This window comes from Apus apus, chromosome 21, assembly GCF_020740795.1.
Source record: "Apus apus isolate bApuApu2 chromosome 21, bApuApu2.pri.cur, whole genome shotgun sequence".
Classification (NCBI taxonomy): Eukaryota; Metazoa; Chordata; class Aves; order Apodiformes; family Apodidae; genus Apus; species Apus apus.
In genome coordinates, this window is record NC_067302.1 from 605,875 (window position 1) to 748,548 (window position 142,674).

Below are 142,674 nucleotides of genomic sequence, written 5' to 3' on the forward strand. Positions count from 1 at the left end.
GCTGTGCAGTTGACCTGTGAAGCGCTGGGAAAGAGAGGAGCTGTGGCTGGGTGCTAAGGGCTGCATGATACACACAGTCACCTGGAAACCAACATTAACCTCGGCTGGAAAACTGTATTTATGAAAGTAGGTAAATAGGGCTGGTGCAGCCTCACCTTGAGGGGTGCAGTTTTGGGCACTGCAATATAAGGAACACATCAAGCTATTGGAGAGTGTCCAAATCTATCTCCAGCTGGGAAAACGAGGTCTGCAAGACAAAGGTAACTGGCTCATTCACACCCAGCAGGTCGAGGACAGCACCATGTCCACCCTCCACAGGATCCAGGCATCCTAGTTTCTGCAATCACTGGGTGCATTTACCTCTCATGAAGTGCAGGGGGCTGGAACAGAGGAACACACATAAACTAAGGCAGAAGCCTGACCTTAAAGAGTGAAAAAAACCTCTGAGTTTTTCTAGGAGAACCTGAAGTTAGACTGAGTCCAACAGAGGTACCTGACACAATGTATGTGTGTTGATTTTTGGAGGCATGTCAACCTCTGCTTGAAACCATGTTCCTTGTCCTCCTTGTTAGTGCCCACCAGCAGTGTTCTCTGCACCAGCCCAGCATGCCAGGACCTTTTTCCTCTCCTGTGAAGGTGGAAAGGGATCCTGGAGTGCAGATTTCAATCTCAAGGTAGTGAATGGGACTTTTTTGACATGGAGGCTCTTTGCACACAGGACTGTGACTCCTGGAGCAAGATATGATCTGCCTCCAGCAACACATGGATTGCACTCTGCTACATGGTTCATGCTGGCTATGATCCCTCCCTGAGCACTCTCCCAGCTAAAGCTGTGCAGGTGCCCTTCAGAGGGTTTTCATTTGAACTCACAGATCTCCTTCGACCCATTTTCAAAATGACAGCACCAACTTGCTTCTTCAGCAGTAACCACAACCTCCTCACCACGCTGCCAAGAACTTCCTCAGCATCCAGCCTTGCAAAGGGATCTTTTCCTCTCCTCTTATCTGTGTTCTTGGCCATGTGTTGCAGAAGCTGTTGTTTCAGGGCTGCTGTCTGAATGGCATCACCGGCTGGTCAAGGGAGGTGATTGTCCCACTTTACTCTGCACTGGTGCAGCCCCATCTTGAGTCCTGGGGGCAGGTTTGGACACCACAGCACAAAAAGGATATAAACGTACTGGAGAGTGTCCAGAGGAGGCCACGAGGTTGGTGAAGGGTTTAGAGGGGAAGCCATATGAGGAGCAGCTGAAGGCACTTGGTCTGTTCAGCCTGGAGAAGAAGAGACTGAGGGGAGCCACCATCCCTGGAGACACCTAAACAGACAGATGTGGTGCCAGGGGACAGGGTTTAGTGGTGCATGTGGCAGAGTTAGGGTAGTGGTTGGACTTGATGATCTTGAAGGTCTTTTCCAACCAGAGTGATCCTGTGACACTGTCTGTACAAAATTAGCTCTTAAGAGGCTGTATTCAGATGCACTTTTAGTCAGTTCAGCTGCTCCTGAGCTGCAAAGTTCTGCTTATATGCAAGTGTGCTACAGCAGGATTGTGGTTAATGTGTCCCCTGGTGCACAACTGGGATTTCTGTCAAGTTCCTGCTGTTCTGATTAAGTGAAGTTTCTCCTGGGATACTTACCTGTTTGCTGGCAGCAGGGGTTTTAGCTACTCTACTGTAGGAAGGTGTTCTCTGACTTAAGCAAGTGAATGCTTTTCCAGAGATTCACAGGACCCTGGTGTACAAACAATCAGTTTGGGTGCTTCAGCTCCTTGGTTATGAGGAATGGGTCACAAGTGCTCTCCCACCCTTTCCTCCCAGTGCCTTTCTGTTGGGATCACAGAGGTGTCACAAGCTGGGAGGAGAAGTGATGGCTTTTGCATGCACAGGAAGGTGGGTCACTGATAGGACATCCAGAACAACCTGAAAATTACCTGCCATTTCCTTGGTGCCTTGGTCTGCTGAGGTCACTCAGAGTGTGATGACCTTCTCCAAGTGTTCTGTGAGGAGCACTGGCAGAGCCTGGAGTGACTCACAGCAATGCTTTCATAGTCCTGCCAGCTCTGGGGTGACCTTGCTGTGACACAGTGTGCTGGTACCTCTGCAGATTCATCCCCTCTCTCTCGGATGGGTCAGCACACCACTGCCTCGAGCCAAACGTGTGGGACAGAGAAGTCAACAGCCACCCCACATTCCACATCCCACTGGATGCTCTGTGCAAAGTGAACCTTCCCTCCCAGTCCCTTTTGCTTTGTCTGGGGCTGTGGCCACTGGGTCCTTCCTGAACAAGTCCTGGCTGAAAAGTCCAGACCATCACAGGACAGGTGGAGGCTGAGATTGGGATCAAGTCCTCAGCCTGCTGCACACAGCAGCTGCTCCTGAGTGGCACCCTGAGAAGCTGCAGCCACGTGGGTGAATAGAGAGAGAACCAGCCATGCAGACAGCCAGGGAGAAGAAGAAAGGGACATCTTGTCTCAGGACTGCTGGGATACAAAAGACCTTTACAGATTCGTGTTCCTCCTGTGGCTAGTAGGGTTTTTATTATCATGAAAGAGTTAAGAAGGCAAATGAAAACACAGCAACTGGATTCCTTACTAAGGGAACAAAGGGACAAATGAAAGGAGCCATCTGCTCTCCATTTAGTGAGGAGCCCTACATGGCTCGTGGGGCTGATCAGCTTTGTCAGCAGAGATTCAGACACAGCTATGAAGGTGCAGTTGTCCCCTGTGCCAGGTGGCTCTTGTTGAGGCCACAACTGGCCCTGCCAGGGTGTCTCTTCTGGAATGGCAGCACTGAGATGCCCTGGGGCTTGGTGTGCTCCTGCCCTGCCTTTGGTCACTGTGTTGGAGTAGATGAATTCCAATCCCCAGGCTCCCTGTGAACACCACCACAGCAATTAGGGGCTGAGCAGGGAGCTCCTGGACACTGGCTTGGCAGATGTGGGCACTGTCCTGAGCATGAAGTGTCCTCAGACAGGTGGAGATCAGAACTCTTGAGGGACTTGCATCTTAAAGCTTCTCTGCAAAGACTGACACACCTGCAGCTCTGGCCAACTGAAGGAGTGTTGCTAACACCCAACAAGCTTCAGCAATTTGTATTCCCAGAGATCCTGCCTGACATTTATGGACCTGCCTCTGGCCTGGAGGCCCATAGTGTAACTCCAGGAAGGAGCTGTCTGTGCTGGGTTCATACCAAGGACTCCAACTGGGGAGCTTGGAGACACTCTTCATCTCCCCTTCAGAACTCCAACCACCAGCAGATACGATTTGCCAGGGACGGAGCCCCTGGAGGTACCTACAAGATGTGCAAGGAAAATGCACAAGTGTTTCTAAATCCTTCTTTGTTTACACTGAGTTGAAGGTCACTGCTCCAGGGCTCCATTTCTGACATTCCCTGTAATCCCTTTTCATGGGTTTGGGGTTGTCAAAGCTTCCTTCAAAATGCCCTTTTTGAGATTGAGGAGATGTTTGAGGAAGTTTTTGTGAAGCTCTGGCTGTCATCAAGGCCACTGCTTCCCCAGACCTCAGAGCCTGAGATCTGGGCAGGCCTGGAAGGCTGGAGAGCAGTGATAAGAAGGAATGTTTGGGGAGGGAGGAGTGGTGAATGGCAGAAGGTCAAGAGACAATGGATACAAACTGAAAAAAGAGAGTTTCAGAAGAGGTATGAGGAAAAAACTTTCTGTGGTGAGGAGAGTCCTCATGGAATAGGTGGAATTGATTGCTCAGAAATGTTGCAGTCTCCACCCTGGGAAGTTTTCAAGACAAGGCTGGATAAAGCTGTGAGCAACGTGGTGTGATCTCATGGCTGAGCCTGCCTTGAGCAGGATGTTGGACTGGAAACCTCCAGAGGTCCCTTCTGACCTGAATTACTCTGTAATTCTGTGGGCCTAAGATTAGAATGGGACCAGATCCTCAGGGATCTGTGCAAGAAGGATGTAGGGTCTGGAGGTGGATCTCTAAACACAGTTCTGCAGAAGAGCTTCAGAACGAGACAAGGTGCAACAGGCCAGTGCAGGAATCAAGGGGTGTGAATGTGTGGGGACATGTGTGGGTGCTCACTGCCCTGTTTTGCTGAGTGGTGGTGGCTGAGCAGGCCTGAAGGGTGACAGCACAATTGGTGCATCTTCCCTCTTGGACCTCCAAGTGGTTTTCTCTTCAGTGCTTTCTTTGTGGATAAGCCCATATTGGATCCAATGGAGCTGGGGGCTTTGCATGCCAAGATGTCCCTTCATTGCCCAGGGGTCCTCCTCTGTGGCTTGTGCAGGAGCACCTAAAGGCACCCAGAAGTCAGTGTGTAATGAATGATTCATAGAGTCATAGAATCATAGAATATGCTGAGTTGGAAAGGACCCATCAGGATCACAAGTCCCACTCCTGTCCCTGTGTAGGGCACCCCAAAAATCACACCATGTGCCTGAGAGCATCATGCAAAGGCTTCTTGAGCTCAGGCAGGCTTGATGCTGGGACCCCTGCCCTGGGGAGCTGGTTCCAGTGCTCAGCCACCCTCTGGCTGAAAACCCTTTTCCTGATATCCAACCTAAACCTCCCCTGATCCAGCTTCTGCCATTTCCCCCAGTCCTGTCCCTGGTCACAGCAGTGAGGAGATCAGGACCTGCCCCATCTCCTCCCCTGGTGAGGAACCACAGACTGGAATGAGGTCACCCCTCAGCCTCCTCTTCTCCAGGCTGAACAATCCAAGTGACCTTGGCTGCTCCTCATAACTCATCCCATCCAGACCCTTCCCCATCCTGCTGCAATGAGAAGCCATTTGCACCCTGGGAAAGGGCTGCAAGTCCAGATTGTGCAAAAGATTTGGTTGGAAACTCTCCCTTTTTGTTTGCACTCAGGAATTCCGGGTGCATCTGGTGGGTAATGCTTTGGTTTTCCTCCTGTCTGTTCCCAGGAAAACACCATAGGATTTGTTTAATGGGAGTTTGGGTCAAAATGTCCTTAACAGGAATAACCACAGTCTGTTTTTTTCCAGGCTCTGAAAAATCACCTCTGAAGAAGAAATGAATTTGCATGCAGGTTCCCAGCACGTGAATAATTCATGGCTAAGAAAGGTGAAACACTATAGTAGTTTGATTATGCATTTGTTTTAAATAAGTAAAATTAGTTGTTAATGAGACCCTTATGCATATTTAGGAAAGCTGAATAATTTATTAAGAGCCAAGAAGTGATGGCTGGAGAAGGAAGGAGAAAGCCAAGCAGCTCTGGTGAGACTGTGCTGCTGTGCTTGGGGAGAAGAGGGCACAAATTAATCCCATTTTCAAGAAAACACAACCAATACACAGGCTTTCATGAAACAGCAAAGGTGATGTCCTGGCACCGGGTGCAGAGGCAGACACTGTTACAGTGGGGCTGTGAATTTAGGATAATCATGAGGTGACATCCCAAATGTTGGGCAGCTCAGGACCCTGTAGCCCAAGAACAGCCATTTCTTTCATCTGCAACAAATCACCACCAGCCTGACAAAGAACAATAATCTTTCAAAGACCCCAAATTATAAATACTGGACAGGAGAGAGTCTTTTCCAAAGAAAAACAAACCAAAACAAATCAGAAAAACAATTCTACCCACATATACGTAGGATTTTCTCCTAAGAAGACCTCGTTTTGTCCAGGAGGTGCTTCTATGGCAGCAGCACCTGATCCCTGTGCAGACCCTGGTCCCTGCCCTGCCCGGGGCTGCGGGGGCAGATGTGCCCTGTGGGGGCAGCTGCTGCCAAAGGGCTCGGGGTGTGCAGAGCAGGGCTGTGCTGCTGCTCTCCTGGGCAGGTCTGGTAGCTCTGGGCAGCTCCACTGGCCCTTTCTCCTTTCACCACTGAAGCTGTCTGCTCTTCAGAAGCCCTGGCAGGGAACACAGTTAGCTCAGAGACAAGAGGGGTGGCTCCTTGGGGATGGTCACTTGAAGTAAAGGTTTTGCACTTGCAAACTTTGGCAGGTGTCCCTGCTGACACTGTCCCTGACAGTGGTGCTCCAGCTGGTGGCATCTCCAGACGTGCAGCCATGAGATGTGCCTGGGCCTTGAGGGTGCCCCAGCATGGCTGTCACATCTGGGGGAAGGGCAGCAGGGAGTTACCAGCCTTGTGCCCTAGGACAAGCCCTTGGCAAGCAGATGTGAAGCTCTGCATACCTTGTCTCTGGCACTCCAGCACCTCAGTTTTATTTGGTGTTTTACTGTTCTGGGTTTTACTTTTACGTACAGAAGACATGGTAGAGACTGGTACAATTTTATTCCACCTTGGTGGTAATTTCTCCAGCCTTTGTTTTCTTAAGCTTGGCAGTTTGAGCTAAGAATCCTGGCCCCATCATGTCTGAAGGTGCAGGTGAGTCCAGCTTTGCACGGGCTCCCATCTCCTCCCTGTTTACCTGGAGAAGGCCTTGCAGGTGCAAGTGTTCCCAGGGACTAGTCACCCCACCTGGCTCTGTCCTTCAGGATGGTGCTGTTTGGAGTTCCCATTTTGCTGCATGGATCATACTGAACACCTACTGGTTCTGTGGGGTCTCCATCATGGACCATTACTGCAAGGTGAGTTTTGCTGTCCTCTGCCAAGCAGTGACAGGGCTCCCACCTGCCTGAAGAGCCTGTGATTCTTCGGCTAGAGCATCTTCTTGTCCTGTAGCTTCTTGCTCAGCACAAGCCAAGAGCCTCTGCTGCTTCTTGATTTCTGATCTGGGTCAGTGGGTCAGTGCTAAGAGCTGATTTTGTCTGTTCAAATTCTAATGAAGTGGAGAATTGCAGAGACCTCCAAAGGCTGTGAAGAGCAGAGCTGGTGCTGGAGTCTGACATTGCTGGGTGATGATGCATCATGCATGAGTGCTTGGGCCTGATGTCTTCTCCTGTTTCCTCTATGCTGGTTGGTTGCCAGCAGGGTGGGATGGTGATATGTATTACAGTAGAAAGCTTGAATTTCTAGTGCCTGGACTGTTAATGGATTTTACACCTCTCTGGGTCCTCTGCCTTTATGACAGACATGGGGCTTCTGGAGGGATGTGTCCTACCAGAGCCAGCCAGAGCACCCTGTTCAGAACATCCAGCAATGGGATCTCGGGCCTCTTGCTTGTTGTGCAGTTGTACCTTTTCTCTTGCTATAAATGGGAGGCCAGGAGAAAGCAGAGGAGCTTTGGAAGAAGATCTCTTAGGCTAGTTCTGAGGAGTGTGTCTTCACTTCAGTGCTCCCTGGAGAGGCATCCTTGGCCTGAGAAAGATCTGCAAAACATTTCTCTAGGACAGCTCTAGTTGCAGATGAGGTCAGAAATGTGGGTCCCTGTGATGGTACATGGTCTGGATGGGACACACCAGCCCTTCCCTAACTTGGAAACTCAGAGGAAGCTCAAGATGCAGCATGTTTGGTGGAGGCCTGGGTGGGAGAAAAGCTGTGACCTTTCTTGCCCAGTTTTGGAGCTGGAGCAGCTCTCAACCTCCTCACACTCTGGGTTGTATGCCTTTGCTGTTCTTGCAGCTTGGAGGGTGCAGAGCTTGGCCATCAATGATACCAAGTCCTACAGCCCCTCAGGTTCCAGTCACAACTTCTCTCAGCCTCATCCTGCAATGCAGTGAGCTTCTTACCTTGAAGAACCAGGGGAGCTGAAGCACCTTGAATACAGATATGACCTCCAGCTAATATCTATGTTTTACCTCCGTGGCTGTCAATGACCCTGGCCATACACTGGGAAGTGTGCCCTGAGCTCTTCCCACCAGGCTTGGTTCCTGTCCTGGGTGCTCCCAGCCAAAGGATGCTCAAGCCAAAGCTTGTAGGCTGGTGCTTTTGGTGCAGAAATATTCCAGTGGTGGAAGCACAGGAGGATGATCTCTCCCAGACTGCCATAAATGGTTCCTGTTCACTGCAGCATGGCCTTGCCACCTCAGGTCCCCAAGTGGCACACAGTCCAGGGACAGACATGGGACTCTACATGAGGAGATGGATCTGCCATGGTCCATGGTGGCTTGGGAACCCATCTGTGTTGTGGCTCTGCACAGCTCTGCATGTTTTTCCAGGCAAAGTGCACTAGAGGAGAGAAATGGGTCCAGAAATTTGGGGACAGGTCAGGTAAGAGACCTACCAGGAGCTGATGCTCACAGGAGGTGCAGGGAACACTGGGGCTGGAAGAGCTTCTCCATGGCTGGAAATGGCTGCCCCCCAGTATCTGTGCTGGTGGCTGGGCTGGGAGCTGGTTTGATCTTGAGCTGTGTGGTGGTGAAGTCATGGTCTGAACCTATTGCACCTCTGGACAATGTGCAAAAGGGGACAGCTTTTCTACCATGGGGATTTGTCCTGTTCCTTTCTTTGCAGTGAAAGTGCTGGAAGAGATTCACAGCTCCCATGAAGCAGGTTTCTCATCAAGAGGCAGGAGTAGGACATGGAGATGCTGAGATCCCAGAGGGATCAATGAAGTGCTCAGGGCCAGGAGCCTGGAGGATTCACCACGTGGGTGGAAATCCTTGTGGGTGCTGGTCACGGTGAGAAGCTCATGTGGCCAGTCTGCTTTTGGGAAGAGAGGTCTGGGGAATCCTTGCCACGTGTCAGCCAGAGAGGAGCAAGGAAGCAAGTTGCAAGTGCCAGGTCATGGCCCGGGTGACACAGCAGCTGCTCCTCAATGGGCAAGCAGAGCTGTGGACTTCTCCCTGGGAGTGGGTGCTGGGAGCTCCCCAGGGCTGCTCTTCCTGGGGGAGTTTCTTTTCTGACCTTTAATTCATCTGGCAGCCTCTCTCTGCTGTGCAGGGATCATTGCTGCAAGCACTGGTTGTCACCTGGACAGGAGCTGCTCTCTGTGTGCCAAGAGCTTTGCTAAGCACTGTCCCTCAGCTCTGGAGCTGGAACTGCCCTGGGCCAGAGCAGGTGCCCCATCCTGCTACTCAGGGTGGTCACATCAGAAGGGGGACAGCTGCTGGACCTGCTCCTTTACTGAGGAAGCACGTGCAGCTTCATCTGCCTGGTGGTCACTGTGGCCCCAGAGCTGTCTGGGGACTTGCTCAGCTGGGCTGGTGCCTGGGAATGTTCCTGGGAGGCTACAGGTGCCCTCAGTCCCGGGGAGGCTGGTGGGATGGAGGGCAGTTGGTTTGCACTTGAGATAAGGAAGGAAACTGTTTTCTCAGGGAGGTGATGTTGGACTGAGGGCTAAATTGATTTCCATAAATATTTGAGCAAGACTGAATTATTTATGACCCTCTGGTGACACAATAGGATGGAATAGTCTGTGAATTTTCCAGATGATTTACTTTAAAAATGCTGCTCGTTATTATTTATGTGGGTCAGATCCTCCTTTGCTCCTGGCCAGGCCTTGCACACGAGCTACAGAAACAGAGTCAATATACAAATTTCTTATTTATCTGCCTCAATCTGCCAGTCTGTAAGTGAGCAGCAGCCTTGGGGTGTGAGTCCCCGGGAGGATTGTGATCAGACACCTTTTTCATGGAAATGAATGCAGAGGAAAAGGAGGAAAGAAAGAAGGAAAGAAAAAGAAGGCAAGGAGGCAAGAGGAAAAGAGAGGGAGAAAGAGAGGAAGGGAGGGAGAGAGGAAAAGAGGAAGGAAGGGAGGAAGGAAGAGAGGAAAGGGGGAAGGGAAAGAATAAATGAAAGAAGGAGCTTAAGAATTTGTAGAAGGAAGAATTTGTAGGAAGGAAGGAAAGAGAGAACGAGACAGAGGCCCAGGCCCCAGGCAAGCAGTTTGCAGGCAGGCTGAGCATTGCAGAGTGGAAGCAGAAGCCTGTTTGTATCTGAGCTGCAGCCAGACCTGTGTGTATTCACACCCAAAGACAGCTCATCTTTGCTCTGCCAGTGCTACTTGAAAGGATGGTCCTGATGGATGATTTCCTGGAGACACCATCAAGATCTGGCAGGAGAAACAGGGTCAAGAAGCACTTCCCACCTCTGGGAAGAGAGGGATTGCCATGAAACAAGACTCGATGTTCTCCAAATGATGGCCTTTGGAAACTCAGGAACACATGAAAATGTATAAGGTAACTAGAACTGGGATTTGCTGCTGATTCTCAGCCTTTTCAGCAGGTGCTGGCTGCTGGGGGTGGAGCAAAGAGCTAATGAAATCCTGGAAATTATTCTGGGTCTGCTGAATCAGAAGAAGATTTTGGATCTGGGCTTAGGTGAGGTTCACCAAGGTCTTCAAATCTCACGTGGGCTGAGTAAGGTTGTTAAATTCCTGCACAGGGAAAGTGGATGGAAGGTGTCTCTTTGGATCTGTGTACAGGCAGGTAAAGCTGAAGTGCAATAATTAACTGGCTTTGAACCCCCTAATTGACAATTGAAGTGAACTTCATTTAGCTAAGATCGGTTCATATTCTGTTCTCTGCTCCCTCAGGCTGATGAGAAGCTCTTGTGAGAGCCATTTTAAGTGGTTTCCTCTTCACACAAAGAATAATATTAATTTGAGTGGGAGTGATACACGAGAGACACGTGAAGCCTCAGCCTTCCCAGTGACCTGCAAAGCAAAACCCACCTGTACTTTGAACCAGTCAAACCCAGTCCTTGGATTCCCTCACACTTGCCTTAGACCAGCACCCATGGATGGCTCCATTTCTTTTCCCTGGCCAGCAAACAGCAACAGTTCAGGGGCTGAAAGAATCACAGAAAAGATTACTTTGGGATGGACCTCTGCAGGTCTCTGGTCCAGCCTACTGCTCTGTGCAGAGATGGCTTAAAATCTGCAGGAGGTTTCTTAGGGCCAGTCCATTCAAGTTCTGAAATTCTCCAAAGATGGAGATTCCACCCCATGCCTGGGTGCCAGTCCCAGTGTTAAAATCTTCACATTAAGAGAGATGAGTACCTGTCAGAGGATGTGTCCTGTGTTCAGTCTCCAAAACTGGCAACTCCAAACCTCCAACCCTCTTCTTCTCCAGTGCCACAGACAGGACACGCAGAGCTCCAGGCAGGCAATGTGCCAGCACAGCAGGTCCACAGTGCTGGACCCTGTGGGGGGCAGAGCCATGAGCTGGTCCTCAGGAGCAGCTGAGACTGGTGCTGGGGCCCAGGGAGCTGAGCAGGGGGGGCAGGCAGGGTCTCAGGGCTGGTGGTCTCGTGTTTGTGCAGGGCTTGGACAGAGCTTGGACCAGTGTTGTCTGGCCCTTTGATTCCACCTTGTTCAGCACGTGTGCCTTCAGGCCAGGCAGCCTCTCCATCCCTTCAGTGTCTTGGACCTGATGTTTTGCTGACAGGTTTGGAGGAAGCACAGAACCTGATGCCTTCAGCTTTTGGTCAGAGGGTGGCTTGGGATGAGGTTCTAGGAGGGGTGTTTCTCAGGCAGGCAGGGGTTTCTTCAGCCATGGCCACGCTCACTGTTTTCTCAGAGTTTTGAAGCCCTCTCATTGTAGAGATGGGATCATACCCTGATAAAACACCTTCTGTTCTTCATCACAGAAGCCATGTGCAGACTTCAGGCAGGATCCTGGGGATGTGAGAGGCTGAACTGGAGAGTGAGAGGAAGGAGTTTGCTGTAAAACTGCTGCAGCTGGCCCTGGAGCAGAAAGCACCTGCTCTCTGGGCAGGTAAGAGCATGTTGTAGCAAACCTTGTGGGATCTCCAACTGTGAGACACACAAGAAGGCCTTTTTTGTGACCCCAGAGCTTCACATTAACTCCTGACTCCATTTCTGGTGGATGGCACAAGGGCAAAGAGTGAGATCCCAGTTCCTTGGGTTTATCTTTGGATGAGAAAACCTCCCTGCAGAGAGACCCAACTGTGTTCACTGGGGCCAGCTCTTGCCTGGGGAGGTTTCAAGCAGAGCTGTGTTGCTCCCAGCCCAAGCCCTTGGACGCTGCTCCCAAACTGGCATTTCCTCCTTGCTGAGGCTCTCGGGGTGTTGGCTGTGGGACTGGCCCAGCTGTGTGTGCTGTGTAAGCAAAGGCAGGAGGGCTGTGTTCACCCTGTGCCCTTGGTTGGCCACGTCCTCTTCAGCTAATCATTAGCCACATTAAACACAGCAGGGCCAGGTTGTTCCAGAGTGTTTCTCCAGACCCAGGACAGGATGGTGGCTCCTGCAGGGCTGGGGTGGAGGCAGCCCCACACCTCCCAGCCCCACCTGCAGTAATTCCTGTCTCCGTCCCTCCCATGGACAGTGGGCTGAGACCAAGTGTTTTCCTATGATAATAAACACTCCAGGGCCTTTCTAGGGCCTTTTGCACCCTGTGATTGTTTTGTCTCAAAGGCCTCCAGGTACTGGTGCTCTCCCTGCCCACCTGACCCCTGGTTCCCATTGCCTGACTCGTGTCACCCTCCTGCAAAGCACTGGAGACACAGCCAGGGCAGGCACAAAGGGGGGCATGGCATGGCTGGGAGTCACTAAAGGTGTCACCCGAGGTGACTGCAGTGTCAGGGGTAGCTGCAGAGGTCAGAAGGAGCCCCTCTGGGGTACAGGGTGTTGGCACAGGTGGAAAGATGCTGGTGGGCAGCAAACCCGTGAGCAGGAGCTGGGGGGGATGATACAGGGGCTCTGTGTGCAATGCACCAGGGCCCACCAGGCTTCTCAGCCCAAGCTCTTGGGGTGCTCTGGGAGGTCCCTGTGCAGCAGCTCTGCACGGTGTCTTCTCTGGTCAGAAGCACCAACCTGCTGCAGCCAGCAAGGGAGAGCAGTGCTGCCCTGGCACTGTGCCCCGTGCCCTGGCAGTCCTGGCTTGCCCTGCACCATTCTTGCTGTTTATTTTGCCCACCCTTCTGAGACAGATGCATGTCCAGCCCTTCTCTCATCTCTGAGTCAATACCAAGTAGCAGGGCCGTCCCTGAGGGCAGCAGAGAGGATATAGTGTGAAACCTGGTGTCGTTTCTCTGGTGGGTTCATCTAGCAGGACCAGGGTGTCAGCAGCCACTGTCAGGCTGCTTCAGCCTTGCTGGTGGAGGGTGAGGGTGACAGGGGCCAGGCTGGCTGGTGCTGCACTTGTGAGGCATCTACCCATGCTGGGTACCCAGTGACCAGCACTAACTGCTGAACAGGGGGGGATTTTCTGCCTTCCTTTGCCTGAGGGTGCCCTGGGGAAATCACATCTGCAAACATTGTAATTCTGTGTCTCCTAATAGGAAATGAAAAGGGAATGCTTGCAGGCCAAAGCCCTCACCTGCCGCTGGGCTCAGAGGCTTAGAAAGACCCCGTGTGTGGTCAGACCCAAAGATGGAGCAGGGGTTGGTGGTGCTGTGTTGGCAGCCCCATCTCTCCCCCAGGCCGTGCTGAGCCATGAGTGACTCTCAGGCTGCTCAAGAAGGTACCAGCACCAAAAGGGTTTTGCTACTTTGCAGCTGGGCTGGTGGGACCTGCCCACCTCCTGCTGCCTTGGACTTCTGGGTGCCCTGAGGGAAGATGCCCAGAAGATGCAGGGTGCCTCACCATGGCCAGTGCTGGTGGGGTGGGAAGGGCCCAAGCATGTTGTGGAACCTCAGAGGATTGTCCTGCTGGTCCCTTGGCAAGCAGGAGATGCCCGACTCCTTCACCCCCTCATGTCACTGCCACAGCTCTGTGTATGGCTGGTGACTCCTTCTGCAACCCTGTTCCCAGGAGGCAGGTTGAGGAGATGAGCAACTCAGCTCCAGGTTGGCCAGGTTGCTGAGGTCCCATCATGTGTTGGGTGGAGAGCAGTGGCCTGGATGGTGCAGCTGGAAACAGGAAGATGTTCATGGGGAGGTAGGTACGTGCTGACCTGTGCTACTGGCTCCCCATGGTGGGCTTGGGGCTCCAGGAAGGGGGGTGTGGACCCCCCACTGCTGAGCTGGCACTGGGGGGTGATGCCTCCATGCCTGCCAGGGCTGCTCCTTTGCCCTCTCATGGCAGCACCACGAGGTGCTGAGCTCCCCAGGGCCTGCTCTGCTGAGCCACAGGAGCTCAGGGTACAGGGCAAGGTCACACCTTCCAGCACCCAGCTGAGTCTCGCTCTCCTGGAGCCAAAACTGCTGGGAGCCCAGGGAAAACAGGAACCTCAGGGCTTTTCCTCTTGCACCCATTGCATGGGGACTTCCCCACCGTGTCCTCGGGGACCGAAGTGGGACATACCTATTTCTGGGGAGTGGTGGTGTCATCTAGAGACATCTGTGCTCCCAGGAAGGCTGGATTGCAGCCTCCCTCTTTGTGGCAGCCTCTGCAGGGCCGATCACCAGCAGCACGTCTGTCCTGCACATCTCCCTTTTGCTCCCTGCTCTCCCAGCCCGGGAGGCTCCCAGGTGTGCTGGGGGTGCTGGGCTGCCTGCTGCTCACCTCCTTTGTTTTCCAGGAGCTGCTATTGAGAGGGAAACAGGTGGATCCCAGGGGATCCCAGCCTGCTGAGAAGTCACGCAGCACAGTCTCCAGAGTTCAGCACTGCCACGGCCACCACTGCCCTGGGCACAGTTCCTGCCAGAAGGGCAGCAAGGATCTGCCTGATTTATTTTTCTGTCCTGGCTCAAAAACTTGTCGTGGGTGTGGGGAAGAGAGGAGGGTGGACAGGGGATCCCTTGCCTGCTGTGCTGGGGTCACAGGCTGAGCCTGGGGCTTGGTTGCAGTGGGAGTGTCAGTGTCACTTGAGCCACCAGGAGACAGATGGCAGTTACTGCCTGTCTGGAAGTCACCCCTTTCCTTCCCCCACCCTTTTTTTGGTCTTGTTTTTTTTGTTGTTGTTTTTTTTTTTGTGGTTTTGGGTTTTTTTTTGTTTTGTTGGGTTTTTTTTGTGTGTATTTTTTGTTTTTGTTTGTTTTGTTTAGTTTTGTGTTTGTTGTTGGGTTTTTTCTGTTTGCTGTTGTTGTTGTTGTGCTGTTTTTGTGCTTAAAAGTGAGTTTCACAGACTTGAGCAACCAACACCCTGCAAGCAAAGCCAGCCCAGTCCAGCTCTAAGTCCTGCTGCCCATCCATGGGGCAGAGCACAGAGCAGCAACCAACCTGGGGTGGGTGCTGTGGGGGCACCTTGTCAGCCTGTCAGGGAGCACTTGATCTTCAAGACAGAGTCTGCAAGTCTTTCCCTTTCCAAGGGACTGATGACACTAGGACACTTTATCTCTTCTTCAGCTTTCTGCTTTTGGGCCAGAAGAGCTCAGAGATGCCTGATAAGTCTTGGTCCTTACCCAACAGAATGCATGTTGACCAAGCCCATGTGAGGAGGCAACAGTGTGTGGCTGGGAAAACCCACCTCCTGGAGAAGAGGGTGAGACAGAGCTGAGAACCAAGCCCTCCTCTGTGTGCTCCTCTGTGTGCTCCTCCTGGGTCACACTCTTCCTCTGGGCTCTATTTGTTTTACTCTTAACATTTACACACAGTCTGCTAGAAGGTTACCTGCCTTTCAGTCTCCTCTTGGTTGTGCCAGTTGATGTAACAAGGGACATTGACCAAAAGCTGCAGGGTGGGATGAGCTGGGAGAGTGGGGCTGTCTGGGACACCAGATGTGAGGGGGAATCTCTGTTCCTGGAGATTTTCAAGGCTTGACCAGACGAAGCCATGGTGTTGGTGATAGCAGGTTGGACTAAAGACCCCCAGACATCCCTGCTAACAACTCTGGGATTCTCTGAAGTCCTTTCTGTGCCCTGAGTTAAAATCCCTGAGCTGATCAACTGCAAAACCTTCCTGGGCTTTCCAGATCCCAGGTAGCCATCAGTAAAGCTACAGGAAGCCTGTCAGCCATCCTAAAGTATTCCTCACCTCATTTCTGCTCAGGCTGAGGATCTTCCCCACCCTTTGGCTGGCCAGGAAGATGCATGTGAAGATGAGTGAGGTGCAGGTGCCTCCCCAGGCACGTGAATTGCACGTGTGGGTGAGTGGCTGCAGGAGCTGCCAGCTGCAGACAAAAGTGCAGGAGACAAAGACAAAAGCAGTTGGTATGAAATCCTGTTTAATTACAAAAAGTAGTGATACAGGCTCAGTCTGTGTGTATGAAAGCAAATTACTGAGCTAGAGGAACATCGAGAGAAGATCTTAAAAGGAATTGAGGCACTTCTTGGCACTTCTCCCCAAAATGTATCTACTAAGTAATGAAAATTAAATCTCCTATTGAAACAAAGAGTTCAATAAACTATATTTATCATATTGTGCTTTCTTTTGAAATTAATATCTGTTTTATTTCTAAGCTTTTTGGTAGCACTCAAAATAAACCTTTCTTTGCAGTTTGAATTTGGTATTTCCTGGTTCCCCTTAGGACTTAATTTAACAGAGGTTTCTTTAAACATTTTTGCTTCCAGGGTATCTGAAATCACAGGTTTTCTCCTCCAAACTGCAACCAACCTAAGGGAGGAGACTTCAAAACACTGAAGAAAATGTTTCCCTTCAAGTCTTTCCTTTACATCAGTCACTTGTACACAACATTGGTTGCTTCAGTGCCTGAAAGCAGGTCTCCTCTTCCAAGGTGCAAGGGGAGTCCATTAATTAATTCATTTGGAGCTGATGGCAATTACATACAGTTTCCAAAATGCTGATGGGCCTGCCTGCTGCCATGTCTGCACAGCAAGGGCAGCATCTGCTAACCCCTCATCTCCCTGGCTTCACATGTATTATAATTAATATCATTCCAAATACAACCATTATCACTCATTTGGAATTCATGATGTGGAGTAACCTCAATAAATGGGTGATAGGAGTTGGGTGGTACTTTACTGGACACACAGTACATTAACTGCCTTATTAAATATAAATTATATGTCTATTTGCATTTCCAGCTCAAGGCTTTTACTCGTTATGTGGTTGGAGGTACTAAAAGTTACTCTGGGAGAGTCAGTAGAGCCCTGCAGCTCAGAAGCAATTCACTGCTCTGCTTTGCTGGTGTTTCAGCTGGCAGAACCAGCTAAGTCATGGCATGATTTTTGCTGGCTTGGTACAAACAGCTCTGTGTCTGTGTCTGGCTCTGTGTCTGTGTCTGTGTCTGTATGTGTGTGTGACTGTGAGTGTGTAAAACTGTCTGCACAGACACCTGGATTAGGGACCTGTTCACAGAAGTGAACAATCAGCTCATTGCTGAGCAAGATCATGACACTGGAGCTGAATCCTGAGCTGTGCCCCTGAAGCAAAGTTCTTAGGGATGGCCCAGAAAGGAAAGAGACATTTCCAGAAAGTGCTGGAGACACTGAGTTGGGAAAGAGTCTTTTCTTGGTAACCCCCATTTATGTGCCCTGCTGGGCTGCTGTGGGTGGGGGTTGAGCAGTGTTCTGCTGGTGGAGGTCTGTGGAGGGTGAAAGTGACCCATGGGGTGGTGCATGGTCATCTGTCATGGTTAGGCCAAAGGAAAGGCTGAGAGCTCAGCTCCCACAGCTGCTTGCAGCAAGGACTGTGCCTTGCAACCTCCAGTTGTGCTGCTGATGTTGGGCTGCTGGTGGTACCATTGGCTTATGCTCAAGGCAGAAGAACCAAACCTGGACCTTTGTGGCTGTGTTTGCACCTCCACAACACTTCTGGGTACAGCAGGGAGGTGTTATATGCATCTCCCTGAGCCCTGTGAGCTACTGAAGCTCCTCACTGCACACGTGCTTCTGTGCTGTACCAAGGGTGGCTTGGGGTCAGACACTGCCTTGGCTTGTGGGGCACCTGGGTGTCCTTGCTGCAGCAGCTTTGGAGCTCTGTGCACAGTTATGTGCTGAGCATGTAATTATAAGTGCATATAAACATATACTGTAATGAGAAATGACTTACTTGGGCTATAAAAGGAGCCCTGTGTAACACCTCCCAGGAAACACACCTCTAGGGACAAGGGGGTGGGTGAAAGCCACTCCAGGTGCTCCAGAGAGCAGGAGCTGGATGCTGCTTCTCAGGGTTGCTGTGGGATGTGGGGCTGCTCCACAGCCCTGGTCCCAGCAACACGAGGTGAAGGCAGGAACGTGTATCAGAGCCAGGGCCCTAATGCCAGGGGACACAGTCACTTGTGAGAGCAACACGTGGCTGCTGAAACTGCTGAAAATCCCACCGAGAGTAACGTTCCTTTCCCTTTGTCAGTGCAAGGAGAATCTCCGGTTACCACCCACATGGTACAGGGTGTGATAGGGAAGAGTCTGCTTGCCTGTCTGTCCCCTCCTCCCTTTGCCAGCTGGAAATCCCAGGAAGAAGTGCCTGCTGTGCAGGGGCTCCTTGGCTAAAGGATGTGGCACGAAGTGAGAGCTGGAAGTGCAAGCAGCATCCAGCACCTGGGCTGCCAGCCCCTGTGACTCGGTTCCTGCCCTGGGAATCACTGCTAACTCCTGACAAGGGAAAACCCAAAGGTATTTAGGATTGTCTGGGGTTTTAGCAATGTCTTGTGCTCCATTGGTGTTGGGGGGGGGAAAATTTTGGGCTGAAGTAAAAGTTTGTACTCCTGGAGATGTCTTCTCTCTCTTTTTTGGGACAGGAACATGCTGGATCCTGCTGTGAAATCAGCCTGTGTCTCACAGCATCCCTTCTGCCAGTGTCAGAAAGGGAGCAGCACTCTGCAGCTCTACAGGTGCCTGTGCCCAGAGTCCCTCTCCCTGCATGGCCCAAACTTCTGAACCACCTCTGCTACCCCAGCCTGACCCACAGCTGTGCCTGAGAGATGCTGAGTGGCCCAGGGCAGGGGAGGAGGCACCTCCCTGGCCACGAGCAGGGTCCTGCAGCTTGTGGCTTCTGCAGGTGGCTGCACCTGAGCTGAGTCTGGATCAGGAAGCAGGAAAGGTGCTGGGAATACAGGAGGACACAGTCCCTGGTGTGCCCTTGTGTGCCTTGGTGGGGCTGACACGAGCACACTGCAGTGATAGGTGGCAAGGGACTGCCCTGGAGTGGTTCAGTTGGACTCAAGACACGTCCTGGAATGATGCCTTTCTTGCACCAGTTCCTGCTGCCTTGGCAAAGGGCTGACAGACATCAACTGGCCTCAGCCTCCTCTTGCTCCTGTCCCTCCATGGTTGTGAGATATGGATGGGAGAGGGACCTCTGACTAGATGGACCTCATGCTCTCACCCTATGAGGCTCATTAGCTGTGAGCAATTAATGGGGATGCAATGTGCTGATTTCCTTCTCTCACTGGGACAAAACTGAATCTGTCCCAGTGGCCCTGACTAGACACTTGGAGTGATCAGCTGCCAGGTCCAGCCCAGTCTCCACTATCTTGGGTACCCTCAGTCACAGGGTCTGGCTTGGTACTGTCTGTTGTGCCCTGGAAGCCAGTATTGTCCCAGCTCTCTTCCTGAGCCCCCATGTCCAGGCATGAGCTTATTTGTAGGTTCTTTGTGTCAAACATCCCAGTGGCACAGCCCTTCTGCTGCTGCCCACGTACAACAGCACACTGACCCGTGGCCTCCTTGCCATGTGCCTGGGTTACCTCAGCCACTGCATCCCTTCCCCTGGCCAGCATCACCTGCCCAGGTCACTGCTGTCCTGCTGCTTTCCTGTGTCTTTCCTCTTCCACATCCCTGCTTACACCTCCATCCCTCCTCTGCCAGGCACCTTCAGGGCCTTCCACAGGCTGTTTTCCTTGCACTTGCCTAATGGAGACTCTGCCCCACTGCTCATTCATGCATTGCTTCCTTTCAGCTACCTCAGGCTTTGGGCTTTCGGCTGTGCTGGGAGGTAAACATCCTGTTGCCTCTGCCAAACCCTCCTTTCCTGTTCTGCTTTGTCCTGCTGCCAGGGGAAACCTTCAGCATGAGTAAGGCTGAGCTCAACACCTATCAGCACATCAGCAGTGTCCAGTGATTTCTGTGGTGTCTTCATCTGTCCAAATACATGTGTGCTTCACCAGGGAGCTCACCAGAGTGTCCACAGTGGCTACACAGCTCCTGACACAGCAAGGCTCTGCCTCACTGCCCAGAGACATCTCCAGCACCATGAGGCACCAATACCCCAGTGCCCTGCCACAGGGTGCTACAGACCAGGAGTGAAGGGGGAGCTGCTCCAGAAACTGTTCCTTTAGCAGTTTGTCTCTGCAGGAATGTTGGCTGGTGCTTCCTCACTGCTTTGTCTCTGCACTCCTGTTGCAGAAGATACCCAGGAGTTTCCAAATGTTTCATTAGGCAAAGCCAGCTCTGGCATCATCTGTTGTTGGCAATAGTCTGTAGTGAAATGGGGGGCTGGGACCCCCCCCAGAGCTTCCTCCCAGCTAACACTTCTGTGCCTCCTAAACCTGGCACACAGCCTGTCTCTTCTTGCTCCACTCATCTCTTCCATGTAGCCTCAGAGGCCTTTCAGTCAGGTTTCAGAAAAAGCATTATATGCTGGATCTAACACCTGAATACACTGGAAACACTAGACCCTCCCACTCCAGCCCCTCAAGAAGCCTCTGAGCCTTGCTGAGATCTGTCTGAAGAGCCAAGGGCCCATCATACAGTCACTGGGCTGCCCTGGAGCACTTCAGTGATGGTCCCAAGTCATTCAGGAGGGTTGGTGCCACTCTCACCCAAAACTCCTTACAGTACTGTGGCCACAGCCCAGACCAAGACAGGTCAGGGGCCAAGCAGGTCATCCTGACCAGCTATTTGGGGTTTGCCTCCCAGCCATGTTCCCCATTCAAGGCTCAACAGTCTCCTCTCAGCTGCTGCAACAAGGGTCTGTGTCCTGATGAAAGGTGGGCTGGTCTGTGCTCCCTGAGAGCCCAGAGAGCAGCTTTACTGCTGCACCCTGCAGATGTGGGTGTCACAGAGGAGCCCAGTGCTGGGCACTTTGTCCCGGCCTCAGGGCGAGCGGAGGCTGAGACTGTGCAGTGCCCTGCACTGCTCCTGGAAACCACTCTAGCTGCTCTGCTTATTCCAGGAAACTGGTAGCAAGTGTGAAAAGCTGAGACCTGGCCAGGAAAACTGCAAAGTGGCTACTTCTGGGTTTGAGTTCACCCGTTCACTGTGTGTGAAGAGGTTTGTGCACTGGATCCCTCAGAGTGGTTCTGTGGCACCAACTCAGACACCTCTGTCAGAAATTTACCTAGAAGCACTTTTCTGTTATCACCCAACCTTTTAATCTCCTCAAAAAGCACCATGCTAGTCTGACAAATTTGCTTTCCATGAAACCATGTAATTGGTCTTAATTATATTGTTCTATTTTAATTCCTCACTAACAGAATTGCTGCTTCACCTGGCATCAAAGCCAGACAGATGAGCCTGCAAGTGCATCTGAGTCATTTTTCCTTCCCTTTCTAAACACTTGGCCCAGCATGAGCTTCACTTGCTCTTTGGAAACTCCCCAGGGCTGCAGGAGCTCGTGGTGGTTAACAGCAGCAGGCTGCAGTGCTACTGGTCCAACATTTACAAATTAAATGGAAGATGGAAAAAAAGGAAAATATTTGGTGTCTGTGAGTCTGCCTGTCAGCCTGGGATCTTCGAGCCAACCTGTGCTGCTTCCTTCTGGTGCATCGTGGCTGGCAGAAAAGGTACTGCAGGTCATGTCATGAGGTCCTTTGGCTCTTGCACAACATCCTTGTCTTCAGAGTGTGTCCTGTGAGGACAGTCCAGCTCGCTCATCTCTAACTGACCACACAGACCTAACTCCACCCAGGGCACAGCACAGCACGATGCTGCTGATGGAGAGGGAGGAGGAAGCTGGTCCATTCCCCCAGGATGTGCAAGCCCTGCAGAGCCACGTCCCAGAGCACCACGGGCAGCTGATGGCAGGAGGGGGGAGGTTATGGGGCAGGAACTGGGCAGGTGTCCTCTCCCTGCCTTGTACACTGACACTTTGTGGTTTGGTGTTCACGAGCAGATGGCAGCACCCAAACTGTGCAAGTGCAGCTTCAGTTATAACCTTGGGTATAAACTGCTGAACCACTGTCCTGTGGAGCTGGAGTTTTACTTCTCTGGGCTCAGCCCAGGTACAATCCTTGGGTTTTTTTACATGGGAAATTGGTGGGAAGTCACATCAGCCAAGACTGAGCTACCCAAAAGATGGGGAGGAGTGAGGAGAAGGGGAAGCAGAGTGGTTGGAAATGGCAGGTGCACAGAGAGCAACCTGCCTGGTGTGGGGTCCAGCAGTGCAGGGTCTTCCACCCACCTGTTGTAAGAGTCCTGGCTGCAGAATAATAGGGAATGGGCTTTGCTTGCAGAACTCATGCCTTTTGCAAGGCCTGAGATGGATGGGACACAGCCCACCTCCAGCATTTGGGCTGGAAAGTTGTGCCCAGAGCTAGAGGGATGCTGGAGCTCATTGGGCAGTAAATAAAGCCCCTGGTGGACTTTGCCAAGCAGCTCCTCCCTGTGAGGCAGCCTCATGCCTCCCTGTATTGGAGGGATATAGAGGGTTAGCTCTGACTGAGGTACTTTTGTGGGGCTGGGCACTGCAAGGGTCCCTATCTAAGTGGAAATCCAGTACCCATACCTGCTGTCTGCAGGCTGGGACAGGTCTGGGATCAAGCAGCCCAGGCTGGTTGGGCTGGTGTCTGTGCAGCGGAGCACACAGGGAAGTCGGAGACGGCAGCAGCAGCATGAGCTGTGCTGGCAGGGCTGGCTGAGGGACACAGGCTCAGCTTGGAGCTTGTTTCCTCTGTTGCCATGACACAAACGTTTTTTGCCTGTTACTGTCACTGGCAATTATCATAATTGTTCATTGCAAAGCCCAAATTCCAGGGCAGAGCTGCTGAGCAGACCCAAAGCTGCGCTTTGCTGGGTTTGCAGTCCCCAGCCTGCGGGGTGGGATGGGGCCCTGGGCAGGCACCAGACCCTGCCCTAACAGGGGCTAAACCCAGCACGTGGCTCGTGGCTGTCCCTGTGGTTATGGCCCCTGACTGCAACCCTGCAGTCTGATGGTGAATTTTCAGAAGGAAGGAATGAACAGGAAGGATGTGTCTGCCCTTGGCCTGGTTTTGCAGAGGGAGACTGATACGCTGAGTGCCTGGCTTAGCTGGCAGCAAGAGCAGGGCCATGTGCTGCCGGGATTTCTCTACGTGAGAAGCAGCTGGAAACACTGCCCTGGGCTTTCTGCATGGATCCTGACCTTCTTGCCAAGCTCGCTCGGTGCTGCAGTGATGCTGGGGAAGCTGGGCTGTGCTGCCCTGCCCTGCCAAAGCCTGCCCAGTTTTTCATGGCAGCCTCATGGGCTGGTTTGTGTGAGCTGCTGGGATGTGTGACAAAAGAGGATTAGAGAGGGAAAAGGTTTTGCCAGGCAGGCTCTGGTGTTTCTTCTCCCCATCAGCAGAGCACAGCTGGTGGTGTCAGAGGACAATGGTGTGAGAGCCCTGGGCAGCCACAGATCACCCCATGTGTGCCCAGATGTCTGTTCCATGTTCCCATCTTCAGGGCTCTGCCCCAGCCAGTGCATGAGGTGCTGAGTGGCAAATCCATGTATTGTTCCATTGCTCCTGCCCACCCTCCTCATACACACCTCGTCCACAGGGATCTTCAGTTCCCCCTGGGGCTTTCTCTGCTGTGTCTCACAACTGGAACAAACCTGTAGGAGCATAAACTGAGTTTCATCTTCCTTCCCTCTGGGACCCTTTAACACAGACAGGGTCCCATGCACAGCAGGACCCACTGCTGATCGTGGCTTGTCCCTGCAGAGGCTTTGCTGAGCCCAGGATGGAGCACAAGGGAAGGTCAAAGCAAGCCACATCTCTGGTAAAACCTTCAGGGCTTTTATGAAGTTGTTCTGAATCTGTGGCTGTGAAGACCCATCCTACAAGGGATGCAAGAAGCTGTAAGACATGGTTTGTCATATAAAACTGCTGCAGAGAAAAGCTGGAAGTCTCTCTGCCTGGTGTGTGCTGTTGAGGAGCCACCTCTTCAGCTCACCAGGCTCTAACATTGGATGGGAGGAGCTTTTGGATGCTTTGAAACCTCCCTCAGTGAACGAGTCACTCCTTGGCCTGCCCTTGGCAGAAAAAATTGTTCTGTCCTGAAAAGGACCCTTGCATGCCAGGTGCAGGCAGAACTTCTGGGTCTGCCACCAGAGTCCACAGACCAGCCCACAAGGGGAAGCCTGAGGGAGTCCCACCTTAGGGAAGATGAAGGAAGAAGGTCCCAGGTGTGGTGCAATGAGGGTGGTGTCCTCTTTTCCCTCATGTCCCACAGCATGTGAGAAGGCTGAGGACATTGCGTGAGGGTCTTCAGCATTTCCTGGCTTTCCACACACCTTCCCTGCTCCCTGAGCTGTTTCAGCTTTCCTGTGTTAGTCTTCACAGGGAGATCTCACAGAGATCCTGGGTTGTGAACCTAGATCCTGCCTCCACAGCAACACTTGGGTGCCCTGTGGTGGGTCCCAGGGCCACCACGCCAACCAGAGATGGTGCATTGTTGTGGGGCTGAGCTGTCTGCCTTGCCCAACTCCATTTGTCCATCTGTGGGGCCTGTCCCTTCCTTGGCTCTCCAGATACTGGGAGCCTGGCTTTTCTTCTGTTATTGAATTAGCTTTGGCCCCTGCTTGCCTCCTCCGCTCTGACTCCCAGCATTACCAGAGAGCCACACTTCTGCTTGGCTGGACCAGCAGCTGAGACATGAGAGATGTGCCTCTGCCATTCAGAGGCTCAGTCTGGGTGGCTTTGTACCCCTGAAAGGGATGGTTACAGCATTTACATTAAAATGTGCTTGATACAGATAATACCAGTGCTCATGGGGGGTGCATGAGGGGCAGGGCTGGGAGGAGCCCCCAGGTCCTTCCTTGGCAGCCTCACTCGTCAGCAACAGAGGAGAAGGTTTGTGGTGCCACAGGGGGTCTGGCTGCCTGGCTGGGCTGGTGCTCACCTGCAGCCTCGGGGCTCTTCACCCAGAGCCAGGCAAATCCTTCCTCCTCCTTGGACAGAGTGAGCTGGCCTGGGTGGTGCCTTCAGCCAAGATGCTCAGGTCTGTCCCTGTCTCCACAAGCTCTGCTCGGATCCTGTTTCTGCATCTCCAGGAGGCTGCTGGGTTGGGATATGGCCCCTGCTAGAATGGCTGTGTCTTCTCCAGGGTGCCCTGTCTGGCAGAGGACAGCTCTGGGACCTGGGGAGTGCCCCACAGCCCTTCCTCCATGTCCCACCACCCCATGGCATGCGAGCTCACCCTGTCCCTTGCCTGACCGTGTAGCACCTGAATCACTTGGCTTTACCCTCTTGCTTCTCAGCCTTTCCTGGGGGTCCTACCATGGACCATTTTTCATATTCATTTCCTCAGTCAACTGGGTGGGATTTAAGCAGCAAATTGAATTCTGGCCATGCTCTGTCCCAGCCATGATCCAAAATGCACCGTGTGGAAGGAGCTGACCCCACCAGGAATCCTGGTAGCAGGTGGAAGGCTGAGGGAGCTAGACAAGGGAAAATACAGCTTGGCTTCAGGGCTGTGCTGCTGATTTTACTGCACTGGTGTGTGTGTGGGGTGGCCATGTGTCCTGGGACACAGTGTGGGACCTGGTCTTTACATGGTCATGAGATGTCCTGGGTCCAAGTGCATTAACACCCCAAAACTCTCCTCAAAGGTTATGATCAAAAATTAAGTTTTGGGCAGCAACAAATGGGCACCTTCATTTTGCAGCCGAAACCACTGAACTGAGCTGGATTCTTTAGGCATTTGGACAAATGTATTTTTTTCTATGTGTAAAATATGACCTAATGGAAAACCAAGATCTTGTACAGAAACTCTCTCCCTAAGGACAGTTTTTCATGAAGGTTATGATGGGTCCTGAGTTACTCTTAGACTGCAGCACTATTAAGTGTTGTGGTGCCCAGAGGCTACGATGTTAATAAGCACCTAATTTTAGCAGTAATTTAGTTTCTTTTATAATTACTAGGTCGCTGTGCTAGGTGCTGTACAAACACATGTGAAAAGGCAGGGATAGTCCCCAAAGGCACGTGCTGGGGACAGGACAGTCCCAGCAGTTCCTGTAGCAGGTTGATGTGTGGGTCAGGGGGCACAAGTTGGGTTGTGATTGAAATACCAGAGGTCTGGCCACGTCAACACAGCCCAAACCCGGGGTGGTCTTGTCTGTGCTATCTGAAGGGAACAACCCAGACAGACTGTGCAGCAATGCTCTGTGCAGGGAGGATGGGTGAGGAACCAGGATCACACAGCAAAGTCGGTTGGTACCCAGAGCTCGCAGCCTGTGCCACAACAGCTCATGGGGGTCCTGAGCTCCTGTGACCTTCCTTTCATGCATCCCCCACCCCCAAAATGTTTCCTGGGCTGTATGAGCACCAGTGAATTTGCAGACATCCTCTGGGGAAAATGAAGCCTTCACAACTGGGGAAGCCAAGGCACAGAGCACATAATGTGCTCCAGGTGAAAGATCTGAGAGAGCATCCAGGGAACCCTTCTCCAAGACAACACTCACCCTTTTCTTCCCAAGGCTTGCAAAGGTTTTCTTTGCAGGTCAATTAAAGAAGTAAAGTATCAGTTCTGGATTGAAATAGACTCTTTTTGCATATTACAAGAGTTCAGAGGATATTAAAGGTGATTTGTCTCCCTGTCTGGTTCAGTCTGGGCTGGAACAGGATGGCTTCACTGGGGTGAGTTTTTTTATGTGCTGAGTCTTTGCCTTGTTACCCCTGGGGAAGGACTGAATCCCAGGTAGATCTCACAGATGCTGCTCATCCTGGATGCTCCTTGAGTAATCCAACCCCAAGTACACACTGGGGGGGTTGTAGGATGGGTCCTATCAGACAAGGCTGCTTCAACCACAGGAAAATGCATGCAAGTTCACATCAAACCCTTCAGAGACGAGGGAGGACACCCCTGTGGGTTTACTGTCTCCAATCATGGGACAATCATGCCAGTATCCGAGTAGCTCTTCCAGCTGGAAATTGCCTTTCCAGCAGTCATAGGAATCCATGAAGAATGGTCTAAATAAGCCCTAGTTCCCACAGTCCTCTCATGGGAACTTCCAGATAGCACATTGGCTCCTGGAGCCCCACATTAGTGGGTTTTACACACTTGCCTTCAAGAGAGTATCTCAAGATCCTTGTCTGGCCTGTGTGGGTTCTGTAGATCCTGCCCAAGGTTCCCAGGCTCCTAAAGCAGTGTCTGTGCACTGACCCAAGTTTTGCCCCTGCCTGAAACCTTTGGGACCAGTTGTTCCTGTGCACCCCAAGGAAGATCAGTTTCCTTGTGAGCTTTGAGCACCCACAGGCCTGGACATTACAAGCATTTTTGGGTGGGAGTTTCTCACCTTCTTCCATTTCAGCAGGAGCTTTGTTTGTTGTTTTTTTTTTTCCTAATGAGGAAATAAGTAATCACTTGGGGCTACACCTCTGTGCTGTATAAGACACCTGCAGACCTCCTGGCTCATCTTCCACATCAATAATAACCTGAGAGCTGCTACTACCAGCAGAAAGGGTGTCCTGTCTGTCCTCACCTGTGTCTTTGTGCAGGATGGTTGCATCAGGTTGATGAGAGCCCAGCCAGAGGACAGGACTGCCATGCTGGGGCCACTAAGGCCCCGCGAGGCACTGGGAAGGGACTTCAGCCCAGACTCCACGGTGAAGGTCTGTGTGCACATCATGCCTTGCTGTGGTGTTGTAGGATCCTGGCTTCTCCTCTGCAGCTCAGCTCAGGGTTGGGCAACAGCTGGCAGCAGCCTGAGGATTTCACAATCTGCCCTTGCACAAGTCCATGCTGCTTCAGGGAGTGTTTGTCTGTGAACAGAGCTGGACAAACTGAAGTTGCATAACCCCATCCTGTGCTACTTTGGACTGTTTCATTAGGTTGCTGTTCTTTTTTTCCTTTTTCTTATCAATTTTCCCCTTTCCTTTTCTCTGTATTGTTTCTTCTTAAGCAATCCTGGCACAGCCTGGTTGCACTGGCTCCATCATACCCAGCCTCACACCCCCCAAGCCTCCCAAAGCGGTTTCTTTCCATGCCTGTTGGTCATCACTTTCATTTGAGGAGTTTTTGGGTGTCTCTGCTTTGCCATGGCTTGGGGTCAGTCTGGTGCTAGTGGCCACGGAGCTGTTGGTTTCATGTCACCAAATCTGAACCCACAAAAGGGCTAAAAACCATCAGTGCTGTGGACTCCGCAAACTGCAGGGCAGTTGTTTTCACTGCCTAACGAGGGTCACTCTGGAAGGCTGGGGTGGAGGTGGGAAAAACATTGTCTCACCAAACCTCTTCTGTAATCCAAGCCACAGCAAGAGCAAGTGCCTTTGTTGCAAAAATGGCAGCTGATTTTTGTGCTTTCAGTGGTCCAGTTGAGGGAGGAGGGGCTGGGGCAGAGGGTAAACGAACAGGAAAAGGGATTTTAAAAGAAACAGTTTATCAGGGAGTTCTAGGTTTTTTCTTGGTGCAGAGGACAAGCACCACACAGCTATTGTTCCCAGAGATTCCTGAAGGATAGGAGCACATCCATATTCATACATGGGGACAGTCAGATACACCTTCTGTGTCTGAAATGGCTCCTTGTCACAATATTTAAACACCCGGTGCACTATCTATCCTGTTAGATCTGCGCGAATAATCCACAATGAATAATGTATCCAATGAATCCAGCTCTGCTAATTGTGGAATATTCAGGAGCAGATGGCATTCTGAGGCAGGTTTTTTTACATTTCTTTTCTCCCTGCTCTGTGGATGGAGGTTTGCTCTAAGTAGGTGATGTTTGAAATTCAAGCTGTGCTTCTAAGTCGCGATTGGCTGGTGGTGACACCATCGTGTCCCTCCTCCCGCATTGGCCGAGCTCACAAAGTACTTCGGGTACAAATACTTGCATGTGCAAATTTAAAATTCGGTTTCCATGGTTACTCATGCATGCAGCTTTGAACTTCACTTTCCTCCAACATTTGTGCTACTGAAACTCATTCAGCTGCAGGTTTGTGGAAAGTGAACACAAAAGCTGCGCGAGGCGGCGTTTGCCTGCCCTGCTGGAGATGATTCCGCCACAAAAACTCAGCGCACTTTTCTGCCACCTTTTCCTGCTCTCCTGGGTTTCAGCCTACAGGAATTTTCTTTTCCAATATTATCAGCCATTGTGACTCCACTTTTAGCATCACAAATACAGCTGGGTGGTATCTCTATCTGCAGGAAGATGCAAACATCTTGTAATGGGTTCTGCACCAGGCAAAGCACAGTTCATTGTTCTTGCCATTCACATCTCAATTGGTTTTGCAAAATCATGTTTCTCTCCTAATTAATCCTGTATCATTCAGAAACAACAAGGCATTAAAGGAGAGAAAGGGAATTAGCAGGAATTTTAAAGTCAGGGTAGTTGGAAAGAGCTGAGCTGATGGGAAAGCAAGTTGTTTTGGTTTAAAGAGCAAATAAGACGTCAAAGTCAGAGGCTGAGTGCAAAGCCCTGCTGTATGTGAGTCATGAGGGTGTGTGTCTGTCCCTTTGGAGATCCTAACACATACCTTTAACTGCTGATAGAAGAATACCTGGGCTGCCCTGTTTTCCCCAAACCATTCCCCTCCTGTGGGAAGTACTGACTGCCCAGCCCCTCCCCCTCCCCTGCCTCTTTGGTGCAGTTTAATATAAAAGTTATTTCTGTTTCCCTGGCTATCACGTGTCTTGTGCAATATTTCTGTAGCCTCTGGACAAACATATGAGAGAGAGCAAAGGTGAACCCTGGGTGATGTCTGGGCTGGTAACTGCTCTGTGGGGGGAGCATGCCTGGCAGGCTCGGGGTGCCTGTTGGTGTCCCAGGACACAAAAGCAGGAGCAAGCAGCTCCCCTTTCACTGGCAACCAGTAACCAGTGGTTGAGCAGCATGCTCTGGCTGTATTTCAGATGACAAGTGCATTAAAGGCGCTGGTTGCAGGGTCAGGCTGTGGCTGAGCCCTGCTCCCCAGCCCTCAGGACCCCCCAGCTCAGCTCTGGGGGTTGATGCTGCTGCACAGCCCTGGCTGCGGGGCCCCAGATCAAAGCTCTCCCCCCTCATGCTGTGGGACTGGGAAGGCAACGGATGTTCGGACAAATATTGGCACCTGGGAATATTCACATCACGTTCCAGGGCTGGGAAAACACACCACTGCCCATGCTCAGGGCCTGACCTTTTTAACTATTCAGAGCGCAAAACCAAATGGCTTTGGAGTGCTATCTGCTCTGAAATGGGTGACAAAGCATAACAATGACCACTTCTTATTCAGCAGATGTGATCTCTAGTCACTTTGTGCCCAGCTGTGTGTATTCAGGCTCAGAGCTGTTGACTTAGCAAGAAAATGACTGGCTGTTGCCCTGCAGAGCTTGCCAAGCTGCCCTTGGACTGGATGATGTTCCTTCATGTGCTGCAGCACCATAATTGCTCTTCCATCAGTCCTAAGGCAGGGAGATGGAGGGTGCCCTGCCAGGGGGATTTGTTCTGAAGGATCTTGAGCTGCTTTGTGCAATAGAGGAGGACACCACAAAGCCAAGGGTCTGGTGGTTTGTTTGATTCCTGTGACCGGAGCACATCTTCTGTGGAACAGTGAGTGATGTCCTACAAATGTGGTGCTCCCTGCTTGAGAAGGGGTTGCTGTAACAGTGGAACTGGAGGGTTTTGGTAACAGTTGCTGACAAAAGTGTTGTCAGTTTCCTTGTGGGCTGAAAATCGCTTTAAACTCCTGGTTGCCTAACCAAGGTTTCTCAAGACTTTCCCTAAATCGCCTCTCTGGCACTGGGAACAACTCTGAGGATTTCAGTGTGAGAGGAAATTCCCCCCAAGTTCGGAGGGAAGCGAGTGCTCAGCTCTGCACCTGCACTGCTGCTGAGTTTATCTCTGGCAGATGGTGGAGCAGCTCTGCCCTTTGGCCAGGCTGGCAGGAGAAGTGAGTCCCTGCCCTAGGAGGTACCCGGGGCAGAGCAGGATGAGAAGGGAGTAGAGTTGGGAGTGAGTCCCTTGTGATGTTGCTTCCTTCTTTTCTCCTCTTTACCCTATGGTGGCATCACCTGGTGCAGGAGGACAATGTGCTCTCCCCATCTTCTCCTGGAACACTCCTGTCGATGCTGCGTGCCCAAAGGGTGGGAGCACGGGGGCCTCCCCGGGATGCTCTGGGGCTCTTCCTCCTCTTCCTCAATCCTGGGGGGCTCAAAACACCAGCTTTGCTGCACTGCCTTTGTTTGCAGAAGCCCTGGAAGCCCTGGCTGTCTCTTGGCTGGGGCTGCAGGAGGAGGGGCTGTGGCAGCAGATGGTCCCTGCTGGGGGGTTTGGAGGCCTCCTTGCAGGCAGGTTGGGGGGGGCCCTTTCACTGCCTGGGGGGGAGGGCTTGTGTCTCCCATAGGCAGTTCCCAGCCGAGTGCCTCTATAGGATTATGCTGCTATTCATCTAATTGAAATTGTATTTGGAGCCAAGTGACAGTATCTCTTTCCTTGGAGGATCTATTATGCATAAACTGAGCACAAAGGCATCTCCTGCCAATGGAGAGGGGGTGTCCGGCAACCAGGGACCTGATCAACTCCAGCTCTGCTGAGCATGGCCCTGGTCCCCCCTGCACCTCAGCACAGCCTCTCCTTTCAGCCCTCTCTCCAGAAGAGCTGGTTTAGAGGCTGCTTTCCCTTGCATTGCCCTGCTCTGCTTGCTGACAGCACTGTGAAAGGCCTGGCTCCTCCAGCAGGGATGTCCCACCTCACCGCGGTGGCAGGTCCCCAAGCCCTTGTCCCCCTGTCATGCTGCCCCAGCAGGCACAACACCTGGGGGCTGGGAGGAAAATGGCAGCATCACCCTGGGGTGAGAGCAGCTTGCTGGGGCCACCCTGCAGAGGACACCCCTCTGACACAGCACCCGCTTGTAGCCGTATCTCCCTCAGGGGACGTGGAGCTGTGGGGGCACAGGGAACCTGCAAATCAGTGCAATGATCTCCGTGGAGAAGGAGGAGAGTGAAAAAAATAATAAATCACACCCCACCCACGACGGCTTCATGGCTGAAATCACCTTGCACACACCCTCCTGGAAGAGCTGCCAGGGTTCATTTGCTATCAGCTCCTGCCTGCAGATAAGAACGAGACCCACTTCTTGGAGCTGCACGTGGGAACAGAACTTCTAAGCAGAGAAGGATTTTATTTTATTTCTTTATTTTTTTTAAATAAAAAAGAAAAAGTAAAGATCAAGATGACTGCCCTTGGAAAGAGCTGCGTGAACCTCTGGCATGATGCAAAGGGCACAGCTCCTTGGCAGGGAGGCAGAGCTGTGGGAGCAGGGCCAGCCCCGTCCGAGGCTGCAGGCGGTGGGGACGGAGCAGGGCTGGTCTCCTGCCCACACGGGCTGTTCCTGGAGTCCCTGCTGGCTGAGGTGGTTGTCAAGTATAATCCCTCTGAGCACAGCCCGTGCCGGGGCCCGAGGCTCTGCCTGCAGCCCTGGAACTGCCCTGTCTGCCCAGCCCTGGTCCTGCCACCTGTGGATTTGCAACCCGGGCTGTCCTGCCAGGCCGGCTCGGGCAGCTGGGTCTCTGGAGGGGTGGGAGCTGCTGGGGCACTCGATGGCTTGGTGAGCAGCAGCTGCGGCTGGCAGGGCCATCCTCAGGTCACAGACATGGTCCCTGTGGTGGCCTGGACATGGACAACACTGGCCAGGCCAGCAGATACACCTTGGCTGTGCTACAGGAGCACTGTCCTGGGTCAGGCTCAAAGGAGCACTTGCCTTAAACATCCCCTTTGCTCCTTTAGGGACACCATCCTGGGCCACTGACCAGCTTCCTGTGGCCTTGGGAGACCTTAGGTCTCCACTGGTAAGAAGAAAGGAAGATCAAAGCCCCCCTGACACACGTGTGACCCCGGGGTGCAGGGATGGACGAGGCCGGCTCAGCTGCTCTCAGCTGCTCTCGCTTTCCTGCGAGGAGCCCTGGTCTGGGACGCTGACAGTGGCTGCTCCTCTGCCCTTAAAATCTGGAGAGAGAGTGACCTCCACAAGCCTCATTCTCCTGGTCCTTCCTGTGAGACAGCTGCTTCCTCATGACCCCTTTCCATCCCTCCTCCAGTGAATATCTTTCCTCTGCTAATATTCCCATCCATCCTCTTCTAGCACCTCTTCACAGAAAAGACAATAGAAGTGCTTGGGTCCACCAGGCCCTGCACCCCTCATGGCATGTGTGTGCAAAGTGAAACCCAGACACAAACTGCTTTTAGAGTTTTTTTTTAACACAGTGTCGGCAATTTGGAGTTCAGCTCAGGCTGTGGAATTTTGTAACAGAAACCTAAAAATTACCTGAAGGGAGAAGTCTGGATGTGAAAGCAGCAGGAGAAGCAGTGAGAAGGGTTGAAAGAATGGCACATGCTCCTCTGCTACATCAGCAGGTCATCAGGAGCAGAGCAATCGGCATGCAACTTCTCAAGATATCTGGAACAGTAAAACAAAGGACAGCCTAAAACAAAGGAGAGGTTGCACCCAGAAAGGAGCTCAACCAGTGAGTAAACAGTGCACAATGACTTACAGGCAAGGACAGGATGAAGAAGCAGATGACAATCAGTGGCTGTTCCTGAGGGGCAGAGGAGGCTTGCACAAGACCCAGGGTGTTGAAGCAGAGCAACTAACCCACCTAAGGAGAGCCCAGGAGCCATCATGAGGTATTAAGAGCTGCTGTCCCTTACTTGCCAAGTTACCACAAGTGGTCCTGACCCACTATTTGGGCACATACACCTTGGGACTTGTATAGGAGAGAATGAGTGAGTGAGTGAAGCCTGGAAGAGTCTGAGTGTGAGTTGAATCACTTTTGTAAAAAATAATCCTTGCCTTCCCCTCCTAGGTGATCTTGCATTGAACCTTGTGTGGAAACTGGAATTTTTGCATTCCCCAGTGACCTCCATGGCCATTTCTAATTGTGGTGGTTTGTGTTTTCCCGTGGATGGACCAGAGGGGCTCTGCAGTCACCTCCTGCAGCTGCTGCCAGGGCTGCTGTGCATGGATCCTGCTGCTGGCACTTGCTTTGTGCCATGCATGCCTCAGTGCCAGCTGCAAACTGTTGCAATGCAATGTCATCTGCTGTGGTTCCTAGCAGGACACAGCTTCTGCCATGTGCATGCTGCTGGTTTCTGGTAGACAGGCAGGGTTGGGATACCTGCCCGAGGTGCAGGAAGGGTACACCAGGGATTAGCAGAGATGCAGCTAAAGCCAAATGGCTTTGCAAACTGCTTGACCTTATGGACACAGGCAATGGCAGAGCAGCCTTTAACCAAGCCCTGTTTGTTCAGTGCTGGACTGGATCTGTGCAGCTACAAATCACTGCTGCATCTCCCAGCAGCTCAGGGGAGTGTAAGTTACAAAGCATTTTTGCAATGGAGATGTTTTCCTGGGAGTTCCCAGGTTAGAGGCACTAACCAAGACCCTGTGGGCACACAGATTTAAGTGGTTTGTGGCCAGTTTCAGCTGCCCATGGCTTCCTATGATAAAACTCAGTGAGTGTGTGTGTGTGTGTGTGCAAGCCAGACCCCAGCTGTGCACACTGACCCCTCTGCAAGCACACGGCTGGTGTTGGGCACTAGGCTGCTGTCGGGTGCTGTGGGGATCCTGAGCCCATCCACCTGCAGCATCAGTCTGCTCTCACTGTTGGGGTGCTGCAGGCTGGAAGCTTGCAGGGAACCCTCCCGATTCACCCTGCTGATTTCTCCCCACCAGCAGGCTCTCAGGCTGCTGGCGTGACTGGCTGCATCTCCCCACAGCCCAAGGCACCTCCGAACCTCCTCAGTTGGAGGCAGCTCTCAGCCATGTGTGACCTCTTTGTACCTTCTGCTGCCTTGACAGTAGCAAACGTTATCATCATTCCATGGATATGATGCTTGGGATGTTTAACCCAGAACTACCTGTAGTCTTTGGCCAGGCTCTGATGTTATTAATTAGATAAAATGTGATTTACTTAAACCATAGTAGCCTTCACATAATAAAAAAAGAGTTTCAGTTTCCTGCTGGGTTATAAACACAACACAATAAAGGCTTTAAAAGTGCATAAACATGTGCTTTGTTTTTCTCAGTGCACCTGCCCCAACTTGCAGTGATGCACCAGGCATGGAAAAATGTTAAATACCAGCTGTGCCCCCAGAGTCTTCTCCTCGAGACCAAGATCTTCCCTTTATTATGCACTTATTTAATCTTTTTGAGTTCTATGCAATGCTTGAATTAGGGGAAAGGGCAAGGCTGGGAGATGCAGCAGCACCAGCAGGACTGCTGGGCCAGGCTGCCCCTTCTGCCACCAGTGGGGACTTGACTCCTGATGAGTTCTTGGAGTTTTTTTAAATCCAGCTTTTTTCCCCAAAGCATGGAATAGACAATTGCTTTTATTGTCCTTCTGCAACTGCTGGAATCTTCTTCATCCTACAGAAAACATCCTATACTTCTGTGTGTTGGTCCCTGCCTCCTCACTGGGGGTGCCTTGCCAGGTGTTTTCTTAGTGTCTGCACAAGCTGTAGCTTTTCTCATTAGCTGGGTCAGGCAGCCAGGAGCTCAGTTCACATCCTCCTCCTACAGAGGCAGCTCATCCCTCTTACCCTGAGTCTGACCTTGCAGCCTTCTACTGCCACAGCTGCTCTTTCAGTTGCCACAGGTTCTGCAGCCACCAGGCTCCAGGGTCCCAGTCCAGCTCAAACACAAAAGGGGCTCTGCAGTCACCTCCTGCAGCTGCTGCCAGGGCTGCTGTGCATGGATCCTGCTGCTGGCACTTGCTTTGTGCCATGCATGCCTCAGTGCCAGCTGCAAACTGTTGCAATGCAATGTCATCTGCTGTGGTTCCTGTAGCTGTTTCCAAGTGCCGAGCTTGATCTTGTTTGATTTGTCTTACCCTGCACAGCTCAGTGTGCTCTGCTCTGAACTGCTTCCCTGTCCTGCAGCCAGCAGCCCTCAGCTGGCAGGTGGAGTGATCTCACCTGTGCTGGCCCCTGGTGATGTTTCTCTCTGTCTCTGCAGAAATACAGAAAAATAAAGACTTGGTCTTTCCCTTCCCCTCTCCCTGAGCAGCCCTGAGGTTTCCCTGCCCAGGAGGGTTGAGCACTCCTTTTGCTGAGCGTGGCAGATGTTCCCCACCCCATCAGCCAGAACACTGTGGGACAGTCTATCCCACAGTCTATCCCAGTCTGTTTTACACCTGGGGCCTCGGGCTGTCAGTGGCAGAAAACACATCTTCATCCAGAAGTGGTCCAGAGAATGGCTGGTGCTGCTGGCCAGAGGCAGATGACCAGAGCAGGATGTGTGAGAAGCCAGTGGTGGGTGAGGCATGGCCCACTGCCTCTCCTTGCAAAACTGGAGGACTCTGTGAGCACCAACCAGCTGGGAATGAGCTGGGATCACTTAGTGCTGGCCACTGTGTTGGGGTGTGAAGAGCTTGTGGTCCAGACCTGCATCTGCCAAAAGGGGGCTGCTGGATGCCAGCCAGCAACTCTGCTCTCCTTGGGTGCCAGTGGGAGATGGACTCCCCAGCCTCAGAGGACCTGAGCACTATTTTGTTTTCATCCACTGCTATTACCCTCTTGTTAAAAACAGATGGTTGATTGGTTTCATTTTTACGTGGAATGTGGTGCTCAGCTGTCTCTGCAGTTTCATACCCTCTTCAGCCAGAGCTAACTGAAAAATACTGAAACCAGGAGGTGCACAGGAGCAACCTTCTCAGGGCTCTGCACAACTTCATCACTCTCAGCCACGAGAGTGATGCCAATCCATCTATGGTCTGGCTTTCTTACATGGTCTGGAGATGTTCTTGCTGTGGGTTAATTCACTTAGAATGAAAGGATTTGAGATATGTGGGTCTCAATGTCCAAGCTGGAACTGCTCAACATCATGGCATAAAGCTACATGGTCCAGCCCCCCTGGCTAATGCTTCTGAACAGCTCCTGCACCTCCTTCCCCTGGGACTGTTTATAATCTCACTGGAGCTTCAGCATGGAGGTGGGGAGGGAAACCTTCCCTGCAGGAGCTCACAAGCTGTAGTTGCTGACCCCCACACTCACTTCAGCTCCCTTTCAGCTTTGTTTTGAACTGAGTTAGACAAGGACACCTGGCAAGCTGCTTCTCCTGCCCCCACAGGGGACAACTCTTCTGCAGGAGCATCTGGGATGTGGAACAGCCAGTACAGAGCTGGAGGGGTCCCAGCAGGCAGGGTAGAGAGTTGCCCTGCGAGGGGTGTCAAAAACAGGGCCATAGCCATGGTATTTCAGACTGCTGGGCAACCTGGCCAGGGGAATTTCTGGAGCTTTTATTCATTGGGTGCAGGGAAGTTAATTAGGTTTCTGAAATATCTTGGAAATGTTACTCCTGGTGGGTTGCCCTGGCCTGTTTTTCCTAAGAAGCAATTCACCCCCAGCCTGTGCAATGAGCCCGGAAACTGTTGCCCTGCTGCTGGCTGTGGGAAATGGGAAACACAATGAGAAGGGCTCAGTAAGGGGGATCCAAGGAGAGTGATGCAAACCCAGCAGGATGAGCAGGAGACTGGGGCAGTGGGGGGACGGGGACACAACAGCAATGTGGAGTTCTCCAGGATCCATCAGGACCGTTGATGGTCCTCAGCTCCACCAGCACCATGCCCTGCCCAGGGAGACACAAGAGAAAAAGCAGCAGCATGAATGTCACCAGTCCCCAGTGGTGTATCCACTTCACCTGTCCTTGTTACCATCATCTCATCTAGGAGCTCCTTCTGGTCTACAAAGTGCTGGACATCTGAGAGGGGGGGACAGGAACCTGCACCACTGAGCTGCAGCTGTTTGCACAGCCAGGACTGCCAGAAAACAAACACCAGGCAGGGGAAAAAGGCACAAACTGTATTTGCATGAGCCGAAAAGGGGAGACAAGGAAGAAAACACCCACTTGTAGAAAAGCCCATGACTCACTAAAGCCTCTGGCCTCTGCAGACCAGAGCCAACTGAGGTCACTGGTATGTGATTAGCTTGCTTTTTCCCATCTTGATTTTCTTTGGTGTGACTTGTTTTTTCACGAGGGTTTGCCAAGTGATTTAGACGAGCAATTATCAGCTGATTTTCACTAGATCTCACTTCCCATCCCATCAGTCTATAAGCATCTGAAACCATTTCCTGTTTGATTTAGGGCAAATTGTTCAAAATCTCAAGGAAGAGGCCATTTAAATAATATTTGGTTTGAGTTAGTCTTAACATTTAATTTGAATAATTTACATTTTATCCTCTTCCAACATTTATAAAAATAGTTTTATAAATTGCTAGACATGTCTAAATGAAAAGTTATTTTTTTAACAATAGAACAGGTTAGTTTTTAGACCAATCACTCATTCTTTTAGAAAGCAGCCTCCCCCAACTCTTTTATTTTGGATGAGGTTTGGGTTGTTTCCCTCCATCAGTTGCAATTTCTGTTCAGGTGCATTTGCACCCACACATTTCCTCTGGGCAACCTCCGGCCAGGTCGGGTGCAGCCAGACTCTTGGGATTTCTTGGGACTGCTCCTGAATTATTGTTGCTTGTGATGAGATCTATTGCTAAACAACAGAGTGTTGTTGCTGCTCTGGTGGAGAGTGAGACTGCAGGGGAGAGATGGATGCCCTGCAAACAGGGTGTAAGCAGTTGGAGGGGGAGCCAGGTGGGTGGGCAGGGCTGCTCTGTTCACAACCTTCAGCACATGGCTGTGGTTTGGCTGGATCACAGAATCACCAAGGCTGGAGAAGACCTCTGAGATCATCAAGTCCAGCCTATGACCAACACCACCACATGGGCCAGACCTTTCCTTGAGCACCTCCAGGGACGGTGCCAGCAGCCACTTGCAGTTGAGTGAGACATTTCCCAGGAGATGCACAGAAGGAAGGACTCTCTCCTGGGAGCAGCTGGTTCTGCTCTCAGCCAGCCCAGCTTCCCGGGCTCAGCCATTCTTCTCCTTCATTATACGTGAGCTCAGCAGTTCTGGTTTTGTCAAAGGGAATAAACAGAGAACTGAATGGTGCCTGCACGGGGCTCGCGTGTGAGTGAGAGCAGATGGCAGCAACTGGGAGCTGCCTCGGTGCTCTTGCCAAGGGAGAGAATTTAACTCTTCACTCTGCAGCATGGCAGAAGGGAAAAGGTTGCTGGGCTTCTGCAGGCAGCTCCCAATGTCTCCTGTGGCCATGCAGGAGCCACAACTCTACCATCCTCCAGTCTTGGTTGGCCTTAGGGTGGGTTGGCTCCTGCTGAAAAATATGGCCATGGTCCCAGAAGGGAGACATGCAGCTTCCCCATGGGTCTGAGAACAAGCCTTGGTGTTGGCTGCTGACTCAGAGCACCCTCCTTCCTGCCTTACCTTGGGTATTGCTCCTTGTCCTTGTTTTTCTTTCTGGTTCCTTTGGGCTGAGCTCACTGTGGAGATGTGAGCTGTGCCACTGCTGGTCCATCACAGCAGCCTCTCCAGGAGGAGTCCTGAATTAGGTTCTCACAAATGTTCTCACAAATATGAACAACAATATGAACATAACTATAAAAACGTGCAGGAACCAGAAAGGCAGATGAAGGCAACTGTGGCAACAGGGTCAAAGGCAGAGCATGGCTAAGCTGCATCCCAGCAGCAAAACATGAGGGCAGGTGTCACAGGGAGTAGGTTCATTTGGCAAAGTATGGCTCTCTCTGAGTTCCTGTGAGCCTCCTCCTGCTCACCTTTGTCAACAAGGAGCACAGGACACAGTCCATCTCTTCCCAGACAGGTATCTCTTTTTGGTCTGGCCAACAGTTAAACCCCACACTCTCTTGTGAATGTAGCACTTCAAGCAACCCCTGAGACACAGACACCAACCTTGGAGACTCTTTCACTTACTAGGTGACCTTCACATCCATCCTGTCTTGGCTGTGCTTCAGGATTCATTTTGGGAGACTCAGACAGTCCCTCCTGGCTTTTTCCTCTGGGATGGGACCCCCAGAAATTGAATCAGCACAAAACACCTCGACACATTGAAGGGACATAAGCAAGAGGGAAGACAATGTGAGCAGTTACCAGGACACCTTTTTTGCGCCCCTCTGTGTTTATTGTTTAGAAGTTGGATCCTCATGAAAGAGAGTCATAGAAGACCTCTGGGTCCTTTGAGCACAGACTTTGGCTTTTTCAGGGTCTAGCCCCTGGGGTTTGCCAGAGATACTCTGTCTTTTTAGTATGGATGAGGCCAGAAGGAGCAGAAGGCTGGGATTAGATGCTCAGATCCCCCCCCGAACCAACGACAGGTTCATCGCTCTTTCTCCACGGCTCCACTTCTCCTCTGGATGAATTTAGACCCACACAAGACTAATGCTGCAGAGCACCAGATCTAAACTCTGTTATCAGCCAAGCTGCAGTGTAGTCTGTGATGGTACAATGACCTCAGAGAGGATCTGGTGAGGAAAAATAAATGGGCTTTGCCCTTTTTTTACTTCCTTAAAGAGCCTGCCCAGCGTGGCTTCCTTGTTTTTTCACATTTGATTTGCCAGGAAGGTCATGTCTGACATTTCTTGGCTTTCCTGTAGGACTTGTTAGAGGTCTCACATGCAGAAAATGAGCTTCATCTGACCCTCACTTATAAGTACTGAAACTTAAAGGACTAACCTTTTCTCCCTGCTGTTTATTTAGTCATGGAGTGAAGCAAACAAGAAAGACTGATGTGTTTAACCACTTTGTCACAACTCAAGCAACAGGACTATGGTTATCTGATGCTACAAAACCACCTGCTCTTTCTCATCCAGAAACTCAGCAAGTTGGACATAGAAGATCTGACTTTCTGATGTTGAAAGAAAATAAACAAGCCTCTAGTTTTCCCCTCAGGGAAACAAATGTTCTTTTGTTATTTCAGTGTGGCACTTCAACCAGCTCAAGATTGGAAATTCAGAATTAATATTTTTTAAAAAAATCACAAACATGCATTTTGCAATCCTGCAATTGCACTGCTGCTCCTACCAAGAGGGAAAAGCATAACTGGAAAGTCTTTCACTATCCCTTATGCCAATGCCTTCCCTTCTTCCTTGGCCAGTCTTTGCTTGGCTGCTGGGCACTGCCCCAAAAAGAGATTTTGGAGAAGATGAGGGGACTGTCTGTCCCCCCCCACAAGGCTCTGTTCTGCCTCCTCCCCTTGTCCAGAGAAAGGGGGTCAGGCTGCCATGGCTTCTTTCTCCATCTCTGCAATCTCCTGGGTGAAGGGGACAAACCTTTCCAGGATCAGGCTGTGCCCACACAAGGTGGATGAGGTTGAGGTGGGGAACAGGTGAAATAGAAAGGATGCTTCATGATTAAGATGTAGAAGGAAGGAGAAGTGTTCCCATCCCTGGCAGAGACATGGAAAGCCCTTCCCCTGTGTCCCTGCCCTCCCCTCCACGCTGGTACAAGGAGGGAGCAGGGACTTGCTCAGGGAGAGGAGCTGGGAGCTGCAGACGTGCTGGCTCTGCTGGCCCTGACCTGTGTCCTGACCCTGTGTTTCCATGTGTGAGGGATGTTTTCCCTGAAAGTCCCACACAGTAGCCAGGAGCACCCTGAGGGGAGGCTTCTGAATGGGTGTTGCCAAAGAGCTGTGGCCTGGGAGTCAAAGCAGCCCAGTAGGGAGAGAAAAACTCCTTTACTAAAACCCTGTGAGGTGACTTGGGCCCAACAAACCCTGGGATTTTTCCCACTGTGCAGGAGTGGGGCTGGGACTGATGGCCTCTGAATAACAGCCACAGGCACAGGGCAGCTCTGTGTCTTTAAAGGGTGTAAGGAGCAATGTGGTCCCTTCTGGGGCTCTGCAGCAATTTAGAAATGCTGCAGGTCCCTGAAGGCACCTGCACCCAAGGAAAGCATTCTTGGCTCTGCACTGAGAAACAGGGTTTATGTTCCTCTGGCAGGTGAAGATCTGTCTGGTGTGACCTGGAGCCAGGATGGGGTCCTGGGGTCCCTCTGCCCCTCAGGCTCATGCACAAGTGTGGGGTGAGGGCAGCTATGAGCAGCATTCTGCCACACTCCAAGCCTCCCACTCTGCCCACCTTGGTCCCTCTTGGTGTGAGGTGGGGGATGCTTGTAGAAAGCTCCTGGAGGGGTGACCAGTGTTTGCAGATCATTGTTCCCTGCTTGCTGGCTCTGCAAGTGCCCAGGGTGCAGCAGTGATTGCTCTGCTCTGTGCCCTGCTCATCTGCCCTGCACATCCCTGGATTCTGCTGGATGGATCCTCCTGGCACCCACAGCCCAAAGGGAGGTGCCAGGTGATGCTGCCCTTTCCCTGGGTACTGAGCCCTCCCCCCGGTCTGCCAGGGACATTCTGGAGGGGGTTACCAAAGCTGGATGGTTCCCAGCACACTGCAGACCACACCTGTGCTCAATCAATTCCTTCACCAGTGTCTCATCTTTTTCCCTGACACCCAAGTTCTGCTACTGCTCAGTCCCCACACCCAGCACCCTTTTGATCAAGTGAACAGGCAAACAGGAATGTGCCCAAGCAGTGTGTAACTGTGTGTTTGTGCAAAGGTTTTCACCTCTGGCAGGTGACTGTTCTCTTCCCAGGGTGGTTTTGCTGTGCCACGGTCTTTCCATGAGAAGCTGCCCAGGTACTTCCCATTGGTGTCATGGTGCCATTTCCAAAATGTCCTGGGCCAGATTTGCAAAGCATGAAGTGCAGCTGTCAGGAGGTTTCCCTGTCCCTTTAATGCCCAGTAGTGCCAGTCACAGCCACCTCCCAAGAACAGGTGACCTGAAAGGTGTCCTCAATCCAGCAGAGCCCCTGCATTAAGCCCTGCAAAATGAGACCAGTAACAAGGCCAATGAAAGGACATGGTGTTTTGCAAATATTACAGGCTTATCCACTTATCTGGGTTATGCAACAGGCCTAGAACAAGTGCTTCCATCCTGGGAACTTCTTTAATGTGTCTTCTGAGCTTGTAGGAGGTGTTGCAACACCACGGCTCTACTCCAGGGCATGAGGCAGGTACTGGGAAAATCTTGTCTTAGCTGCTGGCCCCAGACAGACACCCCTGGTGCATCTTGCTCAACCCTGGCACAACACTTGCTCGTAGGTCAGAGTGTGACTTTCCTGCTTCCTGAGAAGCCAGGGAGGAAGCAGAGCCAGTGCCTTCAAGAGGGCAGGAGCACACACTTGATCCTGGTCATGGAGTGGGACAAGACCACAAAGTCATTTTGCTCTCTGAGCTCCCAATTTGCATGTCTAACTGAACTTTACCAGCAGAAGCCAAGCAGGACAGCTGTCCTTGGAATACGTGGATCAGGAGACATAAGCTCCAAAGCATTAGGGTCAGCAAAGCCATTTATGTCACCTGGCACAAGTGGTAGAGGAGGTGGCCTGTGTCCAGCTCTGCCTTGTTGCTTTCCTGGAGGCAGCTGGTGCTGAGGGACTCCTTGGAAGGCAAGGAAAATAAATCACCATCTCTCCCCTTTCTCCAGCCACCATTAAGAGGAGAGGGGATGATTGTAGGGAGGTCACATGTAAATGCAACACATTTGAGGGGACTGGTGCAGCAGTTGGACACAGATTTCCCTTCCTGGCTGTCCTGTCCTTTTCCTGATATTCTAGAACCCTTTTCAGAGCAGTTAATGGGAAAGGACTTGCCTCCCTCCCACCCTGCACTTTGTGTTGCACTTACACAGATGCTGAAAGCCTTGCTCTGACTTTCCCTTTCAGTGGCTGTGAAGGCAGGTACCTGATGGCCCTGGGATGTCCCCCCTCAGGACGTGGCTGTGACACAAACCCCACTGGGCACCACCCATCAGTCCATCCTGTGCCCACTGCTGCTGCAGTGCCCAGCTCTGCTGGCAGGGATGGGGAGCACCAGATTAAAGACACACAACACACTTTGCTCCCCAGTACAGACAGAAGCAGAAAGAGGACCCAGCCAGAGGTCAGTGGTGTGTTTGGAGCCCAAGGGTCCCCCTCACACTCCATGTCCATCAGGGGCAGCCTGGCTTGCCCTGCAGCACAGGGATCTCTTGTAGCACCAGCCTGGGCAGCAGGGTGCTCATTGCTGGAGAGAAGTCCCCCCATTTATCTGAGCTGGACAGTTTGGTTTAATTATTTGCCCTATGGTTTCTACAAGGTGTTTGAATCGTGGGGAACCACCACTGACCCATATTCATCTCCACTCCATCGTAATGGAGGTTTGAGGTGTTTCTCTAAAAGATCATTGGTAGGTCATCAAAAATCTACAACCATGACCAGGAATTACCAGGTCAAATGCTCCACCTTGGGATGGGATGGCCAGGACAGGTCTTTATCTCTCTGACTAGCTGATAATCCAGTAATCTTTGACCAGGCTGTGACACGGGTAAAGAGCATTCAGGGAGGCTCAGCACTTGCTGGGCAGGTTTAGGAGCCCTCAGAGCCTGTAGTCATTGCTTTGCAGGGAGTAGGTTTCTCTGCCAGGCCTTCCCAAGGGCAGACTCACCAGCAAAGCATGTCCAGCACTGCTGGGGTGGTGACAGCCAGCACTGCCACTGCTCTCCTTGTTATTTCACATAAATCCCTGGGCTCAGTGCTTGCTGCACACTTGCAGGGCACAGCTGCTGGTGCAGAAGCTCTGGTTATTCTTGTCCTCCTGGTTTTCTCCCATTCCCTGTTCTAGTTGCTTCTCCCTGGAGTAGACTTATCTCTTCTGATCCTCCTGCCAGAGCAATTCATGTTTCTTCCAGCCTTCTCCCCAGAGGAGTTTTGTACATGTAAACCCCACCAGGACCAGGAGCTGCATGTCCCATCCACATACTGGTTTGTCTCCCAGCAGATGGGAAGGAATTGGGACATCCATCTGCTTCCCTGCTTGTCTGGCTCTAATTGGCATATTTCTGGTGACTCAAATGGAACCCCTGTCTGTGTCAAACAGCACAAATCCCCCTGACAGAAGCCCTTGGCACTAGAAGCTCTGATTGTCCCCTAGTATAAGTTAGGTAGAATTTTGTCCAAGTTTACTTTAATACAAAGACCAGCTGCATCCCACCAGGCTGGGGGGTTTTGACTTTGGAAGCAGAGCAGAAAAGAGCAAGAGAGGAAAAAAGTGAAATATTCCTGAGGCTGGAGAGGATGTGTGAATCCCTCGGGTGAAATAGCTTTGAATTAAATCACTGCAACAAGCACAGTCTTCACTAACCACTTGTAAAACCATGTGGTTTCCTCTTGTCAAATATTTTATTTTACACAAAATGTAGATTTGAGTGGACAGGATTTTTTTGCAAGAGTGTCTCAGTCCTGCAGCTAGAAGAAAAAAGAAATAAACCATGAAAATATTTTGGAGACGCTGCAAGATTTTGTTTATATCATTTTGACTGATTTTGCTCAGTTTAATGGGTTATTTTCTTTTGAATTTGTTACCAAGGAATTTTATTATTGTTCGAGGAGAGATGCCTGCTCAGACAGGAGAGTTCATGGAGGAAATTACTGGTTTTTTTATACAGAAAGCTCCAACATTTTGATTTCCAGAGAAGCTGAAGCCTTGAGCATATTGTCTCAGCTCTGTAGGAGGAGCAACCTGAAAAATAGCAAACCCAGGTGGTCACAGAGCAGATGCAAAGGAGAAGGATCAATATTTAAATAGGTTTCACATCTGGGAAGATAAATGGGAATTTCAGCAGGTTAAGGGAGGTGATTCTCCTCCTCCACTTCACTCTGGTGAGCCCCCCCCGCAGTGCTGTGTCCAGTTCGGCAGTGGGAACTGAGAGAGCTGGGCTGTTCAGCCTGGAGAAGAGAAGGCTCCAGGGAGACCTTAGAGCACCTTCCAGTGCCTGAAGGGGCTCCAGGAAAGCTGGGGAGGGACTTGGGACAAGGGCAGGGAGGGATGGGATGAGGAGGGATGGTTTCAAAGTGGAATAGATTTAGATGACATATTATAGGAAAAAAGCACCCTGTGAAGAGAGGCTCTTCTCCAGCTGTTTCTCCGCAGGGTCGGCAGCTGCCCAGTGTCACATCCCTACAGTGCCAGCACGTGACAGAACTTCTCTGGTGGGTTGCATCATGCAGGGCTTTAGGGTGGTGAGAGGAACATAAATGGGTCTGCACAGGGCACTGTGCCTCCAAATGCAAGGAAGGATCACAGGCTGCTGCAGGGTCCACAGTTCTTCCCTCCTGGAGGCACTTCCCTGTTGGCAGCTCCTCCATCCCACCTCAGCTGTTCTGGTCTGTCTGGTCGTGTCCCTCTGTCCTGCCCAGCAGTCCCATGATGGGACAGGTCCCATTACTTCTCTCTGACATCTCTTCACCTCCTCTGTTTCTTCCTGGGGCTGTCACATCCAGGCAAATCCCTGGTCTATGTTGATTTCATATCCTGGTGAGTGAAGTGGCCCAGCTCCAGTCCCCTGTGCTCTGCATCTGTCGTGTCACCTCCAGCCTGCTCAAAAACTGCCCTAAACACCCAGTCCAGCTCAGCTACTGTTGCATGTGAGACCACCCAGCCCTGCTCAGACCAGGGTGCCCACAGCCCCCCAGGATGCCAGGCCTGGCACAGTGGCTGGGCTGCCATTGTCCCTGCCCCCCTCCCTGCCCTCCCACCCCCTGCCGTGCTCCCCCAACCCCAGTGTTCTCCCCCCATTCCCTGGTGTTCTCCCCCATCCTCTGCTGTGCTCCCCACCCATGGTTGAGGGGGCCAGAAGGGGGTTCTATAAAGACAAAGGGATAAAGAAGCTGAGCACAGATTAACCAGGTGTTAGGACCAGGTAATCTGCCCCTGCTCTGCATCTTGCCCAGCTCTGCTCAAGTGGGGATTGATGCTCCACTTATAGCCAGGAGCTGGAGGTGCCTCAGCTACTTGGTACATCCCCATGATGGGCTTGGGTTTTCCTTCTATCTTCATGTCCCTGTGAGGAGGGAGCACTGCCTGACCCTTGGGTGAAAAGTCCTTCTGGCAGAGGGAGCAGTGGGAGGACACTCCATCTGCACCCTGGCACGTGGGACACATGGGGTTCTAGCTGAGCATCCCTGCTCCTGTCTGCAGAGGCTGGCCAAGGGAAAGGTGTCAAATGGCCAGAAAGTCTGGGGAAGGCAGCAGCTGACTGGTACCTCTGCTCTGAGCTCGTGCCCTGTGGTGTGAGCAGGAGCTCTGCTGGCAGCAATGGATTTTAGGGTCTGTGCAAGACGAAAGGGCAGGAGAGACACAGGTTGGGAAGGAGCTTTCCTTGCCCCTAACATCTCGGATTTGATTCAGTTTGTGAACAAGACAAAACCAGAGGTCAGGGTGGGTGTCCAGGCTTCAGCAAGTGCTGGGGTAGAGCTGTGTAATTCAGAACCAGCAGAGACACAAGAGCAGGTCAGTCCACCCCCAAGCTGGCACCAGCTGCCCCCTGGACTCCACTGACTGCTGAAGACACTTCTTCAGTGTCTTGATGTCAAACTGATGCCTGGTCTTAACATCCCCAATAAATGAGTTGGACTCTACTCTGGTTTGTAAAGGTGACATTCTCCTGTCATGAGGAGACAAGTGGGTGAATCCCATGGTTGCTCAGCCCCCAAAGGCAGGGGGCTTTGCTGGGCACCCAGGCAGACATTCACAAAGCCTTTCTTCATCCCCACAGCCTCTTCCTCATGCTTTGACAGGCCTTTGCTGGACTTGCCTGCTGGATTAATAACCCCTGTAATCAACAGGTTGCATAATTACTCAGTTTCTTAATCAATCACAGTTGTTTGCAAATTCCTTTGACAAACAACATGCAGGGCACACCCCCTGCCCCCAACCCATCCAGCCCCAGGTCCTTCCTCCAACTTCCTCCAGCCTGAGCTGCTGGGCTGGCTGGTGCCAGGGGGTCTGAGGTGTCAAAACAGAGCTGAAAACACCCTGCCTGCCTTGCCAAGACCTTGCTGTTCGTGAGCTGTTCCTTTCAGGCCTGATTTGCCCTGGCCCTGGTTCTTGGGTTTCCTTTCAGTCTCATACAAACAGACACCTTTTGGCACTGAATGAACTGCAGTGCCATGGGGAGCTGTGGCCCTGCTGGCTTCTCCCTGCCCTTGGGGCTGGGCTGCCTTCAGCCCAGGAGTCCTGCAGAGCCAGATTGTGGCTTTGTTGCTCAAAAGCCCCAGGAATATCCCAGCTCCTCAAGTTTGAAACTGCTAGGTAGTGGTGTGTTAGCAGCCAGGGGAGTGGTGCAGCCCCCAGGCTGGCTGAGGAGGGGGGATGTTGTTTGAAGAAAGGCTCTTAGCTGGCACAGCTGCCCTTGGGATTGCTGTGTGGGTGCAGATAAGAGCTGTGAAAAGACTGCATGTGTGTTGAGAGTGATGCAGGCTCCCTGGGAGTTAATAAATAGCGTCACCACCCTGCAAAGCAGTGAGGAGGTGCCTTAAGCTTGAAGGAGTGAGCTCAACAGAGAAGAAAAAGTCCCTTGCACACTTGCATCAAATGCCAGCATGAGCCAAACAAGAGACAAAATAGATGAAAGAGAAGTGATGGGAAAAGGGAGAAGATGTTTGAGGATCCTGCTCCTGCAGACAGTGTCCAAGTGTGTGGCTGCTAGAGCTACGAGCTGGGATATGCTCCTGCAAGCAGTCTGGGCTGTAACCAGGAACAGTCTTGGCTCTAACCTGTGATGTGCCATTGGATTTTCAGTTTTCCATTTTGTTTTAAACTTCATTTTCAACTTTGTAATCAAAGGCTTAGCCTTGTGCAACACTGTGACCAGCTTGTGTGCTCTTGGATTCCTTGTGTGGTGCGAGAAGGGAAAGCAGATGGACCCGAAAATAAATATTCACCTTTCTTCAAAAGAGGGGATCAGTGCAGAGGGAAATACGCAGGAATACCCAGGGTGTGCAGTTTAGGGTGGATCTGGGAATCCAAGTTTGGACACTTGTGTCTTCCTAAGCTGTAAAGCCAGATATTTGGAGTGTGGAGATATGGGGAAAGTTTTCTCCTGAGCGAGCCTCAGAGCAGGCAGCACTTCCCTGTCCCAGGGAGCTGGCAGCACAGTTCTCTCTGCAAGGAAAAGAAACTGGATCCTTCCTTCTGTCCTCACCCATGGTTTGCACCAGACTTGCTCAGGATTGCTAAATAACATTCCTGGTTGCTGCCAGCTGAAGGTGCACAGGGAAGCAGCAGGACCCTGCTCCCTGATCCAGGTCTGCAGCTGGACCTGGGCATGTGTGGAGAGCTCTGATAACAGGGCTGCTGGAGGGACACCCTTTGTCTCCCAGTGGTTTCTTTTATGGCCACTGATTAGCTGACAAATTGCTATTAGTTGATAAAATCATCTGATAGCAAACTTCAGCTTGAACAACTTTGGGATGCTGCAAGCTGGGAACTTTTGATCCGAGGTTTAAAACACATTGCAACAATCAAATTCAAATTGCGACTTTATTCTGAGGAATCCTAGTCTGTGACTTTGCTGGTTTGCTTTGCCCTGAACAGATATGCAGAAGCAATTGCTAAACACAGTCACAAAAATGAGATTTTTACTATTTTTGACCCTTGCTTGCCTTGCTGACTCAACACAGCTCCCACTGTGGGTGCCAGATCATATTCCTGCACATGCAATAGCGATGCAGTTATGACCTAAATTCTGATTGCAGAGCCACTGTCATTGACTGAGGTTGACTCAGAATTCACTTCTTGTGATTTGTTATTTATAATTTACTTTTTACTCCTTAGCTTAAACAGTGTACTCATCGAATTTGGGCTTGGAAAATACCCTTTGGCAAATTCTTTTCAGAGGGACAGTGGAATGTGATTGTCTTAATTTGTCGTAAACCAGCAGGTGCCCAGCTGTTTGTTTTTCAGGTAGAAGTGAAAAGTCGAGACAATCAGATATCCAGTTACTTGTGAAGCTCCTGGTCCACATGACTAATTATATCTCAGGTGAAAAGCAGGCAGGATAGGTAAATCCATCTGCAGCTAAGTCATAACTAGCCCTCACCAAGAGATTGCTTGTCCTGGCTCTGTGGGGAAAAAGCTGTTGAGTCATATGCCTTCCCAGACATTGGGGATAGAATAGAAAGATTTGAAAACACAGAAGGAAGCTTACATTGATTGTATTTTGGAGGTGAGATGTGAAGCATCCACGGTGACTCTTCTTGAACATTTGAACTAAAGATCTGAGGTATTTAGTGCATCTGGAAGCTAGGGAAGAGCTGAGCAGCTTGGTGCCATCAGACATCCAGGCTTTGCCAACTGTGGGGAAGGGATGAATCCTTGCATGGATTCCCAAAAAATATTCTGCAAATTTTACTTGACCTCTCTTCTGGAAGTGGAGAGGCCAGAGATACTTTGGCTGCATGCACAGCCTGGGACAGCTGAGCAGGCAAGTGATGTCTCCATGTGTCCTCAGCTCCTTGGCCGGGTGTCTGGGCTGTCCCCTCTGGGGCACAACCAGGCTCAGTGGCTCTGCAGATGGGTGAGCTCAGTGCTGGGCAGGGTCCTCTCCATCCCCTCTCCCCCCAAAAGCAGTCAAACCCAAGTGGAACACGTCTGCCCTTTCTCTCAGCAGCTGTGGTGGCTTTTGCAGGTTAAGGGCAAGACATTGGGTACAGAGGTGACAAGACACGAGCTGCATCCAACTCACAGGCACAGGCACCACCCACCAAGCCTTCAGGGTAGGGATCCATGCCCCTGGACCTCCAGCCACCAGAACCTCATGAACAGGTGAGGTGTCACGTTTATGCCCACGGTGGGGTTGCAAAGGCTGTGTGACAGTGCAAAGTGACATTTTGTGCTGAAAAACTTGTCACCAGTCACTACTGCCTGTCTGGTGGAGCAAGGGCAGATGCTAGAGCCTGTTGCCTGTTCCATTCAGCAGGCCATATCACTTGGGTCTCTGCTCCTGACATTTAGCTAGAGATGACAGTGGGTCACCCGGGGCTGACCCTCCCAGAGCAGCCCTGGGAGGAGGCTCAGCAGGGGTTGCAGGGCTTTGCTGCATTGTTGTGGCAAAACAAGAGCCAGTGTGTGGGAGGAGTGGTGAAAGTGGCTCCTGGGGACAGGCTGGATGGGAGTGCTGCTGTTGGGAGATGGAGGCAATCAGTTCTGCTTTTTTTCCAGGGTGCATGGGTACATAAACCTGCCCTCAGCCTCCTCTGACAATAACACTTTGCTTCCCTTACCCAGCGTAACTTTTTAAATGATGCAAATAATTTTAGTGCATCCAGGAAGTGGCTGAGTGTCTGGGTGTCTGAATCAACATCCTGGAGGCTGGGGCTTTGCTGCCAACACAAGTTCTGAATATAGGAGTTGCCTGTGGATGGAAGTGCAGGGCTTGGAAATGGCAGAGCCAGGGCCAGAAGTGACTGTGTGCCAGGAGGTGACCACTGCCAAATGCTTCTGCTGCTTGGCCAGTTCAGTCCTGCTTGCCCAGCCACAAACTGCATCAGCTCAGCCTCTCTGTGCTGATGAAATCACATTTCCTCTATGGTTGTGGTTTTGGGATGGAAAGAGCAGAAAGGAGGGACTAGCATGACTGCTTGGTGCAAGATGAGCAGCACCCAAAGGCTCCCCAGACAAATCCTTCCCAGCACTGTGAGCTGGGTGGAATAGCAGGGCAGCCACCCACAGGAGGTACTTTAGAGCTACCCACCCTTCCTGGCACATGTGGGATTGCTGGAGTCACCTACAGATCTTAAGAGCCACAAGAAAGAGTCAGAAACTACTACCTCAAACTATGTTTTCTTCTTCTGGGCAGAGTAAGATTATTTATTTATTTATTTATTTATTTTAGATTTCTGCTGCAAGTTTTCCAAGAAATCTAACACTCCCAGACAAGTTCTAATTTGTCCACATTTGTTGTGAAGCTCAGACACAGTAACTGGCAGCATGGTCCATGAATGCTGCCTACAAAACTGAAATACCTCCCTAAACCCACTTGATTCCTGTCAATAAAAATATCTATGACTCCTAAAGTAATCCCAGAATATCTTCTGTAGGTCCTACTTGTGGTTCTCCTCTTTTATCTCCCATGAGACTGATGAAGAAGGAGACAAATGATGGCTTGAGGAAATGAACACCCAGAAAGATTCCCTGTGCTTTTCCTGTGCTGGATCTGGAGTCGCGTTGCACTGTGAATCCAGGGCCTGTCCTGATGCACGGAGCTGAGATCTGCCCACACTGAGCTGGGCTTGGGGCTGAGAGGCAGCCCAGGTGGCTGGAGGGTCCTCGACTGCTGCTGAGGCAGCACTGACCCACGCTGGGGGCAGGGAGGCATCCCCTGGGAATTAAAGACAAGGAACCCCAAAGCCAGTCCTCAGAGCACCCCTGTAGATCTCTAACCTGGGTTGGCAGCTGGTCTTGCACCCACCTTTCTGGCCTCTGTAGATGGAGCTAAACCTACCAGAGATATTCTTGGCTGTGGTGTGGCCACATGGGCCACTGTGAGGAAGGTCTGAGCTGTGAGACACAGGAGATCCACCTTGCCAGAATGGTAGAGCAGCTTCTCAGTGTTTCTACAGTAATTTCAAATTCTGGATGTCCCAACTTTACTTCTCAATCATCTAGTTCAGATGGAGGAGAGTTCTCCTTGTGCCATGGGGAAAAGGTGAGAGGCTGACTTAAACCCTTCAAAGGGAAGTCACTGGGCTCAGGGGACATAGGTCCTGTTCTCAGACTGTGGAAAAGGTTGGGGAGGCAGAGCGGCCACCCTGGCCTCACCAGTGGGAGAGAAGGACTTTCTGCTTTGATGCTTCAGCAGCATCTTGGATTCCTTCTCCTGCGGTTGGGAAATTTGGATTGGCTCCTACTAAAATGAGCAGATGTTTCAATTCTTTCAGCTTTCACACTGGGCACTTCTCAGAGCTGGGAACTACCATTTCTTCATGGGCATTTGGGTAAACTGTGGTGGCAGAATGAAATCCATTGAGTGTTGCCAAAGGTCAGGACAACAGCCAGCACACAGCAGAGCTCTGCTGTGGTTAAAGGCCTGAGTAAGAAGAGCTATTTTAAGGTCCAGGAAGAATACATTTCTGAGCAAGTGCCCAGAAATTCCTTTGAGTTAGTCATGAGTTTTTTTTTTTTTTAAAAAGTTAACTAAAGACCATATAATCTCATTATGACAATGTTATCATTAATGAAACCCAGGGAGATGCAGCAGGAGCTGCACTCCTGTGCTCTGTTGTGTCTTCGCCTTCACAAAGATGTTTTAGACAGAGATGCTAATCTCACAGGAACACTTCTGCTTCCTGCACCAGTCTGACACTTCAAAGCACATGTGGATAGGGTTTTTGTGCTGAAAGCTCAACTGTTTTTTTTGTCATTTCACTAAAGTGGAAGTATTCAAGGCTGGGCTGGTGTGTAGGAGCAGTGACATTTCTGTGTTGCTACTCATGGTGAGCATTTTGGGCGTGCTGCTCTCTTTGTGCCAGGGCCTTATTTCAGAGCAGACTCTCACACATCTTTTCTGGTTATTTGTAAGACAGCAAAAATCCTGCATTTGAAGTGCAGCTGCAATTTCATGGGGATCCAAATCCTGCCTTGTACCAACAAATATCGGAAACCTTGCATGGACTGGCAGCTTCAGAGGCGAAAACAGATGAGAAGTTGTGATGGGAAAGGAGAAAAGCCATCAATTCCAAAATTTTGCTCACTAAAATCGAAAGATTCACATCAAAACAAAATACTGTTTCATCTCATGAGGGAAAAACTCCCAGTGTTTTCCACCAACTCAAGTATCATTATTAACAGAGAGTGGCTTTTTTCACAGTGCTATGGCATTTGTGGAAATGCCAGTGATGGTCACAGGAAACTGGACATGACTTTTTGGTCTGAATAAGATGTTTGGGGCTGGACTCCCACAGCTGCTGAGATGTGGAATGCCTTTGTCCCCCTGTGGGTGTGCAGAGCAGGGGGATTGGAAAGCTGTCTCAGTCCTCTCTGCTGTGTGAAGAACAATTAAATATTTCTTGGTCCACTGAGAGTGAGAACATCTTGCCAGCCTGGGGGTTATGGTCCTTCCCATGGGGCAGGGGTTTTGTTCCTGCAGTTGATCCACAGGGGTTCTTTGGGAGAGAGAGATGAGATCTCCCAACCTGGGGTGGGAGCCATCCACGGGTGGAGACAGGACTCAGACCAAGCACACAATGTCCCAGGTGAGCTTCTGCCCTAGAGTCTCTGTTAGAAGTGAACCAACCCTCCCAAGGGCCCGTGGAGCTGACCTTGTTAAAAGAGATTATAATAAAACCAGAAATTTTGTTTCAGCTGCAACAAAATGTTCCTACTTAACCCCAAACACAACAGTTCACTGGTGAGAAAGACAGAAAGTAAAAGTGGCTTGATCTGAATTGATTATAAAATAATTTTCTGGTTCAATGGTTTAATTGAAAATTCAGCTGTTCTTGCAACAGGGTCATTATCTGGGTTTCTCCAAGCCAGAAATCAACAAGAGCATGTGAAGGACCCTGTCCTGTCTGGAGACTGGCTGCAAAGCATTGGCACAAGTGAGCTGAAACGTGGGCACAGGTCCTGCACTGCTCCCTAGCCAGGGGCCATCAGGTGGCATTTCTGCACATGCCACACTTGACAGATGCTTGAAGCTCCAGTGGGGTCCAGCAGGACGTGACAAAGCCCACGCTGAGGTGGTGGGAGCAGTGACCACGGCCACACAGGGGACACTTGTGACCTGCATGGGGGTGACAAGGGACAATGTCTTCATGGCCTTTCCTCAGACACAGGGAGGAGTGGATAAAGGGACAGTGGGTTTCTGGAAAGGGATTGTCTCAGCTCCTAGACCTCTGGGTAGAGATGGAGGAGCCACGTCCATTTGCAGTCCTCGCTACCAGGTGGCTCTGCCCTGTCACCATCACAGCCCAGGGCAGCAGGCAGATGGTGTTTCCTTTAGCTAGGATTGGTGCTGACAGAGAAGGGGGGTGGCTTCCTGAGGGCTTTCTCATCCCAACTGTCTGTGGAAATTACTGGCCCCCCACTGCTATCAGCTGATCTAATTTTCACTGGTTGCCTGTATCCAGTGAGCTGAGGCATTCCCATGGGAGCTGGGAAGCCTCCAGCTGTGGGTCCAGCTGTGCCTCCTGCTGGGACAGCCCCACACTGGGGACCAGGGTGCAGGTCCCCTCTGGCTGCAGCTCCACATTGGCCAAGGCAGGGATGGAGCTGACTCCTGCTGTGGGGGCTCAGCCCTGTCCTAAGGCCTTGCACCTGCAGGGCTTTCCTGCAGCTTTCAGAGGTATCTCATAGGTATCTGTTCATGTCCAGGGGCAGGTGTCCCTGCCCATGCAGGGGGGCTGGAACTAGATGATCTTTAAAGTCCCTTCCCACCCAAACCAATTCCATGACTCTATGACTCTGTGTCCTCCTGCTCTGGGGCTGGGCTTGCTGCTTGTGCTGCAACTTAGGCATGAAGCTACAGCAGAGCAGGGAGAAGGCAGCAAGGATGCTCTTGGGGTATAAGTGCAGGATGACACAGCTCTTACCCCAGTGCCTGGCTGATACAGAATGAACCAACCAGCAGCAGTTTTGTTTTCTCTCAGCTGGAGTCTTGACTCCACGCTCAGCATCCCAACTGCCACAGGTCGATGGGGTTGTAGCTGTGGGGCAGATAAATAGAGGGCCAGGGAGGAAGGGACTGCTCACCCCATAGGGCCAAGAGAGCCCTGAGCAGCAATGGGATCCCTCAGTCTCTAGACCACCATCACTCACCCATGGCCAACACCAAGAGGATCCAGCAGGTGCCCCTGGTGCAGAGGCCGAGCACAGGGAGTTAAGGGACTAAAGGGTCTCCTCCCACTGTGAGCTGACAAGGGCAGCTGGTGGGAATGTTTTCTTCCTGAGCTGCAATTAGAGCTGTCTGGAAAGTGTGCTGTATTTCCTCTGGATGTTTCAGAGGCTTCCACACGTCTCCCTGGCATTGCCATTTCATCTGCTCCTACAGATCTCCAGGGAAGGGCTTTGCACGTAAACACCTGCAGGGGGCTTGTAAACTAGAATTTTAAAAAAGCATATAAAATGTCATTCATTTCTGGCCGAGACATCTTCCAAACTTAGAAAAAAATGAGAAGGCTTCCCAGTAGCTTTGGTGGTAAGAGATGAGGTTTGGTTTTTATTTGTGGGTTGTTTTTTTTCTCTTGTTGGGTAATTATTTTTTCCAAAAAGCCGTTTTGTGTCAAAACAAAGTTTTAGATGAAAACTTTTCAATCAGCTCGGGGGACAGTCAAGCACGGAGCCTGCGGGTTTCCCTTCTGCATCTCTGAGTCATTGTGAGAGTGGAGGGTCTCTATTTTTAGCCTCTGCACACACCAACTGATACCAGCTACAGAGCCAACTGCTCCTCAGCAGCAGCCCCAGCGCGGCATCGCGGCACCGGCGCAGCAGCCTCGGTCCTTGGCTCTTGGCTTGGGTGCACAAAGCAGAGAGGAGCAGCAGGAGGAGGGGATGGAGATGTGACCTTCCCATTCAGTCAGGGGGTGTGGCAGCTGTGCCAGATGGCAGCCACCACGGGAGTCACCCCTGCCCATGATGCCCTCGGTGCTGGAGCAGGGTGTGTGGTCTGGAGGGCCAGTTCTGCACAGGGATGAGCTGCCGTGTTCAGCTCACATGTTGTTCATAGAAACATAGAATCCCAGACTGGTTTGGGTTGGAAAGGAACTTAAAGATCGTCCAGTCCTACCTCCTTCCATGGGCAGGGACACCTCCCACCAGCCCAGGTTGCTCCAAGCCCCACCCAACCTGCCCTTCAACACTGCCAGGGATGGGGCAGCCACAGCTTCCCTGGGCAGCCTGGGCCAGGGTCTCCCCACCCTCACAGCAAAGACTTTCTTCCTAATATCTCATCTAAATCTTTCAGCTTGAAACCATTCCCCCTTGTCCTACTTAGTTTTTTATGGTAAATGTAGAAGAAAGTTTTGATTTTTATTTAGTACATCCAGCTACCCAAACCTAACAACTTGAGAACTATTTAGATGTGAGCTTGGCACAGTGATGCCTTCTGGGGCTACATGGCCCTCTCCTGCCTGGACTGGTTTCAGTGCTAGGACTGCAGCTGGGGACAGAATTTTTACTTGCTTTATTTTTTGATGGATCAGCTTTGAAACACTCTTTCCTCTGCCTTTTTTCCAGGAGCTGAGTGTAAGTAGCCCATATTTTTTAAGTAGCTTCACTGGATGAAGAGGAGCAGAGAGATTGAGAGTGTCCTGTCTTGGGCCAGATGTGTCCTTGCAAACCAAAGGCCAAAAAAAAAAAAAAAAGGTTTTTTTAGCATATGAGTTAATTCTTGGTGGAAAAATGGCTTTCTCAGTAAAGCAGTTGGGCATGGCCACAGATGCCAAACAAACAAGAGAGAGACTTCCACAATCCACTGGGGTTGTTCTGTATGGGGAAGCATGAGGCCCTGCAGACGTGTGTCTGTGGGCTGCATGATCCAGAGGTGACCACAGGGAGGAAGGCAGCAGCTACATGGTCAACACAAGCAGCTAAAGAAGAGCTCTAAAAACAGCTCAGAGCTGAAGAGACTTGAGGTGCAGGTAACCTGCCTGAGACGTCCAGCTTTTGTTGCAGTCTGCCTGAGGGATGAATGAGTCAATTCTTATATGAAAGACACTGCCAACACATCAGTTCCACAGTAGGGTGCTCACCAACCAGCCCTGAAACCACCACAAAACCAAGTCCAGCCTTGGAAGGATGTGTGTGCAATGCAAAAAAACCCAAACCAAACAACCCTAAACAACCCCTTCAGGCCACTCTCTGACCCAAGGGCTGCTGCTTCTGTTGTCTTGACAAACAGCCCTGAGGCAGAAAGAGAGAGCAGGGACTGGAGGAACTCAGTTTGTCTGCAACTCACATACATTCACTTTTTTCCCTAAAACATTTGAAGATGTGTAGAAACAGCAGACTTTGTTCACCTTACAAGACTCTGGCATTAGTCCATGCAAGGACTTCACTCCTGATGTGCTCCAGCACAACTGGGACATGGTGGTACAACCTGTTCCAACCCAGACCATCCTATCACTCTATGAGTTGCAGCCTAATTCAGACAGGCCTCACTGCAGTTCTAACACTGGTGGCTCAGTCTTTTGTCCAGGCAAGCTTTGCAAATCCTAAAGGACAGAGGCTCCATGATCCCCCTGAGCCGCTGTCCCAGTGCTTGATCACTGGAACAAGCTCTTGCTAGCTCATCCAGGCATCCTGAGGAGTTGTCTGGTGAGTCAGCTCTGTACAGGTAACCTGTGTGAACCACATTGTACCAGCCAGACTGCAATAGTGTTTAAAACCTTCCTTTACTTTTCTTAGCCAGAGGGTTCAGGCAGTCAGAAGTGCCCACCAGGAGTGGTCTAGCCAAGGTTTGCACTGGTTGTGCTGTCTGAGGACCACATCTGCCTTCCCCACACCCCCAGGGTCTGTCTGGAGGGCCACCTGGAGACCTTCCTTCTGCTTCCTCCAGCACCTCAGCCCAGAGGGACCTCCACAGCAGTTTGGAGCCAGTTTTAGGGTTTTACCTCTGCTCTCACTAGTTGGTGTTTGATGCCAACTGTGGAAATCTAAATATGAAAAATACTTCCCCATGAATTGAGAAATCCCTCTTCCTCTTCCTTCTCTGCTGTCTCCTGCTGCTTATTAAAAGTTGTGAGGGCAGTTAAAAAAAATGGAAAAAAGTTGCAGAACATGTAGACTAAAACCTGAATATATACATATATTTAAGTGCAGAAACAATGTTTTTATTTAATCATTTTTTATTTCAAACAGAACAAAATGCCACTTTTGCAAGCAAGTGGAAATTCCCGTTGGCTGTTGTTGCTCAAATAAGCATGAAAAGGAAGTTTGTGTCTAGTTCTGACAGTAGGTAAATCATGTCAGCTCACACCTAGGTGAATGTGTCTTCCTTCTCCTGGTGACACACATGACAAGGGACAGCTTCTGGTCTGGGTCTGGCTGAGAAACTGCTGCCCCAGTGCACAGAGTAACTGAAAACCAAACAATGCAGCTGAACAAGAACTCTTCTTGAACAGAGGATCCCTCCAGCTTGCAGCTGGTTTTGAGGAAGTTCTTTCAAGGTGCTGCAAATGGTTGTGATGAAGCAGAAATTACCTCAGAGTCTGGATGAAACATCTCATGAGGATGTTTGCAAGCAGACGATCCATCAGACAGTCTGCTTGGAAACCATGACTGTTTTGTCTTCTCTGGGGACACACTTGCATTTCCCATGTAGTCTTCACTGTTGCTTGTGACTGTCTCTTTGAGGATCTCATACCAAGTCTATTGCCAGAGTTCAGAACCCCTTTTCTGGCAGCTCTGGCCCGTGTTCTTTCCCCATTACCCCAGTGGTGGGAGCACCTGGGAGGTCAGCAAGTCCCCCAGGGATGCAAGGATCCCCACTGGAGGAATGTGGCTGTTGGACTGTCCAAGCAGCTCCTGCAAAAAAGCCACCCAGACAGCTGATAAGGCACAGACCAGACCCAGAGTCCTGGGGAGCAACAGGAGGACCTGAATAATTCGTGCTGCTGCTGCCTGAACTGAGATTGCTTGATGGTGCAGGAGAGAGAGGTCCATTTCTCCATACAACTGTTTCTCAATGGATCTGTTTGTTCTGTCCCATTCCAAGGCTCAACAGGCTCTTCCCTGGCCCTGGCAGTGCCAGAATGAGTTTCCATCACACCAAAAGAACAGCAAACCTCTTTTGGCTTCCTTGATGGCCTCTTACACTGACAGCAGAAGGTCCTTCTCAGAGGAATCTCACCCGGTGTGTCCCCAGGATCTCCCAGATCCTCCCACATGGTTTGCCAGCTCCAAGAAAGGATGTAGAGCCTGGGAGAGGGGCTCAAGAAGACCTCTCTCTGAAGGAAAACAGCGCTGCACACAGCTCTATGAATGCCTGAGGACTTGTGGAATACTTGACACTTGGAGCAACTTCCCAGCTCAGAAACACCAAGCCACAGCCACCAGCAGAAGAAATGAAAGCTCAGTGCATGGCAGAACTGTCCTTTTTGTATTTCTATGAAGAATTTATGTTTCTCAGGACCAGAAATGTGGTTTCTTCCTGTTGTGAGAGCCCCAAAGCTTCGATACTTTAATGCAGACCTACCAATGTGTTTGTGAACCCACAAAAGAAGACAAACCCAGGAAACCCGAGTGGTTTTCACTTGTAGGTGATGCAGCTGGGACAGAGATAGTCCCCACACTTGTCTGTCACCAACAATTGCTGCTGTCTAGTTCAAACACAAAGCAGCATCAGGAGATGGGAGACAGCCCAGCACCCAGGCTGGAATCACAGAAGACTTTTCCCAGCTGCAGCTCTCCCGTAGGGACAGCTGGCAACGTGCTGCTGGCTGGGGGAGGCTGCACTGATGCCACCTGTATCAGATATTTGGGAGGTGACATTACTCACTTTGTGGCACGTGTGTGCACAGTGTTATCTTTTGGGGTGTTTGCACAGATCAATGCCGATTATTTCTATCAATCTCAGAGGCTGCTTTGCCTGGTGATGGCTTAGACCTGCTCAGGCTGCTCACCCTCAACAGGGAATGGTTTCATCATGAGTGTGCCAGGTGTGTTTCACCACTTTCTGGAGCAGCAGTCCCATGGGCTCTGGCCTCTGGCTTGCAGCAAAAGAAAATGTCCTTGTTCTTTACTGATCCATCTTTGCTCATTGCATTCTCACTTTGGAGTAAGCCATTCCTGTCCCTCTTGCTGCTCCCGTGTTGGTTATTCCTTCCTCTAATTAGCCACACAAGCCTTCTTTTTAAACTTAATCTTACCTCTTAAACTAACATGCATTTTTAACTTCTCTTTCTAGCTTGCTTGTCCCTTCTACTTTATTAATGCCAGAAATTTATGAACCACTGGCACAATTATTATGGCTGTTGCAGCCCTGGAGCCCCATGGGTTTCCAAAAGATGGTTGCTGAGCACTGCACACCCATGAACCTGGGGACAGTCCCAAGTTACTTACTTTGCTGCAGGGAGTCATTGGCCTCCACTAGAGCGAGAGGAGATCTGGCCTTGAGAAACCATGGTGTGTGTCCCTGGAGGAAAGATCTTCCCTGAAGCTGTTATGTCCAAGTGGAGGGAGATTTTCTGCTCTGGAAGACTTCCCTTTCCCTGGCTGAGCCCAGGAAATGTGATTCCCTTTTCCTTTGTGTTGCAAGGAGGGTTCCCACTCTGGAGAGCTTTAGCTTGTGGAAAGGGTCAGTACATCTCCTGCCAAAACCCATGGGTCCTCCTGCTGCCAACAGAGAGGACCTGTGCTCAAGTCTGTCAGGTCTGGGGTGTCTCACACTGGAACCATTGGAAACTGCTGATTTTTTTGAGGCCTGACAGCACTGGCTGCAGACCTGCTGCTCCAAAGGTCAGGAGATCAGTGGGCCAAGGAACTCCTGCTCATAAGCTCTGTGTGTGCAGACGTGCCTTTTGTTCACTCTGTCCTTGCTGGAGGAGCACGTCTGCCCTTCCCCAGCGCTCAGAGGTGGCTGCAGCGCTCGGATCGCGCTTCGTTTGTGACTGTGTGAACGAAACTCTTTAACAGCAAGAATAAGCTTTAAATAACGAGTGGCAACTGGTGAATGGAGCCTCCATCTGTTCTCACCCGCAATGTGCAAAGTCTACCAAAGTCAATGGGCTTCTCTCTGCTGAATTCAATGGGCCTTTTGCCAAAATTCTGTGTGAATAAAGTGACGCTTGTGCATGTATTTGTGAATGGTGAGGAGGGGGATACGTGCAAATCCAGCATCCACAAAATGCCCATGAAACTGCTCCTGACACAGGTTTTAGCAAATCCCAGCAATTGCCTGTGTGAAAACTTCATGTCTTGTTGTGGCAGGAGGAGGAGCTGCCCAGCCCTGGGACAACAGCTCTGCTGCATCCGGAAAGGGTCACGTCAGGAAGCGACGGCTTTGGGAAGGACACAGCTCCCCTGCTGCAGAAGTGGATTTTGAAGACTTCAGCACTGCACCTGTGACTAATCTAATTTGCTCTGGGATTTCTTCCCTGCAGATGATTGCTGCTGTCACAGTGTTTATCTAGTTTTAGAAAATCCAGGGATGTTGTGACTCCTACAAAGGAAAACGAGGCCTGGGGAATGATTTTGTATCACTGTGTGTAATGTACTTTGCTCTGAAGCCACTGGTTTTTCATAAGAGGCCCTTGAGCTGTTAAAATGACACACAGGGAGCCAGCAGATGTTGATCCCAATTAGGCATGACTTTCGTGTCCCTGTGGAAGGACATGCACTGTTCTGTTCTTCCAGATGCCCACTTGGACATGCTGTGTCACCACACCACTTGGGGAGACAAGGTGAAGAGTTAATCTGGATTTGTTCTGATATAACCATCCAGTGTTATGGAACTTAGTGTCCTGACAGTCTGGGTAACACATGAGCCCCAGAGCAGCATCTCCATCCTGAGCACAGACAACCCTCCCCTTTTTTTGCTTCAGGAGCTGGTGTCTAGAGTAAGAAAACAAAATAGTAGGAAACAGAGAAGGAAGGTCAAATGTCCTGGAGCAAGTAGACAGAAGTTCTGATGGCATCACAGGTTCTCCCACAGTGGAGCTGAGAGCTGGTAGGGAAAAGGGCCCTTGTAACATGTTGCCTGCAGGTGTCTGACTCCTGGCCTCTTTCCAGAAGCCATCAGTGCAAAACAGCCTCTTTTATTTGCTTGCAGTCCTGACCCCTTCCCATTGCATTTGTCCCTGAGGCTGAATAACACAGATAAAATTCTCCTTTACATCTGCTGCTCTAAGGTGATTTTCTCAGCTTCCCTTTCCAAGGCATGTGTGGGGAGAATGGACATGCTCAAAAGGAGCCCAAGGGCTGTGTCTGCAGGTCACTGCCTCCTCCCTGACCTCTCCAAGTTCAGGGTTCAGCACTTGCTCCTGCAATAGTCCTCCCTGCTCCCCAGGCAGCTGGTTACCCACTTGCTCCTGAGAAGAAAGATGCATTTCACTCAACAACAAAAGGGTAAAAAAACTTTCCTTAAAGTAATAACATATGGTTGAAAGCTACATGAATGGAGGTGAGTAGGAAGAGGCTTTTAACTCCATAATTTCAGGTTGATGATGTTTCCCCAGGTAAACACCAGTGAGGTGACCTGCTGGCCCAGCCCTTCTCCCTGCAGCCCTTTGGAGCAACACAGATGTGGTTACTATGGGATTTAATTTGTTATTTGTTTCCTTGTGTGTGGTACCACCGAGCTGTGTGTTGCAGCTGTTCAGGATCTTGGGCAGGAAACAAATCAAGCACTGGGAGAAGATTTGAGCCCAACAACTCGCTCCTGCAGCGGGTGCTGGGGATGTCAGAGATGGGTGCTGGGAGCTCAGATGGGTGCTGGGAGCTCAGATGGGTGCAGGTATGTCTCACAGCACCTTGCACCAGCACCATTGCCTCATTGCTTTTCCTCTGGCCCTCGGTGGTGGTTGTCTCATCAAATGCAAACATCTTAATGACTCGAGCTATTCAGTGGATTTCCTCTCCATTATCCCTGCTAAGCTCTTTGCTCTGCTTACAAGCTGCCAGGCATTCCAGGACATCGGAAAAAGCCCTGTAAACTTTTTTCCCACCTAAGTAGGACAGTTATAAAGCACTGGAGAGGAGTTAAAAAGCAATTTACCTTTCATGAGACATGCAGGTACCCAGGTGAGGAGCTCTTGTCTGTGAAGCAGTGAGCCCACAAGTCTCACATCGGGAGAAATCACAGGCTTTTTACCCCAGGGGAAGTGCTGTTATTTTCCTGCTTGTGGATGATACCATTTAACTGAACCAACCCCCACCCCTCCCCACAGCGTCATCTGAGCTGACACTGCAAACTGACACCCAAGGGCCAGTCGCTGCTCCCCCAGCAGAGCTTTGCTGCTGACACTGGCTGTGCCAGGCTCAGGGCAGGTCCCTGGCAGATGGCATCTGTTCGCTGCTGCCCTTTGCCCGGCTCTTGGGTCACCTCCCGCTGTGAGGCTGCCTGGCTGCAGAGCCTGCCTGGGGGCAGAGGAGCGGCCCCTGCCCTGGGGCTTGGTGCCATGTGCTTGTTTGGATAAGTCAGATCTCCCCTCACCCTGCGACATGGAGTGTTCTGGGCTCTCTGGACTCAGAGTGTGTGCACTGCTGCTCACTGCTCACAGAGAGGAGCAGCACAGCCCTTCTGTTCCCTCCCCGTGTGCAGACACGCTGAGTCTCTGCCTTCGTCAGAACAGCGAATTGTGCACTAAGCTTGTCCACAGGGCAAGTGATTTTTTCTTGTGCTGACAACAATTTTGTACCTGGCTGACATGTTCATTGCTGCAGCAATCCCAACCAGACAGCACTGGCTGCTGAAAAGGGGGAAGAGGACAGCTACAGCTTTTATGTTCAGCCACCTTTTCCAGTGCCTCCAGGAAAAAGGTCTGAGAGGATTTTCTGGCTGCATTTGCATACAGGCAGCTTTCTTCCTTGTCCTACAGGCTTAACATTGTCGGGTTTGGGTGTTTTGGGCTTTTTTTTTTTTTTTTTTTAATAATGAGCTGGATGAGATGACTAATGATATTCAAGGACTGGAGATCACTGGGCTTTCAGCAAGCACTCCAGAAGGTTTCTGAAAGCAGCAGCCTGTAGCATTCCTGGCTGCTTGTGTGGAGTAAAATCAGAGTGATGATGAACTGCTGGTAACAATCACACACTTCTGCACCATTACAGTGGCTGAGTAAATGGTGCCAAGAAACAGCCCATGTCACACTCCCTATGGCTCACCTGGGCCAACTGATGCTCTTACAAATGATGTCTGGGCACGGTGCAGGGCTCCTCGTCGAGCAGATCCCAGACCCTTTAGGCAGGATGGATCTACCACATTGTTCTGGAGGCTCAGGGAGTTCAATATCAAGGTTGTGGGAAGGTCTGGGCCAACTGATCTCATGCCAATTGTTTGGGAAATGTCAGGCAGTTCACTCATACAGATGTGAAAAGATTGTGTATGTGGGCAGTGTTTGCACTGCCAGATTTCAAGGATGGGATTGTGGTCAGTATGAAGCTAAAGAGAAGCTGCTTGAAAAGAAACAGCAGAGCTGAAAAACACCACAAGCAAAGGTAAGAATGTAGCTCATTAATGAAGTTGGAACAAGACAGATGGCTCATCTGGCAGGTCCCAAAGCTTGACTTTTGGGACAGGTTTCCACAGGAAAGCTGGACAGCTGATCCAGGACTGGTTAGTTTTTCTGTCCTTGCTGCAGAGCAGGAGGATGTGCTGGGCATAGACTTGGCAAAGGGCCCATGCCTCCAGTTTTGGCAGTGTGGCTGAATCCTGATAGCATCAGTAAATGTTGCAGATGTCCAGAAGGCAGCAGTGTCCATCTGGCTGTGTTTGTTGATCTGTAATTTGGGCTCTTGGACTATTCACAAAATCAGCTCTTGAAATGCTCATTCTGGGGTGCAGCTTTGTGAGGCTCAGAAGCAATCCTGGTTCTTCAATGATCCCACTCACCTCCTTGGCAGATCATATGCTCTTTCTTCCCATGGTTTCCAGATTAATCCCCAGGTCTGTTTCCCATCCATCTCCCAGTCCAAACACCAGCTGCACATCTGCAACCAAATACCCACCACCTAGAGCCTTCCAAGTCCTTACAGAAGGTGCCTCCTGCATGGCCAGGAGCTTGGGTGGACACAGCCTTACACACTGTTACTGCACCTACAGGTCTGGAGCATGCAGGGCAAACTCACTCTCACCCTCAAGAATTGCCACGAGTCATTTGTGTGAGGGAAGGGACAACCAGGACATCACTGCCCAGTGCATCCTGCTGGATTTTGGACAGCAAGGGTACCTGCTGAAAGAGGCCTTGCTGCAATCATGCTTGAGGATCTCCCTTTCCCAAAGGCACAACCTTGCCTGGCTGGAGTCCAGGACATGCTTCTTAAGACATTTCACTTATGCCACATTTCTAAGCTCTCCTTGCCGACCAGGACGGGGTTAAGCCAGTTCATTAGTAAATGAAATGGGGGTCAGACCTCCCCAGCTGAGGGCATGGCCTTGCCACTCTTGTTGGGACCTGGCTTGAGAGCATCTCTGGAGTTCCCTGGCCACTGTGTAGACCTGCCCAATAGTCCTGGTTTGATCATCTGTTCTCATTATAACACCCAGTCCCATGGGTTTAAACACTAGGCCACGGATGGCCCAGGAGTTGGGGCACACAGGCCAAGGGATTTTCCAGCTGGATCATGGTCTCATGATTCCTCACAAGGCATATTCCTGGAGAGTGTCTCACTGCTGTGGGAGTTGCACTTCAGTCATGTCCTACCCCATGTAGTCATAAGGAGACAAGGACATTCCTGCAGCCCACTCACCTCTACACCCATAAGGGCTTGTTCTTGGTTCCTGAGCCTTGTCTGGGCTGAAAGAAAATGAACATCAGTGTTAATTTGTGACCAAGGAATGATCTGGCATGGAGGGAAAAAAGCCCAACTACATGAAGGGACTAAACTGGAATCAGGAATGCAGAGACAGAGCCACTCTTTGCAATGACTGAGGGTGCAAGGAATCTGCTTGTGATGCATCTTTGCAGACTCCCTGTAGAACCACTACTGTGGAAGGACTCTGTGCAATTGTTCATTACATTTATATTCTATATTTAGGTACAGACGTGTTTAATTTGCCTCAAGGGGCATAGTAAAAATTCCCCATTAGGGACATTTGCCTTCTTAAAGAGTCATCAGTCTGGATTTTTGTGCTTGCCAGGTAAGGGCCCATCCCACTTCCACCCAGCAGCATAACTTACAAATGCACCTCTCACATATGCATCCTCACCAACCTTCCTCTCTTGAGGCATGGCTGGGAACACCACCTACCCTCCTCAGCTGATCAGAAGTGAGACTTTCCTCTGCCTGCCCCTCGACACAGCAGAGCCAGTCAGGACCAAGTCCTGCTCTGAGTGTCAGTACAGACATGGCTTCAGGATGCAGGGGAGCTTCAGACTTTAGGAAGCATTTCTTTACCAGGAGAATGGTCAAACACTGGAATAGGCTTCCTAGAGAGGTGGTTGATGCCTCAAGTCCATCAGTGTTAAGAGGAAGTTGGAGAATGCCCTTGACAATGTGCTTTAGCTTTTGGTCAGCCCTGACGTGGTCAAGCAGTTGGGCTGGATGATCATTGCAGGTCCCTTCCCACTGAAATCTCTATTCTAGCACACTTTCCTGAAGTTTGAGGACATCTGAAAACTGCATAGAGCCAGTTTTTGGACTCCATATTAAGCGGATACACTGAAAAAGAAAGAAAGGAGCAAAAAACAGGGAACAGAAGAATGTTTTCCAAGTTGCAGGATGAAAAGTCTGTGACTGCCCAGACTGAGGCTCTGGTGCTGGAGCTTCTCAGCTTGGTTTCACACTCCCTGTATCCAGAGATGGGGGAGATTCTGCCATTGTCTCACCCAGCATGAGCCTCTAGACCAGCTTTAGGGACAACAAAGGGAATGAGGCAGCTGGGGACATGAGTCTCCCCCCTGGCAGGTAAGGCAGAACCAGACTAATCACAGTAACAATGATGAGGACCTCACACGGGATCCCCTGCTTTTTGGCCATTTTACAGGAGAGGTGAGATGCCTCCCACTTCAGTTCTGGATTCTGACCAATTGTTCCCACTTCACATCCCACTTCAGTTTGGGGAGAGCTGGTCCTGCTGCCTGGGGCAGGCAGATCTTTATTTCCTCTTCCACGGTGGGATGAGAGGACTTCCCAAAATAGTAGGAGTAGATTAGCGTGTGTGTGTGTGTGTGTTTGTGCTCATGAAAGGTGCAGCTTTAGAGAAACCATTTACATGCCTGCTCTAAAATAGATATTTTGACAACGGTAGGAATGATTTCCACAGCTGCTGAGACATTTCAAGTGAAAAATCTGCACAAAGCTGAAGGCAACAAACTGTTTGTGGGCAAGAAGAAGAAAAACAGTGAAAATAAACTATAACAACTAATGTTTGACCTCAGCACAAATGGAAATATTTTGACTGACAGGAAGGGCAAATGCTGGGGAAATTGTCTGAGGAAAATCTTGTGACTCCAGCGTGAGAGGATTTAAAAACCTGGTCAGACACATTCCTGTTGTGAGTAAAAGGAGCAGCCCTGTGCTGGGATGGGAAGCAGCTGAGATCTTGGAACTAATAGATCCCCATCTTACTCCTGCTCCATCACTCAAGCCAACCAGCTCCTAGAACACAGCTGACAAGTAACTCCTCTGTGGGTTACTGTGGGAAATGTCTCCTGGAACAAAGATGTCACCAGTGCAACTCAAAGGGTGTTGAAATAAGAACTGAGCATCTACCACTTGCCTGTGGCACTCAGGAGGTTAGGGCTGGTGATTTAGGGAGCTTTGAAATCTCATGAGCTATTTCTAGAACACAGTCCAATAGTTAACACCAAAGAAAATTCTGGACACGTATTAAATTTTGTGTTCCCTTGCTCAACAGTGCAAGTTGAGCACTTGGGTTAGGGACCGAGAGGAGGGCAATGTTGGGTGCTGAGCATCAGAATATATCAGAGTGTACAAAGCTGGACCTGCCGTGTCTTGTGCTCCTTCAGAAGAGACAAGACAGTGTTGAAAAACAGGCATCCTGATCTCACAGGTCATTTAGAAAACAGGTTCTTTATATGCATTGTGGACTCTGTCCCCAGGCCCAAGCTGGCTGTCCAGGGAATGCACTTCCCACAGCAAGGGAATGTTTCCCATTCCTGCCCTGTGCCATGGGGATGTCCTTGGCCTCCAGTCCTGCCTGGATTCCTGGGATGCTCAGCATAGGCTTGGCTTGGGGAGTCCCTCTCACTAACAGCTCTTGAATGTTTCCATTTCCTGCCTTATATGCATTCACATCAGCAAAATCCCCTGGAAAAAAACAAGGGCAGGTGTAGCCAAATAGCTTCTGTCTGCTTATCTGCAGAGAGCAAGTCAAAGCATCAGACTCTGAGGGGGAACTCGTTGCTTCCTTCCCCCCTTGTGTTGCTCACAGGCAGCAGGTAGCTCAGGGGGGGGGTGTTGTGGGAGCTTCATAGGACAGATGATCTGGAGTTTATATTTGCAAGACACGAGATGTCCTGGAAAGGTCAGGGCAGGACTTGTGTCAGGAGGTACTTTTGGGACACACGGACACTGTGGTACAGGGACCTACCTGGCTTACGGGTACAATCTACCCAAACAACAGGATGTGTCTGCAAAGCCACAGCACAGCTGGGCCTCAGAGCCTTCCTGCTCACTACAGGGACAAACTGAGGGCTTGGCCAAGTGATCCAACCACAGCACTAACTTTGGGAGCTTCCAAACCCTCCCATGGCTCCACTGGGTGAGAGCTCTGCTCCCTCTGCAGCCCTGCTCCTCCTGGTACACCCAGTGGCCACTCACTGGCCATCCAGGCCAGCTTGCCTTTTTCTGGGCCCTGACAGGAGCCATCAGGCACCAGGCTGTTTTCAGTGGAAAAGCCACTCACTTCTAGGGTGGCTCTGGGTTCACTGGCTGCCTCATGTCCTCTCTGTCAGCTCCCAGCTGGCTGGAGCTCTCACACACACGTTAGTGGGGCAGGTTTCCCACTCTCAGGATGAGCAGGGCATTGCAATCACTTGTGCATCCTGCTCACCAGAGGGACTCTGCTCTGCCCAGGGTAGAAGTGCTGCAAGCAGCCTCTGGCTCTGAAGCTCCCGTTGCTGTTGCTGAAATTTCCAAAAGAAATGGGAATTCTGCTGCACCTGCCTCAATCTCTGGATTTTGTTCTTTGCCCTCGTGGTTACACCAGGTGTGGCACTGGCCCATAACAGCATCTCTGCAAATCCTTGATGGCAACAACACTAATTGCACAGAACTGGGTAATGCCTAGAGATGTTCTCTTTGGCTCATTTATGGAAGGAGCAAACAGGTTAAGCTCTGTTGATCCACGGAGTTAGAGGAGCAAAGATATCCTGCTTTTCTGTAATACGTTCCTGGTGTCCCAGTTCTGTGAACATCCTCTCACTGGGGCCTGAACCAGCCTGTCACAGGTCACTGCTGCATCTCCTGTTACAGCTTCACAGGAAACAAGACCTCAGAAGATAGCTCCAATGAGGCTGCCAAGGGGAAACTTGGAGAAGGCTGCTGACACCCGTGTGGGTGGGGAAGAAGCACCATGGCACAGGGTGGATGGAAAAGGCTGCATCTCCTGGAGTTGGTGCCCTCCTTTGTGTGCATGTGAAGAGAGATCAATCTCAGCTCGTTACCATATCTGGAAGTGTTTGAATGTCTTTTTAAGTAAGAAAACTGGAACAAAAGCATCTTTCCTTCTAGGTTTTGTTTCAAATTAAGAAGCTGCAATCTCAGCCTTGGCTTGACTCTGGGTGGTGGGATTGCAGCCCAGATTTTCCTCACAGCCAGAATGAAGGGGAGCCAGGCACAAAGGCAGCAAACACTGAGCTCTTCTTGCAGGTAGCAGCACAGCAGAGCTGAATGGGGCCTGCAGGAGGGACAGGGCTATGGTTTCCCAGGGGGAAGGGGGATGTCTGAGGGCAGGAGAGTGTCTGCAAGGCAGGGGGCTGCACCGTGAACAGAGATGTTGGTGCAGTAGGACCTACAAGGGCATGCACAGGTTTCCCACCACAAACCCACCTGTGGAGGGTAATCTGAGCCTCTTCTTTATTTTTGGGTTAGTTGAAGTAGACAAAAGGTTGAAAACACAGACACTGTCAGAAGGCACGAGGCAAAATAGGATCCAACATGCATTGTAATGCTTAAATCATTGAATCCCAGATTGGTTTGGGTTGGTTGGAAAGGACCTCAAAGATCATCCAGTCCCACCCCCTGCATGGGCAGGGACACCTCCCACCAGCCCAGGCTGCTCCAAGCTCCATCCAACCTGCCCTTCAACACTGCCAGGGATGGGGCAGCCACAGCTTCCCTGGGCAGCCTGGGCCAGGGTCTCACCACCCTCACAGGGGAGAATTTCTTCCTAATCTCTCACCTGAATCTCCCCTCTTCCAGTTTAAAGCCACCCTTCACATCCTATCACTCCCTGCCCTTGTTAAAAGTCTGTCCCCAGCTTTCTTGTAGGCCCCTTTCAGGTACCAGAAGGCCACTATAAGTACCTTTATTTTATTCTTAGTTCATACTTTTGAGGCTGGGAGCACTGAAACCCATTGCTTAAGAAACCAGCAACCTGTGCTCCTAGGAAAGCATCCTTGAAGGTGCACACTTGCTTGAAACCTAAACAAAAGCAAAGAAATTATTATAAAAGCAGCTTTGGGCCCTACCACTGTCCAGGAAAACAGCATCAATTTGGGAGTTCCATGATTACATGCTACTGGTACAACTTTCTTCCTTTGCTCCTTTGTTGTTTAAAAGTGCTCACAAAAGCAGCAGCAATTACAGCCCTTCTCTGTCTGAGAAACCCTCAACTCAGTGCACTCTAATCTGTGGAAATTTACTGTGCAATCACTGCAACCCAGGGACAACGCTCCTCCTTCCTAATCCCCTGCAGCTCCTGTACTGTGGGATTACTGCTGCTAACAATAGTGTTTAAAGCAGCCAGGGAGAAGTGTGATTGCTCTGGTGCTGGGTGGGGTGATGGCCACACAGCTGCTGATCCTGCTGGTTGACCTACACATCTCTTGGCTGTCTCTGGGCTGGAGTGTGATGGCCACTTTGGAGGGGTTTTCTGCAACTGATACTTGATGGTGTCTTGCTGAAAACACCCAGGCAGAAATGTGAAGGTGTTCTTAGGAGGCCCAGACTTGAGTCCTCTGCTTATGGGAAATGAAAGCTTGGTTTTGCAAAAAAGGAAAAAATCCCCAAACACAGATCTTCCCCAAATATTTTTATTTATGAGGCAGAAGGAAACCTGGGACATCTGAAATCCTGCTTGAGAAAATGTGAATGGGTCTTCAGCCCTGTTTCTCTGTTACTTCAGCCTTCAGTTACTCTGGTCCCTGCATGGGTGTCTTCTGCACTGCACACACCAGCCTCCTCCTGCCCAATGAGAGCTTAATTCCAGCCTCCAGATGAAGTTGCTTGATTCTGCAGCCTGCACCTGGGCCGTGCACTGGGAGTGAGAGGAGCAGAGCCAAGTTTCTGGCTCGGTTCAAACAAAGACAGTGCTTGAATCTCTGCTCTCCCTGCCCGCCCTGAAAGGGCTCTGTCAAACCAGGCACTTGGTCTGCCAAGGGGTTTTGATAAAATTGTTTCTTGGGAACATGCCTGGCCAATCTACAGTTTGTGCTTGACTTCCCTGCATATTCAAACAATCCAGCTACTGACAAGATGTTTGCTGGAAGAGTCCAGCAGTTCTGCAGAAAGCACTTTGGCACCCTCCCAGCAAAGGAGCAGGAGCCTATCGGGTAGCTCGTCTGGGCAGTCAGTCCAAGGAACATGGCACCAGTGCACAACTGGTGTTTGGTGCATCAGAAAAGATGGATGCAGATGGTAAAAATGAGGGAGAAGGGGGAGAGAGCTGCTCAGTGCACTCCTGAGCCAAGGGGAGCCCAGAGACCTGCAAGGGAAACTCAGGCTGTGGAAGCTGGTGCCCAGGATGCTCAGGATGCTCAGGATGCTCCTGCCCCGGCTGGAGGGGCTCAGGGTAGGTTAACCCTGCCTTGCCTTCCAGCCAGAGGTGCAGGGAAGCACTAAGGGTCCTGCTGCAAACACCCAAAGACTCCTGGTTTGCATGAGCCCCTGGGGAGCAGCCATCCTGTGTGGACACAGGCCAATGGGGAAAGGATTCCTTGGGAAGAGAGAGCTTCTTTCTGTGGAGACTCTTCTCTGAGATGCTTGGCTCTAGGAAGAGGCTTGTCCCAAAGGCAGAGCTGTCTCTGGGGCTGTGTCATGCAGGGGTGGGAGCTGGGCACACTGTCCTACCTGTGCACCTCAGTCCTGCTGTGCACAGGCAGGCCAAGGGCTCCTCAGCTGTGCAGTGAGATGGGAAGTAACCTTCAAATGACCTTCCTGGAGACTGTGGTGCCATTGCCATCAGCAGTAGGAGGAAAAGTGAAACTAAACTTCCTGAAGCTTCCTAAATCCCACTGACCTTTATTTGGCACAGGGGTAAAAAGCTCTGCCTTTCCACCTTATTAGCACTGAAACCATGGTGGGGATTTTAGGACATGAGGCAGGAACCCCCCCCAGTGCTGATGAGAGCTGCAGGGATTCTCAGCGACATGTGCAGCCTTGCCAGTGACTTTCATGCTGCAGGTGTCTTATCTCATCCCATGTAGGATCTGCCTCCTGAACAGGCAGAGCCAAGGATGCTGATGAAGCAAGTCCAAAGGAGGCCATGAAGATGATCCAAGGGCTGGAGCAGCTCTGTTCTGGAGACAGGCTGGGAGAGTTGGGATTGGTCAGGCTGCAGAAAGGAATGGTCAAGAAAGACCTTAGAGCACCTTGCAGCACCTGAAGGGGCTACAGGAAAGCTGGGGAGGGATTTTGACAAGAACAGGGAGTGATAGGGTGTGATGGCTTTAAACTGGAAGAGGGAAGATTTAGGTGAGACATTGGGAAGAAGTTCTTTGCTGTGAGGGTGGTGAGAGCCTGGCCCAGGTTGCCCAGGGAAGCTGTGGCTGCCCCATCCCTGGCAGTGTTGAAGGGCAGGTTGGATGGGGCTTGGAGCAGCCTGGGCTGGTGGGAGGTGTCCCTGCCCAGGCAGGAATGTTGGAACTGGATGATTTTTAAGGTCCCTTCCAGCCCAAGCCAGTCTGTGGTTCTGTGCAATTTGCCTCTGGCTGAGAAGAGGAGCAGTGAAGGGGAGCACTGCTGTCCCAGCCCTGGATTCAGGGACAGCTCTTGCTCCTTCTCTCAGCTCCTTTCTAACATGAGTCCCAGTGCTGTTCCATCTTGCTCTCCCCGTGTAATTTCAGCAAAAGTGGTGTTTTGTCCCCTACCTTTGCTCCCCTCCCCCGCTGCACAGCCAAGCAGGGAAGCACCAAAACCAAATCCTCAGCTGCCCTGAGGCTGTAGCTGGGTGAGGGATCCATGTGAGGGACAAACCACTGAGCTGCCCCACGTCCCTCGGGTGGACTGGAGCCCTAAGGGTAAGAGCAGTGCCAGGAAAGATGCAAGGAAAGGTGGGCTGGGAGGGCACAGCACCCATCAGCTCAGGACTGAGCCAACCTGCTCCGAGCTGCAGCCACATGCCCTGTGTGAGCCTGGGCAGCCACTGCTGGGGCTGCCTCTCCTGGTGTCCCTGCTGCAAGCCCTGGAAGCTTGGGGATGGCAGAGGTCTGCACCCTGTGAATCTGAGCTCAGTGGCCATCAGGAATATTCCCAGATCTCTCAGTGGGTGCAGGTCCCTGGCATGGTTTGGGGTCAAGCCAACTAGTGCTTTCAGAGACAATTCCTGGAAAAAAAGTTTGAGGGCAGCACAGACTTGACATTATTACCCTGTGCACTTGGATGCATCCATCCTGGGTTGGAAGAGAAGAACATTTAATAGTTTTTTTCTATGTCAGTGGCCTCAGGACCCAGAAACAGTGCCAGGCATATTTAAATCTCTAGTACAGATGCACACACTCCTGCTGCTGGTAAATCTCTGAGCATCTCCTGTGCAGAGAAGCAGCTGTCGGGTTCTCTGTGGTGTGAGGAAGGGTCAGGGCTTCCCAGCAAGGCCCTTCTCTGCCCAGCTGAGCATTTCAAAGGCTCTTTTCTGCCCAGTTTCTCATCATCTGCCAGCAGGAGCACCAGCAGCATGCCAGGGTTACACAATCCTTTACTTAAGGAGCAGGCACTGAGGCCAAGGTGTGAGCTTTCCCATCTGTTCTCTGAACAAAGGACTCAGCCAGTTCTTGAAATACCTGAGTGCACAACTCCTGAGTGCACAATTCCTTTCATAACTGTCTCCAAAGTGCATCCTGGGTGCAAGGAGTGAATGTCCCAGGGCAGGGCAGGGTGAGCCAAGAGGGGCCCAAGGGAACAGGCAGGAGCTGGAGCCTGCCATCAGTTTTTATCTCCTGGGGATTTTTTTTTTTTCCTCCTCCCTGTTCCCTTTCATCAACTCACAACCTCCCAGTGTGACCTTGAGGCTGCTGTGTGGGAGGGGGAACACATGGCAAAATTTGTGCAGCAGAGAAAATACCCAAGTTGGACCATTTCAGTGAGGTGCTGTCCCAGGGAGCCCCAGGCCTCAGTGGGAGGGGTGTCAGAACAAGGAGAAAAAAATGAAGAATTTCGGGCCCATGAACCCCCAAACCCTCTCCTCTATGCACTGATTTATTTTGCAGACTCAGCACAATCCCTGTGCTGGAAAGGGCTGCCTGGGAAGTCCCACAGGGCTTCAGACAAATTAACTCAGTGCTACCCTGAAACAAAACCACTTGAGCATGACTCTGCAGGGCCAAGGCTGCATCGAGGGGATTGGGTTCCACTGAGGCCATGATGGATCCTAGACAAGGCTGAAGATATGAGAAGGGACCCACTTTTGTTCTTGTTTCCTGGGGGTTTCTGAGCATTTACCCTCATCTGTAGGGAACTCCACAGGATGAGTCTCAGCTGAGAGTCAGGAGCTGAAATGCTGGGCCTGATCCTGACCCTGTAATTTGTGTTCATGGGGGTAAATAGGGAAGGACAGGGCTGATGCTGCTGGAGGGATGCTGGTCCCACTGCCCCTGCCCCAGGCAGTTCTGAGTCCCATCCTTGGGTTCTGCCAAACCCCATCCACAGAATCACAGAATCACAGAAGGGGGGGTGTTGGAAGGGGCCCTTATAACTCATCTAGTCCAACCCCCCTGCAAAGAGCAGGGACATCTCCAACCAGAACAGGTTGTTCAGGGTCCCATCCAACCTCCGTGAATGTTTCCAGGGATGGGGCATCTACCACCTCTCTGGGCAATCTCTGCCACTGCCTCACCATCCTTCCTCATTGTAAAAGATTTATTCCCAATATCAAATCTAACCCTCCCCTCTTTCAGTTTAAAACCATCACCCCTTGTCCTGTCACTACAGGCCCTGCTAAAAAGTCTCTCCTCATCTTTCTTATAAGCCCCTTTTAAGTATTGAAAGGCTGCTCTGAGGTCTCCCTGGAGCCTTCTCTTCTCCAGGCTGAACACCCCAACTCTCCCAGCCTGGCTCCAGAGCAGAGCTGCTCCAGCCCTCCCATCATCTCTGTGGCCTCCTCTGGACTCTCTCCAAGAGCTCCATGTCCTTCCTGTGTTGGGGACCACAGAACTGGACACAGCCCTGCAGGGGGGTCTCACCAGAGTAGAAGCAAAGGGGGAGAATCCCATCCCTGGTCTGTGGCCCATCAACAGCTGGTGAGGGCTCTAGAGCAAACCCCTTGCACTGTCTTCTGCCTGCCTGTGCCTTGCCATGCAAACGGGAGCAGAAGAAAGGGTTCTTGACCTCAGAGCAGGGTCTGTGAGTGAATTAGAGCACATTAAGGATCATGCCCAGGCAAGGAGAACCAGTTCAGCTGCAGCAGTGTGAAGGGTGTGGATCAGAAGCTGGAAAACCCCCGGACACAGGAAAATGAAGAAACGAAGCACCAAAATTTTCTTTTAAGCACTTGGTGTGACTCAGAGGCACAGGAAGACCAAGCCCAGGAGGGTCACACACTGCAGAGCCCAGGGGAACAACCTGCAGGTGGCAGCTTAGGAGGGCCTGTCCTGGAGCATCATCCAGGAGAGCCACCAGGGACACTGCCCAGCAGACAGATCCTGGGTAGCTGTGCTGGACTCAGTCAGACAGGGCTGGGACTCTGCCCTTCTCCAGTCACTCAACAATTCTTGGCTTGAAGTTGCAGTGTCAGAACAAGCCTTAACCCTGTTCTGAGGGTTTCTGATCTGCTTGGGCTGGTTCTTTGGCAGCTCGGTTGAGAAATGACACCCCTCCTGTGGGTTTTCTCCTTTTTGCAACTCTCTCTCTCTCTCTCTATATATATATTTTTTTTTTATTATTATTTTTTTTTTTTTTTCCCCTTGGCATTTAAGTGTTTCTCTGCGATGTTCCAGCTCCAAGAAACTATTACTTCCAGGAGAAAAAATTTGTGTTAAATTTCCCATCAAGATTGATGACATGGCAAAGGTCTTGGCAGGGCAGGCAACCTTCACAGCTGAACAGGGATGCTCAGCCTGTCTCACTTCTTCCAGGACTGGATCAAAATGCCACTGGGATAATCAAGTGTTCAGCTTCCCCAGGAACCACATCAGCCAGGGCAGCTGCTTGGAGACTGAGGAGGTACCAGATCACTTTTGGTCAAGCACGTCTCTGCAATCAGAGCTTATAGAGTCTTCTCAGTAGGACAGGTAGAAGAAACACAGAGACCAGGGAGTGACTGCCAAAAGTGCCAGTGATTAAAATGCAATGAAATGTTTGCCTTCTGCTGCTGAGCAAGAAGCATGGCATGTGTTTTGCTGAGGTAGCAGAAGTGGTTGTGTTCACTGAATGAGCAGCTAATGAAAAGCATTTCAAGCAGGAAGCAACGCTGATGAAGATTATGAGCCTGCTTAGATCTCAGAGAATTAAACGGCCTGGGCTGGATACTCCTGTTTTACACCTGATTTTGCACTGATGAAAGAGGGTTTACTCTGCTCAATGCCAGTGTGGAAAGAACGGGAGCACCCCTGTGTGCCAGAAGCTGCTGGGGAACACCCTGCTGCCAGGGCTACCTGTCAGCAGAACAAATCCTTTCCCCAGCCCAGCACAGGGCAGCTCCAGCAGATCACAGCCTGGAGGGAAATGAATCTGGCAGCACCATTTGGGCTGAACCTAGTCCCACGGGAGCAGCTGCCAAGAGGCAAAAGCTTCCAATCCTGCTAATTCAAGAGGCAAAAGCTTCCAATCCTGCTAATTCCTCCTGGGCACCAGACTCAGAGGGCTGCAAATGGTGCTGGATCAGCTGAAGGGATGGCTGGGTCCTCCTTCTCTTTATGCAGTGACTTTGTGTCCTCTTCCTCTCCTGTTGTTGTCCATGTCCTACATCCATGGGCAGACACAGGTCCCTGTTGTGCTCAGACATGGTGGTCACAGGAGCAGTTCCTGCCCTGAGACCCTGCACAGCAAATGAGTCAAGACAGATGGGGTGGAACCAGGCAGCAGCAGGATGGTGACGGTCTTCTGGGAGACAGAGGGGCATAGGATGCTCATCTTGCTCAGCTCTATTCATCCCTGGTGTCAGTTGTCTTCTCCAGAGGTAGAATTGAGCTGCCAGCACATGACAGCATGTGATGTGTGCACAGTCACCGCTTCCCAAACTGTGTGATCCAGGAAGTGGAAAATCCATGTGGCTGTGTTTGGGTTGGGGAACAAAACAGGGAAGTGTATTGGAAATGCTTGTGGTACCTTCATGTGAGACTCTGAAAAGGAGAAGAGAGGAAACTGAGGTGTCCTGGCCTGCCAGATGGAAACTGGGAGGAGGGAATGGGAAGGGAGCTCAGCACAACACAGAGCAGGAGATCCTACCTTGAAGAAAAGGCAGAGAGAAGCTGTGGTTGAGGCTTTGACACGTAATGAGCCCTGGGATGCCCATGTCTCCCCAGCTGGGCTATTCCCTGGGGTCAGGCAGGGCCCAGCTCCAGATTTCAAGGGGTTTGTTGTAGATTTGCTTTCAGACAGAGCAAGTCTCTGGCCCAGATCCCCTGCAGGAGGGGCATCACTGTCCAACTGGGCAGCCCCCACCTTACTCTCCTGGACAGCTTTGGCAGAAGGTGGCATCTAGGAGACCAGAGCTGGCTTTATGGCAGTTACTTGCAAAGCCTCTGTTTGCTTTCATGCCTCTTTTTCTGATTACATGGCCAACCCATCCCTTAGCTTGAACCCATTAGTCTCCCATTTTAAACATGAGTTACACAGTGGGGGTTTCCAGGAGCAGTTTATGGCATGTATAAGGCTGGGAGGAGTGCTGGGAGTGCTGGGAGTGCTGGGAGTGCTGGGAGCCAACTGCTTCCCATTACCCAGCAAGTCAACTGGAAAGACCAAAGGTCCTGGGGAAAGGAGTTGCTGGAGGTTGTGGACCAGGGCCATCCTGGGGCAGAGCAGGTGATGGAGACACAGCTCACGACAACAAAGAAACCCCATTTTGTGTTGAGGAAACGTTTGGAAGTGGAGTAGCAAGCTTGTCCTTCTAGTGCCACCGTGTGCAGGTGTTTCACTGTCAAACTGACCCTGAGTGCAGGAGGTGGAGGGAGGTGGTGTCAGGGTGGGGGCTGCTGCCCAGCAAGGTTGCTTGCCCACTTTGATCATGCTTACCATGAATTTAACTGCTCTAGAGCATGAGCACTGTCAGCCACCTTCTGTGTCTCCATCTGCAGGGGGATTTTCCACTGGTAAAATTTACTTTGGCACCTCATTATTCCTCAACAAATTCTGTTAAAGGTGATCTCTACGATCCCACCCCTATTGATGCAGTGTGACTTGACCAGGGAGAGTGAGATGCTCCAGGGAAGTCCTGCCCTGAGATGGACTCTGATTTCTGGTGAGGTGTCAAGCACTTCACTAATTTTTCCCCTGAGTGATTCAGAAGCCAGCAGCACATCTGAGAACAGCATCTGCCTGATGCAGAGCCATGACCACTGCTGATATTTTGTTTCTTCTTGGTGCTGGTAAAACCCACTGTTGCTCTCAGAAAAAAAACCATGGGTTAGTCTTCAAACATGGAGCCATAAAACAACATCTTCATTCTGAAATCGCCTCCTGCCTTGCTGGACACATGTGAAACAGCCTCCATGTGCAGTCAGTGACATCTGGCAGCTTCCTTGTCACCTCCTCAGGAATTTCCTGCAGAACTAGGCAAATGGGGGAGACACCAGCTCCCCCAGTTTGAGTGGTTGTGTCCTCACAGCACTGCATGGCCATGCTGTTCCCAAAACCCTGGGCTGGGGTGGCCAAATGGTGTCAGGGTGCATCACCCATGTCTGTCACATCCTCCTCGGAGTATCAGGGCTGTGACCCAGACTCTTCTGCACCTTGGCTGCAGTTCTCTTCTAGGTAGTGCATTACAAAACCAGATGTGTGTACAAACTTGTTTGGATAGATATTCCCTGCTTCATCTCTTCCCGCTCCCTTCAGGGCAGGAGATAAAACTCACCCTTGACATCTTGTTCATATTGCAAACCCTGGTGTGCTCAGCATTGCTGAAGGTGGGCAAGGTGCCTTCTCAGGCTAAACCTGGCAAGGACCCACACTGTAAAACCTGCACTCAGCCAAAGCCCCAGAAGGACTCCTGGTAGAACAAGAGCAGGCACGTCTGCTCAGCCTGGCACAGAGAGATCCCAACAGCAAGAGCAGGGTAGCAAAGCACATCTAATGGATGGAACAACACATTCCTAGTGTTACTCACATTCAAGTTGTGCAAGATGCAGAAACACACTCCAAACAACAGTTCCTCCAGAGCTTTGATTTCTTCAGCATCACACTGATGTGTTTCGGCCCACTAAAAAGTCTGTGTGCTTTCTCATTCAGGCTCACATGCTCAGAAGGTCACCACTAAGAGCACTGCTGGGAGCCCCTCTGTCTGCTGAGAAGTGTGTCAGGCCCAGGCCCACAGCTCTAGCACTGCCCTTACCAGATTCCACAGCCTGGCTGGGATCTGCTGTGCTGTGGTTGCACCCAGCATCCCATTAGGGTTCCTTGCCTGGCTTCCTCTCCCTGCTTAATGGAAATGGTTGAAGTAATCAGCCTGGATGCACCTGCATGTCCCAACACTCACCTGCTGGATGGTTTTGTTAAACGAGTTAAACCAACCTGTGCTGCAGAGCACGTGCTCTGGCTGTGCAAATGCCAGTCTAAGATGGTTGTGTTGCATCTCTCTGCAATGAAGGGAGACAGAAACTCCTGAGGCCAGCACCTCACTGGTGCAGTGGCCAGCTTGTCTCAGATATCTTTTGGTGGAAGCTGGTGAGGCAGATGGGCAAGACTCTGGTGCAGCACAACCCATCTGGGAACCTTCCTCGGATTAGCAGCTGAAATGTGACCTTAGCCATTCCCTCCCTGACTAAACAATGTTCCCCAGACAACTGCTGTCCCTTGCAGCCTACATCTGACCCACGTCCTCAGAAGCTGGAAATGCCTGGGACATGAGGTCTTTCAGAAACCCAACACCCATCAGTATGACACAGCTCATGTGATCCCGAAGTATCAGCAGAGTTGTCTCCAGAGAACAGAAAGAATCATGAAAGACATTGTACATGAACCCTTAAGAGAACTGTCTTAAGTGAGATAGGATGGGGATGGTGAAGACAGGGGTTGCAAACAGCCCCAGGCAGCTGGTGGGGTGAGTAGCCATGGACTGGCACTGGCTGGGCCAGGGCAGCACAGAGACACAAATAAAACTGGTATTTTCAGGCTCTCATCACATAATTTGTGTTTGACCTGGGAAAAACTTGGTGCTCTGCTTGCCTGGGGCTTACCTTTCTCTGTCCCACGACCAGCTGGGGGTGAGTGGGCAACTGGGGAAGGAGGAGCAGCAGAACCATCCGAGCTCCTCTGCTGCCAGTGGTGGTGAAAGGTGGGCAGTGGTGACGCTGCTGGTGACAGCCCAGGGCCATGAGCTGGGCAGCCCGGACATGGGCGGATGGGGCAGAGGCTGGTGGAGATGCTGGGGAAGGAAGGGTGTTTTTCTTCAGCACATTGGCCCTTCATTCAGCATTTGATAGCCTTTTCTGCCAGGAAGAAATGTCCAGCACTGCCCAAATCAGTGGCCTTTTGCTCCATTGGATTAGTCCCTGAAACTATGGCCGGTTGGTAAGTGCTGATGGTGACAGTGGCCACCTCCATCAGAGCTGGGGAACAGCCTGTGCATCCCAGGGGATGCCCTGCTCACAGAAGGATGGAAGAGGCTGTTCCCTCCTCCTGGTGTTGGGGTGGCAAAGCACCCCCTGGGCACAGTGGTGTCAGCCATTGCATGGTGTGACAGCACTTTTAGGAGCCCTTGCTGCTCTCCCTGGCAGGGAGGAGGCCAGCAGGACCTCCAGACACATTTTTTTACTCCCTCCCTTCATATCCCGGGGTGAGGGCCAGGCAGGGCTCTCCAGTGTCCCCATCACAGCAGCCAGAAGGGGAGGAAGATCTGGAAGTGATGGGGGATGGAGGCCACATTCTGTGTGGTCCAGCCTGGTGTGCTGGGGTGCAGCAAGGACCATGTTTGGAGCTGCTGGCCCCTGGGAAGCAGTCAGGTGCCACATGCTTCCCATGGGCAGGAGAGTGCACTTGTGGTTTTAATGGAAAAAAAAAATCAATGGAGACAATAGCCCGTCAACACAGGCAGCAGCTCTAATGGGAAATAAAGCTGGCAGCAAGTGTCAGTGTGCAGAGGGGCTGTTTGGGAGATGTTTCTGTGGGGCCCAGCAAATGCCAGGCTCATCTGTGTTTTCTGACCTGTTTTCTGTAACTGCATGGGAGCCACATGTGGACACTGTGAGGAAATTCTGGAAGGCAAGGGACTAAAAGACTTTTTATCATAATTAAAAATACAATAAAAAAGCTGTCGTGATGTTTGTGTCTTGAAAACCTGAGCTGCAAAACATTTTGTTCCTATCAAGGGCTGAAACAAAATATGCACTCCAATTAATTTTCAGGTGCAGAAGCATTTCTGGTGATGTGGGAGGAAAGGTGGCAAAGCCATCAGCACATGCCCTAAGAATCAGAAAAGTCTGTCATGCTTTAAAGAGAACAAGACACACGTCAATGCCCTGAGTGTTCACTTTGGAAGCCCTGGCCTTGGGAGCCAAGCAAAACTGAGAACAGTTTGTTCAGATGCAGCTAAGAGCTGAAATTTGTTGTGGTTTCATGTGGGATGAGCTTGTGATGAACCTTGCTGATGGGTTGGGGCATCCCCAGAACTGAACACGGGCTGGCTTGGTAGAGTTTTGGCATTTTCAGCTGTGGGCAAGAAGGACGGGTGCTGGTCTCTGCTCCAGGGCTGCGTGCTGGAAACACATCCCTGTGCACCCTCCTTTTTGGCTACAGCTACAGCCCAAAGTGGCAAAAAAATGAAGTGCAAGGAGCAGGAATCACAGCCTCCCCCTGCAACAGAGCCATGCTCATAACTGCCAAACCTGACTGTAAAAGTAAAAAGTAAAGCAAACCTTTAATTTTTTATGTTGATTAACACTGATTGATCAGCCACTAGAAGGTGGTTGATGAAGTGCTGAAAGTGGGCAGCAGAAGCCAAAGCTCATTGACAAACGTTGGTTTCACTCACTTTTTAGCAGGTTCCTTGTGACAACCCATTTCAAGAGGCTCATTTCATGCCTACACTATTCTCTCATATTTACTTGTCTTTCCCTTTTTATCTTCAGTGCTAATTTCAAAACTCCTGGCCCCATTTTATTGGTCCCTGGAGAAACCAATTAATTTTTAACGCATTGCTCTGTGTAGATCCCAGCTGGTTTTCTTTCAACACCCTCATTTGACACTGATCTCTTTGGTTACATTTTGATTTCAAGCTCCTTTCCCAGTTCTCTGTCAGGAGCACCTACACCTTGCAACAAAACACTGAGAGCAGCTTTAATTCCAGTCCCAATGTGGCTGATTAGTATCTGTTTAGTTGGTTGCATCTCTTGAATTCTGCTAAAAATAAATAAATAATCAAAATTCAGGACAGAGCTGCAATCCCAGAGTCCCAGCCCTGGCCCAGGTACAGTCACACCAGCCCCGTTCGGAGGGTTTGCCTTGCAGAGCTGCTGTTCTCAGACACAATTTAAGGCAAGCACAATTTTTACAAATGCTGTACATTTTTGTAAATTACAATTGGTTTGTTGGCCAGTGATCTCACCAAGCCTGGATGTCTTGGCCATCTTCTCTGCTCAGGAAGCTGCTGCTGTTCCCCAGGATGGTGATTTTATCTTCCTCCATTCCCACATTTCTCTGACAGCTGTGGACCAATGATTTCCATGGCACCTGGGGATTCCTCCTGTGCTTGTTTGCATCATTTTAGCTTGAGGTCACACACCTTATGGCAGGAGCAGAGGTTTGTTTTGCTAACTCTCTCCTGGAGTGGGGATGGACCTTCATTGTTTGTCTTGGTGCCACTTTTTGAGAGAAGCAATAGATTCACCTTTTTTGGATGGGGTCCTGGATGTTGTGTCTCAGGAAAGGCAGGAATTCTCTGAATTCCTGAAGTCAGAGGGTCAGAGTCATGCCAGTGGTGGTTGGGAGGGACCTCTGGAGATCTCTAGTCCAGCTCCTTGCACAAATGTGGACACTACTCCATGTTTCCCAAGCGCAGCTGTTGATAACTACTCTCCTCATTGCTGTTTACCTGTTTCCTGTTGCTTTCACACCATTTCCACAGGGGCCAGCACAGCCACTGACCCAGAGACTCTCTGGATCAGGCTGGGAAATACTTGGAGTCTCAGACCCCTTCCCCTGCCTCTGGGCAGGGGATCAAGTGGAAAGGAGAGGAGGGGGTAGCTCCTTGGGGTGATACCTTGCTAGCTCCTGGGCCCAAGCTCTTGGCTGCCTGGCTACCTGCAGTGAAACATGAAACATGGTTTGCTGTCACCTACAGTGAAGTGTGAGAGCTGGATAACTCTTGTCCTGTTTTCTGTTATAATCTGTTTTCAACCTACTCTCTGGAGAGCAGGTTTGGTAAAGGAAACCTGTAAACCACTGTTTGAAACCAAAGATGTTTTTTGTGTCACTGCCATTGCAGAGCAAAGACTTCCAGCTCTGTTCTGAAGCTGAGAGGACATCACCCTTGGGCACTTCCAGCCTTCAACTATGACATCTCCCCCAGCCCAGACAGAGGCAGGTGGTCTTCAACCCCCCGTGCTGATCATTATCTGAGGAGCAGCAGCTGGTGGGAGAAAATTTTCTCTTCCAGTATAATTAGGAATTGCTGCAAATCCAGGAGAAACCACAAGATAAAATTCCCCTGTTCCCCAAACTTGTCCGAAACAGAAAGAAATGCCTATGCCAAGAGTAAGGAAACCCAGTGGGGTGGTGGCTCAGCTCAGGAAGATGGCTGGAAACCACTTTGTGCAATGGGTTATCTGCAAGAGGGAACCTCTGCCACCAGTGCATGCTCAGGTTGGTGGCAGCCAGGTCTGAGGCAGCTGCACACTCACCCCCCCAGCTCACAAACACCAGAAAAAGCCACTTCTAAGCCTCCCCTTCTGAAAACACCTGCTTCCCTTGGAAAGCCATTAACCTGGTGTGTCCTGGATCCCACCTTGGTGTCACCCGGGGAAATCTCAACAGCTTTGAGATAAGAACAAACCAGCTGCTCAGGGTGGAGGGTGAGGTGCAAAGATTCAGGGAACACCAGCTTCACTGCGTCCTGCTTGGTGCCCCCAGGGAAGGAACAGGTTCCTGATGTTTCAGCACTCTCTTGGAGAGGACTCCATTCCTTTCCTGGACCCTCTGGCATCTACTGAGCCTTCACGTCCCCCATTTCCAGGGTATACTCAGGAGAGTTGAGTGTTACTGTGGTATGTCAGCAATGTGGGTTATCCATTTCATCCCAGGGCATGGGTTATCTGGGACAGTCTTTGCTCTGTTTAGAGTCATACAAAGCCTCGTGCCTCTCACAAGCTGTAGATTCACTGATCAGGAATTTTCAGAGGGCAGGTCTCCTTGGAGCCCACTTCCTAAAGGTGCATCAAAGCCCATCTCTCGATTTCTCATGGGCTGTGAGGGTGGTGAGAGCCTGGCCCAGGTTGCCCAGGGAAGCTGTGGCTGCCCCATCCCTGGCAGTGTTGAAGGGCAGGTTGGATGGGGCTTGGAGCAACCTGGGCTGGTGGGAGGTGTCCCTGCCCATGGGAGGGGGGTTGGAACTAGGTGATCCCTAAGCTCTCTTCCAACCCAAACCATTCAATGATTCTGTGATTCACGTCCCCCAGGAACCTCTTTTAATACATCCCATGAACTGGCAGCCTGCCCTGGAGGTGCCAGGGTCTCTGTGCACCCATGAGAAGCCTTCACCCAGCCTGCTGCTGAACAGGGCAAAGGCCCAAAGCTGTGCTGGCAGGGCTCAGGTGGGCTCTTGGTGGAAACTTGATGGTGAGTTTCCCACCATCAGACATACCAGGACTGTTGCATAGGTCAAGATCAACTGGTATGTAACTTATAGGTGCTTGCAAAGCCATGGAGGGTTGGGATGCCATCAGGTGTCAGCTGATGATGTTTCCACAGGTGACCAAGTTGGTTTAAGGATTTTCCACCCCATGCCTGCTCGTTCCTGCTGCAGCCTGGTGTTGCCTCTGCTGTGCAGGGCTCCTCCTGGCCAGACCACTGCCATCAGCCAAGTGTACACAAATCCTCTCTCCCAATTATTCTTTGTATGTGACCATGTAAACCACCCAAATTGCCACACAGCTCCCCAGCCAGCTGCATTGACACAACTGAAGGGGTGGGGGCAGGAATTTCTTGAACTGGCTTTGCCACTAAAAAAATGTTGGTGGCACCACACCCTCCAGCTGCCTGGGAAGAGGGGAGCTGGGAAGGTGGCAGCTCCACCAGGCCTGGCAGGAGCGTGAGCCCGGTGTGAGAAATCAGCACATCACAAAGGCTTCGTGTGTTCCACCACCCGACAAGCTTCAACAAGGCTTCATTTGCATTCCCACAAACAAGAGATGGAGCTGAGCTGTAAATACCATCCATTCCTGGTGCTGGTTGTGTGAAACACCAGTGTGTGTGTGGGGGTGTCACACCAGTGTGTGTGTGTGTGGGGTGTCACACCAGTGTGTGTGTGGGGGTGTCACACCAGTGTGTGTATGTGTGTGTCACACCAGCGTGTGTGTGTGTGTGGGTGTCACACCAGTGTGTGTGTGGGGGGTGTCACACCAGTGTGTGTGTGTGTGGGGGGGGTGTCACACCAGTGTGTGTGTGTGTGGGGTGTCACACCAGTGTGTGGGGGGGTGTCACACCAGTGTGTGTGTGTGGGGGGTGTCACACCAGTGTGTGTGTGGGGGTGTCACACCAGTGTGTGTGTGTGGGGGGTGTCACACCAGTGTGTGGGGGGGTGTCACACCAGTGTGTGTGTGTGGGGGGTGTCACACCAGTGTGTGTGTGGGGGTGTCACACCAGTGTGTGTGTGTGTGTGGGGGGTGTCACACCAGTGTGTGTGGGGGGGTGTCACACCAGTGTGTGTGTGTGTGTGGGGGGTGTCACACCAGTGTGTGTGTGTGTGGGGTGTCACACCAGTGTGTGGGGGGGGTGTCACACCAGTGTGTGTGTGTGGGGGGTGTCACACCAGTGTGTGTGTGGGGGTGTCACACCAGTGTGTGTGTGTGGGGGGTGTCACACCAGTGTGTGGGGGGGTGTCACACCAGTGTGTGTGTGTGGGGGGTGTCACACCAGTGTGTGTGTGGGGGTGTCACACCAGTGTGTGTGTGTGTGGGGTGTCACACCAGTGTGTGTGGGGGTATCACACCAGTGTGTGTGTGTGTGGGGTGTCACACCAGTGTGTGTGTGTGGGGTGTCACACCAGTGTGTGTGTGGGGGTGTCACACCAGTGTGTGTGGGGGGGTGTCACACCAGTGTGTGTGTGGGGGGTGTCACACCAGTGTGTGTGTGGGGTGTCACACCAGTGTGTGTGGGGGGGTGTCACACCAGTGTGTGTATGTGTGTGTCACACCAGCGTGTGTGTGTGTGTGGGTGTCACACCAGTGTGTGTGTGGGATGTCACACCAGCGTGTGTGTGGGTGGGTGTCACACCAGTGTGTGTGTGTGTGTGTGTGTCACACCAGTGTGTGTGTGTGTGGGGTGTCACACCAGCGTGTGTGTGTGTGTGGGTGTCACACCCGTGTGTGTGTGTGTGTGTCACACCAGTGTGTGTGTGTGGGGTGTCACACCAGTGTGTGTGTAGGAGGTGTCACACCAGTGTGTGTGTGTGTGGGGTGTCACACCAGTGTGTGTGGGGTGTCACACCAGTGTGTGTGTGTGGGGGGTGTCACACCAGCGTGTGTGGGGGGGGTGTCACACCAGTGTGTGGGGGGTGTCACACCAGTGTGTGTGGGGGTCACACCAGTGTGCCACGCTGGGTGCCATGCTCACAGTGCCACGCTGCTGCGTGCTCTGCTGGTGCAGGTGACACAGGGTCTCCCCTTGGAGCAGACCCCTGGGCCTGTCAGGCTGTGCTGTCTCTCCCCGGGTCTCGGGTGCTGATGGCTGGTGCCCCAGCAGTGCAGGGACGTCTCCTGGTCTCCCCCCTGGCCAGCACAGCCCGTTCTGAGCACCCCCTGTCCCTGCCTGTGCAGCACATGGACCTGTTTGCCTGCCCCTCTGCTCAGCTGCAGAACAGCAAACAAGGCTTCCCAGGCTGTGCTGGCAACCTGCAGGAACATGGTGATCTCTTCTCCCAGGTAACAAGTGATAGAACAAGAGGAAATAGCCTCAGGTTGTGCCAGGGGAGGCTTCGATTGGATATTAGGAACAATTTCTTCCCCAAAAGGGCTGTCAGGCCCTGGCTCAGGCTGCCCAGGGCACGGTTGGAGTCCCCTTCCCTGGAGGGGTTTCAGAGTCTTGTAGCTGTGGTGCTGAGGGACATGGGGCAGTGGTGGCCTGGGCAGGGCTGGGGGAATGGTTGGTCTTGATATCTTAGAGATCTTTTCCAAAACAAAACAATTCAATGATTCAATCTGGAGCATTTCAAGCTAGAGCAAAGTGTGGTTTTCTTTCCTATCCATCCTCTTGTACTTGGTTTCTCACATTTTGAGACAGGGACAGCTCAGAACCAAGGAAACAGGGTCTGCAGAGGTGAAGCACCATTTAAATGCCTTTTTAGAGAGGCAATATTGGGACATTTTCCAGCTTCTTGAAAAGTGGAAATTCATGTTGTGCCCTGACAGCTCAACTGAAACAGTTTCTGCATATCTTGTCATGACCCTGATTGCTCTTGTGATTTGGTTTTTGGATATTTGCTTGGTTTTGTTTAGTTTTTGGTTTGTGTGTGTTTTTTTTTTTTCTTCAGTGCAGCTGTTCTGCCACTGACCTTATTTTGCACATATGAAAATACCAGCTTGGCTCTCTTAGACCTGATGTAGCACCCGAGAGTGTCCAGCTGCAGGGCTGGGGAAGGGAGACAAGAAGCCAGAGGAGAAACATTTGAAAGCCACTTGGGAACCAAGAGTAGCCCAGGCAGAGGAACCAGCTGCTGACAAACCAGCAAGGGCAGAAGAACCAAGGGCAGCTCTGGAGCTCCTCAGGTTCACAACTGAGTTTGTCTTCACTGATCTGATGCCTGGTATGATAGCTGTTAATATAATAGAGCATGTAATAAAATAACAGTTCCAGAAATCATGGATTGCAACACCAGTTACAAGTAGCTGTTTGGCCTTAGTGAAAACGGATTTAACCTGAGTTCTTCTTTTGTTATATATTTGTCTTGTGATCTTGGAAATAATTTTAGTCTCCAGCTTTAATCACCTCAGCAGGGAGTCCAGGGAGTTACTAAAATCCAATGATTTTGCCATTTTTATTTATTCATTTTAGTAGGGGTAGGTAATTAGCAGGATTTATATTCCCTTTTTAGGAGTTTTTCAATACAATTAACAGCTCTATTCTCATGGTGGGGAAATGCATCAAGAGATATAAGGAATAACAAATAAATATGTACATGAACCTCATCCATTGTTCCTCCTCGCAGAACCTCTGCTGCCCTGCTGATCCCACCGAGTGTTCAGAGTCCTTTTGCAATTCTGGGCCATTTCTTTGGGCATTTTGATTGTTATGGAAATAAGGCAGCGTTTCATCATTCAGGGCAGTAACAGCACAGGTGGAGGGGAAGTGGATTTTATGCAAATATCTTGTTTCTCACTTGTAGCAGCAGGAATGAGCCTTGACATTTCACCCACTCTGAAATCCTGGGCAAGTCCGTTTTGGCACCAGCCACGGGGACAATTGCATTTGCTGACCACTGACAAAACGAGACCTGCTCAAAAAAAAGGAATCGAAACTTGGTCAGAAAGTCTGATTTCCCAGAAAATGGATATTTGGGGCAGTTGAAATTTGGCTTCAGTCTGAGCTGAGATGAAACGGAAAGTTTTTTACATTTCCTTGGAACGGACGATGCTCCAGACACTTCCAGGGCTGAGATTGACAGCTGTCAATCAACATCACTGCTGAGAGCAAGAGCTGCCTAAGTCCAGTCTCCCAGGACTTGGGGGCTCCACTGTCTCCAGTCAGAGGTGACCCAGCTGGTGGCAGTGGGGACAGGAGACAGGGCTGACTGGCCAGGGATGCCTCAGACCTGCAGCCCTGGAAGCCCAAGGGGAACTCACAGCTTTCCCCAAGTTAAGGCATTTCCAAGATGAAACCTGGGGCTTTGTGAGTCTGTATTTCCCAGCTCACCCTAACACAGAGCACACAGCAGTTTCATTTGCTAAGAACACAACACAACGTGGAGCAAGGAGGACCAAGAGCAGCCATCACCCTGGCCCCGGGGACACCACAACCAAACTGATTCACTCTGCTCTGGAAAACATCTCCATTTCCATAGATTTCATTTTCATTTTTCCTGGTTCCTGCCTGATTGAGGAAACTTCTCCAGTTTCTTGCCAGCTTAAACTCTTTATTTTTCAATGAAATATCTTGTTTTGGTCCATTTATTTTATCTGCATTCTGTAAATTTTAAAGATAATAAATTTTATAAAAAGTCATTCTTTAAGGAAAGCTGAATTATGTTTATTTAATGGATAGCACTATATTAAGATATGGAATTCAAGCACTACTGAAATACTGCAATAAATCTGCTGAATCTTCCAGTGAAGGACCTTTCTGAAAGATCTCCATAAATACCAAGACAAGGAGGAATTATTCCAGTTGCTTGTGTGACTGTCTGACTCCCCAGTTCTTTCCCCGAGCCAAATGCACCTGGCACAGTTTTTGAAGCCTTGCAATCCTTGTATACAGCTATTACCTGCAGGAAAAGGTGTGCCAAAATCAAGTACTCCTGTGGTTGCTTATTTGCACTCTTAATTGCACCTTATTTTGGCTTCCAGGCAAGTCTCACCATTTCTCTCACTTTGCAGCACCTTCAATTCACCCTTTAGCTTGTTCATAGGTAAATTAAATACACTGAATGTCTCACATTTTTTACCACGAGGCAGATTTTCAAGCACCTCCTGCATTCTTTTGAAATTTACCTTCTTTACAGTGTGTGGTTAGTGATGATACGTGACCACCTCCCATGGCCATCTGTGAATTTCTGAGAGACATTCCTTGGGTTTCCCTGGTGTTTGTAGCAGCTGTTTTCTCTCGGCCTTGTAAACCTGTTGTGGCATCCCTAGATTTATTGAAAATATCATCACCCAAGGAGAGCATCCCCTTCCAGTCCCTTAGTTTCACTGTTTAACTTTGAAGACTTTAAGCAATCAGTTAAACTGTGTTTTTCTCAGTTGCAGTTTGACACCCTCCTTCCCTCAGTGGTGGAGCAGACACTTCTGTGTTATCTCAGCTTGGTGGGAAACTGTCTCCCACTTTCTTTCCAGATATTAACAAAGCAGTTTAGTGAATTCCTTGGGGATGTGTTAAGCCCAGGAGGCTGCTACTGACAACTTGGCCATTTCTATCTAGTAAAGGACCTGTGAGGTCTTCACCCCCTATGTTTGCTTCAAATATACTTCAGCAATTCCACCTCTTTCTCCTTCACCTTGTGACTGTTAGATCTTCATTTGTTTTGTAGTCTGCTGAATGCATCTTAGAATGGAGTTTGTTTTCTGTCCACACTGTGCTTTCCCACACCCATAAGGTGTTGCCAACAGCCAGGCTGGAAGCCAGCAGCCAGCTGAGGTTGTTTCTGATCAAGCAGGAAGCCAAAGACTTCTGTTTTGCACAGGATTTTGCCGCCAGTTATTCTGGGATCACACAAGCCCTTCTTAGCCAATGAAAGGACTTAAACATTGGATTAAAAAAAAAAAAAAAAAAAAAGTTGGTCATGTAAATTTTTACAGTTAAAATTCAGTCAAATTTAATCCTGATCAAAGGCAATTTTAGCCCTGAGTGACTAAAGCAAGCATTAAAACCTGATCAAATGTACCTTTGGTAGGCAGCTGAACGTTCTTGCTTATGTGATCTTCAACCCCAAGTCACTGTATGGTGACCCCAACTCACACCACATGGTGGCCACATCTTGGGAGGACACATGGTGACTGGGGCTGCAGCCTCTGACAAGTATCACCCCAAACGTGCATTATTTCTGCTCACTGACCACTCTGGCTTGTCACCTTGTTCCAGACAAACCTGTCCTTCAGATCTCCGTGACTTGCTTTTCAGGGCAGAAGGGAGAAGCCTGTGGGGTGATGAACATGGGGGGTGTCTGTTCTGCTGGGTGTCTCCTCCCTGTGCTGTGCCAGGGGATGCAGAGGAGACCAGGGAGCAGTTGGGTGGTGAGAGGAAAGGGATGTCTGGGGACCAGGACACAGAGGAGGTCTTGTCACAGCCCAGCAAGTTTCTGCATTGAAGCTGGTTACTGTGCCAGGTCACAGCAAGAACATCTCTAGAAGTCCCTGGAATCCTGCAGCCCACCAGCTCTCTGCCCTCCCAGATTCCCACCAACCAGCTAAGCAGAGACTTAACACGAAGAGCATCTCCCTGGGCAGCCTGCTCAGGCCAGGGGTATCCACCATCCCACTGGGTGACAATGTCCTCTAGCTCTACAGAAGCAGCAAGTCTCTTGGTGCTGTGCAGGTCTCCCAGCACCTCTGCAGGCTGGTGCAGAGCCCAGGGTGCACAGACCAGCAGGCAGCCTTGACCTGAGCTGCCTCAGCCAAGGACAGACAGATGCACACACAGTTTTGGGCCAACATTATGCATCCTAAGGAGGAAAATACTGTGACTGGAGAAGGTTCAGCTGAGCACCCACCTCTCCAGCTGCTGCCTTCCCTCTTGGCATCTCAGCACAGTGGCTCCTGTCCTCTCCTTGTGCCAAAATGAGTGACCTTAGGCTGCAGGATACCATAGCCCATGACTGTGCCCAGCCTGAGATGCTTGACCCAACCCCTGTCGTGTGGAAAGGTGTCCCGTGTCCACCTTTTCCATTTGGATCAGTCTCCTGATGGGATGGATCAGCTTTCTGCACAGCCCCAGCCCACCACCCAGAGGCTCAGTACCTGTTTCTCTCCAGCTGACATGTTGGTATGTGCAGGGAAGGCAGTGAGATCTTCTTATACTGGGCAGACTGGCCATGGGGTGTCTGGGAACAGGCTGGGGTGAGTGCACAGCAGCTCAGGCTTGTGGGGCCACCAGAGCCTTTGCTGGAGAGCTGGTGTGACAAGGAAAGGCTCTGCATGACTCTGGCACCCGTTCTGTGGTCAGCTTTGCAGGGGGAGACATTTGCCCAGTACATGAACAAATATCATCGTGAACAAGGAAGAGAAAGGATTGAGACACATCAGGTCTCTCATGTTAACTGTGGATACACCCCCAGACTGGCAAGGTGACACCCTTCACAGCACAGATAAGCTCCTCTCACTTGACCAGGACTCCCTTGGCCTCTGCCCTGGGGTTGGTGCTGTGGCACTGAGGTGCCACAAGATGAAATCCTTCTGTGCCAGGGGCAAGACTCCAGCATCTGAGCATCCCACAGAGCCTGTGCCAGGGACGAAAGCCTCCAGCAGGTTTGGGTTCCCTGCTGTAGCTAAAACCACTGGAAATACCACATTTAGATTAAAATATCTCAGAGTTGTAAACAGCACCTTTGGTTTCAGCTGTTGGTTTGGCTGCTAATGACAGCAATAGGTTTTGCAGCTGATTCACACCCATTTAGATGGAAATTTGTTACTCAGAGCAGCTGACCCAGGAACCCACTTAGTCATGAATCAAATGTGGACATTGTCTCAATTATAAAAAATAAACCCGGTGCTGTCAGCTTGTGCCAGCAGGAGGTCAGGCTGGCTGGCCAAGAGGGTGTCTTTTTGGCTTTGCAAACTACATAATGATTAAGAGAAAGGCATCTTCATTCTGCCCATGTCCCCACTGATGTCAGGAAGAAAGGGAGATACCTGCTGCTGTGGGGCAGCCTTTCAGGGGGTGACCAGCAGTGACTCCAACAGGTGTGCAGGAATGGTCATGCTGCAGAAGACATGGCTGAGGAAGTCTGGTGGAAGGCTGGTGCTCTGGGCACAGAATGACATCTGCAGAAATTTTGGTCCCTTGAGTTTTCTGACTCAGACTGAGGGTGCAGGAACATTGGTTAGAGCTGATGATTCTGTGTTTCTTCCTGTGATTTCATCACTTCAGACATTTTGTGTCTATTTAAAGTTTAGGTTCCTGATTATTTGAGTATTTTATCTTTTAAAACCAGAGTAAGAGTCTAACTTCCTAAGAAGCTCTGAAGTAATATCCTTCCCCTGTAGAGGCACTTCCAAGTGAGGCAATACCCTTCCCAGTATGACACGACCACCTTGGCTGTGTCACCAGGCTCTAGGTCTGGGCATTTCCTTGATGCAGCCCAAGCCTGGCGGTGGTTTCCATGCTCTCAGATGTCAGTAGGGACAAGCACGGGAAACTACAGGGGAATTTAAGATCCATTTCATGATTTTGCCACTAGGTTTCTGATGTTGAGCCTCTGAAGCTGCCGTAATGATTGCTGCTCTTGAAGGCCCCATGACCTGCCACAGCCTCGGCTCCTGACTGAGGGACTTTGGTGTCATGGTTGGCTTTGCATCTCCAAAGTGGAGGGCTCCTGTCTCTCTTGGTCTCCTCCATAAAGACATCTGTGTTTCCCAGTGTTTGGGTTGGGCAATGATGAAAAGGTTCTTTGTCACATGAGGGGGTCACAGTGAACAAGAGAGATTTCACGGGAGCTGTCTCCAGAGGAGCAGATCACTGACTCCCTGTGCATCCACCAGCTCGAGGTCACTGCTCTGGATCAAAGACTTTTTGTCAGTTGCAAATAATTAAAGCTTTATGAATTCATTTGCTTGGCTGAGCTACAAAACTTGGTGTCAAGGTTTGACTCAGGTCTGACAACAATGCTCTCGATCCCCTCCCCCCCCACCCAGGTAGGGAAGGAGAGAGAGAAAAAGAGAGAGACTTGGCTGGATTGAAAACTAAACTACACAGCTTTAATTAAAACACTAATGAATCACACAAGAAAATATATACAATTATATACAAATATCTTCAGATATGGGCAAAAGCCTCTCGCCTCCCCCCACCCCCAGCAACTCCCACAGCACTCCCCTGAACTGGGAAGAGTCCCGAGGAATCCCGGAGCTGCTGCTGGAGAAAGCGGAGAGTGATGAGGGTCAGGAGAGCTCGAGCCTAAGGGTCGGTGGTGATGGATGAGCAGAGTCCTCCCCGGACGCCGGCCATGGACGGAAGAGAAGGCGAGAAGAAGGAGGAAGCTGTCTTCTAAGATCTCTGTCCTTCCTCTGAGCTTACGTAGATATATGGAATGGAATATCTTTGGCCAATTTTGCTGTCTGTCTAACTCAGCCTCCCACGGGGGGGTCAGAGATCTCCCCATAGTGTCTGAGCCGGCGGAGTGAAGGTGTAACCTTGAAACCTCAGTAGTTAGAAAAACATTCCACTGTCTTATCAGCCTAGCAGAACACACAGTTGCTAGTTAAAAGAAAGCTTACTGAAGGAAAAAAAAATCAGTGAAAAGAAAAACTGGCTTAATCCTGGCTCAAACCAGGACATTCCACCCCTTACCATATATTACATACAGGCTCTATACTTTACCAGCTGTCAAATTAAGGATTCTCTCTCAAAGTCAGGTTACCTTGAGGTACATATTGTACTTCACCATCCTCCATCATCACACACCAGGTATGTCCAGGTCCCTGAGCAAAAGCAATACCCCTGACAGGTTTACCTTTGCCTGAAGCAGGATAGACCCAAACACTTTTACCCAGCAGGTTTCTTTCACATACCACAGGGACTTTATCCCCATCTGCAGTATGCAAAAGGTCTGACTGGGCAGGACCAGCCCAATTGATGGATCCCCTGGTATTAACTAACCAGGTGGCCTTTGCCAAATTTTTATCCCAGTTTTTGAAAGTTCCACCACCCATTGCCTTTAGGGTAGCCTTCAACAGACCATTGTACCTTTCAACTTTCCCTGAGGCCTGTGCATAGTATGGGATATGGTAGATCCATTCAATACCATGCTCTTTAGCCCAGTCAGTGACAAGACTGTTTTTGAAATGAGTCCCATTGTCTGACTCAATTCTCTCTGGAGTACCATGTCTCCACAAAATTTGCTTCTCAAGACCCAGAATAGTATTCCTGGCTGTGGCATGAGGCACAGGATATGTCTCCAACCATCCTGTATTTGTTTCCACCATTGTAAGCACATAGCGCTTACCCTGGCGGCTCTGAGGCAGTGTGATGTAGTCAACTTGCCAGGTCTTCTTAATGGCTGCAACACGTGACCAGTTGTCTCTAGGAAGAATCTGGAGTTTACTTCCCCATCCGTTTGGCATCTTATTCTTCCTGTCAGTCATTTTTTCAATGGCTGAGGTGTGGAAGTAAAGGGAATCAGAGAGGATGTCTCCATCCTGTCGTGCTTTAACAGTTACCTCACGTACAGTTGGTCTTTCGTAACCTTCAAAACATCCCATGAAGGAGAATATATGGGCATGCACTGCTGGTACAGCCTGAACAAACTTCCGGAACATTTGCATGTCACACTCAACGTCATCAGGATCTGTGATTCCATCGTTATTATAGATCACTTCTCGCACAGCAATCTCTCTCAAGTAGGTGATGGCTTTCTCGAGAGTGGGCGTTCTGCTTCGGCACCATCCGATGTCACCCTTGTGGGGGTATCTCTCTCTCACAGCTGAAAGAAGTCGGTCCCACAGGGTGGTAGTTCCCATCTTACTACTAAGTGCTCTGTCAATACCAGCGTCTCTGGCCAGGGATCCCAACTGCTTGGCTTCTCTCTCATCCACATCGTAGGTCTCAGCACCACTATCAAAGCATCGGAGCAGCCAAGGAAGGATTCCCTCACCCTCAGTGCGGGTGAAGTCCTGTCTCATGAGGCGCAGTTCTTTCATAGAGAAAGGGTGGGCGAGGTCACCGTTGTCATCTGATTGAGGAGGGCCTGCTGTTCTTTTATCTGCTTGAGAGGTACCTGTTCCATCATCTGATTTAGAATCCTTCCCTTCCTCACTGTCAGCCTCTGTTTTTGTCTTTGCCTTGCTCCTAGTCACAGGGTCAACTAGCTTGATATGCAAGGGATTGGACTTTATCTTTGTAGAAGCAGTTGTTTTTGTAGCAGCAGTGGCAGCAGCATTTCCTGTGGGGGAGTTGCAGTGAGCAGAACAGCATCTGGCCCTACGCATCCACAATATATTATAAACATTCAGCAAAAACATCCCCACTGCAACCATGCTATTCACATCAAGAGCTGGGAGATTCAGCTTGAGAGAATATGGAGAGGTAAAACTGAACCAGCTATTGCTGTTACCAACATGGACCGTTCCATTCACTTTAGGAGTCGTACCAGTAGGACTAGCAGTGTAACTGTACACATACAGTGCCCCCATAGAGAACAGTATCATCATCCCTAGGATCACTAGGCTGGTAATGATACGGTTGATTATGGCTACAGTTCTGTCAATAAACCACAAAAGAATCACAAGAGCAGCTACAAAGTGCAGAATGCCCTGGGCTACATACCACATGTACAATTGCAGGTTTGGAAAAAGATCCAGTAGATTCATTGCAGCAAGTGTCTGTTCAGTTTTCAATCCGTCAGGAAACTCAGCACAATTATTGCTCATTGCTCTCTGAGGGATTCCTCCCATCAGAGATGGAATTTTGGACACTCCCAATTGATGAAAATGTGTAATCTGGGCTTAAAATCGAGCCCCACGTTGGGCGCCAATTAATTGTTGTCACCGTTTGACTCAGGTCCGACAACAATGCTCTCGATCCCCTCCCCCCCCCCCCAGGTAGGGAAGGAGAGAGAGAAAAAGAGAGAGACTTGGCTGGATTGAAAACTAAACTACACAGCTTTAATTAAAACACTAATGAATCATACCAGAAAATATATACAATTATATACAGATATATTCAGATATGGGCAAAAGCCTCTCGCCTCCCCCCACCCCCAGCAACTCCCTCAGCACTCCCCTGAACTGGGAAGAGTCCCGAGGAATCCCGGAGCTGCTGCTGGAGAAAGCGGAGAGTGATGAGGGTCAGGAGAGCTCGAGCCTAAGGGTCGGCGGTGATGGATGAGCAGAGTCCTCCCCGGACGCCGGCCATGGACGGAAGAGAGCGGCGAGAAGAAGGAGGAAGCTGTCTTCTAAGATCTCTGTCCTTCCTCTGAGCTTACGTAGATATATGGAATGGAATATCTTTGGCCAATTTTGCTGTCTGTCTAACTCAGCCTCCCACGGGGGGGTCAGAGATCTCCCCATAGTGTCTGAGCCGGCAGAGTGAAGGTGTAACCTTGAGACCTCAGTAGTTAGAAAAACATTCCACTGTCTTATCAGCCTAGCAGAACACACAGTTGCTAGTTACAAGAAAGCTTACTGAAGGAAAAAAAAATCAGTGAAAAGAAAGATTGGCTTAATCCTGGCTCAAACCAGGACACTTGGGAAAATATTTTTGCTTTGAATGAATATGAAACAAAAAAACCCAAAAAATAAAGAAAAAAAAGTGGAAGTAATTAATTTTCTAACTAGCAAATCTTTGTGTTCTCTGGAGTTTTCCCATCATTTTTCAACCTATACAGATGATCAGACCCCAGATATGTGCAGGCATGTGCTTGGTGTGCAGGTGGAAGCCCAGCCCAGAGTTTGGAAGCCCTGGATACCTTGAGATGGGTGCTGGGAGGCAAAGGGGGCTGTGCTCAGCAGGGGCTCTGCCAGGTCACTGGGTGTGAGCAGGAGGGCACAGAAGGGAGGGAAGGGGAGTCCAGCCCAGAGCTGCTGTGGCCACTGGGGTTACTAGTGTGGAAAAAAAATAATTTGAGCATGTTCTTTCAAGAGAAATATTTCTTCATTTGGAATCACTCTCAACTGCTTGATATGAAACTGAGAGTCTCGGGGGTGAATAGAAAGAAATTGTTTATTTGGCCCCATAAAACCCCAGTAAATTTTACTTTTAGTTTCTTTTGTTGCTGTTTAGCTTTGAAGGAAAGTTTAAAAAAAGAAAAAAACCACAAACAAAAAGCAAGCTCAAATGTGTTCAAATGTGAAAGTGCTTTTGATAGAAGAGCTCAGCAGGTCATCCTCTTGATTTTCACTCTTTTATTTCATTCTTACAAGGTTTTGTTCCAGGCCTTTCTTCTGCAGGAAGAAAGGATGGGGCAAACTTATTATTAGTTCCTATCACAGAGGACCTGTAAAGCTCTTCAGTGCAGGGAGTTTGAGCCTGGGAAGCCCTGGTGTTTGGTGGGACAGAGCACAGCATCCCACCAAAAGTGATGATGCCATCACAATTTTTCTTCCCTGTGTTTATTTACTTTCCACGGGCCAGAAGTTGTGACTAATTTAAGACAACAAACTAACCATAAATTCTATTACAGAGGACAAAAAGAAACACTGCTTGAACATTTTATTGAATTACTAAGTTTGCTGGTGGTGGAGACAGTGCTAGACCTTCAAGGCCATGAACTGAAGCCTGTACAGGGCTGTTCTGCTGTGTTTCATAGCTCTGCCAAGTCTGCAAACACGAAGCATCTGTCTCTTTTAGTTTAGTTTAGTGGGGTTTTTTTTTTGGCTTTTTTGTTTTGTTTTGGTTTTAATTTAGACCACTCCTTGACCAGGAACTTCCAAATCCTACTGCCAAATTATCTAGCCATTAATTCCAAGGTCCTTTTCTAGTTAATTGCTTTTTTTCTCAGAGGAAAGACCCTTATCCCACAGAACCGAGTTGCAGATGGTGTGGGTGAACTGCTACAGCTGATCTTTTCCTCACCACAGTGTGAAGCCAGAGCACAGTGAGCACATCTGGGCAGGACATCCATGCTTCCCTTCTTGCTTTGTGACTCAGGGCTCAGGAGCTGTGCCCTTGGACCTGGGTGGCTGCAAATTGTCCTCTGCTCTTGCCTTGTTCTCGTGCTGGGTTTGAGTTACATACCTGGAACTATCACTGGGTCTCAGGGAATGAGGCACTTGGGCTGAACTCTTTAGCAGTAAAACTCATTTTAATAGCAGCAAAATATGCAACATTTTCCAACAGTGTTTCCTCCAGGTTATGTCTCTGGAGTTGTCCATGCTAGTGGAACTCTACCTGTTTATGGCTCCTACCTTACAGCTGCAAACATGAGAGAATTAGGAGATCAGGAAGGAGGAGTCTTCATGGTCTCTCTTCAAATTAGCTTCAAGGAGCAGAAGCAGCAGGAGCTGGTGGGAGGGGGTGATGGAAGGGAGAAGGGGAGCAGAGAGGATTCCAGCCTGCAGTGGCAGTGTCTGGAACTTCTGATGGCCAAATCCTGCCAGGGCAGCTGGCTTCAACCCCTGCCTGGTCCCTAGTGTGTGGCTGCAAAGGTTTAAGTGGGGGGAGTCAAGGACTTTGTGACCCATCCATGGCTGCATGGGCTCAGCAGGGAGGCTGGAGATGTTCTCCTCTGGAACACACCAAGACTGGCTCCAGCTGTGAGCAGAAAACCTGCCTGGAGGTGGGGTGGGATGGGATGCATTGACCCTGCAATAAAGAAAGGAGAAGGGCCATGGATGGGAATCTCTCAGCTTTTTAAGTCCCAGACCTGTGCGGGGAGATGCTGGAACAATAAAGAGGATCCCACAGCAGAGGCAAAGTTCCACCTCTGTCCTCTCTTGATCTCAACACTCGGGTAACATGTGCAATAAACTTGTGGGATACTCGTGGGTCTGAGCTGGCTCAGGTAACCAGGTTCAAGTTGACCAAGTATGGAAAAGGACAGTCTCCTGTGAAAGAACTGCCAGTTTAAGATATAAAAAAGCCCAGATGGCATGTCTAGGAGTACTTACTGCCTTCCCTAATGTTTGATGGTTTCCCACAACTTATTTTGTGGCTCTTCTGTGACGAGGTAACTCCTCCTGTGTGTCCTGGCTGGGGGAGGCTGTCCCCATTACACAGAGCCTGGTCCAAAAGAAACAGGCTCATGCACAGATTCTGGAGGTGAGAGAAGAGAAAGGATCAGAGTAGAGGGAAAATGTTAAACAGAAATGAAAGACTTCAACATTTGATAGCATGGTTCATCTTAAAAGCTTGTTCCATGCCTTTGGGGTCTGCCAGTTGCAGTGACATGCCTGCTTCTAGGCTGGCAAGTGCAGCCTTTTGAAGACACAATTTGTCTTTCAAAAAATAATGCATTTGAAATACATGAAATTAGTCTAGTTGTGTGTTTTCAGTGTGAGAAGAGTCACTTGTGGAAAATGAAAGCACACCCAGGCTGGGAGCAGGGACACAGCAACTGCCTGTCCCCCCCCCGGATGCACAACTTGCACATTGGGTGGGTTGAACACCCTTGGAAATAGAGTGAATCCCTTTAATGAATAAAAACCTTGTGCAAGAGGAAGTGAAATGTGGTTTAATGAGCTTGAGGCCCATCAAAGGGAGAAATCTGCTATTTACTTCTCTCTGTGCTGTGAAATCTCTCTTAAACAAACACCTGCTACTGGCATAAAGCTGCGAAGTATTAAATTGGCTGCACATTATACTCAGACTATTATCAGTTATCTAAGGAAAACATTGCCTCCTTTTCAAAGCTTTTTGCTGGTCTTCACAGTAGACAAGAACTTTATTGTTGGTTCTGTGTCACCAGTTCTGCCCTGAGTGACTGAGACACTACTGTCCACCTTTCTTATTTGAAAAGCAGAGGTTTCCCCAAAGTGCCACTAAAAAGAGCTTTGTTGTCAATATCTCTAATAGTGAGACAACCAGTGCTGGAGGGTTGATCAAGTCTTCTTGGAAAACCTATTCAGAGGCCAGAGATGGACACGTCTAGGAGCAGCTTTTGTAGGCTGGGATGTGCTCTGACACCAGCTTTGTTGCCTCTGAGGAGCCTCTCCAGTTTGGCATTAAAATGTCAGTCATTGCTGGCAAAGGTGAAGGGATTTCCTGTGCCAGGACTGGCAGAGAAAGAGCCAAGTTGAGGGTGGTTGTGCAGGGAAAAGGACACGTCTGTGCCTTGTGGTGTGGGTGCTGTCCCAGGGCCATGGGTACTTGATTGCTGTGGAGCATCTGAGAGACAACTCTGCAAGTGCTTAGTGCTGCTGGATTTGCTGTCACCCAACAACCCACCCTGCCTGAGGTGCTGACGTGGTGTGACCCAGGAGGGCTGTGTGAGGAGGATGGTGGCTGTAGACTCCTTCCCTGCCTGGCAGGTGTCTGCAGAGAGCAACCACTGACTGAACAGGAGATGCTCCTGGAGGAGCATTGTCTGCCCTGGAGGTGTGCAGGGCCACAGCCAGTTTTCCAGCAGAGGTGCAACACTTTGCTTCAGGGCCTGAGGATGGTGGGTGCATCAGAAAGTCTTGGAGCTCCCAAAGGAGGTGGGGAGCTCAACGTGGTCACTGAACTCCTCTGCCACAGCAAAAAGCAGAGAAAGGCTCATCCACAGATGGTTTTCTACCACCCACATCCCTGGTGCTCAAGAACATCCTCTCCACACCGAAACTGGGAATGAGCTTGCTATTCCCCATGAATCCTGGAGGAGCCCTTCAGCCAGAGCAGTAATGCTCTTGTCACAGTGTCTATTGGAATGTGATAAACTTCACAGCTCCAGCCCTTGGAATCTTTTAACTGGCTAATTTGGGGCCTGTTCCCTAATTTGCCAGAGGGCCTGGCCTGAAGCTGCTCCAGGGGAGGTTTAGGTTGGATATCAGGAAGCACTTCCTCATGGAGAGGGTGATCAGACATTGGGATGGGCAGCCCAGGGCAGTGATGGAGGCACCATCCCTGGAGGTGCTCAAGGAAAGGCTGGAGGTGGCACTTGGTGCCATGGTCTGGAGATGTGGGGGTGTCAGGTCATAGGCTGGAACTGATGATCCTAAAGGTCTTTTCCAGCCTTGGTGGTTCTGTGACTCTGTGACTCTGTGATTACAGCCAGATGCCAGGATGGGCATTTGACCAGACCGTGGCACCTTCCTGTCTTCTCCCTCCTCCAACACTCAGATTGCTGCCAGTGCACTGCAGGACAGATAAGGTAGCTCCAACCCAGACCCACTACAGGCTTAGAGGGGGCAGGGAGCTCCTACAGCCATGGCAGAGCCCTGCACCCTTTTTCCTCAGGTAGCCAAGGGCTGGGCCATGCAAGGAGCTCCTGGAACCAGCCCTAACATCAGGTCACAGTGTGAAAACCACAGGTGGTGGCCCACGTTGCAGTGAAGCTGGTGAGATTGTTGGCCCAGGATGGGTGTCTCCTGTCTGTCAAGGAGACAGGGATGGACAGCATGATGTGAGACTGGGGTGCTCCTGGGCAGGGTCTGCCCATGGCAATGAGAGGTGGCTGCTCTGTTCTTTGATGCTTCTGTCTTTGACAAGCACATCCCTGGGCAGGGACATGACCAGATTGTGGCACACACCTGTCCTCTCCCTTCTCTACTACTCAGCTAGAAATTGTTGCAACTTTCTGCAAGGACATCGACCTAAAGATAAGGAAACTTACAGAGTTCTGGTCTGTGCCCTGTCATGCTCCTCCAGGCAGCTGGGAGCTCCCTGCAGCTGTGCCCAAAGGGAGCTCCACACCACCCACCATCCCTGAACTGTGTTATGGTCCTGCCATTATAAAAGGCCACTAGGTTGGTCAAGCAACCAATTTTCTTTGGTGGAGCCATGCTGGCTGTCACAAACCACCTTCCTGTCATCCTTAGGCCTTGGTACAGCTTCCAGGAGGATCTGTTCCATGATCTTCCCAGGCAGAGGTGACACTGACAGGTCAGTAGTTCCCAGGGTTGTCCTGCTACCCTTTTAGAAATGGGTGCAACGTTTCACTTTCTCCAGTCACTGGGGACTTTTCAAATATCCTGAAGAGTGGTTTGTCAACTCCTTCAGTCAATAACCTCAGGATTCTGGGATGCATCCTGTCAGGTCCTGTGTGTTCAGGTTCCTCAGGTGGTCCCAAACATGCAGGTTTCTGGTCCTGAACATCCCCAGGACACCCAGGGCTGGCTGTGCACTGTGCTCCTGGCCCTGCCAGATTTCCAAAGGTGGTATCTTAGGTACAATACGATTCAGTCCCTCTGACTGATCCGTGCAGTAGGGTAAGAAGGTGCAGGTTGGACAGCAGTAGGGCACTAGATGCAAATCTTAATCCAGGTGTTCAGTGAAAGCGTGAGTGTGCTGAAGAGCACACTTGGTTGTAGACACCCAGGGCTCTGTTCCTGGCTCTACCATGAGGTCCTGAACAATTCTCCTGTCTGCAAGGTGGTGCACCAGCCTGATGGGCAGAGCAGGGCCTGGGTGCCACTCAACAAAATTGGTATGGAATCAACACTCACATGCACGTGCAGTGGATCATCATCCTACAGACAGAAAGAGGCAAATTCATTTCTTCAATAATATCAATATGCTTGAAATGTTCAGAGAAATCCAGCAAAACCTTTTGGGACTCAGAGGCAAAGATTCATATTTTTAGCCTGGCAGCCTCTGCTTCAGCAAGGTCATGGCACCAGTCTCATCATTTGAAAAGTGTGCTCATGAAAGAGGAAGAAGAACTGGTTTGGAGCAAGTAGGTGTGATGGCAGGAAAGCTGCATTTCAAGTCGAGAGCAGCTTCTTCCAGGCACTCTGCTGAGAACTGAGACACCCAATTTCCTCCCTGCTGCTGCTGACTGGCTTTCTCATCTGCAATTTCTGTTATTCAGATGGGTGCAATAAATATTGATGGGCCAGTGTGTGGGAATGACCACATGAATATTGACAGATTGCAGAGCAAGTGCATGTGAACTGCATAGAAATAAGTGCCTGGGAGCCCCGTGTGCTGCAGAGCCTGCGCTGCAGCGGCTCTGGAGGTCTGCAGGCCATGCAGGGAAGCTGAGGAGAAGAGAAAAGCCTGTCTGGACCTTCCCAGCTCTGGCTGATCCAACACTCTACATGTCACAGAGCACTGGGACAGGCTGCCCAGAGAGGCTGTGGAGTCTCCTTCTCTGGAGACATTCCAGACCCACCTGGATGTGTTCCTGTGGGATCAGCTGTAGGTGGCCCTGCTCTGGCCAGAGGTTGGACTGGATGATCTTCAGAAGCCCCTTCCAACCCCACCACTCTGTGGCTCTGTGAAATGGGTGCACATCACTTGCATTTTTTCCCAGGGAAACCAGAGAAGTGGTGAGGATCTGAATTGCCCTGCAGTGGGGTAGGTTCCTGCAGGACTTGTTCCGAGGTGCTGAGGGGACTCTGCACATCCACGGGAGACAGGGATCAGGATTTCATACCACAGTGAGCTTTTGGAACACTGCAGGGATTCGACTCCTCCCTTGGCTGCTGGGGAAGGTGAAGGTCTGTGTCCTTGACCCTGTAGAACATCACCCAAAAGCTGCTTGCAGATGCCAGCAGTCTCCAAAAACTATTTCAAAGGAAGTGTCCAGAAATAAAGACTCCTAAGCACTTTAAAGTGTTAAGATGCTAATTAATTTTGATGATTTTGATGTTTTAATTATTCACTGATGCAGTATTATTTTTCAAGCAGCAAAGAAAGTGTTTGAATTGGAACTTTGCAAAGTGTCACTGCCTCTGCTACTTAAAGCAAAGTAATTGTGTTTAATTAAACTGAGATCAACAAAGCTCTATTGTGTGACACTTGCAAAGAAGCCTGTGAAATAGGAAATGTCAGAGATTAAAACCAACCTCTTCTTAAGCCAGCTAAGGGGAGAAGTGCCACTGTTTATAAAATCAGAGCCAGGAAAAATACAATAATTAGAAAAAACCAGGTCATATGGAAAAACAATATCCAACTTGACAATCTTTCATGCAGATATGATTTGAAGTTCATTACTCATTGTATTCCTGCACAGAAGGCTTTTTGTTATTCTTTGTGCTAAGTCATTTTTTAATTTAAATGGAGATGGAGATGTGTTCAAAGGCTTTTTTTAAACAAATGAACACAGATGCATTTCATGTCAGTTTTGATATAAAGGTTGAATGAAGCTGCAGGGAAAGAAAACTGCATTTAATTAATTTAATTTTTTTTTTTTTTTTTTTTCACAAATAGATCTGTTTCTGACCACTTTCTTTAATATTCATGTATGGTTGGGGGGCAGGAAGTACATGAGGTTATTTTCTCATTTGAAGCCTAGTTTAATTACTTTTGAAAGAACATAACAGTTACATCTAAGCTCTAAACCATAAATATGTGTATTAATGTAGAAGGAGATGATGGGGGATTTTTCACTGGCTGGGTTTCATCACATGGACCAAGATGATACAGCAACTCGAGATGCACGTTCAGACATAAGACATATATCATTAAAATGCTCTTTAATTCTCCTCTTTGGTGCTTAGAGCTATTTTCCAACCCAAAAAGTCACAGTGCAAAACACACAAACTGACAGCTCCCCCCTCCCTCCTACTCCCTGCAGCTGGGTGCCCTGGGATGGAGGCACCTGGGTGGGCACAGGAAAAATGAAGCCTCTTGAAGCCCCCACTTGCCCTCAACTTGTCCTCCAGCTTGGACAAGGGGACACTGCGTGATAACCTGGCACCAGCCTGGTGCTGAGGGCAGGACAGAGCACAGCACTCTCTTCAGAAACAGACCCCAGGGCACAGGATCCAGCTGGGATGAGGGTCACGGAGCCTTCCCTTGCTGGGGAGCAGCTGCAGTGGGAAGAGCTGCTCTGCTTATTTCCCCCCTTAGACAACACCATCCCCTTCTCCTCTTGCTAATGACATTGGCCTGGGGGCAGATCAATGCTCTGCCCTGGGCAAACTGCACTGGCCTTTCCAGTGAGTCTTCTGGAGCATGCCAAGGCAGGAGGACAAATGGCTGCACTCCTTTGTTCAGAACTTGCTTGGATGGAATTAGCTCACTTTGTATCTCTAATGTGCCATTGAGGTCAGCTGGCCTGAAGCAAAATCTCTGGGAAACATGCAATAAAATAACCCTCATGCTGGGATTCCTGATTGCTAAAATCTGTCCACCTTGTTCTCTGGTGTGCTGGACACATGAGTGAGCAAAGCAGATGTCTTGTTCCATTTGGAGGTGTTAGAATCAACAAGGGTTTCATTAGGAAGCTAGAGCTGGAAAAGACTCCTGGATGGTTCAGTCCAGTTGCTTCATACCAGAGTTTCCCACAAAACCATCCTGCTCTTGCTCTGCTGCTCTTCCCCCTTTGGTTCCTGTAGCTGTGCTGCTCTGTTCCACCTCAGCTGTGATGATCACCTCTTGGTCCCTTCCAGGTGACAAGGATGCAGGCTGGTGACACCTCCATGGCACCCCTAGGAGTCTTTTCCATGGCAGCTTCAGCATCCACATCACATCACCCCTCCTGCAGACCCCACCCCACAGGGGTCCAGCATCCTTCCCACACTCCCTGACAGGGGTGTCACTCCCCACTTTGGGGCTACTGCTATCCATAAAAACTCTCTGGGCTGAACCATTACAAAATGGTCACCCTGGGCTTGGGTTAGAAAAATACAGACCCTGATGCCCTTCCTTCTCCTAAGGCATGTCTGAGTGTCTAGATGTCCACTCAAACCTGCCCAGATGCCAAACATCTGGGTACTCATCTCAGCCCTGAGTCTGCCTCATCAGCATCATCCCCCAGCCCCTGCATTACTCTCCTCTGCTGCCCAGTCTGGAAGGTGTCACCAGAGCCATTCAGCTGGGTTAGGGTGGGAAGAAATCAGTCAGACAAGTGTTCCAGATCATGACAGATGGTGGGTCTCCTACCTCTCCAAGGCTGCTCCAAGAATGCAGCTGGATTCCAACGGGCTCTTCTCTCTTTGCCAGAGGCTGTTCTTCTCTGCTGCCTCTTAAAACAAAGATGTTCAGTCATGCCAGCACTTCTGCATCACAGGGCTGTGTTAGGGCTTTACCCTGCTGGAGAAGCAGCTGAACATTTTCCATCAAAATTATTTTCAGCCAAAACTGATCTTCATCAACACAGCAGATATCTTGGGGGAGGATGGAAACTTCAGAATCTCGTTAAGAAAAGAAGCCTGAAAAAAACCCCAACCAAACAATAAGAGAAATGTCAGTTTGGGTTTTGATAAAAACCCTGGAAAATTTTGCAGAAAATCTTCAGAAAAAATAAATAAATTGTTGTGAGTCTGTATAAATTGCTTCAGAGAAGGTCCAGCTGCCCTGACTGCAGCTGCCCCGGGGCATGGCAAGGCCTAATGGACACGTTCCCTTCATTTGTTTGCTGGAAGCTCCCTGGGGCTGTCCTGGAGGCAGAGGATACACTGAGATAACTACAGATTCATTAGTGCCCCTGCTCATTAACTGAGACCTCAGCCATGGGGCTCCTCTAATTCATGCCAGGGGTGCAGGGAGGTGTGAGCAGCCCCACTCTCCCCCAGCCCCTGCAGACAAAGCTGTCACCTCATCCTTGAGGACAATGCCTGCCCACCTCCCCTGCTCCTTCCAGGGGCTCAGGGCTCCCCTCCCATCCCTGGCACGACGAGCACCAGTGGAGACAGAGAGATGCCTGTGCACCAGGACAAAGGCTGATGATGGGGGTTTGGTGCTGGGATGAGGAGGAAAAGTGAGAAGGGTGATAATTCATTTGGGGACAGAAGTCAGGGGCTCTCTGGGTTTCAGAAACACAGCCCAGATGTCACTTCTTTGCTCCTGGCAGGCAAAGCCCCCACTCTGCCTTCCCACTAGAGAAACCAGTTCTCCTTAATCAGGGGTGGCTGTTTGCAGGGGTTGAGTGGTGACCCACCCATCTGAGGATCTCACTCTTTTTCCTGAAGGGGTCCTGGCTGATTAAAAAGGTCTAAATTGCTATCCTCATTACTAGGGGCTGGAAGACACTGGTAGTGTCACCTTCTACTCAATGGTAGTGCTCCCTTGCTTTCTCAGCAGGGACATCTTGTAGGGCCATTGCACTGCAGTTGCCAAAGGAATTTTTTGGTCCCTCCAGGCCCTCATTCTTCTGGCTCCTTGGACTTTTTGCAACAGAGATCTCTGGGCATGCACCTTCAGCAGAGAGAAACACAGACATGGTGACTAGTGCAGGTGACTGTCCTGCTCTGCCTGGGGGGTGGCCTGGAGGGCTTCAGAGGTCCCTGCCCATCAATGCAGTGATGATGAGAACCATGAAGTAGCAGGAAAGAAATGTCAGTGAGAAAGAGCAACTGCCCATGAACAGGGGTTGGAAGCAGATGACCTTTAAGGTCCCTTCCAACCCAAAGCCTTCCATGATTCTCTGCTTTGCAGTCCCACAGGACACTGGGGTATTTTCTGGTGCTTCACAGATGAGCACTGTAGAACCAGAACAATCTGAAGGCAGTCCATGATAAGGAACAGACACTATTTCAGGATCAGGATGTTTCCTTCCAGTTGATAGATGTGATTGATGTCCATTTGCTTCCTTTAAATATCTCTGCAGCACCTGGGACTGTGGCCTGCAAGGACCTGCTGAACCCCAGAGTGGGAAGCAAGGTCTGAGTTTCTCCTGCAGCCACGTGCATCCCGTAGAGAAGCACTTCAAGACAGGGCCCCACAAATACCAGCCCTTCCTCAGCCCTGCTCAACCCCTGCCAAGGAAGCAGAAGGATGGGATGCTCCTCAGTCAGGACATCCTCCTGCCCTGACACCACCAGGGGCTTTGTGCTGCAATGAGATCAGCTTGCAGATGAAGAGCAGCTTGTGGATGGTGAACCAAGTGAGGCAGGGGTGAGTCTGGTGGGCAAGCACACGACTGGAGGGGTGCACTTTCAGTGCAGGGTCCTCTGGTTGGAGCTACTCCTCCACGAGGGCTTGATTTGTGGTAGAGAAGGTTATCACCAGTCCCACACTGGAATTTCAGAGGCAGTAAAATCAGTGCCCCAACAAGTGGCTGGTGTCTGAGGTTGTTCCTAGAGAAAGAGGTTGTTTCTAGCACATCCCCAGCCCTCTTGGCTTGCTTCTCACCTTTAAAGCTTATTGGGCTGCAGTGAGATTGAAACTTGAGGAGTCAGTGACCTCCCACTAAACTAGCCTGAAATCCCAGCATCAGGAAATCCCGGGAGGAGGAGAGACAGGGATGGATCTTGCACCTGGGATAATGGGATCTGGTCCCACCAGAACTTACTCCTTTCTGGCACATTCAGGGAGCACCACGACCCCAAGGCTGGTGCTGACTTGACTTGGTTCCTCTGCCATGAGGTGAAGATGCTGCTCTGGCCTGAGGGACACGATGAGCAGGAGAGCCTGTAGGAAGGAGCTGCACCCCACGTTTCTCCTGCTTTCCCCTTGCCAGTCTGCTCTGATCTCCTGGAAAACAGGGGCCAGACGAGGTGTGGGAGCACCATGGGCAGAAGGAGGGAGGGGTGATGCAGGATGGTCCCATGTGTCAGTGGGGGAACACTTAGACCTGCAAGCCATGTTTCCACATGGGTGCTGACTGGCTGGGGGAGAGGCAGTAAAGCTATGCAAGCTATTTTTATAGCTGGAGAAAATATTTGGTAGAGTGGAATTTGCTTCATTTTTCAAGGAAGTCTAGGGATGACTTGATTATAATGTGCAAGAGCACTCAGCAGGAGAAGAGAGAGATCTTAGCCTTCAAGTGCATGGCCTGTGTCAGGCAGACTTACACGGCCTGTCCATTCTTCATCCATCAGTAAACTGGAGATAAAATTCCCCCATACCCAGGAGATGTGTGGGGTGAAGCATCACCATGCTCTGACACAGAAAGTATAATATGAAGGTCTTTTTGGATACTCCAAGAAAGATTATAAAAGGAGTTACATCAAACCCAGTTTATTTGCACTCCTTAAATAACCTGCTTCAGTCTGAGAAGGAGCTGTGTGGAGCAGGGACGTGCAGTCTCAAGATGAGGGTGCAGGGGGGATGGGGAAGGGGCCCCCAGCATTGTCCCTGTGGCAGGGCCAGGGCTGCCCCTGGGATGAGCTGCAAGAGGCTGGTCCTGTTGTGCTGGCAGGTGCTCACTTTGCTGCTGCTGCTCTTTGCCTGGGGCAGAGTGATGCTCTGTTCCCCTCCCTGGGCACTGGGAGGCAAAACTGCAGCTCAGCTGGGGATGCTGCATCTAACCTGCTGCTGAAGGATGAGATGGGGCAGAGATGGGGGGTAGAGAGCAAGCCCTCCCCATGTCCCCCAAGCCCTCCTCTTGTCCACCCATTCCCTCTCCTGCCCACTCAGCCCCTCCCCTGCCCATCCAGCCTCTCCCAGGCTGCTGAGTGTGAGGCACTTCCCTGTTCACCTGCCAAAAGCCTCTTCCCTGCAGTGAGCAAGAAAAAGAAACAGCACTGGAAAAGTCAGCTTTTGGAAGTGAATCCCTCCTTCCCCTTGAGGACCCTGCTCCCCCCTGCCCTGCCAGGGGTCACGTCAAAATGCAGGAACAAGCCAAGCCCAGCCAGGCTTTGGCTGGAGGCAGAGCTGTGGAGCCCCCAGCCCGGGCGGGCACCACGCAGGGGGCTGTGGTGGGCAGGGGCTGCAGGGCTGGGCCCAGGCAGAAGCAGCTCCTGAGCTGTCATTCCTCCAAGACTTTTTAAATTTATTTTTTCCCCCCCTGGGTGTAAATGATTCATGAAGGATGTTGTGGAAAGCAGATGTGCTGTTGACACAGTAACTGAGACAAGTGGCAGGCAAGGTTTGTGCACAGGCTGAATACTGAAGCCATGATCTTCGTGCATGTTGTAGTTATTTTAGCCTTCATAAGACTCTAGTTAATTATTAACACCATAAGGTCCTGACCTGAGGGAATATTTTAAAGTGAGGATAAGTTCATAATGAATCCCTTCCAATTTTCTCTCCCTGTCCCCTTCTCTCCCTGGATGCCATAATCATTTTACCTCCCTAAAATCTCCCATTATCTCACTTTTGACCACAGTAGCCTACTCCCATCTTTAATTTAAAAAATGCATAATAATGCAGAAGAAAATGTACATGTGGGGTGACTCATGGTCACTCACCTGCTGTGGCATTTCCTTGCTCTGTTTCCTGCTGTTTTCCTTCCTGTTTCAGGGTCAGTCTGTGCCTGCGTGAGCAGGAGATCCCACTCCAGCCAGTCCAGATCCCTGCTCTGTGCCAGTGTCCAGCCAGAGCAGCAGTGCCTGGTGTGACAGTGCCACTGCCACTTTGGGAGACCTGTCACTTCTCAAGGACAACTGTTACTACTGGAATCCCAGCAAAGGCTCTGACCTTTTAAAGAGTCCTAGAAAGAAACTGCATTTTGCTCTTCACTCCCTGAACTGACTGTGCAGAGTGCTGGGAGAGGAGCAGAGGGGTGGGATTGACTTGAAAGAGCTTAAAAAAACCAAGAGCTCCCCCTGAATAAACTCCCCCAGTGCTCTGCTGCAGGGCCCTGGTGCTGCTGAGGGCAAGAGCTGAGCCTCACTGCTGTGCTGAACCAGCAGGCACCAGGGAATTGGCACATCTGAGTGACAAATTCAGACCTCACCTTCTTCCAAAAGGTAGGGGGTCTTCCATCGTGCAACATCATTGTCTCCTCTACTGACCCACAACCAGGTCTGTCTGATGTGCCAGCTCAGCAACAGTCCCCGAGCTGGGCTGTTAGGGAGAAGCCCTGGCTGGCCATGATCAGTGCCCAGCACCAAGCAGCTGTGGGATGAGGGGTCACACCTGAAGCTGCTCTCATCCACGGAGCTCGCAGTGTGGCTGCTGGTAAGGTCTCAGTGGAGGTCCTGTTTTATTCTTAGGGAAACTGAGGCATAGACAAGCTGTGCTTCTTTCTCAAGGCCACCCAGGAAGGGTGTTGCAGGGCTGCAAACTCTTCCTTTCTGTTGGAGCCACAGGGGTTGGAAACATCCATGATGCTGATGAGAAGTCAGCAGAAGCCTTTCTTCCCTCCCCACTCATCACTGACCTCAAAGCTGACATATCACAGGCCAAACTGGCCTCATCCCCTTCATCTCCTCCCTCCTCTTGCTCTCCACTTCTCCCAGCCCCAGGCTGCTCCAGTTACCTGCTCCTCAGCAAGACTTCTGCAGGCTGGTAGACCCAGTGGGACAGAAGGGAAGGCCCCTTGTGCCTCTGCTTCCTCCAGCACAGCCCACCAGCCCCCTCCTTGCCCCATACTGTACCCATTGGAGTAGATTGCCCAGGGAGGTGATGGAGTCACCATCTCTGGAGGCATTTAAATGGCATGTGGACCTGGTGCTTAGGGACATAGTTTAGTGGTGGGCTTGAGGTGTTAGGTCTAAGGCTGGAGGTCTCTTCCAGCCAGGGACATTCTGTGATTCTGTGATGGCTCCTGTGTGTGAAGGTTAGTCCACTCTGAGGGTGTCTTCATTCTTCATATACTTGGAAACCCCACTGATGCCTCCAGTTGAGGCTTTTCCCTGGAGCAGATGCCTTTATCTGGCAGCAGTGCTCACACGGGACTCCCAAGTGCATTGCATGAAATTTGGGAGGAAAAGATGAAGGGCATGTTGGCTGGTCACAAAGAGAGGGATGTGGGGGTCTTGCCAGCAGCAGAGGGGCTAGAAGCATGGCTGGGCTTCTGCTGTCAGAGCATTGAGGGTGAGACTGATGGTTTGGGAGTTCCAGGCTCCTGATTCATTTTGCTTACAAACCCCAGAGCTCCCCACCTTCCTCCCCAGGACACCGACTTTGTCTCACAGGAGAGGTGGCAATGGGAGGGCAGGACCCTGCAAGACCAAGGCTGGTATGGAGGGGGCTTTGTGGCACACGAGGAGCAGTGGCTCACACTGCACAGTGTCTGCCTGGGACAACTAGCAACCAGTGACAGGATGAGAGGGCCTGGCCCGGACAGCCCAGAGAAGTGATGGAGGCACCATCCCTGGAGGTGCTCAAGGACAGGCTGGAGGTGGCACTTGGTGCCATGGTCTGGAGATGTGGGGGTGTCAGGTCATAGGCTGGAACTGATGATCCTAAAGGTCTTTTCCAGCCTTGGTGATTCTGTGATTCTGTGGAAGCCACACTGCATGGAGTGGAAGAAAACTTTTCTGGAGGTGCTGGACACCACAGTCCTGCCACTTGGCAGGCAGGGGAGTGATGGGAGCATGTGCTCAGCAACCAAGCATGTTCTGTGCCCACCTGGGGACTCTCCCCACCTTTGCTCATGCACAAGGACTCCCTGAGCTGAGAAGTGATGGCAGACCATGGCAAGGAGCATCCCATGGGACTAGATCCTGCAGGGAACAACTCAGGATCTCCAGCACAGCTACCTTAGACCCAGCTAAATCACCTCATTTCTCTGGCCATGCTGTACTGATAAAATCATGGTCCTGGTCAAGAAGCCCCAGCATGTCTAGGAAATAGAGCTGTGCAATCCCTAAGCCTGTCACTCATGGCTTAAGGACACTGGATCTGCTGACAAAGAGCAAGTGCATGGCCCCTGCTCCTCCAGGTGACAAAGGTTCAAGAGCTCTGCAGTAGCAGATGCAGGACATTTCCTTCTATGTTAAGCTGAAATCCAATCTCTGAAGATCATCTTAAATGAGATTGACTTAAACTCTGAACATCCCTTTGGTGTTTCTCATTGCTGTCTACTTTGAAACAGGGGACTCCTCATGTGCCCAGAAATTTCCACTTCCTTTTATGAATCTTCCTAAATTCTTGTCCTCAAAGAGTAAGTAAAATTCAGGAGACTGATGTTAAAAAATGTGGTGGGAAAGGTCACTTGGAAAGACCCATACAATGAAGGCACCAGAAGATCTATTTTGAGCCCTTCAGCACTGGTTCCTCATTTCTGCACAGAGGCATTGCCACGCTGGGCTCAGCCACCAGTACATGATGTACCAACTGCCTCTGGCAAGCAGGTGGATCAGCCTTAGACAAGGCTGAGGGACATGCAGCAAGAAGAGCTGGTAACCTCCAACTGACCTTTGCTTCTCCAGCTGCAGCTGTTTTTTCAGGCTGTGAGAGTTATGAATGGACCTCATGGACCCCTGGCTTGACCCAGCTGAGCTGGCTCCACAAGGGCAGGTTGGATGGGGCTCAGAGCAACCTGGTCTTGTGGAAGTTGTCCCTGCCCATGCAGGGAGGTTGGGACTAGATGGTCTTTAAGGTCCTTTCCAAGCCAAACTAGTTTGTGAGATGATTCTGTGATAACCATTTGGCTTCCTGCACGTGTGACTCTGGCACCAGAGAAGCTTCATCTGGACAAAGGACAGACTGTTCTCCACGGACACGAAGGCTTCAGGTCCTCACCAGCTGTGATGCCCAGAGGCACCACTTGGTCCTGCTTGGTGTTATCACCTGGGACAACCTGGTTGCCAGCCAGGATAACGGCTCAGAGGGGCACAGAAGCAGCCCCCATCCCCACTTCAGCCCTTGAAAACATTTACAGAAGTACCTGGAAGCTCCCCCCACCTCCAGCCAGCAGGCAAAGCCAGGAGGGAGCTGTCAAGGTGTCTTTGACAAAGACTTTGTCATAGAAAATACAATTTCCTGCAAACAGCCTTTTCAGAACAAGCCACTTTCCTAGAGATGTGCAAGAATGCAGGAGAACTTTGCACAGTAATTCTGTGCTTTCAACCTAGAAAAAAATAGTCAATTTGATCATATTTTCTTGTCTGTCACATAGTTCTGTATTTTTTAGGAATTGTCCTGTTTTTCTCACAAGAGAAATGTGTGTCTAGGGTGCATTGAAGGTAGAAAATAAGGGGAGGAGGAAGGCAAAGGGAATACAAAGAAAATTAGGAAAAGCAACATATTAAAAATATAATGCTTCCTGGAAAAGTAACACTTTCCATTTTAAATAATCATGTGTTCACTTCAAATTACCTGTGTCCCTAAGTCAGTACAACTAAGACCAACTACAGCACTTTCACTGATTAACTAATTAAATGTGGGGAGAGACAGTTTTTGTCTTTTAAACCTCTCAGTTCAAGTTGCTGTTTCAGTGAGAAGAGAATATGAGCTGAAAACAAGGAAAACCAGAAGTTTTCATCAAAAGCTCAAAGCAAAGGAACCCACCACAGATAAGAGGCTCTGAAATGGTCAGAGAAACTGGGGTGAACCCACAGAGGCCACCAGGGTCCCCAGGGGATGGGCAGTGGCTGCAGGACAGGGACAAGTGGCCACTGGACACTTCAAGCCCCCAGCTCACCACCAGGACAACTGGCCACGGATCTGCAGAGGTGTTCAGCACCTTCTCCCCTCCACACAGCACCTCCAATTGTCCTAGACCCAGCACTGCAACAGCCCATCCCCAGACAGGGGCTGCCCCTGCTCTGCCCCTCAGCTGCAGCCAAGTTTTTCAGAGCACACACCCTGAAAGCACTTCCAGGAGTGTGGGCTCTGCCATGGGACTGAACCTGCTGCCATGGGTTATCTTATCTTGCAGAGGCACCTCAGAAGTCACTCTTGGATGCCTGCTGATCCCAGCCTGGGAATTGAGCTGGGCTGAGGTCTGTCAGCAACCTGGAGCCCCATCTGGCTACTGCCATGCAGCCTGGTGGGCTTTCACTGCTGCTCCTCTGGCTTCCCACCAGTGCCACACAAAGATCATCCTCCCTCCCAGTGTGCTCACCAGACTGGAGCTGGGATTCCCCTCCTTTGCCCACCCAGCTGCTCTTGGTGCAGGGAGAGGGGATAGGCAGGTTGTCACAGAGGAGTGGGCAGTAGGGTCATAACATTGCAGAGATGCTTTCATTTGGGTCAGAAGAGCTTCAAGTTCAAAGCCACAGGCAGGGCTGGAGGCTGGTTGTGGAGAAAACTCCACCTGGGCTAGAAATCTGCTGCTTATCCATTGTTTGCTTTTGCAGCCCTGTCACCTTCCTTGGTGGGAAAGCCACACAGGACAGCCTGGCTGCTGGAGGAGATGCCCTGGGTGATGCCATCAGTACTTGCAGCTGCATGTACCGGTGCTGCTCATCCATGGGCTCAGCCACAGTCCCCCTGGCTGCCAGCAGCAGGTCAGGTCCTGCCTGCAGCAGCTGCCAAACACGGGGCTGTAAATATTCTCCTGTGTTGTTGCATTTTGTTTGGGTTTTGGATTGGCTGTGGCTCACTGTGCCTGCTGGCAACATCTGGCCTCAGCTGACCACCAGGATTAAAAGGAGGAGAGTTTCTCCATTAAGTCACAATTTGTCAACCCTGCATGTTTTTTGTGCCTTGGGTAGACAAGAGAGGAGGCTCACAAGGGGTGGATCTGACTGACACTGGGCACAACACAGGGGATCAGCTTTTAGTCAAGACAATCCTGCCACTGGCTTGAGGGCTTTATCCCAATTTATGCTATCAGGAGGGAGGCAGAAGAAAGTTACCACTGCAATGGGGAAATGGTTTTATGTTGGCTGTGCCACATTTCTGCAACAGCTCCTGGACCTCAGAGCAATCTTTTGTACACACTTTCTTGCCAGGCTGAGGACACTGACTCTGCCAGGGAGCTCTTCCCAGCTGCTGCCCACAGGGGTGTGGGGCAAACGGTGCCTTCTCTGGCAGAACAACCCTGCAGCATGAGGGTGCTGAGGGGGACACAGCAGCTCCCGGAGCTGGAAGAGAGAGAGGAAGAGAAAGGATGAAAGAAGGAGTCAGGGAGTTATCAGTACCCCCAGCCTGGCTGGGAAAAGGGCACGAAAGGCTCTGAGACTCCCATGAATCTGCCCTTGGCCCCTGTTCCTGGTGCGTCAGGGCTGGAATTCAAGGCATGTGGTGTGTTTGCACTGCAGATACTGGAATGAAAACAGGAAACGTGTACTGGCTGCAGGCACCCAGCACACTGGAGATAGCCCCTACAGGGCTCTGGAAGAGAAGGAAGAGTTGTTTGTGCTGCAAAACATTAACTTCTGAAGGGTTTTCTGCTGGTGCTGTGTGTCAGTGCAAGGATCCATCACTGCCAGGGGTACCCTGCCCCTCCCAGGGCAGCCCCTTGGGGTGAAGGGAGAAGCAGGGCTGGGTTTCCTTTGGGCTGGTCAGATCAGGAATACAGCTACAGCCCTGGCTCCTTTAGCTCATGATCAGGTGAGGAAGGGGCAGAGAGCCCTTCTGTCTCCTCCAGACCAGGAGCTCTGGTGATCCTGGAGCTCACAGAACACATCCATCACCTCCAGCCTTCCCAAGGGGAGAGCCCACACAGGGCTGGGCTCTCCTGTTCCCTCTGTGGATGGTGTTTCAACCACCACTGGTGCCAACCATGGTCTGGTCACAGGCAGTCAAATGTCCTCATCTGGAAGAGCAGTGTGGGAGGAAGGATGGACAGGACTTATGGTAATAGCTCAGCTCCCACTAGATGCTGGTAGAAAGGATTTTACAAACTTCCCAGATGGACCTATAGCACCAGACACTTCCTGTCCTGTGTCTCCAGGTAGGACCAAGTCCCTTTTTCCCAGCACCTCAGACTTGTGACAGACCCAGTGCAACACAGAGTGTGTCCCCTCCTGCCTTTGCAGGAGATGGTTTGAGCCAGTCTCATCCAGCCCTCCACCCACCTGGGGCTGATGTCCACGCCATGGTTTAGAAAAGCAGAAATACACACAAACCAGGTTAGACTCTGACATGTGGATTTCAAAACGTAACTGCTGGGAGACACGACAAGGCTGTATCTCATCACCTGTCCTGTTCCACTTGGGAGGTGGGTCAGTGTGGCTGTGGCAGGGCTGGCACCGCAGCCTGGCAGGGTGGCAGTGACACCAATCACTGCAGACCTCAGCCCCCTGCTTAATTTCACCTGCAGGTTCAATCTCTGCATGTAGGGGCTGTGAACAGAGCCCCCTGCAGTGCCCAGGGCCACACACACAGCCCTGCTTCCACACGGGCTGGAGAGCTGCTTAACTGCCTGCAACAATGGTTTCTGCTGAGATCCTGCTCTCAGAAGGTGAGATGCTCATCACCAGAGCTCCAGCAATGAGCTAACCATGCAGGGGCCTCCTGGGGGCCAGAGGGAACAGAGAGTGAGATGAGCAGGTGAAAGGCTGGAATGCTGTGAATGGTGACACGAGGAGCTGTGTCACACGGAGGATGTTGTTCTGTTTGTCCTGATGACTTCATGCCATGGATAGTGCCCTCCCTGCCTTTCTCCTGATGTAGCAAGAGCTGGTGATGTGTTCACGTGCATTCCCATGCTTGTTCCTCTGCTTCCACCCTATTTGCTTTGCTCCACATAGTGCTGGGCTTCTTGCAAGGAGAGTAGGATCCTGCCAAAAACTCAGTTCAGGTGACAGGACTTGAGAAACTGAGACACCTGCCCACGAGAACAAAGGAAAAGGCAAAACATGAAGCTCCAGAACCAAAACTCAAGTGGGTGTTTCAAACATTCCTTGGATTGCTCAACCTCTACCACAGCTTCCCCTGGCACGGAGCAGCAGCTCTGAAGCCCTTTGTTGCTTTCTCAACAGGGAAATTGTGTGGAGATAAACTCACCAGCACGCAGAGATCTCCAGGAATGTCGAGTGGCTGTTGGTGTCTGATTCAGGGTTCATTCATCTGGGTGAAAAGAGATAACAGAGGGCTACATGTTTGCATCACTCTGCGGTGCTGAAGCTGTTCCAAGCCCCGTGTGGGACAGAGGGACCTGTCCCTGGGCAAGCCCTGAGCCACCCAGGAGTGGAAGGATGGGCAGACAGGTCAGGGTGCACTCGTGGGGGCTAATGAAACCAAGGGATGCCATAATTACATCTGTGGAGGTGCAATCAAAGTCTCCCAGGCTAAAAGCTGTTCCTTGGGTTTCTCTGGAAAAACAAGCCTCCCTGCCCAGGTATGTGCCTGTGGCTGCAGCACAGGGCTGATTGCACACTTGTTCACCAGCCAGGATAACTAGTTGCCAATGCTGACACACCAGGCTGGCTGGTGCTAAGAACGAGAACACGTCATCCCACCTCCAGATCAAGTTTTTGTGGAATAACTTCTGCCTTACTTGCCTGTCTTCATTGACCAAGTTGTGAAAATGACTGCACTGGTCCCAGTCTGGTGTGTGCTTCAACTAAATGACCCCTGAAGTAACTGCCACAGGATCACAGGATCACTCTGGTTGGAAAAGACCTTCAAGATCATCAAGTCCAACCACTACCCTAACTCTGCCACGTCCACCACTAAACCCTGTCCCCTGGCACCACATCTGTCTGTTTAGGTGTCTCCAGGGATGGTGGCTCAACCACCTCCTCAGACAGCCTGGATCACCAGGTCCAGCTCCTGCCCCAGAACAGGACACCCCAAAGTTCACACCATGTCCCTGAGGGTGTTGTCCAAGTATTTCTTGAATATTGTCAGGTTCTGTGCCATCACTGCTTCCCTGGGGAGCCTGTTCCAGTGCTCCACCACCCTCTGGGTGAAGAATCTCTTCCTAATGTCCAACCTAAACCTCCCCCTGCACATCTTCCTACCGTTCCCTTGGGTCCTATCACGGGTGCCTGTATGGTTGAGATCATTACTCAAAATACCAGTGCTCTCTCCATAAAGGCTGCTTTGAAAGGAAGCTCTGCTGTTCTTCCTGATGAAAGTTTCTTAGTCTTTCCTTATGGCACATCTAGGAACAGTGTATGTGAAGTTATTCCTGATGGCCCAAAACCAACCTCACCACAGGGAGATGTGAAGAGGCTCTACACCTGCCTGAAATGAGCCTAGTGTTTCCATGGGAAATCACATCCCCATCCACGTTCTTATTGCTGAGCCCTCCATGGAAAGAACTTTTCATGGCAGATTTTTATTCCAAATGGTCTGTGGTGACCCTGGCCTCGGTGCCAACAAGCACTGCAAAAATCCCTGCTCTTCACCATCCGTTTGAGACCCCTGGTCTTGGTACTTTCATAAGAAGAAGTTGGGTTTTTTTGACACCTGAAGCATTGAGCTACAGTTCTGCAGCTGTTTCCAGACATGGTGTTTCCAGAGTTGGTATCACAGAATCACACAAAATCATTAGAGTTGGAAGTCACATCTAGAGATCATCTAGTCCAACCCCCCTGCTAAAGCAGAACTGCCTGCAGCCCATTACACATGACTGCATCCAGAAGGGTCTTGAATGTCTCCAGAGGAGACCTCACAACCCCTCTGGGCAGCCTGTCCCAGGGTCTTGTCACCCTCACCATAAAGATGTTTTTCCCTCATGTTCAGATGGAACTTCCTGTGTTCAATTTTGTGCCAATTGCCCCTTGTCCTATTGCTGGGCACTGCTGAAAAGAGCCTGACTCCACCCTCCTTGCACTCACCATTAGGATATTTTATAAACATTGATAAGGTCTCCCCTCAGGCTTCTCATCTCCAGGCTGAACAGTCCCAGCTGTCTCAACTTTTCCTCCTCAGGGAGATGCTCCAATCCCCCAGTGATCTTTGTTGCCCTCCTCTGGCCTCTCTCCAGCAGTTCCCTGTCTCTCTTGAACAGGGGAGCCCAGAACTGGACCCAGTTCTCCAGATGTAGCCTCACTCCTCCTAATCCCAAGATACCACTGGCCTTGGCCAGAAGGGCACTTTGCTGGCTCATTGTTAACATTGTCTACCAGGACTCCCAGATCCTTCTCCTCAGGGCTGCTTTCCAGCAGGTCAGTCCCTAACCCATCCTGATGCATGGGGTTGTTCCACCCCAGGTGAGGGACCTTACATTTGCTCTGGTTAAATCTCATTAAGTTCCTCTCTGCCCAACTCTCCAGCCTGTCCCGGTCAGGCTGGATGGCAGCACAACCCTCCACTGAGACAACAGGCAACAGTAGCTTGTCCTACTTACATGAGGCTGCTTTTCAGGGACACATCCTGTCCTGATGCCACCAGGGCAGGCATCCAGCCCCCAAAAATAGCCATTTTCTGGAACAATGCAGTCTCCTCTGCGTTTTGGCTCCTGCAAAACTGCATCACTTCAGTGCAAACAGTGGAGCACAACCAGCTTCCTGATTAAACACATCTTAGGGTTGGTTGACCTTAAATCTCTGCAACCCCCAGAGTCAGCCTGCAGCCACGTGGGCCCACCCTTGCAAACACATATTTTGCAAAATGTGTCCCTGTCTCTGGTACCTTCTCTCTTTGTTTTCCCTCTGACTTTGTTTTTCAGGATTTTGTTTTACTTTCTGGCCTGCATTCTCCCCTTCCTGGGTTGCCTTTCCCTGCCCACAGATCACCAAGTGCCCCAGTTGAGCTTCACAGTGTCTGGGGCTCCATTTAACTCCTCCACACTCTCACAGTGAACAGTTCCCCTGCTGTCTGGTGTCTCCTTCTGTGTTACCTGTGCCTTGATCACTTTGCATAGATTTGCATAATACTCCTTTCTGTGGCAGTTGTTGCAGAATTCCCTGTTTGCAGGACCCTTATTTCAGGGACGTTCAGCTCCACGTTTAAAATAGACCAGCTCTGGCTTGGGTTTTTTGTCAAACTCTTGCCAGTTGTGCTTGCCTCTTGCAGTGATCTCCTCTGCAGTGCACTCTTACCCCTGGCTGTTCTCAGAGCAACCCCTGGCAGATGGGCTGGCACTTCCTTCCTGGTGTATCCACCTCTGGTTTGTTACTTAACAGCTCCTGCATTTTTTACAAGGATCTGCAGCTGAAGGTGATGTTCAGATTCAATCTCCTTCGACTTCTGGAGGACATAATCACCCCAAAGTTACACAGCTAAAAGCTGACAGGAAATAATAGAGCACAGGGTTCAGAAATTGAGCTCAGCTCCTCTCACTTGCTTGTTCCAGCCCTGGTTGGGGTTTAGTCCTCCTGTGCATCACCCCCCAGACCTCCCAGGTGCCACTACTGCCATCTGCAGTGCAGGGATCACTGAAGGGCTTCTGCTACTCATCAGCAACAGCTCCTGGGATTTCTACCTGCCCAGGGCTGCTTTTCCTCCTCTGATGCTACATGCAAGGCCAAGCATGCAAACCCCATCAGTGTTTGAAGCATGTGGCCTTACAGAGCCAGATGGGCCTAATGGAGCAACATGGACCTTATGGAGCAACCAGGACCTTATGGAACATCAAGCCCACCGCAAGAAGGAGGCAACTGGCTGAGCTGCTGCTGCATCCTGGGCCCTGCAGACACCCACCTGGCACAGCCAGGGCTCTCCAGCACCGAGGTGCCAGCTGTGTCCTGATGTCCCTCCATCTGGGACTGCCCATGGTTCAGCAGCACCAGCCAGGGAGAAAGGAGCCTCATCCCAGGGCACCACTTCCCTGGTGCTGGGAGAGGGGAAAAGCAAGTGGTTGAGTGTTGGAGCAAGATGGGCAGCATTGGCAGTGCTGCAGGACCATGGTCACACTGCATCTTCTGCCTCCTGCCTCAGCTGCTGCCGGGCTGGGACTTGGTTTTGTTCTGTAAAAGACCAGGACTGGAGGTCTGCTGCTCACCACAGGGGGTTAATCACAACCATTTCCAGCAGGAGCTGAAAGGCATTTTATGTTGCTGTGCCAGGCTCTAAAAATTCAAGGACAAAGTACTTTTTTCTCTGCCCTGAGGGCAGGACGTGCCAAAGTAACCAACCTCACCTCCTCCAGTCTCTGCTGCTGCTGCTCGGGCACGGCTGCATAGGTGACCACAGCAGCACAGCTCAGCATGGGGCAGCTCCTCCCAGCACTGCTGTCACCTCCTGGGGCCACCAGAGCTCGGTGGCCTCTGTGCCCTGTGCCAGCTGAGCCCCAAGCAGGGGCTGGGGGAGCTGCAGCCGTGCTGGTCGGAATGTGGCAGCACAGTTTGGACCTGGCACCATCAGAGGTACCAGCCCAGCCCCAGGTCCTTTAGATAGGAAGGCTGGATCATTTTTGGATAGCAGGGCATTTTTCTTTCTCACACAAGCAACTCTCTGACTTACTATTTTCCTGGGGTCTTCCTTTTTAACTTGTTTTCATGTTTTGTCTCCACTCATTCTGAAATCTAGTCACCCAAGCTGGCATTGCTGGCTCCATGGTAGGTCGTGGAGAAGAGTTGTTGAGATCTCTGAAGTTGCACTCAGATCCACTGGTGGAGCAGAGGGCTTTCCAGGCACAGGGTGATGGACAAGGTCACTGCTCTGCTGAGCTCCCAGCTGGAGGATGGCTGGGCTGGTGGTGAGTCACTGCATTATATATCATGTGTGTTGTACAGCTACAGTTTAAGGCTAAATGAAATGAACTGATTTATAAGCAGCAAGTGAGAGGATGTTCAGGGAGAAGCAACTTTGTCATTGATCCTGGTGTAAGCTGGTCTGTCCAGCTCATGAGTCTGACACCTCTGAAACAGGAGTTCAAGACTCTGCTTCAAAATGGTGTCTCTAAACAACAGCAAGGAGGGTGTCAGGACAGGTCACCTTAAAAAAACACTTTATCACTCCAAAAAAATACGAAAAACTCTGCTCAGAGCATGGAGGAGACACAGCACAGTTGTCCACTTTAATTCATAGGAACAAATCACAAAATTCTTGCACAACCTTTAGTGCAAGAGGTCAAAACACTGTCAGGGCAATAGGTGGAGGAAAGCAGGGGGTGGAAGCTGCAGCTGGGCCCATAAAACCCATCTGTGAAGGACAACTTGCAGTGTCAGTGTCTGCTGAAACCACCACCACCTGCTGAGCCATTTTGCTGGGGATTGCTCTGTGTTGAGGTCTTCCCAGGGGAAAGGCAAAGACATAAGGTTAAGGCCTCTAATTGCAGCAAAATATTCTAATGAAGCCAGTGACTCAGACGTACATAAGCATAAGTATGTAGAAGCTTGAGGACCTTGTGCTACTTAATGAGCGACATTGCAAGAAGAGAAAAAGAGGTTTGAAAATGCTAAATCTGTCACCAAGGTACTCCATTGCTAAATTAAACCATTTTTCAAATGATTGGTATATTAGGAAGAAATTCTTCACTCTAAGGGTGCTGAGGAACTGGGATGGGTTGCCCAGGGAGGCTGTTGATGCCCCATCCCTGGAGGTTTTTAAGGCCAGGCTGGATGAGGTTTTGTGCAGCCTGGCCTGGTGGGAGGGGTCCCTGCTCATGGCAGGGGGGCTGGAACTAGATGATCTTTAAGGTCCCTTCCAACCTTAATGATTCTATGATTCTGTATTTCTTGTTAAATCCGTGCTCAGAGGTCCCATAATCTCTGGTGACCATCCCAGACTTTCACACCAAAAGTCATCCCAACCTGACCTCAGCTGTCACCATCTCAAGCTCAAGTGCTTGTGGCTGTGCATGCTCAGAGTGGCAGGGGGGGCACCAGCATGGAAAGGTGGCTCAGTGTCTCACAAGTTCCTAGCAGGATTTGCACTTTTTCTTCACTGTTAGGAATCTTTTGCACTGTTGGAAGACCCTCAAGTGAGGTTCAAGCATGCAGAGCTACATCTCACCTTGCTGTACCCTCTGGGGGGGGAGGTGGGTGTGCAAGTTTGCTCATTTGCACCCAGAAGCCAGTGGGGACAGAGATCTGAAGTGGTGTTTGTAGCAGGACCATGACAGCACAGCAAACCCTTCCACCAGCTCCAGGGTGTGTTTTAGGCCATCAGAGGTGACTTTCAGGTGATCCTACACCCAGCAGGGACTCACTCCTCTCCACAGCCCAAGTGTTCATCCAAGTCAGGGAAGACCAATTCTCATTCCTCCAAAGGCTCTGGAAGAGCTGCTGCACAACATCTTTTTTTCTGATAAAAACATCACAGTCACAATTATCTGTGCTGCCTTCTAATGCAGAGGCTGTTGCTCTCTCTGCCACTGCTTCCTGCCCGTACCCCTCCCAAGCCCATGCCAGGAGTCAGCCTCCTGGGCTGGATTGTTATTTACTTTGCTGATGGCTTTGCTTAGTGTCATTTGTCTGACTTTAGATCAGATCTTGAGCAGAAACAGGGACTGGAGAGCATGGGGATATCCAGGCCCTGTTCCACTGGAGCTTTATCCTTTAAAGAAGAAGAGGAGGAAGAAGAAGATGATGTCCTGCAGCTTAGGGAAATTCTCCCAGGGCTTCTCATTCAACATGGGTGTGGAGAGCATGATGGAGGGATGGAGCCACCAGGGACAAGTAGCTCCTATTTCAGAAAATCTGTGTTTCCCAAAAAACCCCTGTGTTTTCCCAGGGCTCTTTCTGAGCTCAGCTACCCAGGCTGGGTAAAAACCCTTCTCAGTTCTTTGTAGCAATCCCTTTGGGACCCCTCGCTTTGCATCAGCAACATCACATCTGATGATGATGAAACCACCTCAGAGTGGGAAAGCTGCAGAACCTCTCAGCCTCCTGGCTAAGGTGCTCACATCCTCCCTCCCAAACAGCCCTCAGAAGAAATGCTGGAGATGCTCCCTTCTCCCTTGGTCCCCCATGCCCTGGGCATGCCCCAGCCTCTGCTGCAGGCATTGCCATGGCCAGAGCAGCTGCTGCCCTCCTGGTGCACCCAGAGCTGAGATGAGGAAGGTGTTCCCAGGAGGGGACCCTGTGAAGGTAGATGTGGACAAGAGCCTGCACTGCTGAGGAGCTGCCCTGATGCTGCTCTAGCGTCTTTCAGCACCCCTGGGCCCAGCAGCTAAGGGAGGTTTTCAGTGTCAAACATTAATTCAGGCACCAGCAGGGGCAGGTGAACACATGGGAACAGGTTTGTTATGTCTGGCTCCAATAGCTCCACTGATCACGGGCTACTGCTACAGGCCTAGCCTTTTACTCAGCACTTTAAAGAGCAGTTATATTTGGTTTTATAAAGCTCTGAGTCCACAGCTGTCAAAGTTTCACTTTTCTTTATCCATGTTTTCACACAGAGAAGCTGGGATGTCCCTTGGGCTGTGCTGGTCCTGCTGAGAGCTGCTGGGAATGGGAACTGGAATGATTGCTCATACCACCAGCAGCCAAGACTGGCTGGAATTCCCTCAGATATTTATCAGGTATTAGAGCAGATGAGATGGTCCCAGAAAGCATCTGATCACCATCTGGCTCAACAGTTCAACAGTTTGACTTCCACTGCCCCCAGTTCACCATCGAGTGTTGCTGCTCCATGAGCTGGCCATGAAGCCTCCCAGCAACAAACCACCACTTCCTCAGGTCTTCTTTGTTTTCTAATGATTATGCTCCCCACAACCTTCCTCCAAGCAAGGGGTGGTGTCTGCTTGCTTGCTGCTCACTCCCAACAGCTGAAGGGTGTTGGGCTGGGGAGCAAGGACCAGCCCGGCCCGTGTGTGTCCACAGGGATGTTCACTGTGCTGAGCTGGGTGATGCTGGTGAGCACCTGGCCAAGGCCTCCACCCACTAATCATGTCCCCCTGATTAATGGGAGAGAGACAATTACCTTTATGTGCCTTGTCAGTGCTTGGGTGTGATGTGAGGCTGACAGGAGCCGCTTTGCCTCAGGGCTGCCCCAGGTCATCATTTACATCTGAAAATCCCACTAACGTCCTCTTCTAATGAAGCTCCAGGTACTTCCCTCACAGCCTCGGCAAGGCTGTATCCAGGCAACAACGGCCGCTGTCCCTCCACGAGGAGGGGCTTCGATGAGCACCCCCGAAGCAGAGGATGCTGCGCTGAGCTCTGCTCCCAGCCGGGGTGTCCGCAGCCCTGGCAGCCCCTGGGAGGCTCTTCGGGCTTTGCCTCCTGTTCCCTGCTCCCCTTGCAGGGCTGGCGAGGAGCGCAGCGTTGCTCTTGGAAGGGTTCTTGGCCAACACACGGCAGAGTTCACCTGGGCCCTCCTTGCTCATCTTCACACTTGCAGCTCCTGAGCAGGCCCGTGTTTGCAGCCCTGGCACGTCAAGCTGCCGGTGCGGGCAGCAGTGGGTGTAACCACAGCAGCTGCAGGCAGGACGGTCCCTTCCTCAGGCAGGGACTTGGAGAGCCTTGAACCCCGGTGATCCCAGGAACAAGCTCTCCTCCAGAGCCCCACAGCCCCGCTGAGAGGGGCTGATGAAACATGGTCACCACCCCGGGAGGTCTGGCATGAAGAGCAGCTGTGCAGGGCTTGGGTTTAGGACTGAAACCTGGAGAGGATCAGACAGGTAACCAGATGCAGTGAGCAGTCAGGGTGGGCATCTCCAAATTTCTGTGCTGGCTGTATGGTTCATGGATTTCACTGAGGAGGGTGTGAAGATGCAGGCACCTGGAGGATCTACTCTCAGCTCCCAGGTTAATTCAAAATGCTTCTCTTGAATCTCCCTAGATCTCAGCAGCAGTTTTCCCTTGGTCACCTTCCTCTGGGTCACTTAGCTCGAAGCTCTCAGCAGCCTCTTCCTTTCTGTTCTCTAGCGTGGAAAGAAGGAAGATCCTAGATCCTAGAATGGCAAACAGGAATTAAATCTTTACACCACTGACACAAAAACTCATAAAAGGTCAGGTCTGATCTCCCCAGCTCTGCCTTTGAAGTACTGTGACTCCAACTGAGTCCAAGGTTGCTTATGAAACATGATATAAGGAATAAGAAGATGAGTTTGATCCGAAGTCTCAGAGTAGACTTTGGTCCACAAGACCAAATCATGCTGTAAAACCCAGTAATTTTATTAATTTTATTTAATCCCAATTTCAGCAGACTAAATGCAGTGCTGACAAACCCTGTGTGAGGTGCACCAGAGGGGATACCTACACCTCCCCAGGAACCTGCCCAGCTTCTGGATTCCCTGCATGAACTTAGGAAGAAAGTCTTGGTGTAAGTATTAGGAGCAGAACCAGACCCTGAGACCAAGCCAGCTGTGAGGAGGATCCTGGGAAGGACAATCTGACATCCCAGCTCTGCATCCTGGAGCTGTGCTTGCATATTTTGGGAGGGAACTTCCATATTTCAGAGAGCTCTGGCAGCAAATGGAAAGATGCCCTCTATTGCTCCCACATGGCCAGAGTGGGACCTACACATGTAGCATGATCCAGAACTTGGTGGAGCTGGCAGAAAGCTTTTCAGGACTGGGAAGAACTGTCTGCATTCTCAGTTGGGACAGACTAACACCACTCCAAGACATGAGTCCCATGATGCTGGGGTGGCTCATGGTCTCCAGGGCAGCTCTGGAGGCAAAGCAGATGGTTTCAGTGGCTTCTACTGGGACACTCGTGCAGTGATTTGGAGCAAAAAGCCCACCAGGAGATCCTGGAGGTGATGGGGAAGTTGTTTCAGCAGGTGGATCTCAGGGACTCCTGTAGCCTCAGAACCAGCAGCTCTCCAAAAGGATTCTCTGGAGAGTGAGGGGTGGCTGCAGGAGGCATGGTGTAGCTCCTAGCAATGCCCCTGCAGGGACACAGACCAGGGACAGATTCTGGCAACTGGCTTGAGGTCCCTCCCCATACCAGTGTCACCCAGGAGTGTCCTCTGCAAAGGAATGAAGGAGAGAGAGGAGCCAAGGATTTTGCAGGGATCTCCAAGCCAACTGAAACCCACCCTTTCTGCAGACTTCGAACGTGACATGAGCATTGCAAGGCCTTCTGCAGCAGCCAGAAGAAAGCCCCTGGCCCACGTGTGTGGGAGATGAGAGCACGGGCCTGGCTGGGAGCAAGTCAAGCTGAAGGAAGGCCAGACCAGAAGCAAGTGATGCTGGGCACAACCATGCCCTGTGTGCCCAGCACGGGGGCAGCTTCTCACCACAGTAAGTGCCAACCAGGGCTTGGTGTAGAAGTCCTCCAGGATATTTCTCACCTGTTTTATTTGCAGATGATGAGAGGAGGGGCAGCAGGCAGGGAGGGGGCTGCGGCCCCAGCCGGGCACCTGCCCCCAGCCAGCTCTTCCCCTGAACTCCTGACACAGTCTGCAGGGCACAGCTGGAAATGCAGGCTGTGGCAGGGAACAGGACTCACGCTCCAAACTGCCACCAGCTCCTCTCTGGGCAGGCAAACACATTTCTCAGCCATCTGGAGGATAACCCAGAGGTGCTGGTTACACTTAGGGTTGCAAATGAGCTGTGTCGTGAGCCAGTTCCTCAAGGAGCCAGGTTTCAGGGCTGCATCAAAGATTTAATTTCAAAGTTCTGTCCTATTCTACAGCAGGTGTAAACTACAGGCAGCACACACCTTGCCAGATCAGATGGAGATGATAATGCCAAAGCAATTAAAATGGTCTAAAAAGGCCTGCAACAAGGCCTGATAATCCCCATAAATGCATATAAACCCCAGATTTTATAAATTATTTGTTTTGATAATTTCTAAGATTTTTTTTCTCAGTGGAGACAAATATCTAAGTGCTACTTAAGTGCTACTAAGTGCTTCAAAGCAGACAGAGGTGATTCTCTGCTCAGTCCTTCCAGCTCAGTCACAGTGTGGGGCAGGTAAGCTTAAACATCTTTCCTGCTTGGTTTAGAACAAGGATTTGGCGTTAGGACAGCTAGAGGTCTTCTCTGGAGGATGTGGAACCCGAGGAGAGTGAGCTCCCACTGGGCACTTACCTGGCAGAGAGGGCACCGAAGTCACAGAACCACAGAATTACCAAGGCTGGAAAAGACCTTTAGGATCATCAGGTCCAGCCTATGACCTGACACCCCCACATCTCCAGACCATGGCACCAAGTGCCACCTCCAGCCTTTCCTTGAACACCTCCAGGGATGGTGCCTCCACCACTTCCCTGGGCAGCCCATCCCAATGTCTGATCACCCTCTCCATGAGGAAGTGCTTCCTGATATCCAACCTAAACCTCCCCTGGAGCAGCTTCAGGCAAGGCCCTCTGGTCCTGTCACTGGTTGCCTGGAAAAAGAGCCCAGACCCCACCTGAGCACAACCTCCCTTCAGGTGGTTGTAGAGAGTGAGAAGGTCCCCCCTGAGTCTCCTCTTCTCCAGGCCAAACAACCCCAGCTCCCTCAGCCTAAGTCAGTTAGTTGCTTTTTGTTAAAAAGGGAGGATCAGAGGCTGGAGGAAGGCAGAGCACCTTTGTGAGAGCCCTGGAGGTACGAGATGCTTCTGAGCACCTGGGCCTCAGCTCTGAAGTGAATTTGCAGAGCAGGTGGATCCCCCAACATCCCAGCCAGGCTGTCACTGTGCTGCAAAGAGCACATTCCTTTGGTTTAGTTGTGAACAGGTTATCAACACATTCTGCTGGTCTATTCATTTGGAGCAAGTGCTCTGTTCTGCTTGAACTCTGGTTCCCACCATCCAGCCTGGATCACAGCACAAGCAGAGCTTCCACCCAGCCTGTGTCTTGGATCTTGTAATCCTCAACTGCTGAACAGTCAGTGAATTGACTGCAGGGTCTGTGGCTTTCATTGGGGAGGTATCATCACCCTACAAGGTACAGACCCAGGTGCACACAGTGGGGGATCCCCAGGTCAGCCAGTTTATCCCACGGCCACAGTCTGGAGCCACTCAGTCATCCCTACACTCTTTTCTCAGGGATATATAGTGCAGGTTCCTGGCCACGAGGCTGGAGGAGCTCAAACCCTAGCTATGGTTTTAGAAATACTGTGATTTTAGAGTAGGCACTGGAAGGTTTGAGAGGAACGTGTATACAGGAAGCCTTCAAGGTTTCCATCCATGTTGGCCATCCCTAGGTGAAAGCCAACTCCAAATCTTTGTGGGTTGTTTCTTCTTTGACTACTGGAGGACAGAAGAAGGGCATGAATGATATCTGCAGTCCTGCCAAGTTCCCAGAGCTGGATTTCAGCTATAGACACATATTTTGACCTAAGATATTAGAAGTTCTTTCCTGAAATCAGATAATGCCCAGGTGAAGCACAGATGGAGGAAGAGATGATGCTGAGAGCAGTGATGATGCAACTAGGCTGTTCAAGTCTAATTATAGAAGCCAAAGGGGTAAATGAAGCTTGAACAACTTTTAAATCAGCATCTCTGCATTTTTTCCTGCTCAGCTTTGCAGCCTTCCTGTTCTCATCACAATGCTCATGTTTTCATTTGGACTCTGAAGAACAGACATGAGACACGTGGCTCCCATGGAAAGATTAAACATGTGAAGGTGAGAATTTGTAAAGGTGCCTACAGATCCCAGGAACGATCCTGCTGTGGGAGATGCTCCAGTTACTGAGTCCCCAGATTTCTCTTGACAAGTGCTCCTTGGAAAGTCTACCATTGACGTTGCTTCTCACTTGCAAGGTGACTTATTAAGGGCATCAGCAAACTCCTCACACAGCTCCAGGAGGAAGCACAAGCAGCAATTCACTTCCTTGCACCTGGAAATCCCTCCAGTGCTCAGCAAACCTGCAGTTCAGCAGGACTGGATTTGATGTTGGTTTCGGGAGGGGCAGCCTGGGGGCATCTCAACATGATGGAAGCTTGTAGCTCTCTCTTTAATTGGAGGTGAATTTAATTTTAGTAATGAGCCTGGCACATTCCAGTTCCTGATTAGATTTGCACAGTGATTAACCCAGCAGATATTCACTTGGCAAACTGCCCAGTCCATTCCAGTTGCAGTGGACTGAAACCACTTCTGCTGCTACCCTCACACTGGGAAGGAAGGTCACCTGAAGGTCACTGCGGCAAGGGAGATGTAGCAAACTTATGCTGACTTTCTAAAATTCTTCTTGGGAAGGGTCCCATCCACCTCCTCCTGTTGGATTCCACCTAGACTGAGAAGACACTGTACAGTTTCTGGTGCTCCATGAGACAGAAGCAGCTTCTTGGAGGAGAAGATTCCCCCCAGAACAGCAGGGCTTGTCCCAGCCCCTGGGGATGCTGAGAATCACCCATAAACTGCTGCCAAGCTCTTCCATCTCCATGTCCTGTTGCTGCAGTTGTATTCCCTGCTCAACTAACTGGGCCCATGCCTGAAAACAGAAGGAGCTGTGGGTGCCTCTGAGTCCATTCCCACCTCTGTCCTCACCTGAGCTCCTGGCTGTGGTGGAGCTGCACGGGGAGCTGGGCCACGCTGAGCAAAGGATTCTGTCACCAGGACTGGCAGGAAAATGTCCTCTCCCCCCACTAAATTCACTTTCAGAAGAGAAATAAACCAGAAGCTGCTCTAAGATGTAAAAATCACTTCTGAGTTGGTCTGAGCTACCCAGTGGTTTCCAGGTGTCTCCTGAGGAGCATTCATCCAGAGCAGGACAAGCTGACAACCAGTGCCCTCTCTGCCATCACCATCCCCAGCAGGTCCAGCTCAGCCCCACCTCATCTGGGCAGCTGGGACCACATCACAGTGCAAACTGAGAAGCACCCAAAATGTCACAGGATTTCCTCTGTTGTAATTCCATTTACCCGTGACTGGATGTCTCCATTACAATTATTACCGGGGCAGAGGGTGGAAATGGCCATGAACAAGCACTCAAATCAACTGCAAAAATCCACAGATGGCTCAAGAGAGGCCCAGGGTGGTGCCTGCTCCCTGCATCCTCCCCCATGCATGGCTCATGATTTACTTATCCTCACAAAAGACATTTTTTTACTACCTTCAGGAACTGTCCAAAAGGGAACTAAGACAGGATCAAGAGATTAGCACGTGTGGCTCATGTTTATAATTTGGCACTGCTGGGATACCATAATATGGCCCAGATGCCTGGGAAGGTGTTTAATGTAAGCCAGGATGATTGACATCTCTCCATACAGGATCTGAAGGCTGTCAGATCTCAGGTTATTGAGTGTCCCACTTACTGGTTAATATATATGCCAGCTAAGTAGGGCACAGATCTCCAGTCCACCCAGCCCGAGCTCACATCATTTTCCCAGAGCTGCTGCTGGATGAGCTCTGAGCTGCTGATGGCACCAGCAGAGGACACTGGCAATCCCTAAAACCAGAAGTGGCCCAAAACCTGCAATTTCCTGTTGTGCAAATGAGCTTTACCTTGGAAACAGGCACCAGCACAAGGCATCTTCCATAACTCCCATTAATCCATGACCTGAGGCTGTAGCAACAGCCTGAGGACTTTGCCTTTTAGAAGGATCTTTTGATAGAACAGCCAGGCTCCCTGGGAAGGGGCAGCCTTGGCAGCAGCAGGTATGGGTCATGCTGCCTGTGCCTCCCTTGGCCATCAGCCTTGTCGTGTTGGCTGAGGTTTGTTTTCCTTTCATGTTGCCATCAGAGTCGAGGGCCACGAGGTTGGTGAAGGGTTTAGAGGGGAAGCCATATGAGGAGCAGCTGAAGGCACTTGGTCTGTTCAGCCTGGAGAAGAAGAGACTGAGGGGAGACCTCATGGCAGCTCCTGCTTCCTCATCAAGGAAGGAGGAGGAGGAGGAGCTGATCTCTCTGGTGACCAACGACAGGATCCAAGGGAGTGGTGGGAAGATGAGCAGGGGGAGGTTTAGGTTGGACATCAGGAAGAGATTCTTCACCCAGAGGGTGGTGGAGCACTGGAACAGGCTCCCCAGGGAAGCAGTGATGGCACAGAACCTGACAATATTCAAGAAACACTTGGGCAACACCCTCAGGGACATGGTGTGAACTTTGGGGTGTCCTGTTCTGGGGCAGGAGCTGGACCTGGTGATCCAGGCTGTCTGAGGAGGTGGTTGAGCCACCATCCCTGGAGACATCTAAACAGACAGATGTGGTGCCAGGGGATAGGGTTTAGTGGTGGACATGGCAGAGTTAGGGTAGTGGTTGGACTTGATGATCTTGAAGGTCTTTTCCAACCAGAGTGACGCTGTGATCCCGTGATACTCTGATTTCTGTCACAAGGAGACACCTCCAGTGACTGAGGAGAGCAGTGGCACATGGAGGTGGCACAGTGGGAAGGGCTGTAGCACCCCCTGACCCATGAATGCCAGGGACAGGAGGGCCTGGGAGGGCACAGCAAGACCACAGCCACACTGGGAGCTTTTCTGGTGCACCAAGGCTGTGAGGCTTTGGGAAAATTTCCACTCCAGCCAAATATACAGCACCTGGGCACAGAGACATTCCTGTCAGCATCCACTTCCTTTCCTTAGAGTGGCTTATTTTTCCTTAGAAATAGCCCTGCATTATAAAGGCCTGTGGATTATGTTCCCATGGGGACCCTTTTCCCTGCACCAGCAAAGCCTTTTCAGGCCCATCTGAGCACCTGAAGAGCAGCAGAAGTGAAGTCAAACAGATGTTCCTGTGGGAAACCTCTGCTGCCTTTGAATCCAACTGGATATTTGGGAGACATCAGAGCAGTTTTGAAAGCCACGTAGTGAGGCTGAGCTCAGACATGACAATCTGACCAGGGGTGACCTGCTTGAACAATTACTCCAGGCTGGATCTGCCTGCCTGCAGCTCCCATTCTCCAGGTCCTGTCACGTATTTTACTACTAGATTAATGACACAGTGGAAATCAATTTGCTATTTCTCCACCTAAAGATACAGGTATGAGCTGTATCTTTCTCATTTCTTTATGAAGAGGACTTGGTGGAGCAGTTGCAGCACCACTGCAGGGTAGCTTTCTTGGACCTTGGATCACTCTGGAAAACGTTGCAGCACCACTTTCTATTTGATCCAGTGGCTGGTAAGACTTCCATAAATACCATCAGAGTAAAAAACAAGTAAAAGGGAGACTAAAATTGTGGTGGTCTCACCCATTTGTGCTCTTCCACCATTGCAGCTGTGACACTGCAGTGCCACAGAGCCCTGTCCCACTGAAAATGGCCTTTAGTCTGAAAGGGAGCAGAAGGGGCACAGCAGAACTGACACCCTGGCACTGCACATGGGGGTGGGAGTGTCAGGGTCTTCCCTGTGAAGTGTGGGATGAGCATGCAGTCCTGTGAGCACCTGGAGCCAGCACCACCACCCTGAGCACTCAGCTCCAGCAGCACAATGCATCGTGAGGAGCAGGAGCAGCACAGCAGGAAGCTCTGGAATCACAGACATGGTCTTCAGTGGAGGAGAAGACCTGAGCAGTGTCTTTGCAATAAATCTCCTGGGTTTATGAGAAACACAACAGCTCCCTGTCCCTTGGATTCAGTGTAATGGGCTCAGGCAGCATTAACTGGGAACAGCATCTTGAGGCTGAAGAACAGGTGTCAGCCCAGACTCAGGGTCTCCTGCCAAGCAAGGATTATTTTATTATAATTAATATTCTTATTTCTTATTATTGTTAATTACTGCCTGCAGCTCAGCTCTTTAGGGAGCCTGTAGTAATGCTCCATCAGTGCTCCAGATGATCCTACATGCTTGGGAAAGCCTTCTCAGAGCTCATCAGGTTTTGCAGATGACTGGCAACATGGCAACCAGAGGTGAGTGGAAGATATTGCCAACATGCTGGGAGATCTTCTTGCAGACTAATCCCCACAAATTGCTTTGTTTGCACTCATGACCTCTTTTATTCATGAATATTTGCTAGAAAAAAACACTCTTTTCCAAATAAACACTTGTGCAAAACAAACATGTCCTGATTACTTTTGCAAATACTCTCATCTGAATATTTATGCAAATATTTTTACTCATGTGAGCTTGTACATCAAACTGCTATGAATATGGATTTTCATGAGAAAACACAGAAGGTGAAATAAAAAACTTCAGAGTGTTTTCTGTTGGCTTGGCAAGGGAGCAGAGAGGGAGCTGTGTCCTCCTTTGGCTGTGCCCAAAGCTGGATTCACAGGTAGGAAACATTCAATAACATCACAAATACTGCATCCAAAAATAGTAAATTCACTCCCAAGGACAGAATTTTGGAGAAAGAAAAATGATTGTGCACATCTGGAGAATCACAGAATCACCAAGGCTGGAAAAGACCTTTAGGATCATCAAGTCCATCTATGACCTGACACCCCCACATCTCCAGACCATGGCACCAAGTGCCACCTCCAGCCTGTCCTTGAGCACCTCCAGGGATGCTGCCTCCACCACTTCCCTGGGCAGCCCATCCCAATGTCTGATCAGCCTCTCCATGAGGAAGTGCTTCCTGATATTCAACCTAAACCTCCCCTGGAGCAGCTTCAGGCCAGGCCCTCTGGTCCTGTCACTGGTTGCCTGGAAAAAGAGCCCAGACCCCACCTGAGCACAACCTCCCTTCAGGTGGTTGCAGAGAGTGAGAAGGTTCCCCCTGAGTCTCCTCCAGGCTAAACAACCAGTAAAACCAGTGGTTGCTTTTTCTTGAGCCAATAATAGGATGACACCAGTTACTCAGAGTGAAAAGCATCCCAGATCCACTTCTGGTGGGGTGGAGGTGGAGGGTGTGTGGACAATATGCAAAATGGAAAGACATCAATCCATGGGGACCTTGGAAAGTAGATCCTTGCAGTAGGTCAACAGAGGCCACAACTGTAACACTGCTCCTGATATTGGGTTCCTGCATTAAGAGGAAGGTGGAGAAACCAGTGTGGCCAGTAAAGAGTGACCAAGATGGACAGGAACCTGAGGCAACGAACAAGAAGGAGCTGAGGGAGCTGGCTTGGGTTCACCTGATGAAGAGGTCATATGGTAGCAGCTTACAATTATTTTACATTTTGGTTTACAGTTAGATTTAATCTTAAAGGTCTTTTCAAACCTAAATGACTCCGTGATTCTATGATCCTGTACCTGAGAGGGATTTACAAAGACATTGGGGTCAAACTTCTCAATAGCATCAGGCAAAGAAACTGGGGCAGAAGCTAGAGATTCAGGCTAAGGGCATTCAGGATGGCCATTAGGAAAATTTTCCTTCCCAGGAGGATGGGATAGCCATGGGAGAGGCACAACATCTCCATTTTTTTTAGTTATGGTTTAGCAAAGCCATAGCCAACCTGGCTTAGTGTTGAGGTTGTTCTGCTCCAAGTGGTAGGTTGAACTGGAGATCTTCATACATCTCTGCCATCAGAGCTGCCCCACTTTGATCCCAGGACCTGATTAGCTCACCTTCTTTTCACCACAGCTTCCACAAAACCTCATCCTGATGGCATGGGACACAAAGCCCTGGTGGGTTGCATGGAAATCCTGCATCTGCAGCTGTGCTGCTGTGGCCAGCAGAAGAGTTTGATGGAGAACAGCTCTCCTTCCAGAACCACAGAGAAGGTCCAAGGAGTCAGATGCAGATCTCCATCTTCCAGTCCAGAGCTATGTCTGTACAAGTTCGGATGGTTCCTAAGTGACATTATGTGGAAGTAGTGGACAAACTATTAAAGACAAGGCCAGGAAACCCTGCTCTTTCAGTAGGACTCCTCATGCCCACTGCAGCCACTACGTACTGACCAGGAGTTGGTTTCCCATGGTTTAACAACCCACAGCTGTGACATACTTCAATTTTGAATATCAATGGCACAAGCAGGACAGTGCTCTGTTGTTTAGACCCACATTCAGGTCCTGATGCTGCTCAGCCTCTCTCTGTGGTCATGGGCAGGACCCTTGAACTTCCTTTAGGATAATATTTTATGTCTGACAAGTGGCTGGTTTTTGGTGTCTTAGCCAGAAGCCTCCAGACAGGAGCTCCTTAGCCACACATCTGTGCAGCACCCAGCACAACTGGGCTCCACACGGTTGCTTTTCAGTCACCTTTCCTTGACAGCACAGAGTTTCTATTATCTTGTTCAAATACAACTGGTTTTCCAATTCATTTCCTAAATATAACAGGACTTTTGTTGTCAGAACTCGGTGACTGAACTCAGCACTGATAGACCCCAGAGTGAACAACCATCATGTGCAGATCTATTGAAATGACTGTATAACAGAGAAGGGCTGACAGGGACATGCCAGGTAATGGTTGGGGTCACTTTTAGCCAGATTTTGGTCCAGACTGTGCAGCTGGAAGAGCTCTGAAGAGCTCATTCTCTCTCTGAAGCAAGAACGGTATTTTTGCCTGCACAGACCTGCTGAGGCAGCTGACTGCCCTGTGCCCTGCTGACTGCAGCCAAGTGGCCTTGTTTGCCCTGGAAATGATGTCACCCTGACTTGACTCCACCAGTTTTCTAACCCACTTCACATGAAATCTCTCTAGACCTTTTGGACTTCATAAAAACATCAGATCATAGAATCGTTTAGGTTGGAAAGACCCCTAAGATCAACATATGCGACAATTACCCCATCACTGCCAAGGCCACCACTAACCCATGTCCCAAAGCACCATATCTATGTGTTTTTTGAACACCTCCAGGGATGGGGACTCCACCACTGCCCTGGGGGGCCTGTTCCAATGCTCAACCATTCCTTCAGTAAATAAGTTGTTCCTCATATCCAGTCCAAACCTCCCCTGGCTCAACTTGAGGCCATTTCCTCTTGTTCTATCACGTGTTCCTTGGGGGAAGAGACTGACCCTCCTCACTCCAACCTCCCCTCAGGCAGGTGCAGAGCCAGAGGGTCTCCCTTCAGCCTTCTCTTCTCCAGGCTGGACACCCCCATTTCCCTCAGATGCTCCCCATAAGGCTTGTGCTCCAGACCCTCCCCCAGCTCCCTTGCCCTTCTCTGGACACTCTCCAGCCCCTCCATGTCCTTCTTGCTGTGAGTGGCTCAGAAGTGACCCCAGGATCCGAGGTGTCCCCTCCCCAGTGCTGAGCACAGAGGGACAATCCCTGCCCTGCTCCTGCTGGACACACCAGTGCTGACACCAGCCGGGATGCTGGTGGCCTTGGTGGCCACCCAGGCACACACTGGCTCACATCCAGATGATGTTGACCAGCAGCCCCAGGTCCTTTTCCCTGGGCATTTTCCAGCTGCTCTGCTCCAAGCCTGGAGTGCTCCCTGGGCTTGTTGTGACCGAGGGCCAGGACCCAGCATTTGACCTCACTGAATCTCATGCCATTTGCCTTGGCCTGTGGATTCAGCCTGTCCTGGTCCCACTGAAGATCTTTAATTCCCCCCGTCAGATCAACACTCCTCCCAACCTGGTGTCACCTGCAAACTGAGGGTGCACTTGATTCCCTCATCGAGATCATTGATGAAGGTATTAAAGAGAACTGCTCCCCATCCCTCTCTTCCAGATCAGGGGGCTGGGTACCCTGAGAATAACTGGTCTTACATGAAACTGGATTGTCCAGGAATCTGGACTTCATGAAAAAACATCCTTTCCTGTTCTGTTTCTGGTTGGGGTGGAAAATGAACGAGACTCTCATTTCCTAGCCTAGGAAGAAACTGCTGACATTTTTTTAACCTTCTCCTGGTACTTTTTTCATCTCCTTTTAGTATTTAGAGATAAGCACTGCACAACAGTTCCACCCAAAATGAGCAGCTTCTTGGCTCTTATGCCAAAAGTTCCTCTGCTCACAGGTCCTGTCAGTGATGGGGCAGCTGGGCTCTGCCAGCCACAAGGAAGAAATCAGGCAGAAACAATTCAGAGGTCACCAGAGTTCAGAAAAGCCTGGTGCAGTTTAGACCTTCTCTGACTGCAGGTAAGGAAGGCAGAGAAGGGAGGATCATGCCCCCAGCTCCAGCCCTACCAGCCCTTCAGCTGGCCCATGCTCTAGCCCAGACCCCAGGCTCCATCCTGCCATCCTGCCAGCTGTGGGCCAAGGACTTCAGATCAAATTTTGGTCCAGCATCCCAGGTGAGGCAGAATTTCAGTTCTAATTTTAATGTGCTAAAGATTGTTTCCTCTGCATGCCAGGTGTCCTAATGTATATATTAAAAAGTGGTAGATGATCTGTCTGTGTGAACATAACCACTTTTTATGAACAGAAAACAAAAATATATTAAAAAGAAACCCAAACAGCAGGTATTTGTGTGCTTTCCTGGGCTTGTTTTCAGTTTTGCCCAAGTTACCTTTGAAAATCTATTTGAGTTTCTTTCATATTTCCTTTTGAGATTAAGGGTGTGTTTGTCTAAACATCTGTGGTAGCTGGTTAACAGGATCAGACCAGTATCAGACCAGTCCAGACGCAGAGAAGATAATCTTTTTCAGCCAATCATTAATTCATAAATGCATAAATCCTCCTGTTCAAGTCCATTTATCACCCAGATATGCTCCCCTCCCCCAGCCAGGCAGCTGCACTGTCAGTGTTTCTCTTTGCTGCAGCTTTAGCTGCAGGACTCTTATGGTCTCACGTGAGGGACCAGTTAAAGCTACTCCTTGTGTCACTGGGGAAATGTGACAACTGGACACATCCAGCTCACCTGCAGCTGCTGTTGGAGGTACACGTGAGATGCTGGGTGTCCCAGCAAAGTAGCTGAGCTCAGACATTGAAGTCTGCAGCTCTCGTGCCCTTGCCCGAGGCCCATGAAGCCTGGGCTTCTCTCTGTCCCACTGGCCTCAACAGAGACCAAGCTGGTGGTTAAATGAATGTTTCCCATCAACAACAGGCATTTTACCACTTTTCAACTATTTACTGTAACTTCTGGATGAATCTCTCTGGAAATAGAAGGAAATGGACAACTAATTCTTGTTGCAATAATTTCATAGAACCATAGAATCACAGAATCACTTAGGTTGGAAAAGACCTTCAAGATCATCGAATCCAACCATTAAACCTACTCTACCAAGTCCAGCACTGAGCCATGTCCCCAAGCACCACATCTAGAGGACTTCTAAACACATCCAGGGATGGTGACACAAGCACCTCCCTGGGCAGCAAGTTCCAATGTCTGACAACCCTTACAGTGAAAAATGTTTTCCTAGTCTAAACCTCCCCTGGTGCAGCTTGAGGCCATTGCCTCTGGTTCTGTCACCAGGTGGCTGTGAGAAGCATCTGCCTCTTTACAAGGTCCTTCCAGGTAGCTGCAGAGGGTGATGAGGTCCATGTGTTAATGAATGCCTGTTTGATCTGTAACCTTCACTGGAGGAGCACTGGTGGGCACCCTCTTCTTCCAGACACTAATTTTCATGAAATGTGCCAGGTGACCACAAAGGGCAACAGCATCCTGGCTTGTCTCAGCTCTGGTGTGTCCAGCAGGAGCAGGGCAGGGATCATCCCCCTGTGCTCAGCACTGGGGAGGGGACACCTCGAGTCCTGGCGACAGTTTTGGACCCCTCACTACAAGAAGGACATGGAGGGGCTGGAGCGTGTCCAGAGAAGGGCAACAGAGCTGGGGAGGGTCTGGAGCACAAGTCTGAGCAGGAGCAGCTGAGGGAGCTGGGGGTGTCCAGCCTGGAGACAAGGAGGTGAGGGGAGACCTGCTGGCTCTGCAGCTGCCTGAGAGGAGGTTGGAGCCAGGGGGGTTGGTCTCTGCTCCCCAGGAACAAGTGATAGAACAAGAGAAAATGGCCTCAAGTTGTGCCAGGGGAAGTTTAGATTGGATATGAGGAACAACTTCTGCTTTTTGTTTGTTTGTTTGTTTGTTTGTGGTTTTTTGTTTGTTTGTTTGTTGTTATTTTTAAGATTTTTTTTTTCCAAAACCTTCCTGGGGACTGATCTTGCTTTGCAGTGTCAGAGGTGACCCAGACACCTTGGAGCTTAAAGCTGGGGAGCAACCATGGTTGGCCACAAAAGGCCATGAGGCCATGTCAAAGAAAATGTCTTTACAGAGGAACACCCCTCAGGGTCAGAGGAATCACAGCAGGGAGTCTGGGGATAAGTGAGGGAGGACCAAGATCCTCTGGAAGAGCTGGAAATGTTTAATAAGCCCTTGAGAATAAAGAGCTGTTCAGCATCACTGCTTCTTGGGGTACATGGCTTTGCCATTTCTTTCACTGCTTCTGAGCCCAAGAGAAAGTTTTTGGTCTGTTAACAAAGAATCCTTTGATACCTACAAAGACCATTGAGAGATGGGATCAGTTCTGCCAGCAGATTATTACTGCTTGGACAGAAGCTTCTGCAGGTATCGTGCACCAGAGGGTCCCTCTGCCAGTCACAGAAGTGATGTGGGAATAAAGTTGAGTGTTTGCTTGGACAAACCCTGGGACAGGCAGGGGCAGAAAGGAGCAGCTACAAGCCAGGAACACCTCAATGTCTCTGTGACCCTGCAAAGGAGGGCAGGGCAAGCAACTGCCCTTGCCGAGGCTGCCCTGGCACCTTCCCTGTGCTTGCAGCTGAGCCAGCATCTGTAAATAAGTCTTGAGCTCTTCAGAGGTGGTATTTTCTCTTCTGTGTTAGGAATAAGCCAGAAGTAAATTATTTGCTCAAAAAATTGGCATCTTTCAATATCACTTGGAAATAAGTGGCAATGCCACAGAGAATGGTACCTCTACAAGATATTGGAGGGGAGAAAAAAATCCCTCATGCAGCACAGAGTTTCCCTCAGGTAGATATTGACTAAAATACAATGAAGTTTTGACAGGCTCTGCTTTATTCCTGTAAATGTGTCAGATTGTCCAGTATTTTACATTTTGTAACATCTTTATTTTTCAGCTAATCATAAAACTCCACGTTACAGGCAGGTTCGTGCTTGATTTGTATCTTGGTGTTAGTTCACTTGAGCAGATCTGCATTCCTGACAAGGGAGTGTCATTTCCACTCCTCACCGAGATAAGACTGGACACAAAAAGCTCCCTGTGTAAAAAAGAAACTGGAAAGCCAGGATTTTGAAGTGGAAGATTCACAAGGAAAACTGCTTTGCTCCCTGAAAACCCAACTCCATCCTCCTCAGCTTTGTCACCCTTCAAAAAGAAAAATGATGACTGGGCAAAGCTCAGTGAATATAAAGCAAAGCTGCTTGATCATGGGAAACCATTCCAAGAGGAGCCTGGGAAAAGCTGCCTGCACAGGCATTTTATCCTGCCTTGAAGACTGAAAAATGAAATCTGTGAAAAGAATCTGTAAAAATTAATTCTGGAAGTCTGAAAAGCTTGGTAAATCAGGAAAAGCAGATTAAAACATGACAGTCCAAAACATTCAAAAATCAAAGGGCACCTTTTTGTGTCTTGCAGTGCCTGTGCAAGGTGTGACACAAGCCAACGGGCATTGCCATTTTCCAGTAATCCCTAGAGTGAGCTTCTCCAAAGCCAATCCTCACTTCACCAGGTGCAGAAAGTGTAATATTTTCAAAGTCAATGCTGTTTTCCTGCAGCTCACAGCCCTTTTA

The 142,674-nt window shown here is 50.6% G+C and overlaps 1 long non-coding RNA gene across 1 annotated transcript; it reads left to right on the plus strand.

Annotated features, from left to right (window-relative positions):
* The first annotated feature begins 13,897 nt into the window (after window positions 1-13,897).
* Window positions 13,898-15,993, plus strand: LOC127393217 (uncharacterized). Its single transcript, XR_007891405.1, has 2 exons — window positions 13,898-14,382; window positions 14,965-15,993. It is a non-coding gene; the product is annotated as an uncharacterized LOC127393217 (long non-coding RNA).
* Window positions 15,994-142,674: the final 126,681 nt, after the last annotated feature.